The sequence below is a fragment of the Dipodomys merriami genome, unplaced genomic scaffold, assembly GCF_024711535.1.
Source record: "Dipodomys merriami isolate MVZ:Mamm:240054 unplaced genomic scaffold, mDipMer1.0.p SCAF_63, whole genome shotgun sequence".
In the NCBI taxonomy this organism is placed as follows: Eukaryota; Metazoa; Chordata; class Mammalia; order Rodentia; family Heteromyidae; genus Dipodomys; species Dipodomys merriami.
Window position 1 is genome coordinate 7,219,616 of NW_027206213.1, and position 121,896 is coordinate 7,341,511.

The following is a 121,896-nucleotide window of genomic DNA, read 5'->3' on the forward strand; positions in this document are numbered from 1 at the left end:
TCAAGTGGTAGAATGCTCTTCTTGAGCTGAAGAGCTGAGGGACAGCACTCAAGCCCAGAGTTCAAGCCCCGTGACACACACACACACACACACACACACACACACACACACACACACACACACACACACACACAAAACCGTGAAGTGGGGCAGGGAATGTGGCTTAGTGATAGAGTGCTTGCCTAGTATGCATGATGCCCTTGGTTCCTTGGTTTAGTACCACATAAACAGAAAAAGCCAGAAGTGGTGCTGTGGCTCAAGTGGTAGAGTGCTAGCCTTCAGCAAAAGCAGCTCAGGGACAATGCCCAGGCCCTGAGTTCAAGCCCCAAGACTGGCAAAAAATAAAAACAAGAACAAAAAAAAACAAACAAAACAAAAACCCTCAAGTGCCTGATTCTGTCTTCATGAAATTCTAAAATATTGGCCATCCAGTTTGGGGGACAATGGAGCCACAATATTAATCAACCCTGCTAATTTTTTTTGTCAGTTGTGGGGTTTGAACTCTAGGCCTGGGCACTGTCCCTGAGCTCTTTAGCTCAAGGATGGCGCTCTACCACTTGAGCCGCAGCACCACTCCGGCCTTTTCTGTTTATGTGGTGCTGAGGAATTGAACCCAAAGCTTTATGTATGCGAGGCAAGAACTCTACCTCTGAGCCATCTTCCCAGCCCAACCCTGTTAATTTTGCTAATTCATTCAAAACAGAAGAGATCCCAGCTAGATATCATGGGCTCATGCCTGCAATACCAGCTACTTAGGAAGCTGACCTGAGGATCAAAGTTCAAAGCCAGCCTAGGCAAATACATCTGTGAGACTCTTATCTCAATTAACTAGCAAAAAGCAGGAGTAGAGGTGTGGCTTAACCAGTAGAGTGCCAGCCTTGAGTGAAAGGGCTAAGTGAGCATGAGGCCTTGAGTTCAAGCCCCAGTAGCAGTACAAAAAGTAAATAAATAAGATCTCAAAATGTGAGACCAGGACTATGGAAACTGCCTCAGAAGTTTCTCCCTGAACTTCTCTTGCTTTATCACTAGCTCTCTAGGTATATATTTGTTATTCAATGAATATTTGCATTGAGCCAGTTATGTGTCAGGTAAAGAGATGATCAGATTCTTGGATTCCTCCAAGTGTCTGGTTCAGTGTTGTGCACAGAATCCTACAGAACCCCAAATGAAGTCATGATAGAAAATTCTAAGGTCCCTACCACAAATATCATGCCAGAAACCTCAGCCAGTGGCTATATTAGGCAGTCAGCTTATTTCTTTGAGTCCTAGCCAACTACTGTTGACCAATGGGGCCAATCAAGTTGGCAGCAACTAGTTTAGAATGTAGCGGAGCCTAGACTTCCTGTCAAAGCCAGCCCTGTATTTGAGGCTGTGTGCCATTACAGATGACACCAGGCATTGCAGAAAGACCTGCATTGGGCAGTCACAGGACAGTCAAGAACTGAAACGTAACATTCAGATATTGGTTGTAAGAGTTTGCCATCAAAGGGGCGAGGAATGTGGCTTAGTGGTAGAGTTCTTGCCTAGCATGCATGAAGCCCTGGGTTTGATTTCCACATAAACAGAAAAGGCCGGAAGCAGTGCTGTGGTTCAAGTGATAGAGTGCTAGCCTTGAACAAAAGAAATCAGGGACAATGCCCAGGACCTGAGTTCAAGTCCCAGGACTGGCAAAAAAAAGTGGGGGGGAGGATGGTACCACCTTAGATGGCCGGAGGAAGGACAAATTAAAATTTTTTGTACTGAGAATGGTGGCACACCTGAAATGCCAGGATGCAGGAGTCAGAAGCAGGAGAATCTCAAGCTTGATGCCAGCCTGTGCATCAAAATCCTGCCAAGAAAGAAAGAAAGAAAGAAAGGAGGGAAGGAGGGAGGGGAAAAAGGGAGGGAGGGAGGGAGAAAGAAGAAAGAAGGGAAAAAACAAAAAGGAAAGAAAGTGCTGGAAAGAGATAAATAGGAACGTTACAGGATTTAAATTCTCACAGTTAGTGCTGTTAATTGCTGTGCACAATCTCCTACCCCTGCCAATCACAGAGGCTTTAGTTACTCCAGAAAGGCTATAGAAATGTTTGTTTGAGCCAGGTGTGATGAGTATATACTTGTAATCCCAGCATTAGGGGAGACTGAAGCCGGAGAATCTCAAGTTCAAAGCTAGCCTGGGTTCCATAGGGAAACCCAGCCCCAAGAACAAAATAAAAACAAAAGGGTTGGGGCTGAGAAGGTGGCTCAGTGGTAGAGTGCTTGCCTTGCATGCCTGAGGCCCTGGGTTCGATTCCTCAGCACCACATAAGCAAAAGAAAAAAGCCGGAAGTGGCGCTGTGGCTCAAGTGGTAGAGCGCTAGCCTTGAGCTGAAGAGCTGAGGGAGGCCCAGAGTTCAGGCCCCATGACCAGACCCAAAAAAAAAAAAAAAAAGGGGTTGGGGCTGGGAAGGTGGCTCAGTGGTAGAGTGCTTGCCTCGCATGCATGAGGCCCTGGGTTTGATTCCTCAGCACCACATAAGCAGAAAAAGCCGGAAGTGGTGCTGTGGCTCAAGTGGTAGAGCTCTAGCCTTGAGCTGAAGAGCTGAGGGACAGCACCCAGGCCCAGAGTTCAGGCCCCATGACCAACAAAAAAAAAAAGGGTTATGATTGAAGTTGTAGAGCCCTCCTGTAATATGCAAGAGACCAACTACATTCCCTAGAAGTGAGGGGGGAAAATCAGCTCTTGATCTAGGGATATGGCTCAAGTGCCTAATTAGCAGATGAGTTCAAGCCCAAAACTACCAGGCAGGGAAAAGATGCTTGAGTTTTAAGTAAGTTATTTCAACTTATTACATACGCCAATTTCAAATTCAAATTTTAAAAAAAAACAACATAGAGTAGAATGTCTCTACTTGTTCCTGGTCCCCAACCATCTGATTCCGAAGCTGGAACGCAAGCCATTGTTGAGCTTTCTTACATCTAGTTGTAGATATGGGATGCATATATGTATGCAAAGAGATAGATATGGATCTACTCCTTGGTTTTTCATTCCAATTTTTTTTGGGGTCCGGTCGTGGGGCCTGAACTCTGGGCCTGGGCACTGTCCCTCAGCTCTTCAGCTCAAGGCTAGCACTCTACCACTTGAGCCACAGCACCATTTCCGGCTTTTTTTTCTGCTTATGTAGTACTGAGGAATCGAACCCAGGGCCTCAGGCATGCAAGGCAAGCGCTCTACCACTGAGCCACCTTCCTAGCCCAATGCCATGTTTCTTTGGGATTAATTTTCACTCAATAATTCTTTCTTTAGATTTTTTAGGAGAAATCTGTTATCAAAATTTTGGTTAGAGATGGGCACCAGTGGCTCCCATCTGTATTCCTAGCTACTCAGGAGGCTGAGATTTGAGGATTGCAGTTCAGAGCTAGCCTGGGCAGAAAAGTCCTCATGAGACTCTCATTTCCAATTAACCACTCAAAAACAGGAAGTAGTGTTGTGGCTCAAGTGGTAGAGCCATAGCCTTGAGCACAAAGAGGCTCAAGGACAAGCACCCAGGCCCTGAGTTCAAGCTCCACCACAATGGACAAAAAAAGTTGTTTTTTTGTTTAGTAATGAGGGTTGAACCAAAGCTTTGAGCATGCTAAGCATGTGCTCTATCCATGAGTTCTACCCATTTTTTTACTATCTTGGAATCAAAATTCTCAAATTCCAATTTAAAAGTCTTATAAAGATCTAGTTAGGTTTGAGTTAAGTTCATGTATCAGTCTGATTGTCTTGGGCAACACCAGACTAGCACTTTTCTAGGATGAGGTGAGCAGCAGGCACCAGGGACTTTCCATCCAGTCTCCTTGGGAGTTTGCAATTTAATCCTAACAACTGGAAAGAGCCCAAATTCTGTCTGAATTGTCCACAAGGGGTCCCCAATACCTAAAGCATGGTTAGTGCTTACTACAGGTTCCCCTTGGTCTTTACATAAGAATCTCAAAGGAACAAACAGACTCAGATGCAAAAGACTTACCTTATGCTATTGATACACAAAAAGAAGTACCTGAGGATTATGATTGGAAGCCAGCTTGGGCAGGAAAGTCCTTGAGACTCTATTCTCCAATTAACTACCAAAGAGCCAGAAGTAAAGCTGTGGCTCAAGTGGTAAAGCACCAGCCTTGAGCGAAAAAGCTAAGGGATAGCATCCAGGCCCTGAGTTCAAGCCCCAGTACCAAACACAAACACACACACACACACACACACACACACACGTGTCTTCACCAACCTCCCAACGTCTACGTTGGCAGTGACAGGTGCTCTACATGTACTCTTTAGACTTCCTGCTTGGGCCATGTCATGAAAACCTTACTCAGCATTCATATAAATGGCTCCCACTGGTTGAGCTATACACTTGCCCAGAAGCCTTGTGGCTTCCCCTCAAGCCTGTGTTTGTCATTGTACAGCTGTTATAATCACCTTAATGTTAACTAGGTTCCCCTCAACATCCTTGTTGACCTCTTGAGAAAAATACCTTGGGAAAGGAGGTAAATGCAAGCTCTCCAGAGGCCGCTGCAGACACTTTGGCTGGAGGGGGAAGGGGCCTCTCTTCCAAACAGGTCCCCAGTTGCACTGTAGGTATAGGACTCTACTTTCTGGTTGGACATTATGTGAACATATCATGTAGACATGGTAGGCTGGTCATATGATCATTATGTGGACATCATATGAGCATCACATAAATATCATATGGGCACAACACTGTGTCACCTCATTATCATGTTTATTCATGTGACCATCATATGGACATGGTACTTTGATCATGTAGACATCTCATTTCAGTCATGTGACCAGTATGCTCATGGAACTTTATTCATATTGGTTATGTGTCTATCACATGGACATGCACTTGGGCATGTGAGCTCCATGTGGGCATTCAATTTTGGTGACCTGATCACCATGTGGATGTGGCCCTTTGATCACATGATCATCACATGGACAGACATTTCTGTCTTGTGACCATCATGCAGACACTTTGGTCACGTGCTTACCATATGAACGCTGCATTTTTGTCACGTGATCTCCCTGTAGAGATGCAAATTTGGTCACGTGGTCACCATGTGGACAGGGTACCTTGGACACATAACCACATGAACATCACATGGACATGGCTCTTTGGTCATGTGATCTACATGCAGACATTGTATTTTGGTCCTGTGAACATTCAGCAGCCATGCCCATTTTGGCCACATGATTTTATGTGAATATAATCTGGTCACATGATCACCACATACCTGTGGCTCTTTCCTTACATGACCACACAGACATGGGGCTTTGGTTACATGATCACATGGAAACAACATTTTGGTCACATGATGATTGACATGAGAAACTGGTCACATGATCACCATGAGGGCATGGAACTAACCTACCAAGTCCAAGGCCTTCAGTTCAAACCACAATACCACAAAAATGTACAACTCTGTTGAGAGGTATTCATAGTGATTTTAAAAAAACAACTGTGTGTTTGGCAACAGCAGGTTTATTTTGTTTATTTGGGGCTTTTTTGCCAGTCCTGGGGCTTGAACTCAGGGCCTGGGCTCTCTCCCTAAGCTTCTCTGTGTTCAAAGCTAACGCTCTACCACTTGAGCCACAGTGCCATTTGGGTTCTTTCTGAGTAGTTTGTTAGAAATACGTCTCACAGACTTTCCTATCAGGGCTAGCAGGATAATCAGCTTGCTGAGTAGCTAGGATTACAGGTCTGAGCCACTGGTGCCCAGCCAGCAGGGTTGTTATGAACCTAAAATTGATGTAACAAAGTTTTACCTAGTGTATGTGGAAGCCTACATTCAATTTCCATATTGCCAATAAGTAAGTAAAGCCCGTTGCTAGTGGCTCATGCCAGTAATCCCAGCTACTCAGAAGGCTGAGTCTGAGGAACTCATATCCAATTAAGCACCAGAAAAGAGAAATGAGGCTGTGACTCAAGTAGTAGAGCATTAGCTCAGCGACAGTGCCCAGGCCCTGAGTTCAATCCCCAAAACCAGAAAAATAATCAAAAGGGTTGTGGGTGGGGGGGAAAGCTGGGAAGGTGGCTCAGTGGTAGAGTGCTTGCCTTGCATGCATGAGGTCCTGGGTTCGATTCCTCAACACCACATAAGCAGAAAAAGCCAGAAGTGGCGCTGTGGCTCAAGTGGTAGAGTGCTAGCCTCAAGCTGAAGAGCTGAGGGACAGTGCCCAGGCCTAGAGTTCAGGCCCCACGACCGGAACCCCCACCCCCCCAAAAAAAGTTCAGATACAGTGCCCAGACTCTGAGTTCAAGCCCAGGAACTAGAAAAAAGGGAGGGATGGAGAGAGGGAGAGAGACAGACAGAGAGAGAGAGACAGAGAGAGAGAGCAAGGGGGGGGCGATGCTTAACTATGTTTATTACATTAATGGAGGGACATAAATAATTTGCTGACATGAGCTTCTTCTGGAGAGTGGGCTTGGGAATTAGGAATGGGGAATATTCAATTTCTTTGCTGTATTGATTATCACATGAGGTAGCACACACCCGTAACCCCAGCACTAGGAGGCAGAAGCAGGGCGATCACAAATTAGAGGCTAGCCAGGGGTTACATGGCCACACTCTATCTCAATACAAAAACACAAACCAACATTAAATGTACGTTTGTAGTTCTTCTGGGTTTTCCATGATTACTGGCTTGAAATATTTAAGTAACAAGTTGATAGACCTATCTTTCTTGCAAAATATTCTAAGAATTCAGATAAAAGTGCCCCCACATCTGTCCACCCAGTTCCATTTACCCTGAGATAACCCTGCTGGCGGTTTATTTGTATCATTCTTAAGAAAAATTTTATAGAAATAAATCCTCTTCAGCTGCTTGAATCTCTGAGTTTGTTGTAAAAATCCCCAGAAAAACACACCTTTTGGGGAAAGGGAAGCTTTAAGCAGGGGCTCAACACTATTTGTCATAAACTAGCCCTGCAGCAGGGAAAACCCCAGGCCATTTTAAAACTATTTTTAGGCCATTTTTAAAGGAGAAAGATGGCTTAAGGTGACTGCTCAGAGGTTGAGAGTGGACAAAGAAAGGAAGCCCAGAAACAATGGGGTCACTCCACCTCTGCCCTTTGAGCATAGGGCTGCTGCCAAAAATGTGGAATTGGCTCCAATCAGTATAATTTAGGGATTAGAAAGCCATCACAGTGAAACTTTTAAATTGAGTTACCTATTTTTTTAGGCTAAGCTTCTACTGTGCTAGAATGAAAAAAGGGGCAAAATAGATGCTGTCATTTATGCCTTACAATTTTTCCAGGGATTAATTGGCAGCTAGCATAGAATCTTTTGTGTGTATGTGGATAAGCAGGGCATGCACATGCCATTAGTAGGACTTGAACTCACAGTCCTGAGCATTTCACTCAAGACAGTACTGGACCACACAGCTCCACCCCTGGCTTTTGGTGCTTACTTGAAGATTAGAATCTCAAGGGTTTTTTCTGCTATCCTCAGATCTCCGCCTCCTGCATAGCTAGGATTACTAGTGTTCTTTCCTGGGTTGGAGGCATCTGTCAGGCAGTAAGGCACCCACCAATAAGCGAAAGTGTCAGATATTAAGTTTGAGTTCCAGTCTCTGACAAAAAAAAATTTTTTTGCTTGCCCTAGGCATGGAGGAAAATTTTTACTTTCCTCAGAGGCAAGAGGATCGTGAATTCAAGGTCAGTTCAGTTAGTGAGACCTTATCTTAGAAGCAAACAACCTAAAACAGGTGCTAGGGGAAGCCCTCCAGAGGTAGAATATTTTCTTATCTTGCCCAAAGTTGTTGTAGGAGAGGAGGACTGATTGCTTTTCACAAAATTAATACCGGATTAATTTTTATAAAATATTTTATTCTCTGATCATCTAATAAAAATAAATACTGTATTTTACCCAGTTGAGGCCTGAAGATGCCTTAAAAAAAATCAGGAAATTTCTAATCTTTTATTTACTGGGAAAAACACCAAATTGGAATTCTCATCCAGCCACTAACCACTGTGTGAATGCTCACTAAATTGCACAATGCTTTCATTTGTTTCATCTTTAACAGGAAAGTGTTGGTACAAACGATTTCTTTGGTCCCAGGGCTCAAAAATCTATTAGCTGAACCATCTAATTAATGTAGGATTGTCAGACTGAATCATATACTCAAAATGAAATGAAGAGTTGAATCAATTGTACGGATCACTCTGGAAAAAAAATAATAAATTGGACCTCAATTAGATATATTTCAGGCCAAACTGTTTATTCTGTTTTCCTGGGGTTGCTAAAAAAGTATCCTAGCAGGCTGGGAAGGTGGCTCAGTGGTAGAGCTCTTGCCTTGCATGCATGAGGTTCTGGGTTCGATTCCTCAGCACCACATAAGCAGAAAAAAGCCGGAAGAAGTGATGCTATGGCTCAAGTGGTAGAGCGCTAGCCTTGAGGTGAAAAGCTGAGGGACAGCGCCCAGGCCCAGAGTTCAGGCCCCATGACCGACAAAGAAAAAATATCCTAGCTAACAGTTTGAGGTTAGTCACATGTTTTAGCTCTGTTTGACTTATATGGGCCCTTTAGCATTTCAGCATTATACCAATGTCAGGCATAGTTTTGCTCTATACCCTGGAAAAGCAAAGATGTTCTTTCAACTTCATTGCTGATCAGATCTCACTCACATAGTATTCGCCACCATTGAAATTTCCAGCCATTCTCAAACTTTAAAGCATATAAGAACAGGCACTGGTAACCCATGCCTGTAACCATAGCTATACAGAAAGCCAAGATTGACGATTGCTGTTCAAAGCCAACCTGGACAGGAAATTCCATGAGAGTCTTATCTTCAATTAACCACCAAAAAGCCAGAAGTGGAGCTGTGACTCAGGTGGTAAAGTGTTTACCTTAGGGTCGGGTAAGTAGGGGAAGACTGTAACTCAGTGTAGGTACTTTCCTGGTAAGAGAATGATCTGTCCCAATACCACTAGCTTTGCATTGTCTTTTGTATTCCCCTTTATTAATATTTGCTATCCTTTGTTGTTGGTGGTCAGGGCTTAAGCACTGTCTCTGAGCTTTTGTACTCAAGGCTAACATTCTTCCACTTTGAGCCACAATTCCACTTCCCATTTTTTTCAGGTGGTTAATTGGAGATAAGAGTCTCATAGACTTTTCCGCCAGGGCTGGCTTTAAATTACAGGCCTCAGATCTCAGCCTCCTAAGTAGCTAGGATTATAGGCGTGAGCCACAAACAACTGGCTTGCATGTTTTGTTTTGTTTTGTTTTTAATTTTAAAAAACAACTAACTCTTCAACTGAAGAAGTAATGCTGCTTTCAGCATTGTAGAAGTCCAGAATTAAGGTTGTTCCTAAAATAACTGTGTTGGATGTGAACTCATAACACTTTGCTAATGGTGTTAGAATACCTAGAAAAATACTTCTTTTTCTTTAAATATATAGAATCAGGCATTGGTGGCACATACCTGCAATCCTAGCTACTCAGGAGGCTGAGATCTGAGGATTGGTGTTTGAAACCAGTCTAGGCAGAAAAGTCTGTAAGACTCTAATCTCCAATTAACCACCAAAAAGCTGGAAATGAAGCCACTTTTTTTTTGTTGTTGTTGATCGTGGGGCTTGAACTCTGGGCCTGGGTGCTGTCCCTCAGCTCTTCAGCTCAAGGCAAGTGCTCTACCACTTGAGCTACAGCGCCACTTCCGGTTTTCTGGTGGTTTATTGGAGATAGCAGTCTCACGGTCTTTCCTGCCCTGGCTGGCTTTGAACCGTGATCCTCAGATCTCAGCCTCCTGAGTAGCTAGGATTACAGGCGTGAGCCACCAGCGCCTGGCAGCCACTTTAAACTCTTCAGTTTTTCAAGTAGTAGAGCACTAATCTTGAGTACAAAAGCTCAAGAACAGCACCGGAGTCACAAAAAATAAAATAAAAAATCACATATATCTTGATTTATTAACATATATCTGTTTATATATAATAATAATAATAATATAAATCGCTTGCAACAGAAAGGAGTCAAGGAAGTAGGTTATAAGGATTAATGAGATAACCTGTATAAAAATTTTTTTTAAATTTTTTTATTGTAAAGATACTATACAGAGGGTTACAGTTACATGAGTGAGGTAATGAGTACACTTCCTCTTGAACATTGTTACCCCCTCCATTGTTTCTGTATAAAAAATTTTAGCCCCATGCAATCCTTTTATAAATGTTTAACAACAAAATATTTGAAGAGATATTTCATAGAAAGGAAATCGTGTGTGTGTGTGTGTGTGTGTGAGAGAGAGAGAGAGAGAGAGAGAAAGAGAGAGAGAGAAAGAGAGAGAGAGAGAGAGAGAGAGAGAGAGAAGACGGGGGGAGGAGAAACTGGGTTTAAACTTAAGAACTTAAACTTGGCTTTTTTGCTCAAGGCTGGCACTTTACCACTTGAACCGTACCTCCACTTCCTGAAAGGAAATTATTTTTTTGGTTGGTCATGGGGATTGAACTCTGAGCCTGGGCACCGTCCCTGAGCTCTTCAGCTCAAGGCAAGCACTCTACCACTTGAGCCACAGCGCCACTCCCGATATTCCAGTCGTTAATTAGTCTCAGGGAATTTCCTGCCCCGATGGCTTTGAACCATGATCCACAGATCTCAGCCTCCTGTGTAGCTATGGCATGAGTCACCAGCGCCCAGCCTGAAAGGAAATCTTGAATGCCCAGTAAACATATAAAAATATGTACAGCCTCATTAGTAATCAGAAAACTGAAAATATAAAGCTCAAGACATCATTCTCTAACCTCTGTTATCCCAAAGTAGGTGGGGAATCACATATTAACATACGTTGGCTGGCAGGACTTAAGCTGGAATAGTTATTTTGAAGATGGGCACCAGTAACTCACACCTATAATCCTAGCTTCTCAGAAGCTGGGGTCTGAGGATTGAGATTTTGAAGCCATCTTAGGCAGAAGTCTGTGAGAATCTTACCTCCAACTAACCATCAAACAGCCAGAAGTGGAGCTGTAAGCTATAGCTCAAGAAATTCTTTCTCTGGCTGGGAAGGTGGCTCAGTGGTAGAGCGCTTACCTTGCATGCATGAGGCCCTGGGTTCGATTCCTCAGCACCACATAAGCAAAAAGAAAAAAGCCAGAAGTGGCACTGTGGTAGAGTGGTAGAGTGCTAGACTTGAGCTGAAGAGCTGAGGGACAGTGCCCAGGCCCAGAATTCAGGCCCCACGACCGGACTCCCCCCCCCCCCAAAAAAAAGAAAATCTTTCTCACCCCAGATGTTGGTGGGTTACACTTGTAACCCTAGGTACTCAGGAGTCTGCGAGCTAAGAATTGCAGTTCAGGGGCTGGGAAGATGGCTCAGTGGTAGAGTGCTTTCCTTGCATGCTTGAGGCCCTGGGTTCGATTCCTCAGCAGCACATAAGCAGAAGAAAAAAAAGCCAGAAGTGGTGCTGTGGCTCAAGTGGTAGAGCGCTAGCCTTGAACTGAAGAGCTGAGGGACAGCGCCCAGGCCCAGAGTTCAGGCCCCATGACGGGACCCAGTTCAAAGCAATCTGGGCCAGAATGTCTGTGACACTCATATCTCCAATTAAGCACCAAAAACTTAGAGGTGGAGTTGTGGCTCAGTGATAGAGCACTAGCCTTTAGTGTAAAAACTCAGGGAACAACGCCAGATCTTGAGTTCAAGCCCCAGGTTCTGCACAGAAAATTGTTTTGTTGTTGTATGTTTGTTTGTTTTTGTGTTTGTTGGTCATGGGGCCTGAACTCTGGGCCTGGGTGCTGTTCCTCAGCTCTTCAGCTCAAGGCTAGTGCTCTACTACTTGAGCCACAGTGCTACTTCCTGCTTTTTCTGCTTATGTGCTGCTGAGGAATGGAACCGAGGGCCTCATGCATGCAAGGCAAGCACTCTACCACTGAGCCACCTTCCCAGCCCCAGAAAATTGTTTTCAAAAAAAGAAAAATTGGAGCTGGGAATGTGTCTTAGTGCTGGAAAGAATGGAAGAGTCTAGCATGCATGAAGCCCTGGTTCAATCCCACAGTATCACATACACAGAAGAGGCCAGAAGTGGACCTGTGGCTCAAGTGGTAGAGTGCTGGCCTTAAGCAAAAGAAGCTCGGAGACAGTGCCCAGGCCCTGAGTTCAAGCCCCTGGACTGGCCAATAAAAAAGAAAAAAAGAAAAATTATCTTTCCCTCTATCTCTCCACACATGCACACACCATACAATCAATATTGTTGTTATAGAAAGTAAAAAAGCTGAGTGCTGGTAGCTCACACCTGTAATCCTAGCTACTCTGGAGGCTGAGATCTGAGGATCAATGTGCAAAGCCAGCCTGGGCAGGAATGTCTGTGAGACTCTTACCTCCAATAAACCACCAGAAAACTGGAAGTGGAGCTGTGGCTCAAGTGGTAGGGTGCTCACCTTGAGCTGAAGAGCTCAGGGACAGCACCCAGGCCCAGAGTTCAAGCCTCACGAACGGAAAAAAAAAAAAAAAAAAATCCCTCTGAACAAAGAATTCTACAATCTTTTTCTGCTGGTTTCTGAGGTTTTGTTTGCTTTTCCATGTTTGTGCCAGAACAGAGATTTGTAGGGAGGTTTGAACTCAGGGCCTGTACTTGTTCTACTGCTGTTCTACCATTGAACCACATTTCCATTCCTGTTTCTGTTTTCCTGTAGGTGTTTTGTTGTTGCTTTTGGTTGCTGTTGTTTTAAGGAAATGTCCTTTTATGTAACCCAAACTGGCCTCCTTTTTTTTTTTTTTTTTTTTTTTTTGTCAGTCATGGGGCTTGAACTCTGACCCTGAGCACTGTCCCTTAGCTCTTCACCTCAAGGCTAGCACTCTACCATTTGAGCCACAGTGCCACTTCTGGTTTTCTGGTGGTTTATTGGAGATAAGAATTTCAGGCTAGGAAGGTGGCTCAGTGGTAGAGTGCATGAGGCCCTGGGTTCAATTCCTCAGCACCACATAAGCACAAAAAGCCGGAAGTGGCTCTGTGGCTCAAGTGGTAGAGCACTAGCCTTGAACTGAAGACTGAGTGACAGTGCTGCTTTTCTATCCAACTGATACTTTTTCTTTTGTAATGCAAGTCCAGTTTGTTTGTTTTAACCCCCAGCATCCTGAATGCTAGGCAAATAGTCTCTCACCCACCTTCATCCCAGCCCATATTCACCCATCTTTACTCTGACTCTCAGAGCTAGACTGTTTTCTTTTTGCCTTTCTCTGTCAAGTGACTTTATTTCTGTCTTTAATATCCAATTGTCTTTCCTTTTTTCCTTTCCTCCCTTCCCTTCTTTTTTCCCTTCCTTTTTTAGGTTTATTGAGACAGGTCTACATAGCCCAGATGGCAGTACTTGGGTTTAAAATCAAGTTCTCAAGCTTGTTAAGTGTCATCAAGTAGCTCTACCACTGCTGCTTCGAACCATACCTACAGCCCTGTTTGTCACTGATTATACTTGAGATGGGGTCGTGGGCTTTTCTGCCTAAGCTGGTCTCAAATCTGGATCTTCCTGCCATAGCCTCCTCAGCACTACGATCTCAGGTATGAACCACCAACTATCCCCTGCTTGATGATGCCTCCAGATCCAATCCTCGTAACCCTGAGACAGAATTCCTCCCTTCCTTTTGTTCTCACAGCCCTGTGTCCATGCTGTAATTATAGACAACAGTAACACTACATTATTATTAATTTATGTGTCTGCTTTGCACCAGGCTATGATCTCTTTCAGGCCAGGGGCTGGGTTTCCTTCATATTTGTGTCTGTGGCCTGGCAAGCAATCCAGACTCAATAAATATTTGCTAAAAGAATTAATGCCAGTTTCTCATATCTGTAATCCTAGCTACTTAGGCTGAGATCTGAGGATCACGGTACAAAACCAGCCCAAGCAAGAAAGTCCTGTAAGACTGTTATCTCCAATTAACCACCAGAAAATCAGAAGTGGCGCTGTGGCTCAAGTGGTAGAGCGCTTTGCTTTGAGCTGAAGGGCTCAGGGACAGCACCCAGGTCCAGAGTTCAAGTCCCATGACCAAAAGAAACAAAAACAAAAACCCCAAAAAACAAAAAACAGCTGATGCAGGAAAAGTCCATGAGACTCATCTCTATTAACCACCAAAAAGACAGAAGTAGAATTGTGGCTCAATTCATAAAGGCCAGCCATGAGCAAAAGATCTCAGGTACAAGGCTGGGAAGGTGGCTCAGTGGTAGAGCGCTTGCCTTGCATTCCTGAAGCCCTGAGTTCGATTCCTCAGCACCACATAAGCAAAAAAAAGAAAAAAGCCAGAAGTGGCGCTGTGGCTCAAGTGGTAGAGCGCTAGCCTTGAGCTGAAGAGCTGAGAGACAGCGCCCAAACCCAGAGTTCAGGCCCCACGACCGGACCCAAAAAAAAAAAAAAAAAGATCTCAGGTACAGGTCCTGAGTTCCAGCCCTAGCATTCCCACATACACATAAACACACCCCACACATACAAAATGATAAATGGATGTCTTTCAATTGACTTTGTAAAAGATACATTTCTTACAATCATCTTTATAAGGAAGCTAAGGATATAAGATTCTTTTCTCTTTTTTTTTTCTTTTCTTTTCTTTTTCTTTCTTTCTTTTCTTTTCTTTCTTTTTTTTTTTTTTTTGTCAGTTGTGGGACTTGAACTCTGGGTCTGGACACTGTCCCTCAGCTCTTCAACTCAAGGCCAGCGCTCCATCACTTGAGCCACAGTACCACTTCCGGCTCATGCATGCAAGGCAAGCACTCTACCACTGAACCACTTTCCCAGTCCCAAGATTAATTCTTAATTTAGCAGAGCACTTTGGTAGAAAAATATTTCAGTATCAACAAGGTATTTTGCTTTCTGAGTTGACTTATTACAAACAAGTCAGATCATAGTTTCAAGTATACTTAAAAGAATCTAAACAAATAAATCTGAATGATTTGCTGATAACAGTAATCTAAGAAATGAGACCTAGGAAATTTAAAGACCAAAGAAGCCTCAAGTATTTTCATTTATCTTTTAAATTTGAATGAATTAGGAATGGGAGGGAAGCTGGGCTCAAGGCTCACACCTATAATCTTAGCTGAGATCTGAGGATCACAGTTTGAAGCTAGCTGAGGCAGTAAAGCCCCTGAGACTCTTATCTTCAATGAATTGCCAAAAAAGCAAGTAGAGCTGTGGTTGAAGTGCTAGAACATCAGCCTTAATCAAAAAAGGTAAGAGACCATGCCCAGACCCTAAATTCAAGCTCTACTACCAACACAAACACACACACGCACACACACACACACACACACACACACACACACACACACACACACACACACACACACACACGCAACACCATACATAAGAATACAGGGAGAGGGGGAAACCTACCAGATACTTGTTTTTTTTTTATTAGTTATGGGGCTTGAATTAGGGGCCTGGGCACTGTCCCTGAACTTTTTTGCTCAAGGCTAGCACTCTACCACTTTGAGCCACAGCACCATTTCCAGTTTTTTTTTTTTTTTTTTTTGAGTAGTTTATTGGAGATAAGAGTCTCATGGGTACTTTCCTGCCTGGGCTGGCTTTGAACTGTGATCCTCAGATCTCAGCCTCCTGAGTAGCTAGGATTACAGGCATGTTTGTTCGTTTTCATTTCATTTTCAGCAGTGCTGGGGTTTGAACTCTCAGGACCATGTACTTGTTAGGCAGGAGTCCTACCATATGGACACACCCAACACTTGTGCTATTTTTTTTTTTTTGGTTGGGTTTTATTTATTTTTTGACAGTTGTGGAGCCTGAACTCTGGGTGCTGTCACTTCTGGCTTTTTTCTGCTTATGTGGTGCTGAGGAATCGAACCCAGGGCCTCATGTATACAAGGCAAGCACTCTACCATTGAGCCAACTTCCTAGCCCCTATTTTTTTTTTCCAGTCATGAGCCTTGAACTCAGGGCCTGGGCACTGTCCCTGAGCTTTTGCGCTCAAGGCTAGTGCTCTACCACTTTGAGCCACAGTGCCACTTCTGGTTTTCCGGTGGTTAATTGAAGATAAGGGTCTCACAGTTTTCTTGACTAAGCTGGCTTCAAACTATGATCCTCAATCTCCTGAGTAGATAGGATTACAGGCATGAGCCACTGGCGCCTGGCACCACCTGTGCTGTTTTTATAACTTTTAGTTGAATGTCTTCTCAAAAACATTAGAGGCATCAAGACCCTTGCTGTAGATGATATGTCATCTCATCTTTGCCTGTAAGATGTTGATAGCTGTGAGTTCAGTTCCTGAGAGCAATCATTTGGTAGGTTATTTGGATCCTTAAATGTCTGGGAACTGTTAATTCCTGCTGACTTGTCTAACTAACTACTAGCTTCAGGAGAAATGCATATGACTCATCCAGAAGCTGGGCCACCCTCTTCATTGTTATCTTGGTACAATACTTGGCAATCATTCCAACATTATTTTCAGTGACTGGATTATGCCTTTCTACCTTTTCCTTTCCCATGTTTCTCCTGTAACCAAAAACATTAGTTGAAAATCTCTCAAGATTCTCTTAATTCCATTCTACAAATAGGGCCCACAACACCAACTCTAATGATGATATATATGGCTTCATAGGACTATAGGAGTAGGGTTTTTAGCTACTTGTCACTATTTACTCAGTAAAAATCTGCTTGCCAAAAAAAGAAACAGGATAATAAAAAGAACAATCTGGGAAACTGGGTCTGTAGCTCAGTGCTAGAGCACTTGCTTATCAAGTAGGAGTCCCTAATTTCAATCCCCAGCACCACACAGAAGGAAGGAAGGAAGGAAGGAAGGAAGGAAGGAAGCAAGGAAGCAAGAAGGAAGGAAGGAAGAAAGGAAGGAAGAAAGAAAGGAAGGAAGGAGGGACGGAAGGAAGGGAGGGAGGGAGGGGAGGAAGGGAGGGGAGGGAGGGGAGGGAAGGAAGGAAGGAAGGGAGGGAGGGAAAAGAGAATAGGTTACATCACAGAAGTGGCTATTTATGACAGAACTTTGAGTTGCCGTGATGGAACCATTGATAAAAGTTACGGTTTAAAGACTAGTGGAGTAGGAGAGACTCAGGATTTGGAGAATGATTAATAGCAAAAGCTGAAGAGAAGCAGCAGGGACAGAGGGGGAAGAGAGTGGGAAGGGGAGGGACACCATCCACATGCATGGCCCGAGGTAGGGGGGAGAAGAGCTTTAATAGGTAAAAGGAAGGTGTTATTTTGGGGGCAGGAAGTTGGGGGAGTTCCTTTTAAAGCCATCTATTTTCTCTGAAGTTGGGGGTGAGGTCATTCTTGAAGAGAGAAGCATGATGGTCAGAGGTGTGTGGAGCTCTGAAAAGCTGTTGTGGATAATGGGAGGCAGAGCCTGACAGCGCTGTGGCCTTCATTGCAGGTAGCACTACAGAAAGACACAGTGCTGAGCAGGCAGCCACAGTGCTGAGCCAAGTCTACAGAAGGAAGAAATAAAGGCTGAAGGAATGTGGCCTAGGGGGAGGAGGAAGAAAGAGTCCAGAAGTCCACGTGCTGAAAGTGATTAATCAAAGTAGGAGATACTTTTTTGTTTTGTTTTGTCAGTCATGAGGCTTGACTCTTGGCCTGGGCACTGTCCCTGAGCTCTTCAGCTCAAGGTGAGCACTCTACCACTTAAGCCTCAGTGCCACTTGCACTTTTCTTGTGGTTAATTGGAGATAAGACTCTCACAGAATTTCCTGCCCAGGCTAGCTTTGTGATCCTCAGATCTCAGCCTCCTGAGTAGCTAGGATTATAGGTATGAGCCACCAATGCCTGGTTTGGGTGGGTTTGTTTTTTTTTTTTAAAGCTTAATTGACAGTATTGGCTTAAAGTTCTATAATCCTGTACTCAAGCATTGGTTTTACTTAATAATTTCAGTTGACGATGGAATCTCAGAAATTTTCTGCCAAGGTTACTTCCTAATCCTAAATGGGTGGCTCATGTTTATGCCTAAACTGGCCACTTTTTTCTTTTTCTTTGTCATGGGGCTTGAACTCTAGGCCTGGGCACTGTCCCTCAGCTCTTGAGCTCAAGGCAAGCACTCTGCCACTTGAGTCACAGTGCTACTTCCGGTTATCTGGTGGTTTATTGAAGGTAAGAGTCTCATGGACTTTCCTGCCCCGACTCTCCTGCTTGGGCTGGCTTTGAACGGTGATCCTCAGATCTCAGCCTTCTGAGTAGCTAGGATTACATGTGTGAGCCACTGGTGCTCCCTCCTGGCTGCCACTTATGTTTGTCATGAAGTTGAGATGACAAACATGGCATTTCTATATGCAGATTTTTATTTATTTTTATTATCTTTAAGTAGTTGTACATAGAGGTTTCAATGCAATATGCCACTTGGTAAATACAATGTATTTTCATCAATACCACCCTATGCAGATTTTATTGATTAAAATGGGAATCTCTCAAATGTTTTGCTTGGGCTAGTCTTTTTTTTTTTTGGGGGGGGGGGGTCTGGTCGTGGGGCCTGAACTCTGGGCCTAGGCGCTTTCCCTCAGCTCTTCAGCTCAAGGCTAGCACTCTACCACTTGAGCCACAGCGCCACTGCTGGCTTTTTTTTTCTCTGCTTATGTGGTGCTGAGGAATGGAACCCAGGGCCTCAAGCATGGAAGGCAAGCGCTCTACCACTGAGCTACCTTCCCAGCCCCTGCTTGGGCTAGTCTTGAACTACAGTCCAATATCCCCTCCCAAGTAGCTAGTATTACAGTATGAACCACTTCACACAGCCTCAAGCTTTTTTCAAAATGAAATCTGATTTGTTAGATCCAAAGTGAGTCATCTAAAGACCCACTTACCCATTTACCCTCATCTGCTTTATTCTCTCACTCTAGCAACCTTGGGTTCTTTCCATTGTACCCCATGACTCCCTCAGAACACAATTTAACTATGTGGGTTCATTCTGTTGTACCCCATAACTCCTCAGAACACACTTTAAATATCACTGATATCCAAGTTTTGAGGCTAAAAAAAAAGTATTTCTTCCTCTATGTGTACACACACATTTTACACCAAAAATATTTAAATAAATATATCTTTTTCGGGCTGTAGTGGTATACATTAGTCGTCCCAGCACTCGGAAGGCTAAGGCAGAAAGATTACAAGTTCAAGGTCAGCCTGGACAATTTAACAGGACCCTGTCTTAAGATAAGAAAGAACTGAGGATGTAGGTTAGTGGTAGAACCCTAGCTCAGGATTTCATCCCACCACACATACACCAAAAAAAAAAAGATATTTTTATCTTGAGGTCTAGATATGTCAGTATCAACTAAAAAAATTGAGTAGAATCAAGCTATGTGGTCTATACAAGACAAACCACTAAGAAAAGTGATGTTATTTATTTACTTGCCAGTCATGGGGCTTGAACTCAGGGCCTAGGTACTGTCCTTGAGCTTCTCTTGCTAAAGGCTAGCATTCTACCACTTGAGCCACAGTGCCATTTCCTCAGTATGTGGGACTGAGGAATCAAACCCAGGGCTTCATGTGCATGCTAAGCAAGCACTCTACCACTAAGCCATATTCCCAGCCCATGATTCTATTTTGATACTGGCAACATAGCTTTAGGAGGACAGGGGTTTGCCTTATTAATAACTGTATCTCTAGTGCCTAGAAAACTTCCTGGCATTTGTAAGGATCTCTATTACTATTTCTCTTTTTCAAAGAAAAAAATTTTCTTTAAAGTAAGTACTATAGATTCCCACATGATAATCCGTGCTTTTCACAAAAAGTGAAATCTTGTTAGCAGTGAAAAATGGTGCATTCCTGTAATCTCAGTACTCAGGAAGAGGAAACAAGAAGATTGGGAGTTGTAATCCAATCTGGGCTACTTAGCCAAGACCCAGTCTTTTTATGTTGTTGTTGTTGGTCATGGGGCCTGAACTCTGGGCCTGGGCGCTGTCGCTCAGCTCTTCAGCTCAAGGCTAGCGCTCTACCACTTGAGCCATAGTACCACTTCGAGCTTTTTCTGCTTATGTGGTGCTGAGGAATTGAACCCAGGGCCTCATGCATGCAAGGCAAGCACTCTACCACTGAGCTACCTTCCCAGCCCAAGACCCAGTCTTTTTATTTTTAAGTCTGTTTCACATTATCATTTATAATATATCATTTCTTCTGTGATCAGTTATTGAGTGAGCACAGTTCCCCAATATATAGTATTTGTTGAGCCCTTGAACTAGATTAACAAAAGATAGTGCCATTCAGTAGGAGAGCAAAGAAGTAACAAGCAATTAAGATAACATAATGGTGGAGGCTCAAGCCTGAAATCCTAACTACTCAGGAGGCTGAGATCTGAAGATTGGTTCAAAGGCAACCCTGGCAAGAAAGTCCTTAAGACTCTTATCTCCAATTAATTACCAAAACACCAGAAGTGGAGCTGTGTCTCAAAGCCGTAGAGTACTAGCCTTGAGCCAAAGAACTCAAGGACAGTACCCAGGCCCTGAGTTCAAGCCCCACAACCAACAAGAGAGACAGAGACAGAGACAGAGACAGATGGAGAGAGACAGAGGCAGAGAGGGAGAGGAGGAGGTAATGAGAAAGAGGGAGAGAGAGAAAGAGAGCGCACTAGGATAGGAAACAAAAGGAGTGATAATAGCTAGATGTGAGCCTTGGGGAAATGTTTAAAATGGAAGATGGGATTAAAAGGTTTCTGAGAGAACATTGTAATTGAGCTTTTCTACCAGCCTAGGTGGTCCACCAAGATCAAAGAATGTCACAGATGAGGTTTTTGGATCCTCTACCAACTTAAGAATTAATGTTAGACTTTATTCCAGCCTAAAGTAGGTCAAGGAATAGTTCCTAAAACAATAGGGTTTTTGTTGTTATTGTTGTTTTTGTTGGTTTTTTTTTTTTGTCGGTCACGGGACTTGAACTCAAGGCCTGGGTGCTGTCCCTAAGCTCTTTTGCTCAAGGCTACCACTTTGATCATGCCACTTTGGTTTTATAGTGGTTAATTGGAGATAAGAGTCTCAAGGAGGAGAGGGGGGGAAGGTGATGGGAGGGGAGGGACCGTAAGGGGAAACAAAGGAGGAGGTTAAGAATGCTTGATAAGAAATGTATTCATTACCTTGCTCGTGTAATTGTAACCCCTCTGTACAGTATTTTCACAATAAAAAAAAAACTTATTAATAAAAAAAAAAAAAGCCGGGCACCGGTGGCTCACATCTGTAATCCTAGCTACTCAGGAGGCTGAGATCTGAGGATCACGGTTCAAAGCCATTCCGGGCAGGAAAGTTCGTGAGACTCTTATCTCCAATAAAGTGCTAGAAAACCAGAAGTGGTGCTGTGGCTCAAGCAGTAGAGCGCTCGCCTTGAGCTGAAGAGCACAGGGATAGCGACCAAGCCCAGAGTTCAAGCCCCACAACCGACAAAAAGAAAGAAAGAAAAGAAAACAAAAACAGTAACAAATAAAAAAAAAAGAGTCTCATGGACTTTCCTGTCTGGCCTGGCTTTAAACCACAATCCTCAGATCTCAGCCTCCTGAGTAGCTAGGATTACAGGTATGAGCCACCTGTGCCAGGCAAACAACAGATGTTTAACCAACTTTCCCAGACCAATAAACCCTGGCCTTAGAGATCAGATGTACAGGAGCTTTCTTTTGGGATATTTCTTATTCAAAACATAACACTTGATTAGGATGAAAGCAGGCCTCTAGAAAGAAAGCTTTTTTTTTTTTTTTTTGTCTGTCCTGGGCCTTAAACTCCGGGCTTAAGCTCAGAGTTTAAAAGCCGTCCCTGAGCTCTTCAGCTCAAGGCAAGCATTCTACCACTTGAGCCACTTCCTGTTTTCTGGTGGTTCATTGCAGATAAGAGTCTCATGGATTTTCCTGCCTGAATGGCTTTGAATCTCCATCCTCAGATCTCAAGCCTCCTGAGTAGCTAGGATTACAGGTGTGAGCCACCAATGCCAGGCTCCTAATTAGTTTTTTTTTTTGTTTTTTTTGGGGGGGGGTTGGTTAGTTGTGGGGCTTGAACTCTGGGCCTGGGCACTGTCTCTCAGCTCTTCAGCTCAAGGCTAGCGCTCTACCACTTGAGCCACAGCATCACTTTCAGCTTTTTCTGTGTATGTAGTGCTAAGGAATTGAACCCAGGGCCTTATGCATGCAAGACAAGCACTTTACCACTGAGCCACCTTCTCAGCCCCTCCTAATTAAGTTTGAGGGACAACTTTATCAAGTCCTTTTTAGGATGGGCTGGTTTGAACATCACAGACCAGTTTTTGGAGAACATGTGAGGTCTCTGAAAGGTGAAGAGTGATGTTGGTCCCGGTTGTTTGAGGTTCCACAGCTCCAAGGCCAACAAGATACTCTGTGGCTGACAGAGCCCTTGATGTGTGAAGCTACTGGAAGAATGCAGCCTGACACAGCATATACTTGCTTCTCCTGTGTGGAAGGGCAGGTGACAGTGTGGCCTTCCCAAAGCCTAAGCTTTCAATGCATCTGGCAAGCTTGAGTTTATTTGTATTTTCTAGTCCAGTAGTTAAGGTCAGTAACTCACCTAGGGATTAGATAAGGTTTGAAGTAACATTCCTAAGGGAAGGGCCACAGGCCACATAAGATGTTCCACCTGAAATCGAACACCAGAACAGAACAAAAACACACAAACACAAATTATATAGCAAACAATGTAAGTGTTCGGAATCATTTCAAAACTACCCAAACAACTTAAATGAATGTCACATCTGAAGTTTTTACCAAAACTGAGTGTAGTAGTGATGAGTTATTGTTTCAGCTTTTGAAGGTGGTATAGGGGAGGGAGAGATAGGGAGAGGGAGAGGGAGAGGGAGAGAGAGGGAGGGAGAGAGGGAGGGAGAGAGAGGGAGTGAGGGAGGGAAGGAGGGGGAGGGAGGGAGGGAGGGAGGGAGAGAGAGAGAGAGAGAGAGAGAGAGAGAGAGAGAGAGAGAGAGAGAGAAAGAGAGAGAGAGAGAGAGAGAGAGAGATCTATATATAGGGTTTTTTTTGTCAGCTGTGGGGTTGAACTAAGGGCATAGGCACTATCCCTGAGCTATTTTGCTGGGGTTTGCACTCTTCTACTTTGAGCCACAGCACCACCTCTGATTTTCTGATGGTCAATTGGAGGTAAAAGTCTTATGGACTTTCCTGCCCAGGTTGACTCTGAATTGAGCTTCTCAGATCCCAGCCTGCTGAGTGGCTAGGATTACAGGCATGAGCCACCAACTCCCAGCTAATATGGTGTATATTTTTGTGAAAAGAAAGGGGTGGCAGGTGTATATGAGAAACAGGTATAGAAATAAAAAATAAAGTTTCTGACAAAGATATTTTAAACTTACTAGATGTTAGCTCTTCCATGTTTCCTTTCTTGGCAACCTTTATTCAATTCTATCAGCTGAACAACCTGCTATTTTAAATAACTTTCATAGAAAATGGTGCTGTGGTTCAAGTGGTAGAACGTTCGCCTTAAGCTGAAGAACTGAAGGACAGCGCCCAGAGTTCAAGCCCCACGATGGACAAAAAATAAACAAATAAATAAATATAACTTTCATAAGCCCAAGGCTCTCCATCTATACTATCCCAAATTACTAATTTATTTTTATGTTTTTTATTTTTTGTTGGTCATGGGGTTTGAACTCAGGGCCTGGGCACTGTCCCTGGTCTCTTTTTGCTCAAGGCTACTGCTCTACCTTTGAGCTATAGAGCCATAGGGCCACTTCTGGTTTTCTGCCTGGTAACTGGAGATAAGAGTCTCATAGACTTTCCTGCCTGGTCTGGCTTGGAACCATGATCTTCAGATCTGAGTTGCTAAGATTGTAAGCTGAACCACCAGCATCCAGCCTAATTTGTAAGACTTATTTCACCAGGTTTCACTTAGGGTGAAGTAGGAGAATAATAAGTGTGTTTTTAAGGAAGAAACAGTATCAGTGCTTGAGTATAGATCACATATTATTTCTTTTTGTGTGTGTCAGCATTGGGGCTTGAACTCAGGGCTTGTTCCTTAAGGTTTAGCACCCAAGGCTAGCACTCTACCACTTGAGCTACAGTTCCACTTTTGCTTTTTGGTGGTTAATTGGAGATAAGAGTTTCACAGACTTTCCTGCCCAAGCTGGCTGCAAACTGCAGCCTTCATATCTCAGCTTCCTGCATAGTTAGAATGACAGCTGTGAGCCACAGGTACTCAGCTTCATTGTTACATTTTTACACATTTCCAACATATTTCAATCAATCTCACCCTCCATCAATCTCCCTTATCCACTTTTAAAATTATTAATGGCATACATTACACAGAGAAAATTTCATTGTGACATTTCCACACTTGTATACAAAATATATTTCATCAATCTCACCACCTTTATTAGTCTTCCTTTCCTGCCTTTCTAAGACAATTAGACCAGGTTTCATTGTCCTATTTTCATACATTTTTTGAGATAGGGTCTCATTTTCTGAGTATGCACCTGAACATGATCTATTTCCATGTCTCACAAAGCCAGGATGACAGGCTCACTTTGTCTGACTATTGGTCAATAATGGGTCTCATGATTTTTTTCCCTCAAGACTTTCCTCAAACCATGATCCTCCCTACCTCAGCCTCCTAAATAGCTAAAATTATAGGTGTGAGCCACTGGTTTATGGCAAATTTCTTTACTTCAATTAGCATTCCAATTAGTTTCATTGTTGATTTGCTAATTTGTTTTCCAAAGTTAGGCAGCTATAGATTCCTGTTCAAATAATGCTATATTGGGAAGGGTTGGGAGGGAGGGAAAGTGAGAGAAAAATGAGGGGAGGGGGTAACAAGTTCGACAAGAAGTATACCTACTACCTTGCTTATGTAACTGTAACACCTCTGTATATCACCTAGACAACAAAATTAAAAAGAAATAATGTTATATTGCTTATTGCCTTCGCCTTTGTGTGTGTATACATATATACACACACGTGTGTGTGTGTATATATATATATTTTTTTATTTTTTTTTTTTTTTTTTTTTTAAGGTTGGTCGTGGGACTTGAATTCTGGACCTGGGTACTATCCCTGAGCTCTTCAGCTCTTCATATCAAGTGGTAACTTGAGCCACAATGCCACTTCCAGCTTTTTCTGTTTATGTAGTTCTAAGGAATCAAACCCAGGGCCTCATGCATGCAAGGCAAGCACTCTACCATTGAGCCACCTTCCTAGCTCCTCCTTTTATATATTTAAAACCATATCCAGGGCTGGGAAGGTGGCTCAGTGGTAGAGTGCTTGTCCTACATGCATGAGGCCCTGGGTTCAATTCTTTAGTACCACATAAACAGAAAAAGCTGAAAGTGGTGTTGTGGCTTAAGTGGTAGAGCGCTAGCCTTGAGCTGAAGAGCTGAAGGACAGTGCCCAGGCCCAGAGTTCAGGCCCCATGACCAGAAAAAAAAAATCCAATACATGTTTTGTTGCATTCGTCAGAACTTCTAAAATAATATTATGGGAAAGTAGCTGCACCTTCTATCATAAGCAAAAGCTAACCTCCCTTATATAGATAGAAAGGGCTCCTACCAAACCCAGAGAGAAAAATGGACAAAGGCTATGAATAGACAGTTGGAGAGAAGGAAATAACTCTAAAGCAAAGGGAAAAACATTTGACTTCACTTATAATGAGAAAAATGCTGTACGGCCTTTTTTTTCCCCCATCACATTGGCAAACTACCAGAAGTTGGTTAACTCGGCATGCTGAACGTCTGTGGGGAAACAGGTGCACTCATCCACTGCTGATGGGAATGCAAATTGATTTAATCCCTGCAGAGAGCAATTTGGCAATAGCTGTGAGAATTAAAAATGCATATACCCTCTGACCTAGCAATACCATTGCTAGGAGTTTATTCAAAGGATATATTCATACATGTGCTAACTGATCTGTGTACAAGGTTATTCATTACAGCATTATTTAGAGTAACAAAAAACTGCAAAAACCCCAAAATGTTCTTTAATAGGGAGATGGCTAAATTATAGTATATCCATTATATGGAATACTGTGCTACCAAGAAAGAATGATGTGATTTAAAAAAAAAAATCTTCACCAGGTGCTGGTGGCTAACTCCTGTAATCCAAGCTACTCAGGAGGCTGAGATCTGACGGTTGTATTTTGAAGCCACCCTGGTAGAAAAGTCCCCATGAGACTCTTATCTCCAGTTAAACATCAGAAAACTGAAAGTGGCTCTGTGGCTCAAAGTGTTACAGGGCTAGCCTTGAGCAAAAAGAGCTCACAGACAGAGTCCAAACAGAGTTTAAACCCCATGACCAACAAAAAATAATAAACAAGCCAGGCATTGGTGGTTCATGCCTATAATCCTAGCTACCCAAGAGGCTGAGATCTGAGGTTCACGGTTCAAAGCCAGCCCAGGCAGGAACATCCATGAGACTCTTTTTTTTTTTCTTTTCTTTTCCTTTTTTGTTGGTCTTGGGACTTGAACTCTGGGCCTGGGCACTATCCTTCAGATCTTCAGCTCAAGGCTAGCTCTCTACCACTTGAGCCACAGCGCCAATTCCGGTTTTGTGAGTGGTTTATTGAAGATTCTCATGAACATTCCTGCCAGGGCTAGCTTTGAACTGCAATTCTCAGATCTCAGCCTCCTGAGTAGCTAGGATTACAGGTGTGAGCCACCAGTGCCCGGCCATGAGACTTATCTCCAATTAACTACCAGAAAACTGGAAGTGGTGCTATGGCTCAGGTGGTAGAACACCTAGCCTAGAGCTGAAGAGCTGACAGTTCCCAGGCCCAGAGTTCAAGACCCATGACTGACAAGGAATAAAAAAATAAGGGCTGGGAAGGTGGCTCTGTGGTAGAGTGCTTGCCTTGCATGCATGAGGCCCTGGGTTCGATTCCTCAGCACCACATAAGCAGAAAAAGCCAGAAGTAGTGCTGCTTTGTCTCAAGTGGTAGAGTGCTAGCTTTGAGCTGAAGAGCTGAGGGACCGTGCCCAGGCCCAGAGTTCAGGTCCCACGACCGGACCAAAAAATATAAAATAAAAATAAATAAATAAATAAATAAAGTGGCCTGGTCTACACCTGTGGTTCCAGTTACTTGAGAGGCAGAGCTAGGAGGATCAAGGTTGGAGATAAGCCCAGGCAAAGTTAGCTCTAGGTATCTGAACAATAAACTAAGGAGTCAGGAGTGCACTTGGAGTGATAGTGTGGAGTGCTTTTGCCAAGCAATCATAAGCCTGAATTCAGTCCCCAGTAACACACACACACACACACACACACACACACACACACACACACACACACACACACACACACACACACACACACACACACACACACACACACACACACACACACACACACACACACACACACACACACACACACACACACACACACCCTATAGTCCTTGTTGACTGATAGTCTAGCAAAAGAGACCTGACTTCAGTGGGATAAGGAGGAACAGTAAAGTATAATGAGACCCTCCAGAGAACCTCGGACACTTCCTCAAGAAGTGGCTTTTAAGGGCTGGGAAGGCGGCCCAGTAGTAGAGTGCTTGCCTTGGATGCATTAGGCCCTGGGTTCGATTCCTCAGCACCACATAAACAGAAAAAGCCGGAAGTGGCACTGTGGCTCAAGTGCCACTTGACCCAGTTAGCCTTGAGCTGAAGAGCTGAGGGACAACACCCAGGTCCAGAGTTCAAGCCCCACAGCTGACCAAAAGAAAAAATAAATAAATAAAATAAAAACAAAAAACAATAAAGTGAGAACTGAAAATAAATCAAAACTTTAGGGAAGATTGTGAAGTGTTGCGAGATAAATACTGAATACTAACATTTTGTATCCCTGTTTAGACAATTGCTTTTCCCATGAAAAGACTTCTGCGACTTGGGGAAAATGGAAAAACAGCCTGGCTAACCTTTAGGAAATGAGTGGGGCTGGGAAGGTGGCTCAGTGGTAGAGTGCTTGTTTTGCATGCATGAAGCCCTGGGTTCGATTCTCAGCACCACGTAAGCAGAAAAAGCTGGAAGTGATGCTGTGGCTCAAGTGGTAGAGCGCTAGCCTTGAGCTGAAGAGCTGAGGGACAGCGCCCAGGCCCAGAGTTCAGGCCCCACGACCAGCAAAAAAAACAAAAGAAGAGTGAAGAAATATTGGCAGTGACCTTGAAGGCTGACTCGATACAACTTGCTAACTTGGGGGCTTGGTAAGCCCACTGGGTTCCTATGAAGGGTGTTAGGATGTGGATTTTCTGAGGACTTTTTGGCTTCCCAGGAAAGGCTAGAAGGCTTTGATAATAAGTAAGTAGAGAATAAATGTTAAATTAATGAATGGTTGGCTACCAATTATCTTCAAATAGATTACAAGTTTACTTTTCTATTTCTTTGAGGCTTATATCCTCTTTACTTTATATCTAGGAATATCCAGATGCTTCAGCTACAGAGTAGAAGTCATTTTTATGGTGTTCACATCTACAGCTAACTCTGCTACGTATCCATATAATTTTAACGTGGAGTATAGGCATCCTTTATTCTTGGGTGTATGATTCAAGTGTTTGCCTAATAAGCTGAAGGCCCGAGTCTAAGTTCTAGTATGTCTAGAAAGGAAAGACATTTACCACAATAATAAGCAAATATGTAGTTCTGGCAGAGGAGCAAAGCAAATATGGAAACTGGGGAATATTAGGATAAAGCCAGCTTTCATCTTAATTAGTGTGATTTCTGCAGGAAATTCTTGCCTGCTCGAAGCATTGAGAAATCTGTTTGGATAACATTTATTAAAGCACTACTCTCAAGGGGGCGAATATAACCAAAATACATTCTATTATATGCATGTAGGGAAGTGCCATGGTAAAAACCCTTTACTGTGTTCAATATAATATATATGCTCCCCTCCAAAAAGCATTATTCTCCTAATTGTAATGTCATTAGGAAGTTGATGTCCAACAATAGCAATCTTATCTCATCTTATCTCTTAGGCCCAAGTTAACAGAATTTAAATGGTGTTACAACAAAGTCTATCTTACTAAAAGAAAAATAGCAATACTAATACTAATACACTAATATGGGCTGGGAAGGTAGCTCAGCGGTAGAGTGCATGCCTTACAAGCATGAGGCCCTGGGTTCGATTCCTCAGCACCACATAAACAGAAAAAGCCAAAAGTGGTGCTGAGGCTCCAGTGGTAGAACGCTAGCCTTGAGCTGAAGAGCTGAGGGACAGCGCCCAGACCCAGAGTTCTGGCCCCATGAACGGCAAAACAAAAACAAAAACAAAAACACTAATACTCTAGAATTGGGCTGGGAATGTGGCTCAGTGGTAGAGTGCTTGCCTCACATGCATGAAGCCCTGGGTTCAATTCCTCAGTACCACATACACAGAAAAAGCCAGAAGTGGCACTGCGGCTCAAGTGGTAGAGTGCTAGCCTTGAGCCAAAGAAGCTCAGGGACAGCACCCAAGCCCGGAGTTCAAGCCCAGGACTGGGCCAGGGCAGGGGTAGGGGGTGGGGTGTGGTGGAGTGTGGTGGGGGGTGGGGGGGAGAAACAACAACCTCTGGAATTACTTTTATTCTGTTACTTATGTTGTAAGAATTTGACATCTTACAGGGCTGGGAAGGTGGCTCAGTGGTAGAGCGCTTGCCTTGCATGCATGAGGCCCTGGGTTTGATTCCTCAGCACCACATAAGCAGAGAAAAAAAAAAGCCGGCAGTGGCACTGTGGCTCAAGTGGTAGAGCGCTAGCCTTGAGCTGAAGAGTTGAAGGACAGCGCCCAGGCCCAGAGTTCAGGCCCCACAACCGGACCCCCCCAAAAAAAAACCCCAAAAAACAGAATTTAACATCTTGGGCGCCAGTGACTCATGCCTATAATCTTAGCAACTCAGGAGGCTTGAGATCTGAGGATTTCAGTTCAAAGCCAGCCTGGGCAGAAAAGTCCATGAGACTCTTATCTCCAATTAACCACCAAAAAGCCAGAAGTAAAACTATGGCTTAAGTGGTATGGTGCTAGCCCTAAGACCAGCATAAACATACTCACACCCACACCCACACAAAAAGAATTTGACATTAGCTGAATGCTATGGTGCATGCCTGTAATCCTACTTACTCAAGAGGCTGAGAACTGAGGATAATGGCTCAAAGTCAACCAGGGCAAGAAAGACCTTGGAATGCTTATCTAACTATTAACTACCAAAAAGTAAAGGGAGCTCAGGTTCCAGTGGATCCCTCTTTAGAAAGATACGATGTTAGAGAAAAAAATATCTTTTTTTTTTCTTCCTGTGACAGTCTAAGAAAAGAAAAGAAGCACTGGCATAGCAGCATAGGTTTATAATCCCAACTACTCAAGAGGCTGAGCAAGAAGATTGAAAATTCCAGGCCTGCCTTGGTTATCTACTGAGATCAAGGCCAACCTGGATAACATAGCAAGACAATCTCAAAAAAAAAAAAAAAAAAAAATCATGGCTAGGATATTTGGGAAGTGGAGGTTAGGAGTACTGTAGTTTAAGATCAGCCCAAAAAACAAACAAACAAACAAACAGAACTCTGAGGGACAGTTCCCAGGCCCAGAGTTCAGGCCCCACAACCGGACCCCCCCAAAAAAAAAAGAAAAAAGTTTTTTTAATGAGGTAAGTGATGTAGCTTAATGGTTCAGTACTGGCCGAGCATATGCAAGGAATTCAACGTACTGTACCCCCTCCCCAAAATAAATAAGAATCCATTGTTTCATAATATTAATTGCAGTACTGCAATCGATGCAAATCTAAATGAATAAAAATTGTTTGTTTCTTTGTTTTTTGGTCCGTTTTGGGCCTGAACTCTGGGCCTTGAGCTCTTCAGCTCAAGGCAAGGGCTCTACCACTTGAGCCACAGTGCCACTTCTGGCTTTTTCTGCTTATGTGGTGCTGAGGAATCGAACCCAGGGCCTCATGCATGCAAGACAAGCACTCTACCACGGAGCCACCTTCCCAGCCCCTAAATGAATAAAAATTGTAAAGACAATGATCAAGATTATAAATGTCTTATTAAAACACATTTTCTCACCAGAGGGAGAGACTGTAAACACCATCTGAAATGAGTCTCACATGCTGGATTGTGTTGCAGAATGGCTTGATGATGCTGATAAGCACCCTCTGGGATAAAATTTTTCTTTGACCCTGAGAATAATTAGCTATTTGGCAATTAATTAGAACTTGATTCATATTAATTTCAATTTTATTTTATTTTGCTATTTTGAGGCAGAGCTACCTATTTAGCCAAGCTGGCCTGGAAGTTAGTATCCTCTTGATTTCGCATCCCAAATGCAGGGATTACAAGGATGTGCAAACACTTCCTCTCCCCAGTCTCTCTCTCTCTTTTTTTCTTTTGTCAGTTACGGGGCTTGAACTCAGGGCTTGGGTGCTGTCCCTGAGCTCCTATGCTCAAGGCTAGTACTCTACCATTTTGAGTCACAGCTCCACTCCCAGTTTTCTAGTGGTTAATTGGAGATGAGTCTCCTGAGAGTTTCCTGCCCAGGCTGGCTTTAAACTGTGATCCTCAGATCTCAGGCTCCTGAGTGTCTAGGATTACAGGCATAAGCCACCAACATCTGGCTTTTTGGGGGTTTCAAAATCAAGAAAATTACTTGGTATCAGTGAAATAACAGTATCTCACTAGTATCTGAAAGACAATTTGTGATGTTTATTATTTGTCAGTCAAAATATATATCTTGAGAACAGTGATCTTGAAGAACTAATTGCTTACCACATGGCAAATACTTTCATTCAGGTTTTACAAGCATTGAATATGTGCCCTGTGAGGGTGCCCCATTTTTCAGATGAAAATGAGTGGATAACACACTTACTTGAACATTGTTGCAGAACAAATCAGACATAACAGCACACACACAAAAGACTAGAATTGAACAGAAAATATCAAGAAAGCATCATAGAGTACCTCACAGTACAGGTAAACAGTTTCATAGAACTGTTTTTCTGCTTCAATTACTTATGTGTACATAATACATATGCATTGAGTAATAATGTAAAAGGAAAAAAATACTAATTCTGTTAAGTTCCTAGCTATGTCAACCTGTTTTTGTCTCTTATTCCCTCCAGATCATAGGTGTTAGTTTATATCAGAACAGTAAAGCAGAATACATTGTGGACCTAAAAATTAAATTGCATGTGTTCCAGCAGCAAGAAAATAAATGTTTCCACATTTATATAAAAGTGACAAAGTAAAAGCAGAAATTTCTGTGAAGAGTGGCAGTTCATTATGACACAGTGGCTAGATGACTTTTCCATAAAGGTAAGTTTTACATTATTTGAATGAGAATAAATGAAAATATAACTGCCAAAATTAGATTTCTATCTCTTCATTCATAATTACTAATACTCATAAAAACATTTGCTTCACAAAAAATAAATTATTTTAAGACTATACTCTTAAAAACCTAAGAGCAATGAATTTTCTTTTTTTTTTTTTTTTTTTTTTTTTTTGTCGGTCGGGGGCTTGAACTCTGGGCCTGGGCGCTGTCCCTCAGCTCTTCAGCTCAAGGCGAGCGCTCTACCACTTGAGCTACAGCGCCACTTCCGGTTTTCTGGTGGTTTATTGGAGATAGGAGTCTCACGGTCTTTCCTGCCCGGGCTGGCTTTGAACCGCGATCCTCAGATCTCAGCCTCCTGAGTAGCTAGGATTACAGGCGTGAGCCACCAGCGCCCGGCTAAGAGCAATGAATTTTCAATACTGGTGCTGAACTGATTACCATAAGGGCAATTACTATCTTTGGTTCTCAAAGTTTTTATAATACACCTTTTTAAAATTTTTTATTTATTTTTTTGGGGGAGGTCCAGTCATGAGGCCTGAACTCTGGGCCTGGGTGCTGTCCCTCAGCTCTTCAGCTCAAGGCTAGCGCTCTGCCACTTGAGCCACAGTGCCACTTCTGGCTTTTTTTCTTTTTGCTTATGTGGTGCTGAGGAATCGAACCCAGGGCCTCAGGCATGCAAGGAAAGCGCTCTACCACTGAGCCACCTTCCCAGGCTCTAAACTTGGGACTTCCTACTTGCTTAACTTGCTTGTTTAGCTGGTGTTCTTGAGCCATATCTTGAGTCCTGCTTTTTGATGGTTATTCTGGAGATGAAAGTCTTAACAGATTTTTCTACTTGTGCTGGCTTCAAACTGAAATTCTCCAGACTTCAGCATTCTGAGTGGCCAGGATTACAGGCATGGGCCACTGGCAAATAGTGGGTAGATTGTTTCCAGGTATATGTATGTGTGGGCTTACGTGCACCAAAATTGGAGCTTGAAAGCTGGGCGCTGGTGGCTCACGCCTGTAATCCTAGCTACTCAGGAGGCTGAGATCTGAGAATCGCGGTTCAAAGCCAGCCCGGGCAAGAGAGACCGTGAGACTCCTATCTCCAATAAACCACCAGAAAACCAGAAGTGGCGCTGTAGCTCAAGTGGTAGAGCGCTTGCCTTGAGCTGAAGAGCTGAGGGACAGCGCCCAGGCCCAGAGTTCAAGCCCCACGACTGACAAAAAAAAAAAAATTGGAGCTTGAACTCCAGACTTGAGTGCTATCCATTAGCTTTTTCACTCAAAGCTGGCACTTTACCACTTGAGTCATACCTCCACTTCTGGATTTTTTTTTGTCAGTTAATTGGAGATAAGAGTCTCATGGTCTTTCTTGCCTGGGCTGACTTCAAACTGTAATCCTCAGATCTCAGCCTCCTGAGTAGCTAAGATTACAAGTGTGAGCCACCAATGCCTGGCTTGTTTTCAGGTTTTGGAAAATAATTTTGCTGCTTCCTCAGTTTACCACCAAGAATTAGGAAAAGGAAAAGATGACAACCTCCATGACATCGTTTCTTGTTTGTATGTATCATTATGATCTACAAATATGTTTATGAGAAGATATTGAACATGGAAGAATTTTGGGGTTTATTTATATGTTTGGTAGACAGTCTTGCAATATAGTGAAGCTGGCATTAATCTCTTTTCTTGCTTCAACCTCCCCAGTGCTAAAGTTATAGGCATGTAACAACATACCTAGCTTTTGAAATTGGAAATTTATGCTTTTGTCATCACTTTTTTTTGGAAGTTGATTAGGTTGATCACTTCTTTATTCATATCAATATTTGAATTACTCTTCATTCTGATGTAACTGCTAGAGATGGGTGCAAGGAAGAGGAAGAAGAAAAATAGAGTTCTGAAAGAAATGCATCACACGAGTAAAAGGGAAATCAAGAGACACATACCAGGAAGTGGCCATAGAGAGGAAGTGCTAAATAAAGAGAAAGGGCAAATCCAAAGGAAGTTGTCAATATGAATGAATAAGCTATTGATGTTTTCACAGCTAATCAATGGTTCCGTTAATTTCTTCTTGAAAAAGGTGCCATTTTCTAAGTGAAAAAAAAAGGGGGGCTGGGAGGTGGCCCAGTGGTAAAGTGCTTGCCTTGCATGCCTGAGGCCCTGGGTTCGATTCCTCAGTACCACATAAGCAAAAAGAGAAAAGCCGGAAGTGGTGCTGTGGCTCAAGTGGTAGAGCGCTAGCCTTGAGCTGAAGAGCTGAGGGACAGCCCCCAGGCCCAGAGTTCAGGCCCCACGACCGGACCCAAAAAAAAAAAAAAAAAAAAAAAAGGAATGGAAAAAGATTGGCATCATAGTTTAAAAATGCGATGTCATTTTCATGAATCATGTCTATCATTGGATGTTTTGTAGTTGTCAGGAACAGGAAACAGCTTGTCTTCCAAGTGCGCCTCTAAAAAACGTAGATAGGCCACAGGTGCAAATGCATCAGCCGAATGGACGACTACTTCCCAGGAGTCCACAATTATTTTCTTCTTAAATAGAGGGCAGTCCAAAGTGAACGTCTCATATTCTCCACCTTCTCCACACGCATGAACTCCAAGATTTCTTAGAAAGCTCTAAGAGATAAGGCTCCATTTCATTCAGGGTTTTACCAAGATGCTTATCTGGATCTAAACCCAAAGCTGGCACTTTGAAGATCACAGCTTGAATATCAGATTCGATCATCTCTGGGAGCAAGTCCTCCTGGCTCCTCTGCCAAAGGTAAGCCAAAGGCTGAAGACAGCCTTTTGCATCCATTTTCTACTTGAACACGCAGATAATCAGAAAGTATGGCTCCTACTGATATCCCCTCTACTTCTTCTTTTTCCTTGACAAGTTTCAAAAGCTCATAGAGGTCTTCAACCTCATCACCTTCACATTGGAGTACACCTGTCCCGTATCCAAGCTCTTGCCTCTTATGGTCCTGCGGTAGAGGGGAAGGGACATTGCTTCTGCATACAAATCAATGGTGTGGTGACCCACTGTCTGATACATGTAGCTGTCCAATTCATCAGTTCCCACTTGGTTTTCATCTGGTCTTAAGTTTGCTAAAGCAACAATCTGATGTCCAGCAGCTGTCCTTCCCACCACTAATCAGGCCCGTGACCCTCATGATGACCGCAGAGCGTATGAGCGGCAGGAACTCTGTCATCACTTTTTAACTTTTGGAAATAAGTAAAAGTTGAAAAGTGATCCAGAGCATTCATTACATAAGCTGTGTGTTTATTATATTGCTGATGGCTTATTGATTAACTATAATGACCTTTGCTAGCATAAATGACATTATCTTTTTGTGGGTTGGCTTGTCCTATAAGTTCAGGAATCATAGTTCAATATTTTATGAGGCAAGATTTCTAGAGGGAATCAAGCTTCTCTGTGTAGAAAGCAAAAAACATATTGCTGCCATTTCTAACGTATCAAAATGACAAGAGTTTTCAAAACAGATGTCAAATATAATAGCATTCAATGTACTTTTACATTACATTGGCCAAGTGACCTCCACCCAATGTGACTTTTTTTCTTTCTGGTGCAGGTTCTGGGGATTGACTTCAGTGCCTGGGTGCTGTCCCTGAGCTTTTTTTTGCTCAAGGTGGGCACTCTGCCATTTGAGCCACAACTCAACTTCCGGCTTTTTGATGATAAATTGTGAAGACAGTTTCAGAGACTTTCCTGCCCAACTTGGCTTTGAACCACAATCCTCAGATCTCAGCCTCCTGAGTAGGTAGAATTACAGGTCTGACCTGTTAGCACACAACTGAATTTGTGAACTTTTCTGAGGAAAAGATGAGCAGGTATTTAAATGTCCAACTGTCCCTTGCAGAGACTGACTTTAAGGACTAGTTCTTGTATTTTTGTGTCTTTCTGTAACCTCAGAGCTAACCTTACTATCATATAAGATTGGACAAAGCCAGGCGCTGGTGGTTCACGCCTGGATTCCTAGCTACTCAGGAGGCTGAGATCTCAGGATCACGGTTCAAAGCCAGCCCAGGCAGGAAAGTCCATGAGACTCTTATCTCCAATAAACCACTAGAAAGCCAGAAGTGGCGCTGTGGCTCAAGTGGTAGCACGCTCAACTTGAGCTGAAGAGCGCAGGGAAAGTGCCCAAGCCCAGAGTTCATGACCGACAAAAAAAAAAAAAAAGATTGGACAAGTTCTCCTGACTTAGAGGAAGAATTCAGTTGACTTACCTCCAGGCTTTCTAGCCATGGCAATGGAAGCATGAATTCCTCAGAAAGCTTCAGCCATAGTGGGCTACCCTGGATTCTCTAATGCTAGAACAGGTACAGGACTTTGGGGGCTTTCTGAAGCCCTGGACTATCTGTATAGCATGGGTTTCTTGGACTCCTTGTTTCCTCTCCTTCTAGCTGGAAAACTGAAATCTTCACATGTGATAAAGAGAGCCACATACTGCTTAAACAAAAAGAAGCTGAGGCCGTTTATACCAGTGTCATTCTTGATTTGAGCCTATTGGTTGCTCACAGAGGTGATGCTCTGCCTGGAGGAATGCAAAGTGAGTAATTAAGTCTCTCGCCTGGTTTACTGAGAAGGTCCGCCCAGCAATGCTTTCTATTGCTTCAGTCTGGCATATCTTACTGCTTGTTTTGTCTCAGCTCCTGGAAAACATATGGTTCCTGTTCAACTGGTGCCTCTCTGCCTGATATTGTGTAGCTGTGGTGGCCCAGGTGTCTCAGTGTCACCGTCTACTTCAGCCTAAGTTTCATACACCCTCGCCCACTTTATTTGCTCACCTTGAGCCCTACTTCTTTTCCCAAATATACTACAAACCCCCAGCTGGGGAATGCTATTGTTACCCAGTAAACAGAAAGAAGTGCTGCTTGTCGTGGTGTAAACACAATCTGGAAAGAAAAGGCTGTGTGGTGCATTCATGATGAGAACAAAAATTATATTTAGGTTCCACAGAAAACCTATGGTTAAACTATTAGACAAACTACTCAGCGCATCCTTTGGTATAATTTGACCTATGCAGAAAAGACTTTAAGTTGTATTGAACACTTCAGGCTTAATGATCTCAGAACAGGTGAAAATACTGACACAGATTAAAATGCTTTTTAGTATCTAATAGAATAGGTATCTGTAGGCAAAGAACAAATCATTTTAGGGTTTTTGTTATGTTTTATTTTAGTTTTGGTTTTTGCTGTTTTGCTTTGTCTATAGAACTTACTACATATCCCAAGCTGGTCTCAGATCCAGAGTTCTGGTATTAAAGATATGTTCCATCATGCCCAACTATCATTTTAGTTTGAATTCATGTATTCATAATATTATGACACAACAAAATTTCACTATATATGAGGATTTTTTTTTTTTTTTTTGCCAGTCCTGGGACTTGAGCTCAGGGCCTGGGCACTTTCCCTGAATTTCTTTTATTCAAGGCTAGCACTTTACCACTTGAGCCACAGTGCTACTTCCAGCTTTTTCTGTTTATGTGGTATGGAGGAATGGAACCCAGGGCTTCATGCATGCTAGGCAAGCACTCTACCACTAAACCACCTTCCTAGCTGTACCTGAGGACTTTTTAAAAAGTTGCTTAAAATATTAATAAATTAATTGTACAAGGGAATTTTACAGTGATATTTGCATAAATGAATACATATGAGGTTCCCCATAACCTCCAGTGGTACTGGCTTTTTTTTTTTTTTTTTTTTTTTTTGCTGATACCAGACTTTTGAACTTCAAGTCTTACACTTGCACCACTGGCATTCTACAAGTTGACTCATGCCTCCAGCCTGGCTTTTTGGTGTTTCATTTCTTTGGGGGGGGGGGTGGTGCAGGTATCAATTCTGAGACTTTTCTGCCAAAGCTGGCCTCAAACTTCAATTTTTCTTTTCTTTTTTTTTTCTTTTTGTCGGTCATGGGGCTTGAACTCTGGGCCTGGGCTCTGTCCCTGCACTCTTCAGCTCAAGGCGAGTGCTCTACCACTTGAGCCACAGCACCACTTCTGGTTTTCTAGTGGCTAATGGGAGATAAGAGTCTCTGGGACTTTCCTGCCTGGGTTGGCTTTGAACTGTGATCCTCACATCTCAGCCTCCTGAGTAGCTAGGATTACAGGTCTGAGCCACCAGCACCCAGCAAATTTCTATATTTCTTACCTCCGCCTCCTGAGTAACTAGAATTATAAATATGATTCACCAGTGCCAGGCTTTTTTTTTTTTTTTTTTTTTTTTTTTTGTCGTGGGGCCTGAACTCTGGGCCAGGGCACTGTCCCTCAGCTCTTTAGCTCAAGGCTAACAATCTACCACTTGAGCCACAACACCACTTCCGGCTTCTTCTGCTTATGTGGTGCTGAGGAATTGAACCCAGGGCCTTATGCATGCAAGGTAAGCACTCCACCACTAAGCCACCTTCCCAGCTGTGTCAGGCATTTTTTTAAAATACAGGTTCCAATGTTTGTTTGTTTTGGTGGTATTGGGATTTAAACTCAGGAACTTGGCGTTTACTAGGTAGGCACTTTACCATTTCAGCAATAGCTTCAGTCCTATTTTACCTTTTTTTTTTTTCCAGTCCTGGGGCTTAATCTCAGGGCCTGGGTGCTTCTTTATACTCAAGGCTAGCACTCTACCACTTAAGTCACAGTACTACTTCTCGCTTTTTCTGTTTATGTGGTATCGAGGAATCGAACCCAGGGCTTTATGCATGTGAGGTAAGCACTGTATCACTAAGTCACATTCCTAGCCCCTATTTTACTCTTTCTTAAACCTCTACTCTCCTTGATTTTTATCTTATCTAGTCTGGCATGTTGCTAGTTAAGTGGAAATAGTTTCTCATATCTTTCTGCCAAGGCTGAGTTCAAACTTTGGTGTTCAGATCTCAGTCTTCTAAGTAGCTAGGATTATAGGAGTGAGTCACAGCACCAAGCTCAAGATGTTTATGACTTACCTTAACTTCCAGATTTCTTTCTCCAGGTAGAAAAGAGTAAGTGTCCAAAATGCAGAGTCTTGTAAAGAAGCCTTTTTTTTGGGGGGGGGTCCAGTTGTGGGGGCCTGAACTCTGGGCCTGAGCACTGTCCCTCAGCTCTTCAGCTCAAGGCTAGCGCTCTACCACTTGAGCCACAGCGCCACTTCCGGCTTTTTCTTTTTGCTTATGTGGTGCTGAGGAATGGAACCCAGGGCCTCAGACATGCAAGGCAAGCGCTCTACCACTGAGCCAACTTCCCAGCCCTAAAGAAGCCTTTTGTGACAACTTTTTTTGTTGTTTTTTTTCCCTAGTATTGACTGGGGTTTTAGCTTAGACCTCACCCTCTGCCTTGGCTTTTTTGCTCTAAGCTGAAACTCTTAATGCCATGTCCTTTTTTTGAAATGTGTTAAGTGAGAACTGTCTTGGACTTTTCCAATTCCAAAAAATAACCCCTTTTCTTTCTTTTCAGTTTTCCCAGACTGAGAAGGAATAGAGGAATGAACATATGTATAAACAAAAACAATTTACATACCTAGAATAAAACAACTATTATAAAAGGAGCTTGTAAAATATATTTTAAAAATTAATTTACCTTATTATTATTGTAAATAAAGGTGATATGCAGAGGGATTACAATTACATGAGTCAAGTAATGAGTACTTTCATTTCTTTCTTTCTTTTCTTTTCTTTTTTTTTTTTTTTTGTTGGTCATGGGGCCTGAACTCTGGGCCTGGGCACTATCCCTCAGCTTTTCAGCTCAAGGCTAGTGCTCTACCACTTGAGCCACAGTACCACTTCCAGATTTTTCTGCTTATGTGGTGCTGAGGAATTGAACCCAGGGTCTCGTGCATTTAAGGCAAGCACTCTACCACTGAGCCACCTTCCCAGCCCCTACTTTTCCTTTCATACAGTGTTCCCTCACTGTCTCCCTGTATATTATATGATCTCATATATTGTTTCTGCATTTCTTAAATAAGTCACATTATGGCCTCATCAGAGGATTAGAATGTCTAAAATTATGGCTATAATCACCTATAATTTATATATTTTTCATTTCATATTAAATATTTTAAAAGGTTTAGTATTATTTGAGTATCTTTAGGTTGTAGTTAAATTACAAATGAAAAGAGTTGTGTTGGTAAATCATAGAAGACCATTCTTAAGACAATATCCCTTAAATTATGACAATATTCCGAAAATATTCCTGAGCAAATATAGTACCTGGTACTGAAATAAATTTCTTGCTTTTCAAATTTTCTAAGTAAAATATAACAGAATGGTTAGAAATATTACATAAGAGAAAAAGTTAAATAAAACACAGTAATTTCCAGGATTTATGCTAACTCTTTTCCTTTGAGATTTTAACCATAGCACTGAAGTATATTTTAAGAGAACCTTAAAAGTTTCCAATTTGGTCAGGTTAGAAAAAAATGATCCTGGGGCTGGGAAGGTAGCTTAGTGGTAGAGTGCTTGCCTAGCATTCATGAATCCCTGGGTTTGATTCCTCAGTACCACATACACAGAAAAGGCCGGAAGTGGTGCTGAAGCTCAAGTGGTACAGTGCTAGCCTAGAGCAAAAGAACCTCAGGGGCAGTGCCTAGGCCCTCAGTTCAAGCCCCAGGACTGGCAAAAAAAGAAAAAAGAAAAAATGAAAGATCTTATTTTACTAAATGTTTAGTCATTCTAGGAGATAAGGATTCTTTTTTTTCTTTTTCCCAACATTCTAGAATTTATGTGCAGATAGAAAAAAATAAGAACTAAAAAGGTTTATTCCTTCTCAGAAATTTCCATACTCTTCATTACATCTTCTTCTTTCTTCCCCTCTTCCCTTTCCCTTCCCTTTTCTCTTCCTCCTCCCTCTCCTCTCCCTTTTTCTCTTTCCTCCCTCCCTTCTTTTCTGTTTTTTTTTTTTGGGGGGGGGTCCGGTCGTGGGGCCTGAACTCTGGGCCTGGGCACTGTCCCTCAGCTCTTCAGCTGAAGGCTAGCACCACTTGTGGCTTTTTTCTTTTGCTTATGTGTTGCTGAGGAATCAAACCCAGGGCCTCATGCATGCAAGGCAAGCGCTCTACCACTGAGCCACCTTCCCAGCCCCCCTTCCTTTCTTTGTATCAGGGTACGCTTGTCTTCTTTTCTCTGTATTTTTAAATACCTTAACTTGCTGTGTCTAGCTCCACTATCTTAACTGCCAACAATAATAGTTACTATCTGTGGGTGGCTGTGAAATTTAAATGATTAAATATCACAAAGTACTTAGAAAAGTTCCTGGCAATAGTGAGTGCTCAATAATGTTAGCTACTATTATACGTCTGTTTTATTATTACCTTGACCTTTCTGATCTGTCTGGGCCTATGGTCTAACTGCTGTTTGATATGCCATTCTCAGTAAGCACTAAGAAATCAGTTTGAACGGCTTTAAACATAATACTACCTGAAGGCAGAGAGAAGCACTGAGATTTTTCTACTAATGGATTTATGATGCTAATTTGATCTTCTCAGAGAGGAATTTCTTCTGAAATACTTCTTCTAGAAATACACTTTAAAACTTCTCCCAGGAGAAAAAGATTACAAAATACAGGGTACCCAAAATAACATATTTTTTTATGAGCCCAGTACAAATTTGCACACTCCAGATTTTAAGTTTTGGGTCTTCTCAGTTAAAATTCTCAAGGAATCTCTGTACTCATCCTACTCCAATCACAGTGGCATGATCTTCTGTCTTACGTGCAAGTGTATCCATGGAGTTTTGTCATCAACATCACCTGGAAGTATGCTAGAATTTCAGAATTTCAGGCCCTGATCAGAATGTGCATTTCCATAGCTCTCTGGGGTGATTCCTATTTACTGTGAAGTATGGAAAGTACTTAATCCCTCTGGAGTTCTAGCTTTCTTTCTTTCCACCTTTTCCTTCTCAATGGGCCAGGAAAATTTCAAGTTTTTTAATTCTCAGTCCCTGAACTATTGAAATTTTGGACTGAATAATGTTTAGTTGTAACATGTTGTTCTGTGATTGTGATTGTAAGATGTTTTGCAGCCTTTGTAACTGCTACCTATTACATAGCATTAGCACTCATCCTTGACCAGTTGTGACAAAAGAAATGTCTCCTTGCTAGTATTATACTTCTTTTATTACTTTCCTTCATGTTCTATAATATGCTCTGATTCTGACTAGTGACAATATTTATGCAAAACAATGCATGTTACTAAATGTGTGCTATGGGGAAGAATTAACTCTCTGTTGAGAACCACTGAAATAGATTTACTAGCTTTCATTTGTTCATTTCTTCCAAAATCAGAACACCTAACAAGTTTTTATTTTCGTTGTTAGAATTTATTTTATTATATGACACTAAGACTTTAAAACATAATTTCAATAAAATATTACCAAAATTTGCCTGTTGTAGTTGCAAGCTTGAAAACCTAGCACTTTGGAGGTATAATTAAAAGGAATACAATCTGAAGCTGGCCTAGGGAAAATGCAGGACCCTAACTCAAATTACATGCCTCTGTTCAAATATTTTGATGGCTCTCAATCTATTTCCTCTGACATAAAAAGTCAAAAATGCAAAAGGTCAGTGGCTCACACCTATTATCTTAGCTATTCTGGAGGCTGACATCTGAGGATCTTAGTTCAATGTCAGCCAGCTCGGGCATACAAATCCAAAAGACTCTTATCTGTAATTAAACCTGAGAAAAGCCTGAAACGAGGCATGTGTCAAGTGGTAGAATACCAGCTGTGAGCCAGAAAGCCTAGTGAGAATGCAAGGACCTGAATATAAGCTCTAGTACCAGCACGAGCACGTGTGCGCGCACAAACACACACACACACACACACACACATACACACACACACACACTCTCTCTCTCACATACACACACAAAGTTGGACATTGTGGCTTATACCTGTCATCTCTGAATTTAGGATGCTGAATCAAGAAGATCACAGTTCAAGGCCAGGCTGGGCTACATAATGACATACTATTTCAAAACAATAAAAGGCTTAAAGAATTAATCTGGGGATAAACTCAGTAGTAGGATGCTTATCTAGGGCAAGTTAGGTTCTACCTTCTATCTCTAGTGCTGCAGGATTTAAAGAAAGTGAACAATGGTAAAACCATACATGCTCTGACTTTCCTATTACCCTACTTCATCTCCTGTTTGTTGAGTCAACTCTAGCTACCACTGACCTACTTGCTGGCTTTAAACATATAGTGGTTTGATGGTCAATGTTTGTCAACAGGCACTTGAAAGGGAGAAAGTCCTGACCTTTAGATGACATTATGGTATAGTTTTCCCACTGTGTCAATTGCAAGTAACCAATGTCACAAATTGTACAGATGTAAAATAATCTGACATAGCACAACGTTAGAAACTATTTCTATTATGCAGATTTCATGGATGTAAATCACCTTAAAAACACAATGATTGTTAAGTGCAATAGCATAAGTAGGAGAGCATGAGTTTTACCTCATTGCCTTTGTTGTTGTTGTTGTTTTGAAGTATTACAGTTTGAGTTTAGGGCCTTGTGCTTACTAGGCAAGCATTCTATTATATAGAGTATTTTAAATCATATTTAATTTGGTGGGCGCTGGAATTCACACCTTTAATCTCAGCAACTCAGGAGGCTGAGATCTGATTCAAATCTGGTTCAAAGCTAGTGTGGGCAGGAAAGTCTGTGAGACATTTATTTCCATTTTAACAACTAGAAAATGAGGAGTAGAGCTGTGTCTCAAAATGGTAGAGTGCTACCCTGGAACAGAAAAGGTCAAGGACAATGCCGAGGCCCTGAGTTCAAGCCCCACAGCTGAACAAACAAACAAACAAAAAAAACCCACAAAAAAACCCCAAAACCAAAACCCCAAAACTACCCCCCAAAAAGCCAGAAGTGGAGCTCTAGTTCAAATGATAAAGTGCTAGCCTTGACAGCACCCTGGCTGTGAGTTCAGGAAAAAAAGAAAGAATGAAAATATAAATGTAATTTAAATTATATTTTAAAATATAATTTGAGCACATTTTATAATTTTTTTTGGGTTGGTCATGGGGCTTGAACTCTGGGCATGAATGCTGTCTCTCAGCTCTTCAGCATAAGGCTAGAGCTCTACCACTTGAGCCACAACACCACTTCCGGCTTTTTTTTCCCTGCTTTTGTGGTGCTGAGGAATCAAACCCAGGGCCTCATGCATGCAAGGCAAGCGCTCTACCACTGAGCCACCTTCCCAGCCCCCCATTTTATAATTTTTTAAATAATAGATTAACAACTGGCTTGCCAAATTCCTTAAACATCAGTGTCAAGGAGTAAGCTGGCTCTATTATATAATTACCGAAAATAACGTGCCAAACTTGCTCATACTGAGGGCTTTTGTTTTTCTATCCTCATGGAAAGCTGTTCTTTATTTTTGTAGAAACTTCTTCATTCATCTCCTTCAGGTCTTATTTAACTTATTTAGCAGGGCTGAGGATTAAATCCTAGGTTTCCTGAGTATTAGGCAAGCACTGTACTACTGAGTTTCATACCCAGCCCATTTTTTTAGGTAACATCTTTTCTAGTTACCTTATCTAAAATCCCATTCCCTCTACACTCCCCATTCCACAATCTTGATCCATTTTCTTTCCTTTCCTTTTTTTTTGTTGACAGTCCTGAGGCTTGAACTCAGGGTCTGGGCACTGTCCCTGAACCTCTTTGTGCTCAAGGCTAGCACTTTACAACTGGAGCCACAACACAACTTTGAGATTTGAGTAGTTTTTTAGAAATAAGAGTCTCATGGACTTTCATTCTTGGGCTACCTCTAACCTTGATTCTCAGATCTCAGCCTTCTGAGTAGCTAGGATTACAGGCGTGAGCCACCAGCACCAGGCTTGGAATATTTTTATGTAAGAAAGAAATGGCAAGCCAGGTGCCCATGGCTCATGCCTGTAACCCTAGCTACTCAGGAGGCTGAGACCTGAGGATCACAGTTCAAAGCCAGCCCAAGCAGAAAAGTCTATGAGACTCTTTATCTCCAAAAGACCATAAGAAAATAAGTGGCACTGTGGCTCAAGTGGTAGTGTGCTAGCCTTGAGCTGAAGAGCTGAGAGACAGCACCCAGGCCTAGAGTTCAAGTCCCATGACAGACCAAAAAAAGAAAAAGAAAGAAAAAAAAAAGAAATGGCATATTTTCAATCCATAGGCACCAACATTACCCTCCCTACCTTCTTTCCCCTCCTCCTCCTCCTCCTCCCCCTCCCCCCTCCCCCTCCCCCTCCTCCTCCTCCTTCTTCTTCTTTATTGGAGATTGAATTCAGGGCCTCTCAGTTGGCTAAGCGAATACACCACCTCTTGAATTACACTCCAGCCCTTCCTTTATTCTTACAATGGACTGAATGTTGGTGTCAGTCTCCAAATTCATTATGTAGAAATCCAAACACCACAATGAGATAGTGTTAGATAGTATTAGAAGGGAGCGGTCTTGGGAGGTAATGTGATTAGTGGTCCTTATAGATTATAAAGAACTCTATAGCAGTTCTTTTCATCTTCATGTGAGTGTCTGGAAAAGTCACTAGTCTAAAATTCTGAAGATAGCCTCTGACAGAACCCCAACCCTGACTTTAGATTTCTAGCCTGGAAAACAGTGAGAAATGTCTTGCTTAAGTAGCCCAAACATGGCATTTTTGTTATAGCAGTCCAAACTGACTTGTTTTGTTTGAGAGATACTCTTTTCAGGCTGGACTTAAACTTGAGATCTTCCTGCCTCCATTTCCTAAATAGCTTTCTGCTACAACAGATTTTAAAGCCCCAGCTCATTTTTACTTTTTTGCTTAACATAATTCAGCAAAAACCCAAGTATGGCTTTCTGTGCTCTGAGAATGGTCTTAGTTAAATAACAGGTCATGGGGCTAGGAAGGTGGCTCATTGGTACAGTGCTTGCCTTGCATACATGAGGCCCTGGGTTTGATTCCTCAGCACCACATAAGCAGAAAAAGCTAGAAGTGGCGCTGTGGCTCAAGTGGTAGAGCGCTAGCTTTGAGTGGAAGAGCTGAGGGACAGTGCCCAGGCCCAGAGTTCATGCCCATGACTGAAAAAAAAAATAAATAAAATTAACAAATTATCTCTCATTTCTTCATGAATCAGATAATCTGGGATTCTCTTGTCAAATGTATAATTTGTGTGTGTGTGTGTGAGAGAGAGAGAGAGAGAGAGAGACAGAGAGACAGAGAGAGAGAGAGAGAGAGAGAAAGAAGAGAGAAAGAAGAGAGAGTATGTGTATGTGTTTGTCTGTGTGTATGTGTCAATATTGGACTTGAACTTAGGAGCCAGGACACTGTCCTTTTTTTTTTTTTTTGCCAGTCCTAGGGCTTAAACTCAGGGCCTGGGGATTGTCCTGAGTGTCTTTTGCTCAAGGCTAGCACTCTACCACTTGAGTCACAGTGCTACTTCCAGCTTTTTCTGTTTATGTGGTACTGAGGAATCAAACCCAGGGCTTCATGCATGCTTGGCAAGCACTCTACCACTAAGTCACCTTCCCAGCCCTGTCCCTTATATTTTATGTTCAAGGATGGCTCTCTACTACTTGATCTACAGCTCCACTTCCAACTTTTTGCTGATTAATTGAACCTCAGAGTCTCACATACTTTCCTGCCCAGAATGGCTTCAAACTGTAGTTCCTAGATCTCAGCCTCCTGAATAGCTATGAATTTAGATGTAAGGCATTATGCCTGGCTTGGATAATCTTCCTGAAGACAACTCCTATTAGACAAAGTTTTATGGAAGTTGGGTCACCAGCTTTTGTAGTTGAATATGAGATGCAGCCTGAACATTAATTTTCAGCCCCTAACCCAAAAATATAGCCCTGTGACTAAGGGAAAAAAACTTGGTTTCCTGCACTTTTGTAACATGAGAATGAGATTCCACTTACTCAAAATGAAGTCAAATGCATTTAATATGGCCAACCAATTAAGACAAAACTATGTGTGTGGCACACGCCAGTCCTGGGCTTGAACTCAGGGGCTGGGTGCTGTCTCTGAGCTCTACCACCTGAGCCACAGTCCCTCTTTTAGACTTTTGGTGGTTTGTAGGAGATAAATGTCTCAAGGAAAGCTGGACACCTGGGGCTCATGCCTATAGTCTTAGCTACTCAGGAGGCTGAGCTCTAATGATTTCCCAGGCAGGAAAGTCCATGAGACTCTTATCTCTAGCTAACCACCCCAAAAGCCTGGAGATGTGGTTCAAGTGGTAGAGCTCTAATCTAAAGTATAAAAGCTCAGGGACAGTATTCAGGCCCTGAGTTCAAGCCCCAGGATTGGCACTCCCCCAAAAAATAAGCCTCAAGGACTTTCTCGCCTGGACTGACTTCAAACTGTGATCCTCAGATCTCAGCCTCCTGAGTAGTTAGGATTATAGGCATGAGCTATGGATGCCAGGCAAAACTATGATATTGTTACAATTATATATATATATATATTTTTTTTTTCCCCCAGTCCTGGGGTTTGCAGTTTGGGCTTGGGTGCTGACCCTGAACTTCTTTTGTTCAAGATTAGTGCTTTACCACTTGAGTCACAGCATCACTTCTGACTTTTTCTGAGTAGTTTATTGGAGATAAGAGTCTCACAGAGTTTCCTGCCCATGGTGGCTTTGATCAGTGATCCTCAGATCTCAGTCTCCTGAGCAGCTATGATTACAAGTATGAGCCATTGGTGCCTGGCTAAAGTTTTTTTTTTTTTTTTTTTTTTTTCTATGTTGGTCGGTTGTGGGGCTTGAACTCTGGGCCTGGGCACAGTCCCTCAGCTCTTCAGCTCAAGGCAAGTGCTCTACCACTTAAGCCACAGTGCCACTTCTTTTTTCTGAGTAGTTTACTGGAGATAAGGTTCTCACAGACTTTCCTATCCAGGCTGGCTTTGAACCTCGATCCTTACATCTCAGCCTCCTGAGTAGCTAGGATTACAGGCGTGAGCCACCGGTGCCTGGCAAGCTATTATTATTATTTTTGGTTGTGGGGCTTGAACTCTGGGCCTGGGTACTATCCCTCAGCTCTTCAGCTCAAGGCTAGTGTTCTATTACCTGAATCACAGCACCACTTCTGGTTTTCTGGTGGTTAACTAGAGATAAGAGTCTCACGGACTTTTCTGCCAGGGCTGGATTTGAACCTTGATCCTCAGAGCTCAGCCTCCTGAGTAGCTAAGATTACAGGCATGAGCCACCAGCATCTGGCTAAGCTATGATTATTATTATTTTTTTGTCAGTCATGGGGCCTGAACTCTGGGCCTGGGCACTGTCCCTCAGCTCTTCAGCTCAAGGCTAGTGCCCTACCACTGGAGCCACAGTGCCACTTCCAGCTTTTTCTGCTTATGTGCTGAGGAATTGAACCCAGGGCCTCATGCATTTGAGGCAAGCACTCTACCATTGAGCCACCTTCCCAGCCCCTAAGCTATTATCTTTTAAAGTAAATTATTCTTTCTCTGTCAACCATTGTCAACAGTACTAGTATATGAACTCAGGGCCTCACATTTGCTACACTGGTGCTCTACCACTTGAGCCATGCCTCCAATTCTGCATTTTTTGTGTGCTGCTACTGGGGTTTGAACTCAGGACCTGGTGCTTTGGCTTTTTTGGTCAAGGTTGGTGCTCTACCACTTGGGCTATTTGTTTAGCCAGAACTGAAGACCTCATATATAGTAGGTAAATAGTCTGTTACAGAACTAGATTCCTAGCACTTTATAAAGTTTTTATTTTAATTTTAATGTTTTTTTGGGGGGTGGGAGTCTGGTTGTGGGGCCTGAACTCTGGGCCTGGGCACTGTCCCTCAGCTCTTCAGCTCAAGGCTAGTGCTCTACCACTTGGGCCACAATGCCACTTCTGGCATTTTTCTTTTTGCTTATGTGGTGCTGAGGAATCGAACCCAGGGCCTCATGCATGCAAGGCAAGCGCTCTACCACTGAGCCACCTTCCCAGTCCCTATAAAGTTTTTTTTTTTTAAGATATTTTTGCTTATGTGGTGCTGAGGAATTGAACCCAGGGCCTCATGCATGCAAGGCAAGCGCTCTACCACTGAGCCACCTTCCCAGTCCCTATAAAGTTTTTAAAAGCCAAAAAAGAAATTAATTTATATTCATAAAGAAATATCTCTGCCAGTGTTTACCTTCAGAGTCTTACAAAATCAAAAACATGCCTTACAAATTCACTAGAAAAAAATGACCAGAAACTGTGAATCTGTAGTCAATATATGTATGTGCACTGTGAGTCAATCCATGGCATGTTCAGTCCAAGTACCTGTTTGTTATGGATGCTGGGAAGAAATGTGTGTAGTATGGTCACTCTTGTTTTTTTGGGGGGGGCCTGGGCGCTGTCCCTCAGCTCTTCAGCTCAAGGCTAGCGCTCTACCACTTGAGCCACAGTGCCACTTCTGGCTTTTTTCTTCTTGCTTATGTGGTGCTGAGGAATGGAACCCAGGGCCTCATGCATGCAAGGCAAGCGCTCTACCACTGAGCCACCTTCCCAGCCCTGGCTTTTTTCTTTTTGCTTATGTGGTGCTGAAGAATTGAACCCAGGGACTCAGGCATGCAAGGCAAGCCCTCTACCACTGAGCCACCTTCCTAGCTCATATGGTCACTCTTGTATCCTTGAGAGCAAAGCAGTATTATTTTTCTAAAAAACTAGTAAATCAATTCTGTTATGATGGCTAAACTATATAACTTTGATTTTTTAAAACTACATTATATGGGCATTTAATTTTTATAATTTGTGTAGTTCTTAAAGAGCTCAGTAGAGCTTGTCTTCAGAGTCAAAAGGTCAAATTAAAATGTTGTGGAAGCTGGGTGCTGGTGGCTCACACCTGTGATCCTAGCTACTCAGGAGACTGAGATCTGAAGATTGCGGTTTGAAGCCAGCTCAGCAGGATAGTCTATGAGACTCTTATCCCCAATAAACTACTTTAAAAAAAAAAGCCAGAAGTGGTGCTGTGGCTCAAGTGGCTCAAGCCACAGGATTGGCAAGAACAAAAAAGTTATGGATGCTGGGTACCCACTGCCTGTAATCCTAGCTACTCAGGAGGCTGAGATCTAAGGATCTCATTAAAGCCAGCTCAAGCAGTGAAGTTCCTAAGACTCGTACCTTTAATTAAACACCAAAAAAAAAAACTGGCAGTGAGCCTGTGGCTCAAGTAGTAGAGTGCCAACCTTGAACAAAAATGTTAAAGGACAATACCTAGGCCCTGAGTTCAAACCCCAATACTGGGGGTGCGCACGCATACACACACACACACACACACACACACACACACACACATGCTATAATTGCTCATTTGAAATAAGACTCTGGGTGCTAGGAAGGTGGCTTAGTGGTAGAGTGCTTGCCTTGCATGCATAAGTCCTGGGTTCAATTCCTCAGCACCACATAAGCAGAAAAAGCCAGAAGTGATGCTGTGGCTCAAGTGGTAGAGTGCTAGCCTTGAGCTGAAGAGCTGAGGGACAGCACCCAGGCCCAGAGTTCAGGTACCACAACCGACAAAAAAAGAAAAAAAAAGAAATAAGGCTCTGGTCTGAATTTTCTTACGAGTCATAAATCGCATCATCAGTGGAAATAGCATGTATCAATAGTTATCATAGGAATAAAAAGGCACAGTCCGTGTATTAACGTGGGAATATAAATCTTCTTAGAGGTTTGACAGTACTTATCAAAACAAACATACATGACCTTTGACACGTAACTTGTTTTAGGACTTTAACCTAGACACATATCTGCATTTGTGCCCAAAGGAAAAATAGAAAATTAGACTAACCATCCTCTATGGGACAAATAGTTGAAGCTTTTATGGAACTGAAAAGACAGGGAAGACTATAGGGCTACTAACAAGGATAAGGCAGACATCCTTATACATTCTGATATATAAGTAAAAAAAGCAACAGGTGCTATTGGCATATACCTAAAATCCTAGCCACTGAGGAGGCTGATATCTGAGGATTTCAATTTGAAGCCAGCAGCCTGGGGAGACAAATCTGTAAGATTCTTTTTTTTTTTTTTTTGGTAGTCATGGGGCCTGAACTCTGGGTCTGGACATTGTCCCTCAGCTTTTCAGGTCAAAGCTAGCGCTCTACCACTTAAGCCACAGTGCTACTTCCAGCTTTTTTCTGCTTATGTGGTGCTGAGGAATTGAACTCAGGGCCTCATGCATGCAAGGCAAGCATCTACCACTGAACCACCTTCCCAGCCCCTGTAAGACTCATATCTCCAGCTAGCTGAAAGTGGAGGTGTGTACATGTCACACACCAAAGTAAATAGCACGTTTCTATACAGTGTGTGTCTTGTCATATACGTTGACCAAAACAAGACAAACCAGGTGCTGGTGGCTCACGCCTGTAATCCTAGCTACTCAGGAGGCTGAGATCTGAGGATCGCAGTTCAAAGCCAGCCCGGGCAGGAAGGTCCATGAGACTCTTACCTCCAATTAACCACCAGAAAACCAGAAAACCAGAAGTGGTACTGTGGCTCAAGTGGTAGAATGCTCACCTTAAGTTGAGGAGCTCAGGGACAGTGCCCAGCGTCTGGTGTTTAAACCCCATGACTGACAAAAAACAACAAAAATCACAAGGCAAATGTTCGTAAATGCATAGAAAATCAAACTCTACTTATAGCTCTCTTGACTATTGCTTCTGGACAGGTAAAAGGTTTGTGGACAGATGAAAGGGACTTTCACTTTAATCTCTACTGACTTTTCCCCCCTATTGTTTGAAATGTTTTCTTATTGTTTTAATTGTTAATCGTAATCACTTATTACTTTTTAAATTAGAAATAATTTTTAGCTAGTAATCCTAACACTCAGGAATCAAAGGCAGGTGGACTAGGAGTTTGAGGCCAGACTGGGGCTACATAGAGAAATCTGTCTTCAAAGGTCAAAGGTTGGATGTGTGGCTCATTGGTAGAATACTTGCCTAATAGGTAGAAGGGCCCAGGTTTGATCCCCTACTACTGAAAGAGAAAAATTGTCTTTATAAGGCAAGAGGAATGTAAGTTTGATTCCAGCTGTGCTACATATCAAGATCCTATCTAAAATTATTTTATTTTTATTTGCATACATTAGCAAATACAAAGGGGGATTCACTGTGACATTTCTATGTTTTTTTTTTTTTGTCGGTTGTGGGGCCTGAACTCTGGGCCTGAGCGCTGTCCCTCAGCTCTTCAGCTCAAGGCGAGTGCTCTAACACTTGAGCCAGAGGCACTTCTGGTTTTCTGGTTGTTTATTGCAGATAGGAGTCTCATGGTCTTTCCTACCCGAGCTGGCTTTGAACCGTGATCCTCAGATCTCAGCCTCCTGAGTAGCTAGGATTACAGGCGTGAGCCACCAGTGCCCGGCATTTCTATGTATTTTAACCACTCTACCACCTCCACTGACTCTCCTTTACCTTCCTCCCCCTTTTCTATACAATTCCAACAGGTCCATTGTTCTATTTTCACACTTGAGGACAAAAATAAAATAAAATTTTAATGTATACAAGTGACAAGTGGAGAAAGGGAATTTGTGGGCTATGTTCTTCTTGCTTTTATTTTGTGAGACAATATGAATTAGGAGAAAGAATATAGTGCTTCTAATTCAAGAATTGTGGGGTGAAGGGGTGGAAGTGTGGCTCAGTGGTGGAGTGCCTGTCTAGAAAGTACAAGGCATGTTTGACCACAGCACCACCAAATTAGAAAAATATTAACAATAATAACCTCAATGAAGAAAAGCATCTGAGAGCTGGGATTACAGGCATGCACAAGTGCACTGTTTAGACAAAAAATAATAGAACACTATTTCTGATAATAGAATTCAAGTATTCCAAAGGACCAAAATTTATCATATACATTATATTATTATGGGGAACATAGACCTGAGAAACTGTAAGTGTAGCCCTACCAAGGTAATTGCAGGTGGGACTTGAAACTCAATAAACCTAGAAGCAGCTTTCTATTTCACTTTACTTTATTTATTATCTTTAAGTAGTGGTACAAAGAAGTTCCCATTCTACAATACAGCATATGAATACAAAGTGACGTTGTCACCCTTCTCTCTTAACCCATCTCTTCTCTCACTTTTTTAGAACAGCTTTTTATTCAAAGCAAACTACAGTAATTCTAGGTCCTCAAATGATGTTTTTAATATCCAATGGGCCTTGGCAGAAAAAAAAAATGTTCCTCAGCACTAAGTCTTAGGTAATAAGTAAAAACCTTAGGTCTGGAAGTAATCCAGTTACATTTTAGTACATTTAAATATTACATTACTGCCCGGTTTTGAGTGGAGAGGAAAATTGGTGTTAAGCCATTGTCTGTTGTGAATGAAAATGTGCTAAAGAAAATTTTGTTGATTTAATAAACCAGTTATCCACCTCTTGGTGGCACAATGGGCCTAGTACATGTTGGAGGGCAGATTGCTCCTTTTTTAAGCAAGCACAATCTGTTAAAGCTGATTTGGAGGACTCTAGGGGACAAACAGGAGAGGCAACCATGTGAAAGGCCATGTGCGTGGCTTTCGGACAGTACTATTTGGTGATGATGAAGTAGTGCAGAGGGCGGCTAAACTGAAAGGCAGCAGCGTCCGGCTCAGGACTAGAGTACCCGGGTGGGCACAAGTTTACCCGGTGAATAACTGAGGTGGTTAAGCACTCACAGGGATTACAGTCTTCATTTTTAGGAAGGATTTGTGGTCGAGGCAAATTCCAGACTAGGGAGACAAGAGTTAAGCTAGTGGGCTGGCCTACGGTCCCGATACCTTTCCTGGGACTTGAGGATGATCACTGGGCGCCACAGGCAGCCCGCCTCGCAGCTCACGCCATCCTCCGCCTGGTTATTCGAATCTTCAACTCCCGGGCTCTGAGGCCTCTATCGCGGACTGCCGAGGTCCGGGGCCTACAACCGACCTCCGAAGTGTGCTTTACTCCCTTCCTTCCACCCCTCCCAGGTTTAAAGACAACTGGAAGCTCCCTCCGCCTTCCAAGAGCAGCCCCCATCCGAGGGGCGTGTCCGAGGGGGGGCTAAGGCCCCCTCAGCAGGTTGGCGGGAGCCAGCCGGCGCGAAGCTCGGGAAAGCCGGGAGAACGCTACCGCGCCAGGCTCAAACTCGCGCCGCCAGCAGCTCACGAGCTGCGCTCCACCCTCTCCGTCACCAAAGGCGTCCAGCCAATGAACGAGCCAGAAAGGCTGGGCCTGCGAGCCACACACTGGGAGGGGGGAGTCGCGGGAGGGGGAAAGGAAGTCGAAGGCGGGATACGTTTGATTGACAGATCATTCAAGCCAATCCTCCCCGCAGCTTCTCTTCGCTCCCTTCTCTCTGCTGGGCTCAGTTCTTCAACCCGCCTCCTCCTCTACCCCCACCCCGCTTCTTCACTCCTCTTCGTCCCGCCCCTCCTCCCCTCCCCCACTCTGCGGGCAAATCGCTGCTGGAAAGAGGCGGGGGCCGAAGCGGCGGGCTCGTGTGGAGCCTTGAGGTGGGATTGACGGGCATTCAGACCAATACAAGATGTGCTGATGGCGCGGCTGTGGCTAGAACCGACCAATGAGCGGGCGGGCTGGGGGCGGAGGCCCAGGTTCCAAACGCTCCGCGGCGCCATGGGCTGAAAACTCAACCGAGATGGAATCTCCCAGTCTGAACCGGTTTCAACCGGTTCCGAGTTTGAGGCACTAGGAGGAGGGGGAGAAGCGGCTGCAGCGGCCGCGGCAGGAGCAGCGGGAGCTACAGCATCAGCCAGAGCAACAGTAGCTACAGCCCCGGCGGCGTTGCCCGTTCCAGTCTTTGCTGCTGCAGTCCGTGCAACCACCCCGAGGGGGAGGGGGGAACCACCAGTCGCTGAGGAGCGGGAGAAGGGGGGAAAGTTTAGGCGAGCCCGGGTGGGGGGGCCCAGCGCCGTAGCCGCGTGAGAGTGGGAGCGGTGTTGTGGTTGGGGGAGTCGGACTGCAACTGGCAGCGGAGCGTTCCCGGGCCGTGTGGACTCTCCACCCCGACTCCCGCCGCTCCCGCCGCCGCCGCCTGTGGCCGGAGGGTCCTCCCGGCGCTGAGGCTTCGGGACTTGGCCCCGTTCCCCTCCCCCTTTCCTCAGTCCCCGGCCGGGCGGGAGCATTCCTCCCTCAGACCCGTTCCCCTGTTTTTTGGTGGGGCGAGTGCGTGTGTGTCAGTCTATGTGTGTGTTCGGGGGAGGCGTCCCTGGAATAGTAAATAGTGAGCTTTTTTTTTTCATTTTTGTTTGCCCTTCTCCGTTTTTTTAATTTCCTTTTTTTTTTTAAGGTGGGAAAACTGAAACCCACCTTGATTTCCTCCCCTCTTCCCCCTCCCCTCCTTCCCTCGCCCTAAGCCCCGACAAGGAAGGAAGAAGCAGTTGGTTCGATCTCTGGGTAAGTCGACTCTGTCTTCAGTGGCCGAGGGTCGGGCGGCGGCGGCGGCGGCGGCACGGGCGGGCGGGCGGGCGGGAGGAGGAGGCCGGCGTGGGGCGCGGCGGCCGCGGGAGGCGAGCCCGGGAGGCGGCGGCGGGCGCGCCAGGCCCACGGCGGAGGCTGCGATGAATGGAGCCGCTCCTGTCGCTGGGGGGGGGGGGGAGATGGAGGCGGCCGCGGGAGGGGAGCGCTTGCTGGGTCATTGGCGTGTGCGGGTGGCGGTGGAGGAAGGCGAGGTGTGTGGTGGGGAAGCCGAGCCCCGCGAAGGGGTGGAAGAAGGGCTTCCCCAGCCTAAAAGGCTGGGAAGAAGTTGGGGTGATTTCAGGAACATCTCTGTAAATTAATAGGAGTGGAAGTTTCCAGAAATATTTAGTGCAGCAGCATTGAAACGTCCGCCTGCATCACGTGGCCCTCGGTGGAGAGCTTGGGATGGGGGAGGGAGGGGCTCCCTAAGTCCCTGCTCCTCCGGCGTGGAAACTCGAAAGCTCTCCGGGTTTTTTGTTGTTGTGGTTTGTTTTGGGGGGGTTGTTTTTTTTTTGGGGGGGAGGGTTTTGTATTTGGGGTTTTTCGCAAAGTAGGACGAGAAGTAGGAGAAATAAGTTAAGCTTTTGAGAGATCTGCGCGTGGGGTTCAGTGTGGTAGTTTTCTTTCCTGGGGCTCGCGTGTATATACGTGAAGTTGGTCGAATCATTCACTCGGGGCAGCGTGTAGTGGGGGATGCCCAGAGTCTCCTTCATTCTAGAGTCTTCGTAGTTTGGGGCGGAGGGGAGGAAGTGGTGTAGTAGAGGAAGCCCAGGCCTCTTTTGATCGGGCTGAGGCCATGCTGCATGGAGATTGGGGCGGTGAACTTCGGGCGGCTGGTCTCCGAGCCTCCCGCGAGTAGGGGCGGGGTGAGTGCGTGCTCTGGGGAGCTATAGTTAGAAGTGCGGCAGCTCGCTTCGGGTGGGAAGCCTGGGGAGGGCGGGCCCTAGTGAGGTGTGTTTCTACTGAATGAAGCCGGCGGTTGCCCCACACACCTAAGTGGCTGTCTTTTGGCTTTGTAAAAGCAGTCTGTTTTTCACCTTAGCGTGAAGTTACCATGAAGTAGCGGTTAAGACTTTTTGGGGGTTAGATGCAAGCTGGCAGGGTGCAGCCGTGGTAGGGAGTGAAGGTATTTTGGTAATCACTTGTAGAGTCACACCATTGCTAAATAATCCTTAGGATATGCAATTCAGTGAGTAGACTTGAAGATTGAAGGCCCCCAAGTAGGAAAAAGGAAGCGCTATGGTTCTGCCTCTCTCGCTGTTAGGAATGTTTACTGCCTCTCTGGTTGTGTGTCTTATGCATGTGGGACACTGTTGTGGAAGGAATGTTTTGGAAGCTGTTCGATTTGGGGGACTAAATGTGCTTGGCATTGACCACAAAAGCCGCCATTTCTGTATTACGTACACTTCAAGAATAGGTAGGTCATTTCGAAGATAACCGCTAGTTCTCAGGATGGCAAACTACTGCATTTTAAATGTTTCTCTTCTAAAACTGATTTTTCACTTAAACCTAACATGGAGAACTCCTACGGACAATACTTGAAAGTCAAACTTTTTACAGGTCACTATTGATCTTTTGTTTTTTTTAGCTGTAAGTTATGACAAGGCAGGCGCAGGAAAGCTCATTTAATTTTTAACCACCCCCCCAAAAAAATCAAAACTTTTATATCCATCTTGATGCTTATTGGACATTGCTTTTTGCTTTAATTTTTAAGATTTTTTTTTTACTCTATTTAAAGTTTTATAGCCTTTGAAGGTAAGGGAAGAAGGTATACATATGCGTGTAGTTCTAGAATTTATCTTTCTGTATCGCTTTAGTTATGGTTTCTTTTGTATTGCAGGTACTAGTGCTATTAAAATGTTTAATTTTCCTTCAGCTTTTGAAGTTTCATTTTTTTTCTCAGTAATGGACAGAAAAGCTCTAGAGGAATAAAAATATTTGTATTGTCTCAATATTTTGACTTATTTTACATTATAGCTAACCTGAGTGACTCATCATTTGGTCTAATGATTTATTGTGATTAACATTTGTTTTGACATCTTTAAGTAAAAAACATTTGCATTTAAATTGCTGCAGTTATGAAGACGTTTTAAAATGCTGTGAAATAGCCAAAAAATAACTTTTTCCTGTAGGCTAGTTGGTCCAAACACAATGTAATCAACTTAACCATTCATTTCCTTATCCTGGATACTGTACACCAACGGTTTCATAGAAGCATTTCAAAGTGTCCAGAGTCCTCTTTAATCATATAAAACTGGGATACAGTTAGGGTGTTCTCAATTCTGTTGCATGTTGACAGCAACAAAAAAGGTCAAGAGTTATAGATTGAGCCAGTCAGATTTTTGGCATTGTCTTTGAAAAAATAGGAAAGATTTTTGTAATTCTAGGCAACTAAAAGTGTAGGTATATGCCTGAAGCATCTTAGGAGGATAAACAATGCACATGAAAACCAGTGTTTTACTACATTTAAGGCAAAGATTTCTTTTATTTGGAAGCTTAAACCTTGTGAGTAAATACCTGAACATTTAAAAATACCTTCGGCCTATTACCATCGAGTATTTTTTCTCTAGACTATACAGTTGAGGAATGTACATGCTGTGTACATGTAGATGTAAGTACTATTAATCTTTGAATGCAAATTTGAATGGGTTGAACTCTGTAGAGGTTAACAGAATTAGTATCAAGATTTATGAAACATTTGTTCTTCCTAATCACTGTTCTTTACACACATTTAAGGTTTAAAATCAATTGTACTGTTTTCAGCGTATCTTAAAAATATGTGAAGGGAACTGCTTATACTAAACCATTCAGAAGATTCTGCTTGTTGAGCCAAGGAGTATTCATTAGCCCATCCTTGAAAATTTTGTAATCCAGATTAGTAACTATCTGTTTTTAGGGCCCTAAAATCTTCTAGAGTAAGAAAGTGAAGTCACTTAAAAATAGGCTAGTAGACTTTTTAATGTTAGACTTGTGAACTTTTTCTGGTCTTTAAAAACATTAGGAAGAATGGACCTTAGAAACTAATGAAGTTAAGGGGTTGATAAGTTATGTAGCTTTTGTTACTTGTGTTTATTGTTTTGTAATAAGTTTAGTCTCTCATACATCCTTTAATTAAAATATATGTAAGAATGTGGTTGAAGCAAAATAACTTGAGAAGAAAGTTTTTGACTGTTCATTTCAAAACTATATTTATTGGCAACTTCATTTTTTTTCTTTCAGTAATCTATGCCAGCAATTATGACAATGTTAGCAGACCATGCAGCTCGTCAGCTGCTTGATTTCAGCCAAAAACTGGATATCAACCTTTTAGACAATGTTGTGAATTGCTTATACCATGGAGAAGGAGCCCAGGTAAGGTGGCTGACCAAAACTTTATAACATTATCAGAATGCTAAGAAAGTTGTTGAGTAAATTAACTACTTTTTTTCAGAAGGTATTTTATAGTTTACATTAATTTGGAATTGTAAAGTACAGTGAATGTTGGTTTGAGTGCTTGAACGCTATTCACTCTTCAGTTCGTTGATCGCTCCACTGCTTGAGCCACAGCACCACTTCCGGTTACTTCCCTGCTTGGGCTGGCTTTGAACCTCGATCCACAGATCTCAGCCTCCTGAGTTGCTAGGATTACAGGCGTGAGCCACCAGTGCCTGGCTTTATTCTGTTCTTAACTTCAGAACCCTCTATTCTCTTTCATAAGACAGTCAAAAGTACATTTTTTGTTAGATATTAAGGGTCATATGTACCTTAACATGCTTGCAGTTAATACCACTGTTCTAAGGCACTTAAACCCTTAAACTACAGAATTAAGATAGTTGTTTAAAAATCTACTATGAAGGAGCCGCTCTGTCCATCACCTTTATAATAACAATAAAAAACGTTTTTCAAATGAAAAAAAAATCTATGAATACTTCGGCATTATTTGAGTTCGGTGTACTTGTAAAAGTGGTACTATTAGTATAGAAAATGTAATACATATGCATATATATATATATAAATAAATGGGATAAATATGAACCATGTTTTGATCAGTTTAAGGTTTTGTGTTATTTATTTTTATACACCTAACTAAAAGGTAAGGGCTGGGGCTGTAGTTCAGGTTCATATCTGTACAAAAGAAAAATAGGTGAGGCAAAAATGTGTATAAAATCTTAAATGGTATGTGATATAAGGCAACACGTGTGGAATGAAACAGTTTTTGGTTTGTTTTTGTGGGGTTTTTGTTTTGCTTTGTTTTGGTGGTACTAGTGATTGAACCTAAGCCCTTGCACATGCTAGGAAAGTGCATTTTCACTGAGCTACATCCCCAGACTGCTAAAATAGTTGGGTGTTGGTGAGCACCAGTGGCTTAACACCTGTAATCCTAGCTGCTCAGGATGCTTAGGTTTGAGGATCATGCTTAGAAGCCTGTCCAGGCAGAAAAGTCCCTGTAAGAATCTTATCTCCAATTAACCTCTCACAAACTGGAAATGGCACTGTGGTTCAAGTGGTAGAATGCTAGCATTGAGCACAAAGAGGATGAGGGACAGCACCCAAGTCCTGAGTTCAAGCCCTACAACGGACAAAAAAAGGTGTGTAAAAATTTTTGAAATTGGATTCAAAATCTTTTTTTTTTCTTTTTAGTGCTAGTATTGCGTCTTGAATTCAGGATCTGGGAGCTGTTCTTTAAATTTTTGCTTAAGGCGGGTGCTGGTGCTAAACCATTTGAAGCTCCAGTTCTGGCTTTTTGATATTAATTGGAGATAAAGTCTCATGAACTTTGCTGCCCAGCCTGGCTTCAAATGGTGATCCTCGGAGTGCAACCTGAGTAACTAGGATCACAGGTGTGAGCCATTGGCACCCAACTTGAATTCATAATCTTTTTTTTTGTTGTTGTTGTTGTTGGTTGTGGTGCTTGAACTCTGGGCCTGGGCCCTGTCCCTGATCTCTTTTTTTGCTGAAGGCTAGCATTGTACCACTTTGAGCCACAGTACCACTTCTGAATTTCTACTGGCTGAATTTCTGGTGGTTAATTGGAGATATGAGACTCTTGGCCTTTCCTTCCCAGGCTGGCTTTGAACAATGACCTTCAGATCTCAGCCTCCTGAATATCAGCTAGGATTACAGCATTTGCCACCAGTGCCCAGCCCTCAAAAATCTTTTAATGTGATGAGACAAATAACTGATTTTTTTTTTTTTTTTTTTGCCAGTCTTGGGCTTGAACTTGGCCTGGGCGCTGCTGGGCAATGTTCCCTGAGCTTCTTTTGCTTAAGGCTAGCACTCTACCACTTGAGCCACAAGTGCCACTTCTGGCTTTTTCTGTTATATGGAACTGAGGAATTGAAGTCAGGACTTCATGCATGCTAGGCAAGCACTCTACCACTAAGCCACATTCCCAGCCTGATAGTATATGTTTTGTTGTCAAAACATTAGGTTCTTGGTTGGACGAAGTTCTTTAAGTAGAAAGGAAGTTTTTTAGTGTCTTCCCTTCCAGCGCAGCCCTCCCTCCCTCCTCTGCAGGGGCTCCCCCCCCCCATCCCAGTTGTGGGGCTTGAACTCTGGATTCAGCTCAAGGGGAATGCTCTGCCACTTGAGCCGTAGCACCACTTCTGATTTTCTGGTGGTTAATTGGAGGTAAGAGTCTCACAAACTTTCCTGCCTGGGGTGGCTTTGAACAGATTCTCAGATATCAGCCTCCTGAGTAGCTAGGTTATAGGCATGAGCCACCAGTGCCCACCTGATTGGTTTTTGTCTGTTTTTTTTTTTTTTTTTTTTTTGGGTCTGGTTGTGGAGCCTGAACTCTGGGCTTGGGCGCTGTCCCTCAAATCTTCAGCTCAAGGCTAGCACTCTACCACTTAAGCCACGGCGCCACTTCCAGCTTTTTTTTTTTTTTTTTTTGCTTATATGGTGTTGAGGAATCAAACCCAGGGCCTCATGCATGCAAGGCAAGCGCTCTACCACTGAGCCAACTTCCCAGCTCTGGTTTTTGTCTGTTACTGGGCTTGAACTCCAGGCCTCTGTGTATTCTGGAGCTCTTTTTTTTTTTTTTTGTCGGTCGTGGGCCTTGAACTCTGGGCCTGAGCGCTGTCCCTCAGCTCAAGGCTAGTGCTCTACCACTTGAGTTACAGCGCCACTTCCGGTTTTCAGGTGGTTTATTGGAGATAAGAATTTCACAGAGTTTCCTGCCCGGTCTGGCTTGGAACCGCGATCCTCAGATCTCAGTCTCCTGAGTAGCTAGGATTACAGGCAAGAACCACCTGAGCCCGTCTTTCCCTGAGCCCTTTTATTCAAAGGACTCTACCACTTTGAGCCACACCACTACTTCCCGTTTTCTGGAGGTTAATTGGAGATAAGAGTCTCAGTGTCTTTTCAAAGCCAGGGCTGGCTTTGAATCTTTATCCTTGATCTTAGCCTCCAGAGTAGCTAGGATTGTAGGCACGGTCGCCAGCACTGAGCTAGATAGGAAGTTTTAAATTGTCAGAAATTTGTTTTTGCTAGGTATTATTGTACTTCTTAGAATCTGTAAGATGAATATACTTTTTTAATGTAAATATTTAGTCAAGAATGATGTATAGGTATTAAGTATGTATAATATAAATATTTAGTCAAGAATGATGTGTAGGTACTAAGTATGTATGGTATTTTCATTCCCTTGTGAAATCCTACAGTACTGTTTTACTATGATAAAAGGAAAGATGGCCATGGACATTCTGAGGAGAAAAGGTTTATGCTGGGGCTGGGAAGGTGGCTCAGTGGTAGTGCTTGCCTTGCATGCATGAGGCCCTGGGTTCAATTCCTCAGCACCACATAAGCAGAAAAAGCCGGAAGTGGGGCTGACGCTCAAGTCTTAGAGTGTTAGCTTTGCGCTGAAGAGCTGAGGGACAGCGCCCAGGCCCAGAGTTCAGGCCCCATGACCAACAAAAAAAAAGAAAAGAAAACGTTCATGCTGTGTATAAGCATGTTAGGCCACTCGGGCTGCTTTCTACTTAAACGTGAGAGGTTGAAAAGCATGAAAGTTGGTTGCTTTCAACGAAACTTTTTTTTTTTTTTGCCAGTCCCGGGGCTCCCGAGGTTCTTTTGCTCTAGGCTATTACTCTACCACTTGAGCCACAGTGCCCCTTTCTGGCTTTTTCTGTTTATGCGGTACTGAGGAATCCAACCTAAGGCTTCATGCGTGGTAGGCAAGTACTGTACCACTAAGCTACACTACATTCAGGTATCAAGATCTGGGCTGGGAAGATGGCTCAGTGGTAGAGTGCTTGCCTTGCATGCATGAGGCCCTGGGTTCAATTCCTCAGCACCACATAAGCAGAAAAAGCCGGAATTGGTGTTGTGGCTCAAGTGGTAGAGTGCTAGCCTTGAACTGAAGAGCTGAGGGCGCTCGGGCCCAGACTTAAGACTCCAGACTCCACAACGGACCAAAAAAAAACCCAAAAAACAGACCTGAGCTCTTTCTGTTTGCTTGTTCACTGTAGTTCACTTCTTAAGCCACACCTATAATCTGGTATCTTGCTGTTTAATTGGAATTGGAGTCCTGAAGACTTTTCTGCCTGGGCTGGTTTCAAAGTGATTTTTCAAGTCTCAGCTCCTAGCAGTTAGGAAGAAGTCCATTTAGTTTGCTTATATTGATTCACCTGTTGAATCTATTTAATCTCTGTTCTTTTTAATCTAGTTGATAACTTTTAAAAGGTAAGATGAACAAGCCAATGTTGTAAACTTATAATAGAATTAGTGGTGATTTTTATCTGGGATATATTGTAATGCTGTATAAGTAATGTTTTGCAGTTTTAGAGAAAGGTAGTTTGTTGTCGTTGGTCGTGGACCATGAACTCTGGCCTGGGCGCTGTCCTTCAGCTCAAGGCTAAGACTACCACTTGAGCCATAGTGCCACTTCTGGCTTTTTCTGCTTATGTGGTGCTGAGGAATTAAACCCAGGGCCGCATGAAGGCAAGGCAAGCGCTTTACCACTGAGCTACCTTCTCAGCCCCCTCCCCCCCCCCACCGTTGGTTGGTTGTGAATTTTGAACTCTGGGCTTGGACCACTTCCGGTTTTCCGGAGGTTAATTGGAGATAAAAGTTTCACTGACTTTACTGCTCAGGCTGGCAATCCTCAAATCTCAGCCTCCTGAGTAGCTAGGATTATAAGCGTGAGCCACCAACACCTGGCTGTCTTTCCTTTTAATCTGTAGATTTATAAAAATTTTTCCTAGGTGGGGTAGTATAGTCGATCATTTAGACATATAACGATGTTAGGACTGGGCTGGGTGCTAGTGGCTCACACATGTAATCCTAGCTGCTCAGGTGGCTAAGATGTGAGGATCGTTGTATGAACCAAGCCTGGGGAAGAAAAGTTGTTGTGAGACTCTTACCTCCAATTAACTGTTCAAAAACTGAAAGTGAAGCTGTGGCTCAAAGTGGTAAAGCAGCATTAGCTTTGAGCATAAAGAGGCTCAGGGAGAGTGCCCAAGTCCTGAATTCAAACCCTGTAACTGACCAAAAAAAAAAAAATTAGGACTACCTTAAGTTTATTTTTAGGCAAGTGGGGAATGGAGAGATAGGGAAGAAGAGTTGGTGTTTTCTCCAGTAGTGAGGTCTGAAAAATGTCTTGAACTCTATTGCTTAGCAACTAAAATGCTTTCACTATTTAGTTAGAAGCACAGGCAGATGATATGTTTTTTTCTTACACTTGAATTTCTTTTTTTGTTTTTTTTTTCTGTTTAATTCTTTGCTGAGGCTTTAAGATACTAAAAGAATGTTATGTAAAGATATCAGAACAAAATAATAAAGATAATAGAATATATATGCTTAGAGGTAACTTCAGAAGTTAAAATAATATGAAAGAAAATGTGTATGTAGTGATTGGAATGCATTGTGGTAGTGTGGGAAGTGTTTTTGTAGAATGTTCATCACTTTAAAAGATTTAAAGCATACCTGTAATCCTAGCTACTCAGGAGGCTGAGATATGAGGATTTTGGTTCCAACCAGCCTGCACAGTAAAGCCTGAGACTCTGAGACTCTTTATTTCCAATTAATCACAGAAAAATCCAGAAGTAGCACTGTGGCTCAAGTGTGCAAAAGGAGCTCAAGGACAGAGCCCAGAATTCAAGCTCCAGGACTGGCCAAAAAAAAAAAAAATAATAATAATAAGCACTAGCAATGTTACTAGGTTTTACTAGATATGGATCTTATTATGTAAATCTACACATAAAATCATAGATCACTGGTTAGATTCAAATTACTTAGTGGATTTACTCAGATAGAGAGTTAAAATTCTGGTCCTAAAAAAACTTGGTATCACTTGTTTTTGCATTTTTATCATTTTCTTACATGAAACTCTATCTCTTTAATGAAATCAAATTTTAAAATGTGTATGGTTAAGCATGGTAGTACATAGGTGTGATCCCAACATTTAGTAAGCTGAGGCAGGAGGATTGCAAGTTTGATGCCACTCTGGGCTATATGTCAGATCTGTATAAATGAGTTAAGTGAGTAGTGAACAAGTAGTAAGTGGGTAAGAAAATGAGTGAATAGGGCTGGGAAGGTGGCTCAGTGGTAGAGCGCTTGCCTTGCATGCCTGAGGCCCTGGGTTCGATTGCTCAGCACCACATAAGCAAAAAGAAAAAAGCCGGAAGTGGCGCTGTGGCTCAAGTGGTAGAGCGCTAGCCTTGAGCTGAAGAGCTGAGGGACAGATCCTCGGCCCAGAGTTCAGGCCCCACGACCGGACCCCCCCCTCCCCCAAAAAAATGAGTAAATAGACATGTAAATTGTAATGCTTAACCTTTAGTCTCAGATCTTCATTGTGGGGCTGGGAATGTGGTTTAGTGATAGAGTACTTGCCTACCATGTATGAAATCCCAGGTTTGATTCCTCAGTACCACATAAATAGAAAAAGCTGGATGGGGCTCTGTGGCTCAAGAGGTAGAGTGCTAATATTAAGCAAAAGAAGCTCAGGGACAGTCCTCAGGCAGGACCTGAATCCAAGCCCCAGGACTGGGAAAAAAGATTTTTCCTCATTGTGGAATTTAGGTAACTTACTTCTCACATTCCATTATGGCTTTGTTGAGTTTCAGGAGATGGAACTACTATAAATTAAGTTAAAGTTTTAAACAACAGCATTATTTCTTCTTCTTGATGAATAAGATAATTTTAAATAAGATTGTGTCCAATAATTTGTTAATACGAAAGCCCAAATAAGCATATGCTTTTTTGATTTATTTTTTGTGCCAGCCCTGGGGCTTGAACTTACTGCCTGGGTACTGTCTCTGAGCTCTTTTGCTCATGGTAAGCACTCTACCATTTTGAGCCACAGCTCCATTTCTGGCTTTTTTGGTGCTTAAATGGTCACAAAATTTAATGTCTAAACTGGCTTTAAATTATAATCCTCAGATTTCAGCTTCCTGAGTAGGTAGGATTATAAGTATGAGGCACTGGGGCTTGGTCAATCCTTTTTTTTTTTTTTTTTTTTTTTTTGCCAGTCCTGAGGCTTGAACTCAGGGCCTAGGCACTGTCCCTGAGCTTCTTTTGCTCAAGTCTAGCGTTCTACCACTCGGGCCACAGATCCACTGAATTCTGGACCTTGTTAAGTTTTAAAAGTTTTTCAAACTTTTTGCTTATGTACATGTGTGTATGCTGGTACTGAGTCTTGAACTTAGGGTCTGGGCACTGTTTCTGAGCTCTTGCTCAAGGCTTGCCTTCTACCCATTGCCACAGCTCTTCTAGAGGCTGCTTAGGCTGGCTTTGAACCATGATATTCAGATCATAGTGAGGATTACAGCTGTGACCACTGGTGCCCTACATTTTGCTTTTAAGTTTTGATTAAATAGAACAAGGAAGAACCCAGCTAGAGCTGGGCGTCGGTAGCTCATGCCTGTAATCCTAGCTACTCAGGAGGCTGAGATCTGAGGATCGTGGTTCAAAGCCAGTGTGAGCAGAAAAGTCTGTGAGACTCTTATCTCCAATAAACTACCAGAAAACTGGAAGTGGTGCTGTGGCTCAGTGGTAGAGCGCTCGCCTTGAGCTGAAGAGCTGAGGGTGCTCAGGTCCGGAGGAACAACTCCCAGGCCCAGAGGTCAAGCCACACAATTAACTGGAGAAAAAAAAAAAAAAAGAATCCAGCTAGGCTACAAAATGGTAGAAGATTGACCTGTAAATTTTTTTTTTTTTTAATGGTGAGGTATTCCAGGGATCAAACCCAAGCAAGGCCTTGCGCATGCTGGGCAATGCTGTAGTGATTGAAATATAACACTCCCAGCTCAAGATGCACTTGTTGCAAAAAGGAAAAAAAGTGCCAGTAAAACTTCTTTGGTAAATATATATTTATATTAGCCAGAAAACTTGAGTTAAAGTGAAGAAGCCAGTTGTATAATGCCAATATGACTGGATCTTTTCTTTTTTTGGCCAGTCCTGGAGCTTGAACTCAGGACTTGGGCTCTGTCCCTGAGCCTCTCTATGCTTAAGGCTAGAGCTCTACCACTTTATCCATAGCTCCACTTCTAGCCTTTTCTCTATGCTTAAGGCTAGAGCTCTACCACTTTATCCATAGCTCCACTTCTAGCCTTTTCTGTCTTTTCTGTGTATATGGTATGGAGGAATTGAGCCCATGCATGCTGGGCAAGCACTCTACCACTGAGCCACATTTGTAGTCCATGACTGTATCTTAAAAACTTAGATGGAAAGGGAAAATTCTAGAAGAAATTCTAAATACTTTATTTGGTGATACTAAGCATTAGACGAAACTTTCATGCATGATAGGCAATTTTTCTGTCATTTAAGCCATAGCTCTGGATCTCTATATGCTAGTAATGTAGAATATTCAACTGTACTTTATGGAAGTCATGCATGTGGGATGAAAATATGGACAACAAAAAAATAAAATTCATGGGCTGGGAAGGTGGCTCAGTGGTAGAGCGCTTGCCTTGCATGCCTGAGGCCCTGGGTTCGATTCCTCAGCACCACATAAGAAAAAAGCTGGAAGTGGCGCTGTGGCTCAAGTGGTAGAGCGCTAGCCTTGAGCTGAAGAGCTGAGGGACAGTGCCCAGGCCCAGAGTTCAGGCCCCACGACCGGACCAAAAAAAATAAATAAATAAAATTCGTGGAAGTGGTTACTTTTTTTTTTGGTGGTGGTACTGGTTTTGAACTTCAGTCATTATTCGTCCTAGGATGGCATGCTTAGTACTTGAGCCATGTCCCTGGCCCTTTGAACTATTTTTCTAGTAGATTCTTGACATTTTTTTCTTCCAGACAATGCTTCTATTTTTTTTTTTTTTTTGGCAAGTCCTGGGCTTGAACTCGGCCTAGGCACTGTCCCTCAGCTCTTCAGCTCAAGGCTAGCGCTATACCACTTGAACTAATGCACCACTTCTGGCTTTTTCTGCTTATGTGCTGCTGAGGAATTAAACCCAGGGCCTCATGCATGCAAGGCAAGCACTCTACCACTGAGCCAACTTCCCAGCCCTATTTATGTTTTTGAAGTAGCTGAGATGGCAGGCCACTGCTCCCAGCCTTTTATTGATTGAGATGGGATTTTAAGAACTTTTTTCCCTCAATGAGCCATGATTCTCCCAATTCTATCTTCCTGAGTAGGATTACAACTGTGAGCTACTGTGTTCAGCGAAAATGATAACCTAAGAGATGAGATGTCATTAGGGAAAAGTACAATAAATCTCATGAATGTTTTAGTTTTTCTATGTTTTTGGAGGAAAAAAAGTGTGGTATGTATTTATAATTAGAGCACTTGGTAGCCATTCAATGCCACATAATGAGTTTGAGGCTAGATGGAACTAGATAGTAAGAACCTGTCTCAAAAATAAAAATCAGCAGGATGCTGATGGCTCAGGCTGGGTAATCCTAGGTACTCAGGAGGCTGAGATCTGAGGATCAGGGTTCAGAAGCCAGCCTGGGCAGTAAAGTCGAGACTCTAATCTACAATTAACTACCAGAAAACTGGAAATGGGATTGTGGCTCAAAGTAGTAGTGTCTAGCCTTGAGCAAAAGAGCTAGGGACAGTGCCCAGGCATCGAGTTCAAGCCCCATGACTGACATAAGAAATAAAATAAAAGTCAGCCAGGCGCTGACAGCTCACACCTGTAATCCTTTGCTGAGTCAGGAAAGTATGAAACTTATCTCAATTAACTAGCCAAAAATCCAGTGGATAGTAGAGCTGTGGCTTAAATTATAGAGCTGTGAGTAAAAGGCTAAAGGGATAGCTCCCAGACCCTGAGTTCAAGTCTCAGTACCATTGCAAAGTAAACAAACAAAAATAATGAGAATGAAAACTGATAGGAGTTGGATATGTAACTTTATGGTAGAGTGTGCTTTATAGCGTGTTCTAAACCCTGGGTTTAAATCATAACACACACTTGACAAGTACAACAAAATGTTAATACTTAATTGGAGGTGATGAGAGCATGGGTGTAATACTTGTAGGTCTTCGTTAATTGCTTATTTAGTACTTGTCCAGGAGCTGAAACTCAGAATATGTGCCTGTCCTTGAGTTTGTTTGTTTTTTCCTGCCCAAGGCTAGGGTTCTACCACTTGGGCCATAGCTTTGCAGCTTTTGGGTAGGAAGTCTCACAGACTTTCCTACCTGTTCAGGCTTCAAACTACAATCCTCAGAGCTCAGCCTCCTGAGCAACCTGGCTTACAGGTGTAAACCACCATTTCTCCCTGGCTTGTAGGTCTGATACAGAAATTTTTGTATGTGAAATAATATTTGGGATTTCATAGTGGAAATAGTGTGATAATAAGGTCTTTTTTAAAAACCACAAGAGACTTGATGTATATATTTAAAGTTAGGAGTAAGTGATGAGGATATGTTTACTTCAGAATAGATCTTTATTAGTATTTAGATTTTTTTTTAAATCCATTGTGGGTCTTGAACTTAGAACCTGGGAGCTGTCCCTGAGTCTGTGCTTAAGGTTAGTGTTCTACCACTTAAGTCACTTCCAGCTTTTTTGAGTGGTTAATTGGATATAAAAGTCTCAAGGGACTTTTCTGCCCGGGCTGGCTTCGAAGCATGATCCCCTCAGATCCTCAGATCTCAGCCTCCTAAGTAGCTAGGATTACAGGCTTGAGTCACTGGTGTCACTCTCAGTTGTTTGGTTTTTTATTATTTTTTTTATTTTTTATTTTTCCTGACAAAATCTTTTATTGGTGACATTAGAACATGTTACTTAAAATATTATTGTTTGGTTTTTTAATATCTGTGCTTGACTTCATACCGCTCACTTTTTTGTGTTGATGTTGTTGGTTGTGGGGCTTGAACTCTGGGCCTGAGTGCTGTCCCTCAGCCCTTCAGCTCAAGGCTAGTGCTCTACCACTTGAGGCATAGCACCACTTCTGGTTTTCTGGTGGTTAATTGGAGATAAGAGTCTCACAGACTTTCCTGCCTGGGCTTGCTTTGAACAGCCATCCTCAGATCTCAGCCTTCTGAGTAGCTAGGAGTGAGCCGCCAGCACCCAGCCTGTACCACTCACTTTTGAAGACAGCTATATAATAACTTGATTTGCCTTGAACTTGATATATCCTGGTACAAGAACACAGGCATGAAGCATCAGACCTTTATGTATTTCTTTTTTTTATTTTTATTTTTATTTTTGGTCTGGTCGTGGGGCCTGAACTCTGGGTCTGGGCACTGTCCCTCAGCTCTTCAGCTCAAGGCTAGAGCTCTACCACTTGAGCCACAGCGCCACTTCCGGCTTTTTTCTTTTTGCTTATGTGGTGCTGAGGAATCGAACCCAGGGCCTCAGGCATGCAAGGCAAGCGCTCTACCACTGAGCCACCTTCCCAGCCCTGTATTTCATTTTTGAGATAGATTATTACTTTGTATGGCCCAGCCTTAAACTTGAGATCTCTATAGCGGTATTTTCAGAGTATCTGGAATTAAAGGTGTGCACCACAAACATATAACCTTGATTTAAAGTGAGGCTTTAATTATAGCTTCATTTTAAATTAACGTAATGATACTTTGTACTTTTTTGTGCCTATCCTGGGGCCTGGACATTATATCTGGACTTGACTTCATACCACTCACTTTTTTTTGTTGTTGTTGGTTGTGGGGCTTGAACTCTGGGCTTGGGTGCTGTCCCTGCACTCTTCAGCTCACGGCGAGTGCTCTACCACTTGAGCCACAGCTTCAAGTCTGTCCTTTTGGTGGCTATTTGGAGGGAGATAATAGTCTCATGGACTTTACTGCCTTTGCTGTAATCCTCAATCCTTAGATCTCAGCCTCTTGAGTAGCTAGAATTAAAGGTGTGAGCCACTGGTGCCAGCTGCTTTGTAATTTTTAATAGGTAATTTCTTGTAAATGTCACTTCTCAAATGTTCTTGAAAGTTGTTAGAATCTTTGTTACAGGATTTGTGCTTTAAGTGCATTACATTTCAGTGAATTTAAAATAATATGTTAGTTGAAAATTCTTTTTGTATATTTTAGCAAAGAATGGCTCAAGAAGTACTGACACATTTAAAGGAACATCCAGATGCGTGGACAAGAGTTGACACAATTTTGGAATTCTCACAGAATATGAACACAAAAGTAAGCAAGTGGTGGTTTTAAAATCTGTTATTTCTTTTCTTCCAGTCTTAAACTTTGAGGAAGGTATCTCACTTTTAGTATTAGCATCTGTTATAAAATCATTTTATACTGTTTACTTATTTCAAAATTTAGTCTTAAACATAGTTAATTCTTGCACATAGTCCCGAGTATGCAAGGTGGCATTTTTTTTGGGTGGGGGGGATTGTTTGCTTTGTTCTTTTTAGAACATGTATCCAGGTCTAAGTAGTATAAATTCTGAATGATATTCAGAGATGAAACATGAAAACAAGAATTATTTTGGGCAAGTAATCAATATAATACAGGCTAGATCCCTCCAATCCCAAGTCATACGGAGAGTTTAAAATCCTACTCCCTGGTACCAATGATTTGAATGAGATAGCACTCAGTTTTTATTTGCAATTTTAAATGTCATAATTCGGGTCTTTTTTTCTTAAGTTTGAACAGAAGGGTTGATCAAAATGTGTTTTGACTGTTTTAGGCTTGATGATTCACACTTCTCTTTAAACTGCTTTTAAGTAATAAAATACCATGGCATTCTGTTTAATACACAAAAGGTTTCCATTTAATATACATTGTGTTAAAACAGAAAGTAGCCATGTTCACATCTGTTTCTGAAATCAGACTGTGTTAATTTTAAAATATTAATTAGTTTTGACATCTTGTAAATTTTAGGGCAAAAATACAGTCCAGAACTTCCTCAAAGTGCTAACCTTGAGTAACATAGCAGTGTTTGCCTGTTTGCTTGCCTGGTAAATTTTGCTTTTTATACTGACAGACATTACTAATGTTTAAGTTGATTTATCAACAGTATTTTTAAAAACTCAAATTTGTCTTGTGAAAAATGAGATGATTAGAGGAACAGAAAGAAAGCAACAGGTAAAGAATTCTTCAATTTACATAAATTACAAATGATTTGGTGCTAAATTTATGCACTATGACATTTGGCTTTTATGCAGTCATTTTTTTTTCTTTAAAGATGTTAACACTACCTGATATTAATCATAATGTTCCATTATGTTGATTGCTTGTAATAGGAAGAAAAGGGGTGTCTTCCTGTGCAACTGACACAGCTAGGCTTTGACGGCAGGCCTCCACAAGGTCTACCCTTTTGATTCCCTTTAACTGAATTCTGTTCATCAATTGTTTTTGTTTCATGGGAGGTGGGTGGGGAAAGGGGAATTCAATGCATAAAATAAATATTTCTAAGGGCTCAGTAGAAATTTCTGCCATAGGGATCATTTCATGCATTTGTTTTTTTTTTTTCATGCAGTCTTTGCTGTTATCTGTCCCTCATCCTCATAACTCAGAAGTGGATTACTCAGTTTCTGAGATGTAAAGCAGTTTCGTTTCATAGAATGTATGGATTTGTGGATATTTCTAATGTAGGCATTTTATCATTGGCCTTCAGATTTTTGAGTTCCACCCCCCCTCCCCCAAAGGAATAAAAACTGTTTCAAGTTCAGATTCTTTGTGTCAAAGATAGGTTGGGTCATAAGCTATTAATGGTGATACATACTCCTTTGGCCAGAAAGATTTTGTTAAGTGTTCTTCCTCAATGTCCTTGGCAGAAAGATGAAATATAAATTGTGTGTTCAGCAAGTTTATTCTACCTTTTTACTGTTGGAGAAAAGACTAGAGATTAATAAACAGATATTTTGTTTAACCAAGTATTGACTAAACCAGTAAGGAAGAAGTAAATAAGTGAATATAGTTAAGGGAAGGGGAAACTTTCAATTAGGAAATATAAAGGAAAAAATTGGTCATACCTATGAGTTATAGAGGGAGAGTTTTGTTTCTTGTGTTTTATAGTTCTTTTAAATTGATTAATTCTTAGCAAGAGGACACATTCTGCGTGGTAAGCAGCACATTTGATTTACAGAATATCTTGACAGTCTGATTTTGTGTATGAAAATTGCAGAAAAAGTTTAGAGTAGTTAAGTTTTTAAAACCTAATTTAGAATTTTAATTAATCAGGAACTTTTTGTCCTGTTTTTGCTTGTTTACATTTTTCTGAGACCTTGGTCTATGGAGAGTTCTGTTCTTAAAAATGAGGAGGATGAAAGTTTCACTCTTTACTGCTGATTATGAAACATTTTGATGGCATTAAATTTATAATTTCAGGATTTTGCTCTGGCCTTGTTCTGTTAGAAGTCTTTAAGGAATGTTCTGCAAATGTAGGATTTGAGTTGATGGCAAAAAAATTCCCGTAAAGTATGAAATATTAAAAATGAAAACAGCAAAATATTGACTGAGCACAATGTAGTTTGGGACAGTCTATATTGTGCTTTGGATAAAAGAGCATTCACATGATCCCTTTGGTTGAAATACTAATGCTCCTATTTTATTGTGTATAATGACTAACCATTTTAAAGATGAACTCTTATTCTCAGCCAAAACTTGCAATCTGTGGTTATTTATATACAAATGGGTTTACCTTTCAGGTATTATAATTGAATCTTTCCTAGTTCTTCCCATGAAATATACCATGAAATTTTTGTCCCTTTTTTTCCTCCTGCCTATCCACACTAATTGGTCATAGTTATAATTTTAGGTAGTAACTCATACTGATAAACATGGTTGACTATTTAGAGTGCATAATCAGCAGGAGGGACAAAATGGCTTGAAAGTGGTATCTTTGCTTTTTTACTTTTTTACGTTTAGTTAAACTTTTCTATTTAGGAAGGAATACCTGAAAAGTAGACACAGATTGCAACATACATTTGTATATAATTTTGACTGTGCACAAAAGTTTATCTTTAAATTAGTAGAAATAGCATCTATATAAGGGTGGGTTAAATTTAAAATGAATCCATGGGTTGTCTTGCTGCTCCTTAAGTAACACACCAGTGATGCTTATAAACACTTATTGTAGAAACTGTCTGTGGCAGTATTTTAATATTTGGCCAAAGCTTACAGCTCTTAGAGGATGGTAGGAAGCTTAATAGCATCCAAGCTGCTAAATTCTTGGGAGCCTGTTCCTGTTAAAGTATGTGAGCCTATAAGCAGTCATTTATGCTGTGAATTCATATCTGGCTGCTATTTTTCCTTCTGCAGATAAGCCTATTTGGCTGCTAAAGAGCTTTTTATTTGGTTCTTCCTCCTGGTGTGAGCATGTATAAACAGCAGGACGTTACATAGGATAGTAAACAGTAAAATGAGGAAAATGCATGAAATCTGAGTATATGGGTGAATAGATTCTTGTTTATATATGTAATTAAAGTTGATAGCATAATTTTTTTGAAACGTTAGATGTAACTGTGTGAATGTCTGTCCATTTGTGAAGCCTGAGAATTGACAGTCCTGTGACAATATATTCACATGCTTCTATTCTCCAATTTTCAGTATTATGGACTACAAATTTTGGAAAATGTGATAAAAACAAGGTGGAAGATTCTTCCAAGGAACCAGTGTGAAGGTAGGAGAATATTCAAGAATAACAGTTAAACTTATATTCCTGACATTCTTGTTACAGTTGAATGTAGAAAGGAGAATGTGTTGACTTTATGCTACTTTATTTGTTTTAATGAAGTTATGCTAAACTTGTATATATATTTAACTTTTGTCTGCTACATTAGGAAAAATAAAGTTTATTGGAATTCTTTGCAGTTTCAAATTACTTATGTCACTTATTTTCACTGAAAAGTAGATATAGAAGTCTAAACTTTCTAGTGGGGAACATGGCGTTTTCATATTAAGATAAGCTTTCTTCAATTATTAATTGATCTTCTGGGGCTGACTGTCATCTGCTTTCTGGACCACTGTTTACTGTTTTGGAATTTTCAAGACAGTCTTGCTTTGTAGTATTGGCCATCTAGAGGTTAATATTACAAAATATTTAACGAAACATGTCATTAATATACAGTATAGTGTAAGCCACTGACTTAAATGTTAGTGTAGGAAAAAATAGTGCCCCTCCAAAGAAATGACTGTTGTCTGTTTTCTTAGTTTGTTCACTTGATTGATTGATTGGTGCTGGTCCTGGGGCTTAGAACTTTGGGCTTGGACAGTGTCCCTGAGCTCTTTTCACTCAAGGCTAGTGCTTTAGCCCCCCCAGCTCCACTTTAACTTTATTTGTTGTTGTTTTTAGCTTATGGGGCTTGAACTCTCAGGGTCTGGGCGCTGTCCCTGAGCTTTTCTGTTCAAGGCTAGTGCTCTACCACTTTGAACCACAGCTCAACTTCTGCTTTTCTGGTGGATAATTGGGAATAAGAGTATCATGAAGTTTACTGGCAGGCTGGCTTTGCAATCCCACATCTCAACCTCCTGCGTAGCTAGGATTCCCAGTGTGAGTCACTAGTGCCAAGCTTTCATTCTGTTTTTTTTTTTGTTTGTTTTTTTTTTTTTGTCAGTCGTGGGGCTTGAACTCTGGGCCTGGGCGCTGTCCCTCAGCTCTTCAGCTCAAGGCTAGTGCTCTACCACTTGAGCTACAGCGCCACTTCTGGTTTTCTGGTGGTTTATTGGAGATAGGAGTCTCATGGTCTCTCCTGCCCAGGCTGGCTTTGAACCGCGATCCTCAGATCTCAGCCTCCTGAGTAGCTAGGATTACAGGCGTGAGCCACCAGCGCCCGACTCTCATTCTGTTTTTTGAGATGACGTTCTCACTATATAGCTCGGGCTAGTTTTGAATTATTGATCTTCTGTCTTTGCTCATACACAAATGGGTATTCAGGTATGTGCTACTATAACAAGATGAAAATATTTTACATGTTTCTGGCTTGAGAAATTAGGAACTAGTATGGGTTCACATTTTGGTACTTCATTCCTATTTATTTATTTACTTGGTGCCAGTTCTGTGACTTGACTATAGGGTTCTGGGCACTGTCCCTGAACTTCTTTGCTCATGTCTTTCCCACAGCTCTACTAACGGCTTTTTCTCTTTTCCTCTTTTGGGAGTACTTATTTGGGGATAAGAGTCTCATGAACTTTCCTGCCTGGTCTCACTTTGAACCATGATCCTCAAATCTTAGCCTCCTAAATTGTTAGGATTACAGGCATGAGCCACCATCATCTGGCTCTTTAAATTTTGGAAGATAGTCATTCCTGTTTCTTTTCTTTTTTTTTGGCCAGACCTGGGGCTTGAACTTAAGGCCTGAACACTGTCCTTGAGCTTCTTTTTCTTGCTCAAAGGCTAGCACTCTACCACTTGACACACTGCCACTTCTGGCTTTTTCTGTTGATGTGGTACTAAGGAATCAATTCAGGATTGCATGCAAGCTAGGCAAGCATTCTACCACTAAGCCATCCCCTCATTCCTGTTTTTTGTTTTTGTTTTCTTTTTTGTCGGTAGTGGGGCTTGAACTCTGGGCCTGGGCACTATTCCTCAGTTATTCAGCTCAAGGTGAGTGCTCTCACTTAAGCCACAGAGCCACTTCCCGTTTTCTGGTAGTTTATTGGAGTTTAAGAGTCTTCACAGACTTTTCCTGCCCAGGCTGGCTTCAAACCATGATCCTCAGATCTTAGCCTCCTGAGTAGCTAGGATTATAGGCTTGAGCCTCTAGCTCCTGGCTTTATAATGCTTTTTTTTTTTTTTTGCAGTCGTGGGGCTTGAACTCAGGGCTTGGGCACTGTCCCTGCACTCTTCAGCTCAAGGCGAGCGCGCTACCGCTTGAGTCACAATGCCACTTCCAGTTTTCTAGTAGTTTATTGGAGATAAGAGTCTCCCGGACTTTCCAGCGGACTTTCCAGCCCGGGCTGGCTTTGAACCTCGATGCTCAGATCTCAGCCTCCTGAGTAGCTAGGATTACAGGCGTGAGCCACCAGCACCCACCTAATGCTATTTTTTTATTTCCTAGATTTAACCTTCAGCCATGAAACACTACACCAAAGTATTTAGTTTTCATGTAGGTGATTGAAACAAGGGACTTGGTTATGGTAAAAAGCACATGATTCTACCATTCAGATAGATCAATAGGTCTATGACCAATAGGTCATTTGTTTTTAAATATATGAATATCTGCTACTTTTCACATAAGATTACATTTGATTAAATATATACATTTTCTAAGCCTCTAAGTCTCCCTCAGCTCCTTGTATTGGAGCTTAAGCTCAGGAATTAGACACTGTTTCTTCCCTTTTTGGTTCAAATCTGGTGCTCTGCCACTTGAGTCAGTTTCACCTTTTTAGCAGTTCACTGGAGATAAGCAGCAGCTTCTTGAGCAGCTAAGATTACAGGTATGAGCCACCAGCACTCAGGCTCTTTTTTTGTAACCTAATCTGGTATAGAAAGCTCAGGATCCTCCCATATCAGCTTTTTCTCTGGAATTACAGCTGTCATGTTACCATGCCTGGGTTTGAATTTTCTTTTTTTGGGGGGGGTGGGTGTGGGTGTGGGGGTCAGTCCTGGGACTTGAACTCAGGGCCTGGGCACTGTCCCTGAGGTCTTTTGCTCAAAGCTCTAGTGCTCTACCACTTTGAGCCACATCACCACTTCTAGGTTTCTGGTGGGTAATTAGAGATACGAGACTCAAGGAAGTCCTGGCCAGGCTGGCTTTGGACCTCTATCCTCGGATCTCAGTCTCCTGAGTAGCTAGGATTACAGGCGTGAGCCACCAGCAGCTCCCAGCCTCTAGTACCTGTTTTCTGTCCCATTTTTCTATATCTGTCATAAATTTAGTTACCTTTTGATCTACTGAAGGAAAAAAAATTATATTCAGAACTCTGAATAATAGGAAGAAATAAAAAATCAAGAATTAAATACTTTCTGTTTTGGGGGTTTCTTTTTCTCTGGTATTACTATGTTTTGAAGGTTTTAACTGGAATTTGCTTGGCTTCCTTGCTCAGTTAGTGCTCTTTTTTTTTTTTTTTTTTTTGGGTCCGGTTGTGGGGCCTGAACTCTGGGCCTGGGCACTGTCCCTCAGCTCTTCAGCTCAAGGCTAGCGCTCTACCACTTGAGCCACAGTGCCACTTCCGGCTTTTTTCTTTTTGCTTATGTGGTGCTGAGGAATCGAACCCAGGGCCTTGAGCATGCAAGGCAAGCGCTCTACCACTGAGCCACCTTCCCAGCCCCATCAGTTAGTGCTCTTGAGTCATCCCTCCTGTTAGACATTTTTGTTCATCTTGTGGTGATTTCTGCCCTTTGCACTGTTATCTCCAGGATCTCAGCCTTTTAAAAGCTGTCAGCAGTTAAGACCACAGGTGTGAGCCTCTAATATCCAGTTTGTAAGGAATTCTTTTTTTAAAAAAATTATTTTTTATTGTGAAAATACTGTATAGAGAGGTTACAATTACATGGGCAAGATAATGAGTACATTTCTTATCAAGCATTGTAGCCTCCTCCTTTGTTTCCCCTTCCCATCCCTTCCCAGTGTAAAGAATTCTTAAGCATATTGTTTGGTGATTGATATTTCCAAAAGAACAACAAAGCGGAGCTCATCTGTTTTGTTTAAAAAGACCAGTTGTAGGATTAGGAAGTTGGCTCAGTGGTAGAGTGCTTCCCTCCCATGCATGAGGCCCTGGGTTCAATTCCTCAGCATCACATAAGCAGAAAAAGATGTAAGTTGTGCTGTAGCTCAAGTAGTAGGGCGCTAGCCTTGAGCTGAATTGCTGAGGGACAGTGCCCAGGCCCAGAGTTCAGTACCTATGACTGACAAAAAATAAAATAAAAATAAATAAAAGACTAATTGTGTCCCAAAAGAACATGTATTTTTGAAGTCTTGAACAATTTCTTGTATTTAGTGCTAGGAGAATTTGCAAATCAGATGTTAGGTGGATTTTTTTTGGGGGGGGGTGTCTGGTCCTGGGGCCTGAACTCTGGGCTTGGGCGCTGTCCCTCAGCTCTTCAGCTCAAGGCTAGCACGCTACCACTTGAGCCACAACGCTTCCAGTTTTTGTCTTTTTGCTTATGTGGTGCTGAGGAATCGAACCCAGGGCCTCATGCATGCAAAGCAAGTACTCTACCACTGAGCCACCTTCCCAGCCCCTGGGATTTTTTGGGGGGGGGGGAGCAGTATTGGTGTTGAACCCAAGCCTTAGACCTCTATATCTAGCTATATTCCTAGCCCATCAGTGTCTCTAGGAAAATACCTAATTTCACTGAGTGCCACAGGCTTGAAATGAAATCTTTTCACGTCTTCAGTAGAGGGCATGTTCTTTTGTGGCCAGTGGTTTCCCTTTGTGGTTTATTATTGGTTTGTTTCTCTTTTATCACTAGTCTTGTTAGGGTTAATCTGCTTTGTAGGAGCCATAGTATAGATAGCTCCTTAACCTCTATTTCTCGGCCAAAAAGTTTTAGAAGACAAATTTGAATAAGCTGATCCTGACAGTACATGCTTATATTCCTCCTCAGGAGGCTGAGGGATTCTGAGAATCTGGCCAATACAACAAAAGAAAAAATGCCTTCCTGCCTGCCTGCCTGCCTGCCTGCCTGCCTGCCTGCCTGCCTGCCTGCCTGCCTCCCTGCCTCCCTTCCTGCCTTCCTCCCTCCCTCCCTCTCTATTTCCCTCCCTCCCCTCCCTTCCTTCCTTTCTTCTTTTCCTCCCTTCCTTTTCTTTTCCTTCCTTTCCTTTCTGCCTTTTTTCTTTCCCAGGGCCTGGGTACTGTCCCTGAGCTTCTTTGTGATCAAACCTATCTCTCTGCCACTTGAGCCACAGTGCCACTTCCAGACTTTTCTGGGTAGTTTATTTGAGATAAGAATCTCACAGGGACTCTTCTGACATGTCTGGCCTTTAACTGTGATCCTCAGATCTCAGCCTCCTAAGTAGCTATGATTACAGTTATGAGCCACCAGCGGCCAGCTGTTTTGTGTCTGTGAGGGCTTGAACTCAGGACGTCATGTTCCTGCTCAGCTTTTTTGCTCATAGCTGATATTCCACCACTTACACATTTCTACTTCTGGTCTTTTCTCTTGTTAATTGGAGAAAAGTTTGAGAAGGTATTTTACTTACTTTGTGCCAATGCTGGGCTTGATCTCAGAGCCTGCATATACTGTCCCTTAGCTTTTTTCACTCAAGTCTGGCAGTCTACCACTTGAATAACTTCACATCAGCATTTTGCTACTTAATCAAACAATTTATCAGACTTTCCTACCTGGGCAGGCTTTGAACCACAATCCTCAGGTCTCAGCCTCCTGAGTAGCTAGGATTGCAGATACAAGCCTGGACCAATGAGTGTCTAGCTTCATAAGATAGTTTAATAATAACAAAAGAGAAAGAAAAGGCTGGGTGGCTCACACCTGTAATCCTAGCTACTCAGGAGGCTGAGATCTGAGGATCATGGTTCAAAGCCACCCAGAGCAGGGAAGTCGGTGAGACTTTTTTTTTTTTTTTTGGGGTCCAGTCGTGGGGCCTGAACTCTGGGCCTGGGCGCTGTCCCTCAGCTCTTCAGCTCAAGGCTAGCGCTCTACCACTTGAGCCACAGTGCCACTTCTGGCTTTTTTCTTTTTGCTTATGTGGTGCTGAGGAATCGAACTCAGGGCCTCATGCATGCAAGGCAAGTGCTCTACCACTGAGCCACCTTCCCAGCCCTCGGTGAGACTTTTATCTCCAATAAATCACCTGGAAGCCGGAAGTGACACTGTGGTTCAAATGGTAGAGTGTAAGCCTTGAGCGGGAGGGAGAGTTGAGGGACAGTGCCCAGGCCCAGAGTTCAAGCCCCACGACAGACAAAAAAAGGGAGAGAAAGAAAAATAGACTGATAATACAAAGAATTTATATTATATAAAATGTACTAATTGCTGTGGTTCTCATTCTGCTTTGACTAGGAAAAGGTTTTTTTTTTTTTTTTTTGTTACGGTAGTGAGCCTGAACTCTGGGCCTGGGTGCTGTCCTTCAGCTCTTCAGCTCAAGGCTAGTGCGCTACCACCTGAGCCACAGCGCCACTTCCAGCTTTTTTCTTTTTGCTTATGTGGTGCTGGGGAATCGAATCCAGGGCCTCAAGCATGCAAGGCAAGCTCTCTACCACTGAGCCACCTTCCCAGCCCATAGGAAAAGGTTTTAAACATGGCCAGGACATGCCTGTAATTCTAGAAACTCAGGAGGTTAAAATCTAGAGAATCAAGATTTGAGACCAGCATGGTCCAAGAGGTTCCATCTCCAAAAGAACCAAAAAGCAGAGCTGGAGGCATGACTTAAGTGATGAGAGTCTGCTGAACAAGCGAGTGCAAGGCCTTGAGTCCAAGCCCCAGTTCTGCCTAAAACAAATACAGCTTGAGAGGTACTTGCTTTTGAGTTCAGATCTTTGTGCTTGTTAGGCAGCTGCTCTACAATGTGAGCCATGCTCCCAGTTCTTTTAGCCTTTGTTGTTTTTTGAATAAGGTCCCTAATCTTGGCCTGGATCATGATCCTATACATTACACTTCTCCACATAACTTTATTTTTAAAATAGGGTCTTGTATTTTTTCCTGGGGTAGGCCTCAGACCTATGTCATCCTCCCTGCTGGGATTAAGGTGTGTGCCACCATGTCTGGTCTTGATTTGTGTGTATGTGTTGTATTCTTTTTTTTTTGTTGTGGGGCCTGGGTGCTTCCCTCAGCTCTTCAGCTCAAGGCGAGCGCTCTACCACTTGAGCCACAGCACTGCTTCCAGCCTTTTCTGCTTATGTGGTGCTGAGGAATCAAACCCAGGGCCTCATGCATGCAAGGCAAGCATTCTACCACTGAGCCCCTTCCTAACCCCCCTCCCTTTTGTTTTTGCATTCCCTTTTTTTGTTTTTTTTTTTTTTTGGGTCCGGTCGTGGGGCCTGAACTCTGGGCCTGGGCGCTGTCCCTCAGCTCTTCAGCTCAAGGCTAGTGCTCTACCACTTGAGCCACAGCGCCACTTCCGGCTTTTTTCTTTTTGCTTATGTGGTGCTGAGGAATCGAACCCAGGCCCTCATGCATGCAAGGCAAGCACTCTACCACTGAGCCACCTTCCCAGCCCCTTCACACTTTTTTTCTCATACTCAAAACCAGAAATTTCATAAAATTAAAAATCAAGAAATCTCTCCCTCCCTTTTTTCCTCCTTCCCTCCCTCCCTCCTTCCTTCCTCCCTCCTCTTCCTTAATGATGAGTGTTGAACATCCTTTCACATCAACCCTATAGAGGAATGTGGTGTTTTATTTTTTCCTTCAGAGTACTGTTCAAATATATTGCACTTTTATAGCTGGTATAATGTGGGTACTGGTGCTTTCCCTTAGCTTAAAGCTGGCATGTACCACTTGAGCCACAACTCCCACTTCTGGCTGAGAGTGAGTGAGAGAGAGAGAGAGTGTGTGAGTGAGTGTGTTTTGGAGATTTTTTGCTCAAGACTTGCTTTGCCATTTTAGTCTTTTTGGTAGTGGTTAATTGGAGATAAGAATCCCACAGCCGGGGCGCTGGTGGCTCACGCCTGTAATCCTAACTACTCAAGAGGCTGAGATCTGAAGATCGCGGTTCAAAGCCAGCCAGGGCAGGAAAGTCCCTGAGACTCTCCAATAAACCACTAGAAAACCGGAAGTGGCGCTGTGGCTCAAGGCTCAAGTGGTAGAGCGCTCACCTTGAGCTGAGCTGAAGAGCTGAAGAGCTCAGGGACAGCACCCTAGCTGAGTTCAAGACCCACGACCGACCAAAAAAAAAAAAAAAAAAAAGAATCCCACAGACATGCTAACTTCAAACCTTGATCCTCAGACCTCAACCTCCGGAGTAGCTAGGATCATAGGTATGCTTGAGCCAGGTGTGTTGAGCTTTATGAAGAGTAGTCCCTAACAGGAGTTTAGAATTATCTGTCCCATTTGGCGGTTACAACAACTATTCCATTTAGTGAAGAGTTGAAATGATATTTTGATTTTCCTTGGATGTGTAAGGAAAGCAAGCAGATAAAACTGTCTTAGTTGGGCTGGGAAAGTGGCTCAATGGTAGAGCGCTTGCCTTGCATGCCTGAGGCCCTGGGTTAGATTCATCAGCACCACATATGCAAAAAGAAAAAAGCCAGAAGTGGTGCTGTGGCTCAAGTGGTAGAGCGCTAGCCTTGAGCTGAAGAGCTGAGGGACAGCGCCCAGGCCCAGAGTTCAGGCCCCATGACCGGACCCTCCCCCCCCCAAAAAAAAAAAAAAAAAGAATGTTTTAAGGCTGTTTTCTGTGGTAGATGAGATTAGATACTGTCAAGGTAGAATTGGAACTCACAACTTCATTGTTAATAATTTGTCCAAGAATAATTTTTTTTTCTGAAGCAGTCCTCAGTTTAGTTGAAAACTTAATCACAGTGTATATCATTGAATTGTTAAGATGCTGATAATGTAACCTGATGCCTTGAGTTGGCCGTTTTCCTTTCAAAGAAATTTGGAACCGAATATACTTTTAATTATTTAATGAATATACTTTTAATTATTTAATGAATCCTTTTTATAAATAACAAGTTTCAATAGTGTGTATATGTGCGTTTTTATCCTGTCTTCTTACATCTATCCCTCAGCTCTTCAGCTCAAAGCTAGCACTGTACAGCTTGAGCCATAGTGCGTGCCACTTCTGGTTTTCTAGTGGTTTATTGGAGATAAGAGTCTCACAGACTTTCCTGCCCTTTCCTGCCCAGGCTGGCTTTGAACCTCGATCCTCAGATCTCAGCCTCCTGAGTAGCTAGGATTATAGGCGTGAGCCATCCGCATCCGGCCCTGAGGGATGATATTAATTGCTTTGTAATGTGTAAATTTTGTGTGTATTTGCATAAGCTTTGATTGCTTTGCCTGGCTAAGAGTTGAAGATACATATATAGTATATATAATTCAACTTTTTTTTTTTTGGTCAGTCATGGGGCTTGAACTCTGGGCCTGGATACTACCCCTCAGGTCTTCAGCTCAAGGCTAGCCCTCTACCACTTGAGCCACAGTGCCACTTCCGGTTTTCTGGTGGTTAGAGATAAGAGTCTCTTGCCAGGGCTGGCTTTGAACCTTGATCCTCAGATCTCAGCCTCATGAGTATCTAGGATTACAGGTGTGAGCCACTAATGCCCAGCTTCTGGATGCTGTCTTTAAGCTCTTTTTGGTCAAGGCTAGTACTCTGCCACTTTGAACCACAGCTCCACTTCTGCTTTCTAGTTCTCTATGAGGTTTTTTTTTTTTTTTTTTAATCTCTAGTTAACCACTCAAAAAAGTCAGAAGTGTAGCTCAAGTGGTCAAGTACTGGCCTTGAGCAAGATAAAGCTCAAGGACAGTACCTAGGTCCAGAGTTCAAGCGCTAGGGTGGCATCATAAAAAAAGAAATTTCAGAGGAACATTTCCTCCTTTTTAGACCCATCTTTTATGAAAAGCTTTTAAAAATTATTTGAAAATGTTGAAAACTGGAGTTACAGTTACATAAATCAGGCAGAGTTCATTTCCTTTTGGACACTGCCATCCCATCCCTCACTCTCTTCCCAGTTTTTCCCTCCCATCCTACCCACAAGTTGTACAGTTCATTTTCAACATATTATCCAGTAACATTGCTGCTTCTGTTTACACTTTGTCCCTCCCTTACACTCCCAAAGACATAGAAACAAACAAGATAAAAAGAGCTTTAATGATAGTAATTTATAAAGCTGGGTTAGCTGGCACTAGTGGCTCCAGGCTTTGTAATCTAGCTACTCAGTAGGTGGCTGAGATCTGAAGATGAGGTTCGAAGCTTTCCAGAGCAGGAAAGTCTGTGAGACCCTTACCTCTGTCAAGTAAATTCACAGAAGTGGAGGTGAGACTCAGGTGATAGCCTTGAATGGAAAAGCCAAGCAATAGCATGAGGCACACTGAGGTTAAGCCCCAGAATCAGCACCAAAATAAGATGAGGGGAAAAAAAACAAAAAACAGGGACAGAGAAGTTAATGGAATCCAGAACTGTTTGCCAATGTTTATAATTTTAGCATTGGGAAACTTAATTCTAGTTTGAGGGCTGTCCTCAACTACATACTAAGATCATTCAAATAATGAACCAAAGAAAGCTTTAAAGTAAAAATACTAAATTAATTTGCCTTTTGGGCAAGGTTTATAATGAAATGTATGTTTTTGCACATGCTAAGCCAAACAATCTATTACTAAATAGCATGGCTGGCCCTAATTATTTTAGTAAAAAATATGCTTTTTCCTAGGTCCTGAAGACCTATTAGCATGTTTCAAAATGATTTTAGGGTTTTCTTTTAATGCATTATGTACATTTAAAAAAATACACTTTTGGGCTGAGAAGGTGGCTCAGTGGTAGAGTGCTTGCCTTGCATGCATGAAGCCTTGGGTTGTATTCCTCAGCACTACATAAGCAGAAAAAAGCTGGAAATGGCGCTGTGTCTCAAGTGGTAGGGCACTAGCCTTGAGCTGAAGAGCTGAGAGACAGCGCCCAGGCCCAGAGTTCAAGCCCCAGGACTGGAAGAAAAAAAAATACACTCTTGGTTTTTATTCCAAAGTATTTCTGAAAAATCATAATGAAGTTGGAAAATAAGGCTATACAAAATTCTTCTATAGTGGAAAAATAATGCCAATACTGCATAGTTAGCAGTAAAAAATTTTTTTCTTTAAGATGGAACAGCTAAAATACTGGTTACAAAATTTTACTCAACATACATAGTTGAGTTCTCTCCACAGGCAAGTTCATGTACTTCTGTAAAGGAAATAAATTATCTGGTAATTTGTATAGCATAGCTTTGGTTATCGTGAATAAGTTATTTTGATATTTGTTATGACATTATGTATAATTTTTTTAATAGGAATAAAAAAATATGTTGTTGGCCTCATTATCAAGACATCTTCTGACCCAACTTGTGTAGAGGTAAGAATTAATGATTTTTTTTTTCTTTTTAGATTGCCTGGTCATTTAGGTTTTGTAAGTACTTAGATCAATCATAAAGATAAATAATGAGATTTGAAGTCAGGGCCTAGCCACTGTCCCTGAGTGCTTTTGCACAATGGTAGTACTCTACTTTGAGCCACAGTGCCACTTCTGGTTTTTGAGTGGTTGGTTTTTGAGTGGTTAGAGATAAAGAGTTTCACATGGACTTTTTTGCCCTGACCAGCTTCAAACTATGATCCTCAGATCTCAGTCTCTTGAGTAGCTAGGATTACATGTGGGAGCCACTGGCACCTGGCTCAAAGATGTACTTTTATTTATTTATTATTTATTATTTATTTATTTATTTTTGTCGGTCATGGGGCCTGAACTCTGGGCCTGGGTGCTGTCCCTCAGCTCTTCAGCTCAAGGCTAGCTCTACCGCTTGAGCCACAGCACCACTTCCAGCTTTTTTCTTATGTGGTGCTGAGGAATCGAACCCAGGGCCTCAGGCATGCAAGGCAAGCGCTCTACCACTGAGCCACCTTCCCAGCCCATGAATTTTATTTTTTTGTTGTCCATATTTTCATCCCACATGCATGACTTCCATAAAGTACAGTTGAATATTCTACATTACTAGCATATAGAGATCCAGAGCTATGGCTTAAATGACAGAAAAATTGCCTATCATGCATGAAAGTTTCGTCTAATGCTTAGTATCACCAAATAAAGTATTTAGAATTTCTTCTAGAATTTTCCCTTTCCATCTAAGTTTTTAAGATACAGTCATGGACTACAAATGTGGCTCAGTGGTAGAGTGCTTGCCCAGCATGCATGGGCTCAATTCCTCCATACCATATACACAGAAAAGGCTAGAAGTGGAGCTATGGATAAAGTGGTAGAGCTCTAGCCTTAAGCATAGAGAAAAGGCTAGAAGTGGAGCTATGGATAAAGTGGTAGAGCTCTAGCCTTAAGCATAGAGAGGCTCAGGGACAGAGCCCAAGTCCTGAGTTCAAGCTCCAGGACTGGCCAAAAAAAGAAAAGATCCAGTCATATTGGCATTATACAACTGGCTTCTTCACTTTAAATGTACTTTTATAGTGGTATTTCACTCACTGTTTCTCAGGCAACTCTACTTTAGGCTATCATTTAATCCAATTTTTTTTCTCCTTAGAAAGAAAAGGTGTATATCGGGAAATTAAATATGATTCTTGTCCAGGTAAGCCTTTTAACTTCCTCATAAGAATTATTAAATGTTTCTATAATGTTTAATATTTGAACACAGTCTTTAAACCTACTTTATCAAATAAAGTAGACTATTAAGTTGTAGAAGTAGTAAGAGTAGTTAGTCTAATAACAACTGTGGTAGTGATCATCTAGTATTAGTATTGGGTAGGAATCGTCAAGTATTATAAACCTATCAATATGGTATTAATGTGAATTGTCAAGTTTTTGTGAGGCTTTGGATTCTTCTTGACTCTTTTCCTCATAGGCATTTTTCCTTGGTACGGCTATCAATCTTAATTTATATATTTGCCTTGACTTTGTATCATTCTAATTGATCTCCAAACTGTCTTTTAACATTCTGTGCAGTCTAAAATTTAAATTTTTATATTGATTAGTTCCCTGTAGTATTGTGACACAAGTTTTTGTTTTCCCCAAAGAATATAGCTGCAAATAGAGTACAATTTACAAATTTAGTGTGGTCCATTGTGTTTTTAGTAAGCAGATGGTTTTTCAATCCTACTTTTACTCAAGACAGGGACAAAGTCCAGGTCAAGCCCCAGAACTAGCAATAATTAATTAAACATTTAAAAAGGGCAGTTGCTGGCCACCAGTGGTTCATGCCCATAATATTACCTACTGAAGAGGCTGAGAACTGAAGATCTCAGTTTGACGTCAGTGTAGGCAGGAAAGGCCGAGTCTCACTCTCCAATTTACCACCAAAAAGCCAGAAGTAGAGCTGTGGTTCAAGTGGTGCTCGTCTTGATTTAAAAAGCTCAAAGACAGTGTCAGGCCCTGAATTCAAGCTCCAGGACCAGTGTGCTCTTGCGCGCGCGCACGCACACGCACACACACACACACACACACACACACACACACACACACACACACGAAAAGAAAAAAACAGGTATGGATCAAACTGTAGAATACCCACTGTGAGACAGAAGCATAATTCAGGCACACAAAAAATATATATGACTATTTTTATTCTGTTTTCTACCTAGTATATGATATAGATAGACATTTAATAAACAAAAATAGAAAGTAGTTAATGTTTAGTCCTATGTATCAGTATCGTGCAATTTCTTTGAAGCTTCTTTTTTTAACTGCTTTGAGAAGGGAAATTAATACTTCATGTCTTATTTTAGATACTTAAACAAGAATGGCCTAAGCATTGGCCAACTTTTATCAGTGACATTGTTGGAGCAAGTAGGACCAGCGAAAGTCTTTGTCAAAATAATATGGTGATTCTCAAACTCTTGAGCGAAGAAGTATTTGATTTTTCTAGTGGACAGATAACTCAAGTGAAAGCAAAGCATTTAAAAGACAGGCAAGTAATAATTGTGTTTTAGAATTTCAAAACATAAACTTTCAGGTTATTTCAAGTAATTTGGAAGTGAATTATATTTAGTGAACTGTATTCAGCAATGTTTTCAATTACAAGTTGAAAAATAGTTCTAAAGAAGTCCAAATGTAAATGACAGATATAAAAGTATGTGTAATGTTAAGATCTCATAAAATGATTTATGTGTAATAGTCATCTGTTTGTAATTCCCTGAATCTTGTTAGTTCCAGTATATAGTATGGAGTGTGCCAGACTTTATCTTAAGTAGTAAGTAAGCTACATGCATTGTAAGTATATTACTTGTTGCAGTCATTAAGAACACCACAACCTTTTATTTAAGGCTGGGAATATGGCTTAGTGGTAGAGTGCTTGCCTACCTTTTTTTTTTTTTTCTTAATGCTTTTTTATTGTAAAAATAGTGTACAGAGGGGTTACAGTTACATGAGTAAGGTAATGAATACCTATCGAGCATTGTTACCTCTGTTTTTCCCCTATCATCCCTTCCCTCTCCACCTCCCCATCTCCCCCTTCTCCCTTCCCCACCCCTGCCAGCTTTTTTTTTAAGGTGGGAATACAATAAGACATTTTGAAAGAGATAACACAATTGTCTGTCTTATTATTTGTTGTTAATCTTACTGTGTGTAAGTTGCTATAACTAGAATGAGAAAGTGCATGTGTATGTGGTGTGTGTGATAAAAATTTACAGGGGTCAGAATATTCATGGTTTTATGCTTTTACTAATGTCTGGGGTTTTATTCTCCGCAGATAAGGGAGGGTACACATGTAACTTTAAATACCATTTAATAATTTAATACAGTTTTGGGGGGAAGGCTTTTTTTTTGATGTCTTAAAGGGACAACCTTGATTTAAATTATTGAAACAATAGCACTGTTAGGAAACATTTTCTTCACATATCTTTTAAGATATGAAATGTACGGTTTTGATAGGTAAACCTTTAAACAGCAAATGTAGCTCATGGTTGTTGACTATACCTATATAATTCTAATCTCAAGAAATGGTAATAGAAAGTGTTCATAATTTGATTTTGGAGTTTTCTATTTTTGAGACCTTGTTGCTGTATACCATGCTAACCTAGATCTTTCTTAGTAATTCAGGTTGGCCTCAAACTCAGGATCCTCTTTCCTCAGCCTCCTCAGTGCATATACTACCACATGCATATACTACCACACCTGATGCTTAATTGTAATTTTTAATGGCTTGTAGACTTTTATTGATGCCTTATATGTGTTCTCATTGACCAGATTGCCAAGGTTTTTTACTGGGCTTTTTGTTGTTTGGTATTGTGGGGAGGGGTGTCATTTGTTTTGATTTTGAGAAAATCTTACCATGTAGTCCAAGCTATCCTTGAACTCCACCTCAAGTGCTAGGATTATATATGTATGTACCATTGAGCTCAGCATTTATTATTTTTATTGAATTGTACATAATTAGGGTGTTTTTCTGTCTTCTCATCCTGACGTGTTTTTGTTGTTTTTTTAGCATGTGCAATGAATTCTCACAAATATTTCAACTTTGTCAGTTTGTAATGGTAAGTACTTTAAATTTCACTTTTATGATTATTAATTATTGGCCAGGCTTTGGTGGCTCATGCCTGCAATCTTAGGTTCTGATGAAACTGAGATCTGAGGGTAATGGCTCAAAGGTAGCCCAAGTAGGAAAGTCCACGAAACTTAAATACAGTTAGATTCTACTGCCAATTAACCACCAAAATGCTGGAATAAGAGGTGTGACTCAAACTGTGGAGCACTGCCCTTAAGCATAAAATGCTTCTTAGCAGATGCACCCAGGCCCTGACTTAAAGACTCAGGACTGGCGCACCCCCCCCACACACACCCCTCCCACACACTCAAGGAGAAATTAATGGAAAGTAATTATTAACATATTTTTGTTACCAGGAAAATTCTCAAAATGCTCCACTTGTACATGCAACCTTGGAAACACTGTTGAGATTTCTGAACTGGATTCCACTGGGATATATTTTTGAGACCAAGTTAATCAGCACATTAATTTATAAGGTAAAATGGATTTATTAAAGTTGTTTTTGTCACTAGAGTATAATAATATCCTTTTGTCTTAGAAACTGTTTGCTTTCATTCAGAATGGTAGTTTGAAGGAACTGCTCAAAAAGACTTCCACCGTTGCAGCTAGTAATGGTTAGTCCTGAGCCTCAAAATCCTGAGGCGTAGTAGCACCTACCTGTAACACCACAACTGAGGAAGCAGAGAAGTTGTGATTTTTGAGCCCAGTCTGAGCTGTATAGTTAGTCCAGTGCCAGCTTGAGCTACTCAGTAGCACCCTGTGTCAAAATTCAGAGTAGGAATGCCAAAGCACTTGCTCAGCCTAGGCAAAGCAAAAAGAAAAGCAGAAAACAAACAAAAAACCTATTATTCCATTATGGAATTGGGTTACTGTTTCTCATTGAATAAATAGTACTATCAGTTGTATTATCTTGAAAGATGTAATGAATAAGGTACTTATTGAACAACATAAAAAGTGAGTTTTATAACTTTTTAATACTTTGTTGTTCAAGGTATGTTCACTTACCTATAAAGTCATTTTGTTGTTCTGGGTTTTGTTGTTTTTTGAGATCCTTGATATTCTAGGTTGATCCTATCTCAGCCTCCTTGTTTGAGATAACAGGTGACATCACTTCCTCCTCTCCTTCCCCGCCCCATCTCTCATTCATCATGCTCTTACTGGAACATGAACTTAGACCTTATCCTCTTACTTGGTTATCACAGCTGGTGTTCTACTTTAGCCAGGCCTCATGTTCTACTTCTCATTTTTTTTTAATTTGTTGTTTTAGAGGTGATATGCAGTGGGGGTTATCTTGACATATCAGGTGATAAGTACACTTCTTTCTTTTTGCTTGGTATCATCTGTTCCCTCATTCTCTCTTATTCTCTCCCTCCTATCTCCTCCCATGAGTTACTTGGTTAGCTTTCATCAATGTCCAGTGCAGTCAATGGTCCCCACTGCTGCACATTTTCACCTGTTTTGCACTGATTCTGTGTGCTTCCCTCCACCTTCCCTCAGATGTATATTATATATGAGGCAAAGAATACAGTCTCCACTTAAGGTTTTTAATACTTACCAAATTGCCACACACAAGTGCCATTCATAACTTAGTGCCTGCTTACCAATCCTGCTTTAAAGTCTTTTTTTTTTTTTAATTGTGAAAATGCTGTACAGAGGGGTTACAATTACCTGGGCAAGATAATAAGTACATCAAGCATTGTAGCCTCCCCCTATGTTTCCCCATCCCTTCCCATCCTCCCCTTACCCCCCCCCCCCCACCCCCACACACTTTAAAAATCTTAAGCAGTCAAGGTATTAGATCTAGTTCATGATGTTCTTGAAAGTCATATAGTAGGTCAGGCAGAAGTTTGTAGTAAGTAACTTTGCTTTTCAGATGATTGGACACCATCAGAAGAAAGCATATTGTAGCTGGATGGTGGTCTTTGATAGGTGTAGGGGCAAGGAGGATCGCTAGATCTATGATGAGCCTGGGTAAAGTTAAATGAGATACCATTTTATAAAAAGTACAGCTGGGTCCTGGTAGCTCATGCTTATAATCCTCGCTACTCAGGAGGCTGAGATCTGAGGATCATGGTTCTAAGCCAGTCTACCAGAAAACTTAAAGTGGCATTGTTGCTCAGAGTGGTAGAGTGCTAGAGTAAAAAGAGGTTCAGGGACAGTGCTCCAGGCCCTTGAGTTCAAACCCCAGGATTGACAAACAACAACAGAAAGTACAAGCTAGGCACAGTTGGTTCATACTGTAATCCTAGCTACCCAGGAAGCTGAGATTGAGGATCACAGTTTGACTCTAACCTTAGTAGGAAAGTTCATAAGACTGATTTCCAATTATGGGGAAAAAATCTAGAAGTAGAACTATGGCTCAAGTAGTAGAGTGCTAGTCTTAAACATAAAACAGCATGTAGGCTCTTACTTTCTAGATGAAGGACTGGCAAAAAAAAAAAAAAAGGATAGAAACAAAAGGAGTTGGGGTATGGTTCAAGTAATAGAGCACTTAAAGTCTTGAATTCAATGCCCATTACTACAAAGAGTAAAGCTAATTCATTTTCACACAGTGAGATAAAGGAGGATACTCTGAGCTGTAGAATACAAAGGCAGAGTACCCATGTGCATCTGATCATATAAATCAGTATTGAAGTGAATTCCAGGAAATGGAATTTTCTCTGTGTTGCTGTTACTGCCTGTCTTTGGGAGAGTAAGGAGGGCACAGAAATGGAGTGAGAAAGGGTGAACATTTAATACGGCAGTGATACTCATGAGACACTATGTTGAAAATGAACTATACAGCTGTGGTTGGGGATGGGAGGGAAAAACTGGGACGAGAACAAAGGAAAGCATGATCTTGTACAAAAAGAAATGTCCTCGACCTGACTAATATAGCTGTAACACTTTGTACATCTCCTTTATAATAACAATAACAATTCCCCAAAGGCATTTAGTATACATTGGTAGATTATAAAGTCAAACAAAGTATGTGTCTGAGTTCATGTGCAAAAAGTAATGTATCACTTATCTGTGTTATGTATCCTTGTGTTCTGATAGCACCAACTTCCCCTATGTTAACTTCAAATATTTTGTGTCATTTAATGTTATGTTTTTTCCCCTTTTTTGCAAACAGTTCCTGAATGTTCCAATGTTTCGAAATGTTTCTCTAAAGTGCCTCACTGAGATTGCTGGTGTGAGTGTAAGCCAATATGAAGAACAATTTGTAACACTATTTACACTGACAATGATGCAGCTAAAACAGGTAATATACCAGTATTCTGAAAATTTTAGTGCCTTTGAAAATGTTGGGGTCAGGTTGCATTGTTTTAGCACAGATTGGCCATAATCTGATTATTTTAGGAAATTTGTAATTATTAAGAAATTCCAAAAATTTTTTGAAATATATTAGAAATGTGGGAACTACTGTGAAAACTGCCCCTCAGTGTGCTTTTTTGGATTGCTAGTGAAGCCTCAGATTGGTGATATTTTGTCTGAAAAATTCCGCACCAGCATGACTAGTTATCAGAAGTGATTAGGAAAAAATTCTAATGCTATATTACTATTTTTTAATCAGTGGATTGACTTTGCATTTTCAGTGTCACTTATCAGGGAGTTGAAAGGTTTATAAATGTGAGTGTGATGATTGGGTCCTCACATGCCTGTGTGACATGTGCCTCCCTGGGACCTTGTGGGCACATTACCTATGTGATGTGAAAAAAAGAGAGAAAGAATCAGTCCAGGTTATAATAAAACAAACCGGTATAAGAGACTTGGTGGGGGCTGGAAATGGCTTATTGGTAGTGCTTGAAGCCCTGGGTTCGCTTCCTCAGAACCACATAAACAGAAAAGGCTGGCAGTGGTGCAGTAGCTGAAGTGGTAGTGTGCTATCCTTGAGGAAAAGATGCTCAGAGACAATGCCCAGGCCCTGAGTTCAAGTCCCAGGACTCACCCCCCCCCTCCAAAAAAAAATATTGATTTTGGAATCTTAAAAGCTTAAAATAATTTCTTTTGTTAGGTTTATATGATAGAAACTAATAGTGAATTTTAACTTCACAGATGCTTCCCTTAAATACTAATATTCGACTTGCATACTCAAATGGAAAAGATGATGAACAGAACTTCATTCAAAATCTCAGTTTATTTCTCTGCACCTTTCTGAAAGAACACGGTCAACTTATAGAGAAAAGACTCAATCTCAGGGAAACACTCATGGAGGTAAACTTTGTGCATTCTTGGTACCTGAAAATTGATACATTATAAAAAAGCAGCTCTAAACATGTGCCTTCAAAAATGTATAAAGCTTTGAGATTTCTTACTTTTTCTTGTGCATTATAAGCCATTACTTGCTTTTGTGTTTTCTATAAAGCTAAGACTAAACATTTACAATCAAACTTAGATTTTTAACGACTTGGTGACAAACTTCTGTGAACAGTAAGTGTGTGAAGAAAGATAGAAATTTTTTTAAAATTTAATTTAATTTTATTTGTGAAGATACTGTACAGAGGAGTTACAATTACATGGGCAGGATAATGCGTACATTTCTTACCAAGCATTGCAGCCTCCTCCTTTGTTTACCCTTCCCATCCCTTCCCAGCCTCCCCCCACCCCCCCCAGAAAGGTAGAAATTTTAAAGCCACTGTGGGCCACAGAGTGTGAGACACTGTCTTAAAATTAGATTCAATGCCAGGTGTTGACACCTGTAATCCTGGCTACTGAGGAGGCTGAGGTCAGCCTCCAGTTCGAAGTCAGTCCCAGCAGGAAAGGACATGAGTTGTTTTTTGTTTTTTGTTTTTTTTTTGTCGGTTTTGGTGCTTGAACTCTGGGCTTGGGCGCTATCCCTCAACTCTTCAGCTCAAGGCAAGCGCTCTACCGCTTGAGCCACAGTACCACTTCCAGTTTTCTGGTGGTTTATTGCAGATAAAAGTCGCATGGAATTCCTGCCCGGGCTGGCTTTGAGCCACCCGCGCCCGGCAGGACATGAGATTTTTATCTCCAGTTGACACCAGAAAAACAGAAGTGGTACTGTGGTACAAGTGGTAGAGTACTTACCTTGAGCTGAAGAGCTGAGGGACAGTGCCAAGGTCCAGAGTTCAAGCCCATGACTGACAAAAAAAATAATAAATAGGTTTATAAAGTTATCTTTACTTTAAAAAAACAATGTATTGAGTCGTTCCTGCCTGCCATATCTCAAAAAGCAAGGTCAGGATAGTAGTACACATCTGTACTCCTAGTAGAATAGCAGGAAAATAGCTAATTTGAAGTCATTTTGAGCTACATATTAACGTGCTATCTCAAGCGAGAATAGAATGGTAAGAGGGAGTTTGGAATTGGTTACAGTGTGTTAACAACTACTTAATGTCATTGATTTTATATGTAGGCCCTTCATTATATGTTGTTGGTATCTGAAGTGGAAGAAACTGAAATCTTTAAGATTTGTCTTGAATACTGGAATCATCTGGCAGCTGAACTCTATAGAGAGAGCCCATTTTCTACATCTGCTTCTCCATTGCTCTCTGGAAGTCAGCATTTTGATGTTCCTCCCAGGAGGCAGCTGTATTTACCCGTGTTATCAAAGGTGACAATAGAAAAGTGGTTTAATTTTTCTATTGCTTTAATTTTGAGCTAAGTAAAAATGCTTTCACTAATGTTCTTTCGACTAATAAACTGTAAAAGGTACCAGGCAACTTCTCAACAAGTGATGAATATGTACACTAGTTTAAGAGCTGTAGATCTCAAGGTATGGTCCCTGTGCCAGCATCATTATCACAATGACCTCAGCCAACCAACTGAATCAATCTGAGAATGAGACATAGGAAACTGCTGTAAAATACGGTTTAAAAAAAAAGCGTTGCAAAGTTACATTAAAATTTTCCTTGCCAGGCGCTGGTGGCTCACGCCTGTAATCCTAGCTACTCAGGAGGCTGAGATCTGAGGATCACGGTTCAAAGCCAGCCCGGGCAGGAGAGACCGTGAGACTCCTATCTCCAATAAACCACCAGAAAACCGGAAGTGGCTCTGTAGCTCAAGTGGTAGAGCACTCGCCTTGAGCTGAAGAGCTGAGGGACAGCGCCCAGGCCCAGAGTTCAGGCCCCACGACCGGACCCCCCCCCCCCCCCCCCAAAAAAAAATGTTTCCTTGATAGTTTAGCAGGGTGGCAGTGCCTTATACTCTTTAAATACTTAGGATAATGTTGAGATCTGAGGATTAAAGTCAACCTGGGTAGCAATTCTGCAATTAACCAGCAAAATAGAGAAGTTAGCCAGGCACCACTGGATAGTACTTCTAATTCTAGCTCACGTAGAAGCTGAAGGCTGAGAATTGCATTCAGACCCAGCACAAGCAAGAAAGTCCATTTGACTCTTAACTCCAATTAACAAAGATCCAGAAGTGAAGCAGTGACCCTAGTGGTAGAGTACCAGCCATGAAGGAAAAGGCTAAGGAACAGGATCTAGGCCTCAGTAAGGGCACCAAAAACAATCAGAAAGTAGAGGTCTACTACATGGGGTAGAATACTGGTCTTGAGTGAAAAATAAAAGTCAAGAGCATGAGTCTGGGAGTTCAGACATCAGTACTGGCACACATACAGACAAAAAGTTTTTTAATAGTTTATTTTTGTGAGAATGATTTTGGTTTAGTATGGTAAAAATTTAAGTGTATACCATAAGTATCTTCTCTGAATCCTGCAGTTGCAAATGTCTAACAGATTTTTCTTGATTGTTTTATTTATGAATAGGTTCGTTTATTGATGGTTAGTCGAATGGCTAAACCAGAGGAAGTACTGGTTGTAGAAAACGATCAGGGAGAAGTAGTGAGAGAATTCATGAAAGATACAGATTCCATAAATTTGTATAAGAATATGAGAGAGACATTAGGTAAGTTAGAAAATACTGTTAATTTAACCTGTACCTTTCTGCACATATTCATAAGTGGAAATACTTCTTAGGCTTAGTGATATTTGTCTAAATCTTGTAGTAGCAATGTTTATTAATAATACACTGTTAACCTTCAGTAAAAAAGTTTTTGTGACACATTGTTATGCTTGGTAATATTTGGCATCTTTCCTTTTTTGTAGTTTACCTTACTCATCTGGATTATGTAGATACAGAAAGAATAATGACTGAGAAACTTCACAATCAAGTGAATGGTACAGAGTGGTCTTGGAAGAATTTGAATACGTTATGTTGGGCAATAGGCTCCATTAGTGGAGCAATGCATGAAGAGGATGAAAAACGGTTTCTTGTTACTGTTATAAAGGTATGTGACAAATATGTAAGAAATAGCATTAGGTAGAAATTTTTTATGATGTAAAGCCTAAATTTGTTTCCTTTTGCAGGATCTATTAGGATTATGTGAACAGAAAAGAGGCAAAGATAATAAAGCAATTATTGCATCAAATATCATGTACATAGTAGGTCAATATCCAAGATTTTTAAGAGCTCACTGGAAGTTTTTGAAGACAGTAGTTAACAAGCTGTTTGAATTCATGCATGGTAAATTTCTTCTTTCAATTTTTGTTTTTTAAATTGTGTTAAATTCTGTAAAAAAAAATACATACATTTTTGTTTTGTTAGAGACCCATGATGGAGTGCAGGACATGGCTTGTGATACTTTCATCAAAATAGCTCAAAAATGCCGCAGGCATTTCGTTCAGGTTCAGGTTGGAGAAGTGATGCCGTTTATTGATGAGATTTTAAACAACATTAACACTATAATTTGTGATCTTCAGCCTCAGCAGGTATGTGATACATAAAGCCAGCATTAAGGTAGATATACTAATGGCAATAGAGTGCCATATTGTTGTACCATTCAAGTGTTTCTGGGAGAAATTTTAATAATAAGCCAACAACTTATATAAGTTTATTAATTAGGCTTTTAGCCTACATCAATTATAGTATTTTAAGATTTATAAATATATATATATATGTGTGTGTGTGTGTGAAAGTTAAAATATGTCTTTTAAAAATAGGTTCATACATTTTATGAAGCTGTGGGATACATGATTGGTGCACAGACAGACCAAACAGTCCAAGAACATTTGATAGAAAAATACATGCTACTCCCTAATCAAGTGTGGGATAGTATAATCCAGCAGGCAACCAAAGTAAGTTATTTTTTTTATTAAGTTCTAAAGAAGTTGAATAGTAGTTATGATTTCAGTATTTTGAGTTTGTATGTGTTTGGTGGGGCTGTTGGAGCTCAAAAGAATTTTTTTATGGTATTGAATTTTTTTTTAAATTGTGAAAATACTATACAGAAGGGTTACAATTACATGGGCAAGGTAATGAGTACATTTCTTTTTTTGGGGGAGGGGGCGTCTGGTCATGGGGCCTGAAGGCTAGTCCTGGGTGCTGTCCCTCAGCTCTTCAGCTCAAGGCAGGCACTCTACCACTTGAGCCACAGCGCTACTTCCGGCTTTTTATTTTTCTGCTTATGTGGTGCTGAGGAATCGAACCCAGGGCTTCATGCATGCAAGGCAAGCGCTCTACCACTGAGCTACCTTCCCAGCCATGAGTACATTTTTGGGGGGGGGGCGGGGTCTGGTCGTGGGGCCTGAACTCTGGGCCTGAGCGCTGTCCCTCAGCTTTTCAGCTCAAGGCTAACACTACCACTTGAGCCACAGCACCACTTCCGGCTTTTTTCATTTTGTTTTATGTGGTACTGAGGAATCGAACCCAGGGCCTCAGGTATGCAAGGCAAGCGCTTTACCACTGAGCCATCTTCCCAGCCCCATGAGTACATTTCTTATCAAGCATTGTTGCCTCCTCTTTGTTTCCCTTTCCATCCTTTCCCAATGGTATTGAGTTTTGAGCTCAGTTTGTTGTTGTGGTTGTGGTGGTTGGTCATGTGGCTTGGGTACTATCCCTGTGCTCTTCCGCTCAAGGCGAGTGCTCTATCACTTAGCCACAGTGCCACTTCTCGTTTCTTAGTGGTTTGTTGGAGATAAGTGTCTCACAGACTTAACTGTCCAGGCTGGCTTTGAGCTGTGATCCTCAAATCTCAGCCTCCTGAGTATCTAAGATTACAGGTGTGAGCCACCAACGCCGGCTGTCAGTTTTGTTCTTGCTATCTATGAACTATGCTTAACAGCATGTTTCTTCAGCCCTTTTTATTTTAATAATTTTTTCCCCCTCAGTCCTGGGGCTTGAACTCAGTGCCTGAGCACTGTCCCTGAGCAAATATTGCTCAAGGCTAGCCCTCTACCACTTTAGCCACAGTGCCACTTTCCGACTTTTTATGTGTATGTGGTAATGAGGAATTGAACTCAGGGCCTCATGTATGTTAGGCAAGCACTCTACCACTAAGCCACATTCCCAGCTTCTCATAATTTTTGAGATATGATCTCACATTTTGTGAAGAGCCTTACACTGTCTACCTCTTTACTAGCTAGGATTGCATGTATAAGCCACTACCAGTGCCTGAATGATCTTAATACTTGTGAAATTATGCCCTCATTCATACGTGCTTTTTTTTTTTTTTTTTTTTTTTTGGTCGTGGGGCTTGAACTCTGAACTTGGGCGCTGTCTCAGCTCTTCAGCTCAAGGCCAGTGCTCTACCACTTCAGCCACAGCACTACTTCCGGTTTTCTAGGGGTTTATTGGAGATAAGAGTCTCACGCAGACTTTTCTGCCAGGGATGATGGCTTTGAACTGTGATCCTCAGATCTCAGCCTCCTGAGTAGCTAGGATTACAGGCGTGAGCCACCAGCGCCCGGCTTATATGTGCTTTTTATGTGTGATCTTGCACAATTAAAACATTGAAGGTTTTGTTGATTCTTTTTTCATATTTTGATCTTAAAATGATAATATATCATTTTGTTCTTAGAACGTATCATTCCTTTGTTTATGGTACTGAGGATTGATGGCTAGGATTTACATGCAAAGCTCATGCTCTCCTACTGAGTTACAACCCAACCTTAAAGGTGGATTTGGTATTTGTTTTTATCATTTAGTACTGGAAGTAGGACAGTAGTTTGGGATAAAAATGGCATTCGTTTTGGTCGGTTGTGGGGCTTGAACTTTGGGCCTGGGCACTGTCTCTGTGCTCTTCAGCTCAAGGCCAGCGCTCTACTGCTTGGAACCACAGTGCCACTTCCGGTTTTCTAGTGGTTTATTGGAGATAAGAGTCTCACGGACTTTCCTGCCCAGGCTTGCTTTGAACCGTGATCCTCAGATCTCAGTCTCCTGAGTAGCTAGGATTACAGGCGTGAGCCACCAAGGGCCCTGCTCATTGTTTCTGTCTTAATAATTACATGGATAATTCTCATGGTATAAATTGTATTTTTTTTCTCCTGCAGAATGTGGACATACTGAAAGATCCAGAAACAGTCAAGCAGCTCGGTAGCATCTTAAAAACAAATGTGAGAGCTTGCAAAGCTGTTGGACATCCCTTTGTAATTCAGCTTGGAAGAATTTATTTAGATATGCTTAATGTATATAAGTGCCTCAGTGAAAATATTTCTGCAGCTATCCAAGCTAACGGTAGGTGATTCTGAAAATGATAGAATTCTATATACCATCAGTTCTGTCTTCATTGATGTAGCTCATAATTTCAGTGATTCTTAAACATTTAAAACTGGAATTCCCAAGTGTCAGGTATCTAAGGCAGCCTCTAAACAACTGTAATAACTTTTTTTCTTTAAAGGTTAGTCTTAGACTGGGTGACAGTGGCTCATTCGTGCAATCTTAGCTTCTCAGAGGCTGAGATCTGAAGATTGTGATTCGAAAACAGCTAGGGCAAGTTAAGTCCCTGAGCCTCTTATCTCCAATAAACCACCTGAAAACTAGAAGTGGCACTATGGTTCAAGTGGTAGAGCACTTGCCTTGAGCTGAAGACAGGGACAGCTCCTGGGTCCAAAGTTCAAGCCCCAGGACTGACTTTAAAAAAAAATTAGTCTTGGGACAAGAAGGATGAAGTATAACTGAACTCATTGTAGAGTGATTGCTTATCAGAAACAGAACCTCTAGGCTGGGAAGGTGGCTCAGTGGTAGAGCGTTTGCCTTCATGCCTGAGGCCCTGGGTTTGATTCCTCAGCACCACATAAGCAAAAAGAAAAAAGCCAGAAGTGGCGCTGTGGCTCAAGTGGTAGAGCGCTAGCCTTGGGCTGAAGAGCTGAGGGACAGTGCCCAGGCCCCATGACTGGACCCTTAAAAAAACCCAGAACCTCTATTCTTTGTCTCTCCCCCATTAGTCTAAAACTTATTTTTTCTGATAAATTCTATAAAAATCTAGTTGTGACTGCAATATACCTAGTAACAGTTGTATGTTAATGATTAAATTAGATCTACTCAATTGTTTTAGGTGAAATGGTTACAAAGCAACCATTGATTAGGAGTATGCGAACAGTAAAAAGGGAAACATTAAAGTTAATATCTGGTTGGGTGAGTCGATCCAATGATCCACAGATGGTAAGTGAAATAATGTTTTGTATTCTTGTTCTTTGATAATAGTCATTCTATAGAATATGAAGTATCTATACTGATTTTGCAAATTTCAGCACTGTTGGATTACTTTCATGCTGAAATACTTATATTCCATTTTCCAAAACTTTGTTACACACTATTGTGGGTAGTGATATGGCACTTTTTTTGGCTGATGACACTACTTGGGCTTGAACTGGGATCTTGAGCTCATACTTCTGACTGGCACTCTACCACTTGATCCACACCTCCACTTTTAGCTTTTTGCCAAATCCGAGATAAGTCTTGGATTTTGCCGATTCACACCTGTAATCCTAGCTACTCAGATCTGAAGATTGTTAGAAGTGGAGTGGTAGACCAAGTGTTAATGTACTACCTTTGAGCTAAAAAATAGCTCAGGGACAGCACCCAGAATCCTGTAAAGCCTCAGATTGACTGACCAAAAAAATAAGTTTTTTTCTAAGTCTTTTGTTCTGATTCCAGAAAGGGACATAGTTTTCATAAACTAAAACCATTTCAACTTGGGAAAGGTATAAATTACTTTTTTTTGGTTGGTCGTAGAGCCTGAATTAGGCCTGAGCGCTGTCCCTCAGCTCTTCTACTCAAGTCTAGCGGTCTACCACTTGAGCCACAGCTCCACTTCCAGCCTTTTCTGCTTATGTGGTGCTGAGGAATTGAACCCAGAGCTTCATGCATGCAAGGCAATCACTCTACCAGTGAGCCACCTTCCCAGTCCATACATTTAAGTATTATTTAAATAATATTAAGTATTATTTTCATGTCTTTGCCATAACTTGAGCCTTGGGAAATTACAAAGAATAAAAATCTAATCCTATTGTCATTGCTGTTGGGAAATAAGATTTTTACTTCGAGGAGGAGGCTGCAATGCTTGATAAGAAATGTACTCATAGCCGGGCGCTGGTGGCTCACGCCTGTAATCCTAGCTACTCAGGAGGCTGAGATCTGAGGATCGCGGTTCAAAGCCAGCCCGGGCAGGAGAGACCGTGAGACTCCTATCTCCAATAAACCACCAGAAAACGGGAAGTGGCGCTGTAGCTCAAGTGGTAGAGCGCTCGCCTTGAGCTGAAGAGCTGAGGGACAGCGCCCAGGCCCAGAGTTCAAGCCCCACGACCGACAAAAAAAAAAAGAAATGTACTCATTATCTTGCCCATGTAATTGTAACCCCTCTGTACAGTATGTTCACAAAAAATAAAAATTAAAATTAAATTAAAAAAAAAGAATTTTACTTCTGTTTTGTCCCACAGCGTGCCAGAACCAAACCCATGACCTCTTGAAAGTTCTAGGCACAGCAGCATTGAAAGTAGCTCAGTGGTTAGAGTGCTTGCCTTGCATGCATGAGACCTGGGTTCCATTCCTTAGCACCACATAAGCAGAAAAACCTGGAAGTGGTACTGGGCTCAAATGGTAGAGCTCTAGCCTTAAGTTGAAGAGCTGAGGGACAGCACCCAGACCTAGAGTTCAGGTCCCAAGACTGGCAAAAAAACAAAAAAAGTTCTAGGCACATGATCTATGATTGGAATTACATCCTCAGCTCAAACTTGTATAATTTTAAATTTTTCTTTGTAGAAGGTCTAGGATTGACATTGTTATTTTTTTTCTTTTTGTTGGTCATGGAGCTTGAACTCTGGGCCTGGGTGCTGTCCATGTGCTCTTCAGGTCAAGGCAAGCACTCTACCACTTGAGCCAAAATGTCACTTCCAGTTTTCTTGTGGTTAACTGGGGCTTCAGAGTCTCATGGACTTTCCTTGTCTTGGCTGGCTTTGAATCAAAATCCTTAGATCTCAGTGTTCTGAGGAGCTAGGATTATAGGCATGAGCTACTGAGGCACCTAGCTTGACATTATTTTTGTTTGATAAACATTTTACCAATTTGCTCATGCCTGTAAGCCTAGCTGCTCAAAAGATCTGAAGGACTGGTTCAAAGCCAGCCTTGGCAGAAAGTTCGGAGACTCTATGTCCACTTAACTACCAGAAACCCAGAAGTGGCAATGTGGCTCAAAGTAGTAGACCACTAGCCTTGCGTAAAAACAGCTCAAGGGCAGCACCTAGTTCTTGAGTTAAAGCCCCATGACTGACAACAACTATTAATTTTAAAACTTTACCAGTAGTATTCATTATATTAAAAATCATGAAGATTTTGTCCACTGGTTAGGTGGATTCTTGGTTCTTTACAATATCCATTTAAGAAATTGACAGTTATTCTTACAACTGAACAGCATGCCAACAATCCTCTTTTGTTTTTTTCTTTGGGTCATAATTTAACATATTATTACTTGGTATGGAATTGCTTTTTCTTGGAGCCACTCAATTTTAGGTGAGAATGTATTTGAACTATGCTGTGTGTGTGACCTTTCTCAATTATAGTGTGTATTTTCCTGCTTCAACTCAGAGATAATAGTTATTGAAATGAACTTCAGGAAATGGAAACAAAAGGTTTTTTTTCTTTTTGTCTTGTTTATCTGTCTTTGGGCAGGATAAGGGGGGGCATAGAAATAGAGGGACAAAGTGAATGAATGCAGCAGTGGTACTCACTAGACACTTGAAAATGAACAATTTGTGGATGGGGGGAAAACGGGGAGAAAGTGAGGGAAAAGGTGACCTGTTTTTTTTAAAAAATGTATTTTTTTTTTCCTTTTTTTGTTCCTGTTGAACTCAAGGCCAGGGCACTATTCCTGAGCTATTTTGCTCAAGGCTAGCTCTCTACCACTAGCCACAGCTCTACTTCAGGTTCTGGTTGTAAGTTAGAGTTAAGAGTCTTATGAGCTGGGTGCTGGTGACTCATGCCTGTAATCTTAGCTACTCATGAGGCTAAGATCTGAGGATCAAGGTTCAAAGCCAGCTGGAGCAGGAAAGTCCGTCTGTGAGACTCTTAACTCCAGTTGACCACCAGAAAGCCAAAAGTGGTGCTGTGGCTCAAATGGTAGAGTTCTCGCCTTGAGCTGAAGAGCTGACCGTGTTCAAGTCCCATTACTAGGAAACAAACACAAAACGTTACAGACTGCTTTGAATCACAATCTTCAGTTCTTAGCCTCCTGAATAACTTGGATTACAGGTGTGAGTCACCAGCACCTGGCTACGAAATGTACTCTTTTACCTAATATATGTAACTGTAATCCCTCTTCCCATCTCCTTTTTTTGTTGTTTTTGGTTGTGGGGCCTGGGTGCTGTCCCTCAGCTCAAAGCCAATGCTCTACCACTTGAGCCATAGCATTACTTCCAGCTTTTTTTGCCTCATACATGCAAGGCAAGTGCTCTACTACTGAGCCACCTTCCCAGCCCCTCCATCACCTTTATAATAACAAAATTTTTTTTAAAAGCTTCAACCTTATAAAAGTGTATTTTTCCCATTTACTAAGGATTATCCACCTAAATCTTAGAAACACAGAATCCCCTAGTTGTTTATATTATGAAATTTAGACCTTTGACAATTTTATTTTTAAACAGGTAGCTGAAAATTTTGTTCCTCCTCTGTTGGATGCAGTTCTCATTGATTACCAGAGAAATGTCCCAGCTGCTAGAGAACCAGAAGTACTTAGTACTATGGCCATTATTGTCAACAAGTTAGGGGGACATATAACAGCTGAAATACCTCAAATATTTGATGCTGTTTTTGAGTGCACATTGAATATGATAAATAAGGTAAGTGATTTACATGTGATTTGTATAGTGGTAAATTCTATGGTATAGCCTCTATTCTTTTAAAGTATAAATGATCTGAATTTATTACTATATATTACTGAACTTAAGATTAATATTAGCTATCAGTTATTAAATACTAGATAGAGAAGTAATCTTCAGTTTTGTGTTATTTTTGGTTTTGGATTGGTGTGTGTGTGTGTGTGACTACTGAGTCTTGACTTTTTAATCAAAGCTGGCACTCTACCACTTAAATCATACTTCCACTTTTAATGGGGTTGAACTGGATTTGTCTGCCCCATCTGGCTTGGAACTGGGATCCTCAGGTCTCAGCTTCCTGGCTGATTAAGATTAAAGATGTGGGGCTGGCAAGGTGGCTCAGTGGTAGAGTGCTTGCATGCATGAGGCCCTGGGTTCGATTCCTCAGCACCACATAAGCAAAAAGAAAAAAGCCGGAAGTGGTGCGGTGGTTCAAGTGGTAGAGCACTAGCCTTGAGCTTAAGAGCTGAGGGACAGTGCCCAGGCCCAGAGTTCAGGCCCCACTACCGGACCCCCCCCAAAAAAAAACCAACAAAAGATTAAAGGTGTGAGCCATTGACAGCTAGCTTTTTGTTTTTTGCATTTTTTCCATTTGGTCATTCATGTGTAATACATTGTACTTTCATCTTGAAAAGTTTGAGCTTACCTTTGAAATGATTGTCTTGTGGGATTCTTGTTTGTACTAAATTAAAATTTGCCTCTTTCCTCCCATTTAGCATGAGTAAGCCATTTAGATATTTGTTCTTACCATTTTTTAGGATTTTGAAGAATATCCTGAACACAGAACGAACTTTTTTTTACTACTTCAGGCTGTCAATTCTCATTGTTTCCCAGCCTTCTTAGCTATTCCACCTGCACAGTTTAAACTTGTTTTGGATTCTATTATCTGGGCTTTCAAACATACTATGAGGAATGTTGCTGATACAGGTAAGTATATAGAATAGTAAGTATATAGAATAGGTATACTTTTTTTTGTTAGCCTACTCAAAAACTATGTAATAGGTCCCTTTCTCATCTATTCATTCATTCTGAGGTTTTAGTTATTTGGAGTCAACCAGGGTCCTAATATATTAATGGAAAACTCAGAATTAAAAAATTCTTGGGCTGGGAAGGTAGCTCAGTGGTAGAGCGCTTGCCTTGCATGCATGAGGCCCTGGGTTCGATTCCTCAGCACCACATAAGCAAAAAGAAAAAAGCTGGAAGTGGCACTGTAGCTCAAGTGGTAGAGCGCTAGCCTTGAGCTGAAGAGCCAAGGGACAGTGCCCAGGCCCAGAGTTCAGGCCCCACAACCGGACCCCCCCTCCCCCCCCAAAAAAAAATTCTTCACCATTCTGAGTAGCATGCTTAAATCTCAGACATAATGTATCCCTTTTGCCTAGTCTATTTATTCTGGACTTGTATGCTGTATTTGTCTTTGTTATCTTTACATAGTTATACAAAGGGATTACCATTCAACAAATCAGTTTAAATATAATTCTTCTTAGTCAATATTGGCTCGTTCATCATTCTCCCATTCCTCCCAACTCAACCCCTCTTCTCACTTATTTTCTTGTTAGATATCTCTATGAAATCAACTATGGCTCCAGCATTTCAGTATTGGTTGTGTCAATTATTGTTAATCATTTTTTTCCTGTGACTACTTTATAAACTTATAGATATGTGTTGGTTCAATATTGTCCTCCATTTTAGGATCTTACAAGGGGCTTTGGAACGTATCCTTCTCTAATAGGAAGGGGGGGAACTACTATATATATACACATTAGTAGTTGTACACTTATAAATTGGTTGATATAATTTCTTTTATAATGGTTTTGAATAAATGAATTATATGTGGATGTCTAAAAGTCAAGTGTTCTAGAGCAGGTCCCTAGGCAAAATAGAATCAATCTCTCTCTCTCTCTATTATATATATATATATATATATATATATATATTTTTTTTTTTTTTTTTAATGGTCCAAGATCAGGACTCAAACTCAGTACCTAACTCTTTCACTCACTGGCCAGCACTCTACTGAGATGTATGTCCAACCCTAAGAAAAGTCTTATTGGGGCTGGGAAGGTGGCTCAGTGGTAGAGCACTTGCCTTGCATGCTCAAGGCCCTGGGTTCGATTCCTCAGCACCACATAAGCAAAAAAGCAGAATTGATTTGTGGAGATCACCATTTACAAATAAAATATATTTTTTTTAAAAAAAAAGAAAAATCTTATTAATTCAAGATGGGCAGACATTACTAAAGTTCCATATCCTCAAATGATTGTTCCTTTGTCCCCTATATACTTTCCTTTATAGCACTGAATCAACAAGGGATAGATATAAAGGAACATTCCAGTACAATTGTAGTAACAATGAAAACGTGTTAATAATAATGCAATACAAAAGCATGTTTGGGAGCATACATATATGTTTAGCCTAAAGTTTCAGAAATAGTAATAGGAGGGTAGTGTAATGGCTATAAATTACTTAGCTTTTAAACTGGCATTGATTGTAGGTGTATTCCATAACTTATTCAAGATTTAGGTTATTAATTGGTCCTAATCAAAAAAGGCCAATAGGATACAACTTGTAATCCTAACTAGATTCTTAGATCTGGAGGATGGGGGATTGAAGCCTGCCCCGGCAGAAGTCTTCAAGACTCCAGTCTCCTATAGATCAGCAAAAGGTTGGACTGGAGGACTGGTTCAGATGGTTGAACATCAGCCTAATAGAAGAAAGTGGAGTGAGGACACCGAATTAAAGGCTCATATAAAAGTTTTGAGTCAGATTATGAGAATACTTTAGTGAATGTTTATCAGTCTAATTATCTTTGTAACTTTTTTAGGCTTACAGATACTTTATACACTCTTACAAAATGTTGCACAAGAAGAAGCTGCAGCTCAGAGTTTCTATCAGACTTATTTTTGTGATATTCTTCAGCATATCTTTTCTGTTGTAACAGACACCTCACATACTGCTGGTAAGGATTTAAAACAATTGAAATATCAAGTATCCTAAATTGTTAAATTTCATATTAGGATTATTAATTTTCTTCTCACCAACAGGTTTAACAATGCATGCGTCGATTCTTGCATATATGTTTAATTTGGTTGAAGAAGGAAAAATAAGTACACCATTAAATCCTGGAAATCCAGTTAACAACCAAATGTTTATTCAGGAATATGTGGCTAATCTTCTTAAGTCTGCATTCCCTCATCTACAAGAGTAAATAATTTTTAAACACATTATTTAAATTTAAAAATTGCTACTTCGGTGTTCTGGGATCAAAACTTTTAAAACAACTAAATGTTCAGTTTTTAAGGATGATTAATCTTTGTGTTTTGATTTGCAGTGCTCAAGTAAAACTCTTTGTGACTGGGCTTTTCAGCTTAAATCAAGATATTCCTGCTTTCAAGGAACATCTGAGGGATTTCTTAGTACAAATAAAGGTATCTATTTTTTGCAGGAGTAAAAATAATAAGTCTAAGTGTAAACATTTAATTTTATCAGTACTAGTCATTTGAGCTGGGTGGCTGGCATCTCACACTGGTAATCCTAGTTTACTGGGGGGAAGGGGGGGGCAGGGGATAAGATTTGAGAATCACAGTTGGAATCCAATGGAGGCAGGAAAAGGGAATAAACTTAGTCATTTGATTTGCAGTATAAATCAGTTCATTTCAAAATAATGTATAGTGTTAGAGATCAAAGTATGAGACCCATTAATGAAGAGTTAATATTGGATTAAGACATTGAATTAAACATTGAATTAAGACAAGAAAGAAGATAGGATGAGGCCATGAAGAGGGTGCTGTTTTGAAGACTTAGGCAGTTTGTGTTTGTTTTTATTTGCTTGCTGTTTTTTTTTTTGGTTATTGCTGGGTTTTAAATAAGGGCTTTGCACATGTCAGGCATGTGCTTTGACATTTCAGCCACACCACCAGCCCTTGGAATCTTGTTAATATAATTGTAGATTATTTAAGTGTACATTGCAGTGCTGTGATTGAAATTGCTAGGCTTAGATTTTCAGGTATTGTTTTGAACCCATGGCCTTGTACATGCTATGTAAGCACTCAGCTATAGAATTAGCTCCCTAAGTATTGGTGTTTTGTAACCCAGACTGGCCTTGAACTACAGGTCACATGACTATACCTGACTGACATTTGTTTGACAGGGTCATGTTGCCCTTTCTGGGATCAAACTCCCCGGTTTAAGCAGCTTACTTGCCTCTTACTTTCAAAGTTATGCCGCACTCTTCTTTCTATTATATAATTCAAGTAACACTTTTTGCTGGCTTTTTGTGTTGCTGGTGAGTAAGTTGAGGGCCTTGTATGTAGTAAGTAGTAAGCACTTTACCATTAGGCAACATCCCCAACCCAAGGATTTAGAACAGAGGAGCAATTGGTTGACCTCTGTTGTGTAGGTTCTGCCATCTGAGCCAAGTTTCCAGCCCCTGTTGGCTTTAGTTGTTTAGTCTGGTTTTGTCTGAATCAGCCTAATGACAATCCTACTTAGACCTTACATATAACTGGTATGAGAGGCACATAAACAATGCCCACATTTTATTGGTTGAAATGAGGCCTCAATAACTTTTTATATGTGTGTGCAGGCATATATGTGATCACACCATGCCTCTTTGGTAACTTAGTCCCCCACCTCAAGTTTGGTGCAGTAATTTAAAGGCTGGCTTATGAATAATTTGTTTCTTTGTAAATTTGTAAATGACTAAATGTTTATTACTAGTTTTTTTCACCCACAAAGGCTTAATGAAAGCTTTTATATTAACATTTGAACTGTCTATTTTCATAGGAGTTCGCAGGTGAAGACACATCTGATCTGTTTTTGGAAGAAAGAGAAACAGCTCTTCGACAGGCTCAAGAAGAGAAACATAAACTTCAAATGTCTGTCCCTGGCATACTTAATCCACATGAAATTCCAGAAGAAATGTGTGATTAAAATATGAAGTCATGCTGGGTATTTTTTCTCTGCAGCACTTGTTTGCAGAAGAAAATAGCATCTGGATATTTGTCGACCAAAATGATGCCAATTTGTAAATTAAAATGTCACCTAGTGGCCCTTTTTCTTATGTGTTTTTTGTATAAGATTTTCTGTGAAATATCCTTCCATTGTTTAAGCTTTTGTTTTGGTCATCTTTAGTTTGCATGAAGTTGAAAAAAATTAAGGCATTTTTTAAACTTTTACTTCATGCCCATTTTGTGGCAGGGCTAGGGGGAAGAAGCAAATTCAATTTGAACATATTCTTGTAAATTCTAAAGCAGAATTACACAATTTTTCTTGGAAACAATACCAGTTTTAATTAGGGAGTATTTTCTCTAGCCTGATTTTCAGTCTAGAAGAAAAAGCAATGAGTAAAACAAATAAAAGGATTACAGTGCTGCATTGTCTGAAGTTAGCACCTCTTGGACTGGATTGTCTGTCTAGAGTACATGTATTACAAGTCTGTACGGCAAATTTGCAGCAAGATCATGTGCATATCATCCCATTGTAAAGCGACTTCAAAAATATGGGAACATGGTTAGTTATTTTTACAGAGTTCTTTTTGTTTTTGTGTGTGTGTGCTGTCGCTTGTCGACAACAGCTTTTTGTTTTCCTCAATGAGGAGTGTTGCTCATTTGTGAGCCTTCATTAACTCAAAGTGAAATGGTTAAAAATATTTATCCTGTTAGAATAGGCTGCATCTTTTTAACAACTCATTAAAAAAAAACAAAATAAAACTCTGGCTTTTGAGATGACTTATACTAATTTACATTGTTTACCAAGCTGTAGTGCTTTAAGAACACTACTTAAAAAGCAAAATAAACTTGGTTTACATTTATTTTCCCTTTATTGGCTCAGAATTATTTTGTATTAATGAGAGATTGTGTTTAACTATGGAAAAAAATTTTTTTTGTCGGTCATGGGACTTGAACTCTGGGCCTACTCACTGTCCCTCAGCTCTTCAGCTCAAGGCAAGTGCTCTACTACTTGAGCCACAGCACCACTTCCAGTTTTCTGGTTATTAATTGGAGATCAATTAATTGGAGTCTTGCAGATTGTCCTGCCTGGGCTGACTTTGAACCTCCATCCTTAGATCTCAGCCTCCTGAATAGTGAGGATTATAGGTGTGAGCCACTGCGGCCGCTCCATGGATACATTTTTAAATGAAGTTTGATCCTTGGTCATGGGCCTGGGCGCTGTTACTCAGCTCTTCAGCTCAAGGCTAACACTCTTAGCACTTGAGCCACAGCACCACTTCCAGCCTTTTTCTGCTTATGTGGTGCCGAGGAATCGAACCCAGGGCCTTATGCATGCGAGCGAGGCAAGCACTCTACCACAGAGCCACATTCCTTGCCCTTTTTGTTTTTTTTTGGTGCTGTCCCTGAGCTTTTGCTCAAGGCTAGTGCTCTTATCATGTGAGCCACAGCTTCACTTTCAGCTTTTTCTGAGCAGTTTGTTAGAGGTAGAGTCACATGGACTGTCCTGATGGGACTGGCTTCCAACCACAATCTTCAGATCTTGGTCTCCTGAGTAGCTAGGATTACAGGTGTGAGCCACCAGCACCTGACTTCAAGTAATGTTTCTAAAGAGCTAATGGTTGTATAAAGTGAACATGTTCCTCAGAATATTCTAATTCTTGGGGTAGGTGGGTTGTACCTATAGGGTCCTACCTATAGGACAAATAAATCCCTCTATTTGGCCTAGCTTTGCCAAGCAGCTTCAGGTAGGATTCAGAATTCAATTTAGGACTTTTTTGTTTGTTTGTTTTAAAGCAACACAAACATTAACAGTATATACTATCACAGGCCAAATAGTCCTTGGAGGTGAAAGGCTTTTCATCTCTGTAGATTGCCAATAACCATATCTTATCCTCTGGTTTAATTCTGATTACAGATAGTGTAACAAACTACACAATAGGTTTAGAACAATGACAGGTATATGGAACTCTTACATATGTTCCTAATTCACAAAACTCTTAGGTATAGTATTCAACAAGCTTGATGACCTGGAGGATTGTGCAGTTCTAAGCCAACACAAAGGGAAAAGTCTTAAGTAACTAGCCAAAAGCAGGACTGGGGCTCAGGCCTGTAATCCTAGCTACTGGGGAGACTCAGGTCCGAGGATGATTGCAGAAATCCCCTAAGACTTAACCAATTACCCCAAAAGCCAGAAGTGGCTTTATGGCTCAAAATGGTAGAGCAATGTACTAGAGCACAAAAGCTCTGGAGACTGTCCATATCCTGAGTTCAAATCTCAGCACTGACACAAAACAGGGCTGGAGTCTCAAGTGGTGTACTATTAGCCAAAAGTTCAGTTACCCCTTAAAAATACAATAATCCTTAAGCACACCCTTGTACCTTAGAGTAAAGGTGGGAGAAGGAAGCAGGAGAAGATTCTCTATTGAATCAAACTAAAAAGGCTCACTGCCAGCAAGGTTCTTGGTGCCTTGACTTCTCTATTCAATAGCCTCTGAACTACAGTGGCTTTTCTTTGGAACTAGGAGTCAAACCGAAAACCTCATATATGCTGTGACAATGCTCTGCCAACTGCACTAAATCTTCAGCCCAATGCCTGTAAATGAACATTTTTGTAACTTAGGTTAGCTTATTTTGAAATAGAAATGTATGACAGCTGTGGATTAACCAGTGCCACAGGTGTACTTTTGGTGCAGAAATTCTGGCAGTGGAACTTGACCACAATGAGGCTCCAGTTTCTTAAAACAATTTTTCTGGTACTGGGGCTTGAATTTGGTCTAGCTCTGTCCCTTAGCTTTTTCTTTCAAGTCGAGTGCCCCAGCACTTGAGCCACAGCTCGTTCTATATCATAGCTTTAATACAGCTGGGTGATTCATGCCTGTAACTTAGCTACTCAGAAGGCTGAGATCAGAAGTTCATGGTTTAAAGACGCCTGGGCAAGAAAGTGAGCCTTTACAATAAACTACTGAGGTAGAGCTGTGTGGTTCAAGTGGTAGAGCACTATCCTTGAGGACAAAAGGCAGAGAGCCTAGGCCCTGACTTAAAATCTATGGGCAGCTCCCTCCTTCCCAAACACAAAATACTTAGCCATATATTGGCTCTGTGTGTGTGTGTGCATGTGTGCATATGCATGTGTACACTCCCTAGCTTGGCCTGGGGCTTGATTTGGCATGGGTGCTGAGTTGGTCTGGCTTTGAACCTAGATCCTCATATCTCAAGCCTCCTGAGTACATAGGATAATAGGTTTGAGCCACCTACTCCTGACTATATTGGCATTAATTTAAAAACAAAAATATTCATGCCTAGCAAGCATAAAATCCTGAGTTTCAACACTACTATATACTCCCACCCCAGAAGAAGAAAACAATTTGGAGATGTAATCCACTGGTGGAACACCTGCCTAGTATGCTCAAATATACAAGGTCCGGGTTCCATCTCCAACACCACAGGAAAATTGTAACACAGTAAAATTTGTAATTAAAAAATTAGAATAAACAATAAACCAAGTAGCATACTACTGTAAGCATTCAGGAAGCTGAAGAATAGAGTAGTTCTAGGCCAATGTGGGCTAGTTACATAGTTACATAGTGAGACTCTCAAAAAAAAAGATTCCATGTTACAGCTGGGCAAAGTTCAAATAGCTAGTCAGGAGGATACAATCCTGCCATCCAAGCTATGGTGGGGAGCAAAAAATAGGAAGATCATGGCCCAGACAAAACAAAGACTCCATCTCAAAAGGGCTGGATATATGCCTCAGTGATAGAGTACCTGCCTAGTAAGTGTGAAGTTCTGAATTCAAACGCCAGTACTGCCAAAACAAAAAAGGAATGTTAAATAACTATTCTCTTTCCTACAGGTTATTTTTCCCTCAGCAATTTATGATACCTTTTTCTTTTAATTTTTAAAAATTATTTTACTATTATTAGACAGTGGTTAGTTTTTAAATGACTCTATTATTAAGATTGTACAGAAGGGGAGGATGGGAAGGGAAGGGAAGGGGAAACAAAGGAGGAGGCTACAATGCTTGATAAGAAATGTACTCATTATCTTGCCCATGTAATTGTGACTCCTCTGTACAGTATTTTCACAAAAAAAAAAAAAAAGATTGTACAGAGGGGTTACAATTCCATAAGTCACATAAAAAATACATTTTTTTTCTTTTTGGTTGGTTGTGGGGTTTGAACTCAGGGCCTAAGTGCTGTCCTTGAGCCCTTTTGCTCAAGGATAGCACTTTGTCAGTGAGCCACCACTCCACTTTTGGAGTTGTTAGCTGGAGATACAAGTCTCATGGGGATTTTTCTGCCTGGGTTGGCTTCGAACCTCAGTCCTCATTTGGTATCTCCACATGTGTGAGCCACTTGCTCCCAGGTGTGAGTACAATTCTTGGACAATGTCACTCCTTCCTTCATTTTCCTACAGTTTTGCCCTCACATCCCTGCCCACAAGTTGAAGAGTTCATTTTTTTACATAGTGTATACTGAATACCACACTACCCCATTTCTGTTCCCCTTTGCCCCCTCCACTTCAAAAAAGAAGACAAAACAACAAAAAACGACCACCATCAGTAACAACAAAACATGTTTCGATTTCCTGGAATTTTTTTCAGTGTAATTTTAATTAATGTGTTATACAGATGGAGTACCATTTCATAAGTCAGGTAGTGAGTACAATTTTTTTTCTCGTTCTTTTTCTTTTTCTTTGTCATGGGGCTGAAACTCTGGGCTTGGGCGCTGTCCCTGTGCTCTTCAGCTCAAGGTGAGCACTCTACCACTTAAGCCACAGCACCACTTCCGGTTTTCTAGTGGTTTATTGGAGATAAGAGTCTCACGGACTTTCCTGCCCGGGCTGGCTTTGAACCTCGATCCTCAGATCTCCACCTCCTGAGTAACTAGGATTACAGGTATGAGCCACTGGTGCTCAGCGTGAATACATTTCTTATTGTTCAGTGACACCCTTTCACTTCTCCCCTTTCTCTGCCTATAAGTTGCATAGTTCATTTTCTATATATTGTCTACTAAGTGCTGTATCTACATTTGTTCACCTTTTTTCAATTTTTGCAGACCCCCTCAAAAGACAGAAACAACCCCAAAAGCAAGAACAAACACTACCATCACTAACGACCAAAAAAGTTTCCATTTCCTGGAATTGATAGAAATATGGGGCTGGGAATGTGGCTTAGTGGTAGAATGCATGAAGCCCTTGGTTTGTTTCTTTTCTTTTTTTTTTTTTTGGGTCCGGTTGTGGGGCCTGAACTCTGGGCCTGGGCACTGTCCTTCAGCTCTTCAGCTCAAGGCTAGCACTCTACCACTTGAGCCACAGCACCACTTCCGGCTTTTTTCTCTTTTTCTTGCTTACGTGGTGCTGGGGAATTGAACCCAGGGCCTCAGGCATGCAAGGCAAGCGCTCTACCACTGAGCCACCTTCCCAGCCCCCTTGGTTTGTTTCTGTAGTACCACATAAACAGAAAATGTGGAAGTGGCAATGTGGCTCAAGTGGTAGAGTACTAGTCTTGAGCCAAAGAAGCTCAGGGACAGTGTCAGACCCTTGAGTTCAAACCCCCAGGACTGGCAAAAAAAAAAAAAAAAAACAACCAAAAACAAAACTATTTATACAAAATAAATAGTATTTCAGTTTTTTCTATTTTATTCCAAAGAGGTATGGTAAGTGATCAATAAAATGTTTTAGCATCACCAGTGCATATTATATCTATGTACGTAGATAGATATATATCTATATAGATACACATAGATATCTATCTGTACCTAACTATATATATATATATAGAGAGAGTGTTCATGCACGCACAAGGGCACACATGCCACTTCTAGTTTTATATGGTAGTTTAGTGGAGGTAAGAGTCTTACAGGCTTTCCTGCCTGGCCTGGTTTCAAACTTTGATCCTCAGATCTTGTCCTTCTGTGCAGCTAGGATTACAGACATGAGCCACTGGTGCCTGGCTTTGGATATAATTTTGTTGGAACAGTGGAATACAGGTAAGAGTTGAAGAACAAAAATTAAAATTTCTGATAGAGGGGCTGGGGGTTTAGCCCAGCAGAAGGGTGCCCGCCCGGCATGCGCAAGGCCTGGGTTCAGTCCTCAGCCCTGGGGGAAAAAATTTTTCTGATAGAGAGTTGGTACATATATTTTAAAGTTTTATCATTTTGGGTAATTTTATTGTCATTAAAGGTTCCAATAACAAAATGGACGGATGAAGGACACTCTTTTGGGGGAAAAAAAGGAATAAAAGAACAAGATACAATAGCACAAATGAAATAAAAATCAGTGATTATTTTGGTTACAAAGTATATTACACCACTGTAAACTCCTAAAAATGATAAATAGTAATTTAGATGTTCAGAGGAGTTATGCCTTTGGGTTCCTCCTCAAAGAGTATCTTCCTTTAATCTGATTGTATTTTTTTCATTGCTAGAGATTGAATCTAGAGTCTTTATGTCCTAGACCACAACTTTACCACTGAACAGCTCATTTCTCATTTTAAAAAGCATTTTGTTGACTTAACATTGGAGAAAATTTCGAAGGCACAAAGTACAGAAACTGGAGTTTGATAGAGGACAACATTTATTTAGTGTTTCATGAATGAATGCTACAAAGACATTTTATTTTTTTCATATTCTACATTTTTATCTTTGGTGTGTTTGCTAGGATCTTTCTAATCAGTTGAACATTTTAGTGTATACTCATGAAAAATTTGAACATAGTGAGTGAAAACTCAATTTATCCTCATCCGTTACTGAGGTCCAGAAAAAAAGAATATAAATAGCAAAAGTGAATTTAGGCCAGGTTCTAGTGGCTCTTCCTAATTAGGCAGCAAGTAGAGATCTGAGAATCGCCATTCGAAGCCAGCCTGGGCAGAAAAGTTAAAGCCCCAGTGCTGGTACAAAGAAAGAAAAAATGAAAGAACAAAAGAAAGAGATTTTAAGCGAGATGCCAGTGCATGGCTATAATTCTAGGTGCTTAGGAAGACCGACAGCTAAGGATCATAGTTTGAAGCCAGCCTTAGCAGGAAAGTCTGAGACTCTTTCCTCTAAATAACCAGCAAAAAGCCAGAAGCAGAACTCAAGTGGTAGAATGCCAGCCTTCAGCAATAAAGCTAGCTAAGGGGAGTTCCCAGGTGCTGAGGTCAAGCCTTAGTATCAGCGTGCACACGTGTGCACACATACACACACACTAAGTAAAAATAGTGAATTTATTCAGCTAGGCATGTGATAATCCCAACACTTGAGAGCCTGAGGAAGGAAGACTGGGAGTTTGAGGCCAGGTTGGGTTACATAGCAAGTTCTCTACCTGGGCTACATAGCGAAACCCTGTTTGAAAACAAAAAATATACAGAAGGTGAAACCATTTGGTATGTTGCTGAAGTGGTAGAGTTCAAACTTCATTATAAAAAGTGAACCCCTAATGTCATGGTATCTTCCAAACTTTTGTTTTCTACTGGACATGGGGCTTGAACTCAGGAACTGGGTGCTGTCTCTGAGTTTTTTCACTCAGGGTTAGAGCTCTACCACATTGAGCCACAGCACCACTTCTGGTTTTCTTGTGGTTAATTGGAGATAAGTCTCATGGACTTTTCTGTCCAGGCTGGCTTTGAATCTTGATCCTCAGATCTCAACCTCCTGAGTAGCTAGGGATTACAGCTGTGAGCTACCACTGCTTAGCTGTCTTCCAAACTTTTCTAATGGACTGCAGGCTGCTAATATTCCATGAAATTCAAAACTGAGTTGGTAGTTATAGACTGACCACTAGAGTAGCATGAATCCCTGGAATTCCGAAGATGGGCAGGTTCAGGAAAATGTTGGTTGGGTAAATGTGAATTCAATTCCATAAATGTTTAGGGTTTGCTAATTATGTATTTGCTCTTGCAAAGAATAAAAAATAGGGTCTTGTCCCTAGATATCTAGGCTCCCCCAAACCTAAAATCCTTTTTTTTTTTTTGTTAGTTTTGGGGCTTGAACTGAGGACCTAGGCTTTGTCTCTGAGCTTCATTTGCTATCATTCTTCCACTTGAGACATAGTACCACTTCCAGTGTTTTCTGGTTATGCAGGGCTTCCTTCATGCTAGGCACTCTACCACTAAGCCACATTTCCAGCCTTGCCTCCACTGTCAAGTGTATTCTTCAAACTTGAAGCAAATTTTGTTTCATATTAGTATGCAGTTTCCCAGGCTGCAGTTATACTCAAGGGTAAAGGGCTGGATAATGAACACTTGTATTTCTCATGTTCCATATTTTCTGACTAACTTCTCTATTATCCTAGCAGTCTTTCTTGGGATGACATCAAGACAAACTACTTTCTTCTTGTATCCTTGTCTCAGAATCTTGCTATGGAGGGGAGTGGGAAACACAAACCATGTCAGGCAATTATCCTCTTTCCTCATATTGGAGGTACCTATATGGAGCCACCATACACCACTAGTCTTAAGCAGCCTACCACTTTTTGTGTATATGTGTGTTCCTACAGGGGCTTGAGCTCAGCAAGGGCCTTGAGCTCTTGCTCAGCCTTTTAGCTCATGGGCCGATGCTCTACAACTTAGTCTGGCATTTTGTCATTTAACTGGAAATAGTCTCAGACTTCTTTGCCTGGGCTGGCTTTGTACAGCAATCCTCAGTTCTCAGCCTCCTGAGTTGCTAGGATAACAGGAACCAGGTATCTAATTAGTCTCCAGTGCCTTATATCCTGCTTAACTAAGCCTGTGGTCCACATGATTAGCATGAGTTTTTAAGCTACTGAGGTGGGTTTTTTGTTGTTGTTGTTGGTTTTTTTTGTGTATGTGTTTGAGTTTAAACCGTTGAGTTTAAGCCATTGTTGTTGTTCTTTTTCCTTTTCTTTGCTTTTTGTTTTTGGTGAGTTGTGGGGCCTGAACTCTGGGCCTGGGCGCTGTCCCTCAGCTCTTCAGCTTAAGGCTAGTGCTTTACCACCTGAGCCACAGTGCCACTTCTGGCTTTTTCTGCTTAGGTGGTGCTGAGGAATGGAACCCAGGGTCTCATGGATGCAAGGCAAGTGCTCCACCACTGTGTCACCTTCCTAGCTGCCCCTCCTCCCCTGCTTTTTTTTACATGCTGGAGTTTAAACGCATGGTATTGTGTATTCTCTACTGAGCTGGTGCTATACCACTTGAGCCACACCTCTATTTCCAGTTCTTTTCTAGTTAATAAGGTGAGAATCTGATGTCAGTTCAGAAAATCACATCTCAAGTAACTAGGAAAACAGGTGTGAACCACTTTTATTTTTGAGAGGCGAGAGAGGAGGGAAGGAGGAAGGGAAAACTCATAAGCTCTGCTGCCTTGGTTTCTTGAGTGTTGGAACTGAAGGTCTACCTCAGCATTCCTGGTGACAAGTCGTGTGTGTGTGTGTGTCGTACTGGGGTTTGAATTGTGTATAAGGACTTTATCAGTGAGTCATGCCATAAGTCCTAGTTTGTGTTGGTTAATTTTGAAATAGGGTCTTTTTGTAAGTGGATGTATGTACTTAAACTCAGGGCTTTATGCGCTAGGTTGACTTTTTTGCTCACTGTTACCCCTTCAATACTTGGACTACATATCCAGATCTAGCCTTTTTTTTTTTTTTTTTTGCCAGTTAACTGGCAAAAAAAGTTTAAAAAAAAGTTAAAGTCTCTTGGATTTTCTGTTTGGTCTGGCTCTTAACCTGAACTAGCAGCTACCAGCCTCCTGAATAGCTAGGACTACAGGTTTGAGCCATGGTTGTCAGATTTTCCAACTCTGCTTCTTGCTATTTTGGAGATAAAGGTTCACGGACTATTCTGACTAGACTAGCATTGAACTTTGGTAACTCTTTTTTTTTTTCTTTTCTTTGTTGGTCATGGAGCTTGGGCGCTGTCCCTGTGCTCTTCAGCTCAAGGCGAGCGCTCTACCGCTTGAACCAAAGTACCACTTCCAGTTTTCTAGCTGGTTTATTGGAGATAAGAGTATCATGAACTTTCCTGCCTGGGGTGGCTTTGAACCGTGATCCTCAGATCTCAGCCTCCCGAGTAGCTAGGATTACAGGCATGAGCCACCGGGGCCTGGCTATTTTACAAGTTGTTTTTTTTTTTTTGGGGGGGGGGGTCAGTCATGGGGCCTGAACTCTGGGCCTGGGCGCTGTCCCTTAGCTCTTCAGCTCAAGGCTAGCGCTCTACCACTTGAGCCACAGGGCCACTTCCGGCTTTTTTCTTTTTATGTGGTGCTGAGGAATCGAACCCAGGGCCTCATGCATGCAAGGTAAGAGCTCTACCATTGAGTCAACTTCCCAGCCACTATTTTACAATTTTTTTTGGGGGGGGGGGATCCGGTCTTGGGGTCTGAATCTGGACCTGGGCAATGTCCCTCAGCTCTTCAGCTCAAGGCTAGCGCTCTACCGCTTGAGCCACAGCGCCACTTCCGGCTTTTTCTTTTTGCTTATGTGGTGCCAAGGAATCGAACCCAGGGCCTCATGCATGCAAGGCAAGCACTCTACCACTGAGCCACCTTCCCAGCCCTATTTTACAATTTTTTTTTTTTTGGGTCCGGTCGTGGGGCCTGAACTCTGGGGCTGGGCGCTGTCCCTCAGCTCTTCAGCTCAAGGTTAATGCTCTACCACTTGAGCCACAGCACCACTTCCGGCTTTTTTCTTTTTGCTTATGTGGTGCTGAGGAATCGAACCCAGGGCCTCATGCATGCAAGGCAAGTGCTCTACCACTGAGCCACCTTCCCAGCCCCAGTTTTTGAAGTGTGAAATTCTACCATTTTTACTTAAGAGTTTACTGTGAAGGCTGGGCTTTTGTGTGCAAGGCTAGAGTCACAGGTCCACTTCTGGCTTTTTTGGTAGTTAACTGGAGATAATTCCTGCCAAGTCTGTCTTTGAACTGCAATCCTCAGAATTTAGCCTCCTGAGTGGGTAGGATTATAGGCATGGACCAATGGTGCCTAGATACCATCTCAAAAGAAAAAGACAGAATTGGGCACTAGTGGCTCATGCTGATAATCATAGCTACTGAGAAGGCTGAGATCTGAGGATCATGGTTCAAAGCCAGCTGGAGCAGAAAAGTCCAAGAGACTTCTTTTTGGTCGGTTATGGGGCTTGAACTCTGGGCCTAGACACTGTCCCTCAGCTCTTCAGCTCAAGGCCAGTGCTCTACCTCTTGGGCCACAGCACCACTTCCGGTTTTCTAGTGGTTTATGAGATAAGAGTCTCACGTGGACTTTCCTGCCCTGTCTAGCTTTGAACTGTGATCCTCAGATCTCAGCCTCCTGAGTAGCTAGGATTACAGGCGTGAGCCACTGGCGCCTGGCTAAATGGCTTATTTTACTATTTTTTTTCTTTTTGGTTGGTACTGGGCCTTGAACTCAGGGCCTGGGCACTGTGCCTAAGCGCTCTCTCTCTTTTTTCCCCCAGTTGTGGGGCTTGAACTCTGGGCCTGGGCCGCTGTCCCTCAGTTCTTCAGCTCAAGGCTAGTGCTCTACCACTTGAGCCATTTCCCCAAGAGACTCTTATCTCCAATTAACCAACAGAAAACTGGAAGTGGTACTGTGGCTCAAAGTGGCAGAGCTCTAGCCTTGTGAAAAAGTTCAAGGAGACTGTCCAGGCCTTGAGTCCAAGCCTCATGACTGACTTAAAAAAAGAGAGAAAGAGACAGACAGAGATAGAGTGAGACAGAGGGTAGAAGAAAGGAGGGAGGGAGGAAAGGACTGAAGGAGGGAAGGAAGCAAGCAATGAAGGATGGAAACCAGACACTGGTAGCTCAAGCCTGTAATAGGCTTGAGCTACCAGTGTCTGGTTTTCATCCTTCCTAGCTACTCAGGAAGCTGAGATCTGAAAATCATGGGTCAAAGCCAGCCAGGGCAGGGACAGCTTCAGGATAGTACACAGGCCCTGAGGTCAAGCCCCAGGACCAGAAAAAAAAAATCAGGCTAGGTTCCAGTAGACTATACCTTGTAATCCTAGTTTCTCAGGAGGCTGAGATCTGAGGACCTACATTCAAAGCCAGAAAGTATAGGAAAGGTTGTGAGATTCTTATCTCCAACTAACTTATCAAAAAAGCTGAAGTGGAGCTGTGGCTCAAATGATAGAGCACTAGCTTTGAGCAAAAAAGTTCTAGGA

At 41.7% G+C, this 121,896-nt stretch overlaps 1 protein-coding gene, 1 non-coding gene and 1 pseudogene across 3 annotated transcripts; 2 read left to right on the plus strand and 1 right to left on the minus strand.

The window, feature by feature from the left end:
• Nucleotides 1-34,469: 34,469 nt before the first annotated feature.
• LOC138815198 (diphthine--ammonia ligase-like) lies at nucleotides 34,470-35,245 on the minus strand (annotated as a pseudogene).
• A 19,331-nt stretch (nucleotides 35,246-54,576) lies between these two features.
• Nucleotides 54,577-110,675, plus strand: LOC138815267 (exportin-1). Of its 2 annotated transcripts, XM_070004562.1 has the most exons (26): nucleotides 54,577-54,788; nucleotides 55,267-55,373; nucleotides 58,656-58,787; nucleotides 70,843-70,944; nucleotides 74,308-74,380; nucleotides 85,576-85,637; nucleotides 86,809-86,853; nucleotides 88,007-88,188; nucleotides 89,704-89,752; nucleotides 90,120-90,239; nucleotides 92,879-93,007; nucleotides 93,802-93,960; nucleotides 95,123-95,320; nucleotides 96,479-96,617; nucleotides 96,818-96,999; nucleotides 97,079-97,235; nucleotides 97,317-97,480; nucleotides 97,712-97,846; nucleotides 100,040-100,223; nucleotides 101,044-101,150; nucleotides 104,627-104,821; nucleotides 105,616-105,784; nucleotides 107,679-107,813; nucleotides 107,899-108,058; nucleotides 108,186-108,282; nucleotides 109,640-110,675. In XM_070004562.1, the coding sequence occupies exons 3-26, from the start codon at nucleotides 58,662-58,664 to the stop codon at nucleotides 109,784-109,786; spliced, it is 3,216 nt and encodes a 1,071-aa protein (XP_069860663.1). In that variant the 5' UTR covers nucleotides 54,577-54,788; nucleotides 55,267-55,373; nucleotides 58,656-58,661; the 3' UTR covers nucleotides 109,787-110,675. The 2 variants fall into 2 exon arrangements, with proteins under 2 accessions (XP_069860663.1, XP_069860664.1); XM_070004563.1 differs by lacking the exons at nucleotides 54,577-54,788; nucleotides 55,267-55,373 and adding an exon at nucleotides 56,347-56,853.
• On the plus strand, nucleotides 93,350-93,456 carry LOC138815279 (small nucleolar RNA U13). Its single transcript, XR_011368250.1, has one exon. It is a non-coding gene; the product is annotated as a small nucleolar RNA U13 (small nucleolar RNA).
• Nucleotides 110,676-121,896: the final 11,221 nt, after the last annotated feature.

What these genes read in the sequence shown, in the direction of transcription:
- LOC138815267 (XM_070004562.1), top strand. Translation starts at nt 58,662, where the DNA reads ATGCCAGCAATTATGACAATGTTAGCAGACCATGCAGCTCGTCAGCTG. An exon ending in CTGACCCAACTTGTGTAGAG is followed by an intron (nt 85,638 to 86,808) that starts GTAAGAATTAAT and finishes TTTTCTCCTTAG; the next exon opens with AAAGAAAAGGTGTATATCGG. An exon ending in TCAGGGAAACACTCATGGAG is followed by an intron (nt 93,961 to 95,122) that starts GTAAACTTTGTG and finishes TTTTATATGTAG; the next exon opens with GCCCTTCATTATATGTTGTT.